The 121,896-nt window shown below is 46.8% G+C and overlaps 1 protein-coding gene across 2 annotated transcripts; it reads left to right on the plus strand.

The window, feature by feature from the left end:
- Window positions 1-13,748: 13,748 nt before the first annotated feature.
- XPA (XPA, DNA damage recognition and repair factor) lies at window positions 13,749-120,064 on the plus strand. Of its 2 annotated transcripts, XM_044271289.1 has the most exons (7): window positions 13,749-14,274; window positions 26,485-26,685; window positions 67,607-67,717; window positions 68,183-68,288; window positions 74,747-74,912; window positions 99,499-99,616; window positions 119,856-120,064. In XM_044271289.1, the coding sequence occupies exons 2-7, from the start codon at window positions 26,538-26,540 to the stop codon at window positions 120,002-120,004; spliced, it is 798 nt and encodes a 265-aa protein (XP_044127224.1). In that variant the 5' UTR covers window positions 13,749-14,274; window positions 26,485-26,537; the 3' UTR covers window positions 120,005-120,064. The 2 variants fall into 2 exon arrangements, with proteins under 2 accessions (XP_044127224.1, XP_044127230.1); XM_044271295.1 differs by lacking the exon at window positions 13,749-14,274 and having other exon boundaries at window positions 26,566-26,696.
- Window positions 120,065-121,896: the final 1,832 nt, after the last annotated feature.

A 121,896-nucleotide genomic window follows, 5' to 3' on the forward strand; every position in this document is an offset into this window, starting at 1 on the left:
CAGGACAGCAAGGACAGTGTAAATTCCTATTCACCCTAATAGAGTAAGGACCCCCCAGGTTCTAGCCCCTAAGGGGGGAAATAGTTATTAAATAAAAAGTAAAAAAAAACACACAAAAATATTAAGTATAAATCACCCCCATTCCCAATTTTACATATAAAATATATAAACACTAAATAAATAAACATATTATATATTGCCATGTCTGAAAAGTCCAAACTATTAAAATATAAAAAAAAATCCTATGTGGTGAGCGCCGTAACAGAAAAATAAAACAAAGCCCCGCCCAAACCCTAAGCCCCGCCCCAGAATCCCCACCCCCTTACCCCCCCACCCGGTCCCTGGGAAAATTGTCTTGCATGAAACTGGTCCTTGGTGCAAAAAAGGTTGGGGACCACTGCTTTAGATGGCATAAACTTATGGGGCAATGTAGTAGCAAATTTTTTATATTTTCTGGAGTATCTGTCATGTGTGGCATTTGTTGTTCTTTTAAACAAATTTACATAATGTCAGATGCCATCTAAAGTCTAACCTCATTTTTTATAGAGGCAACTGGACTAGACTTGTGATTTTATTGAGGTGACTTATTCTGTCTTCAAAAAGTGGCAATGAAAAGTCTGGCGCCGCCTAAAAAACATCTGGCTGACACTTAATAAATTCTAATTTTCTGGACATGCAGCAAACCCTCCTGCAAATGGCGCTAATTAATTATAATTTTTTAGAAAATTCCTATTCATTCAACCCAAAATTTTAGACTAGCACATCCAAACTCACAGGTGCATATCCGTAAAGCACATACAAACAGCAAACAAAATATAGACGCACACTGTTACACATGCAAACAATAGAGCAGTGTGTTTGGAGGGTATCTGTCTCCTTTAGATTGAGCACTCCCCGCCCACCTGCCCAGGGCTTCTGAGCAGAGTATAAATGTAGCTGGTTCCTACACCGCCCTGAACATTGTAGGCTAGGTTAAGCCCAAGAGACGCAGTTCTGTTAGTGTTTGTTACCCATCTGCAGAAGCCACCTTGACGTTGGTAGATGGGCCCGATACACGTTTGATCAAAAATGTGCGCAAAGAGCTTTCATTTTTTATGTACAGTTTAATCCAGAATAATCGCTTATCCCTAGTTCTATTTTGTTACAGTGTGCTGTCATATTTTGTTTGCTATTCCTTCAACAAAACAGCCAATATCGCTCCACTTTTCTGGAGTAGAGCACTTGATACATTAGCCCCTTAGTCTAATTTTTTAGACTAAGCCTCTCAACCTAGATGTGCCAAACAGGTGCTCCTAGCGTAAATTAATGCTAGGAGCATTAGACTGTTATGTACCTGACTGGCGGCCCTGAGGAGGTGCTTGGGTGGCCATCTTCCATTTTTTTTAATGTTGGGGCACTAAGGGCACTATAGAGAGCATTACTGAGGGCATTTTTCATAATGGGAGCACTACAGGGAGCATTACTATAGGTACTGGGGTCATTTTATAATACTCTGGGCAATATAAGGGCACTGGGGGAATTTTAACACTGGGGTATCATAGAGGGCATTATGGGGTATTTTTTTTATAATGGTGGCACTATAAGGGGCATTAGTATAGGCACTGGGGGCATTTTATTAATACTGTGGGTACTATAGAGGCACTATAGAGGGCATTACTGGGGGCATTTAAAAAAATAGGGGAACTACAGGCTGCATTATTGGGACATTTTTAATATTAGGGACCCTATAGTGGGTAATACTGGGGCATGTTTAATACTGGAGACCCTTTTAGGGGGCATTACAATCACTGGGGGCATTTTTAATACTTGGGACCCTATGGTGTTAATTACTGGGGGCATTTCTAGTAATGAGGCACTATAGGGGGTATTATTGGGGTATTTTTTATACTCAAGACCCTACAGGATACAACACTGGGACATTTTTAATAGTGGGGAACATACAGTGGACATTTTTAATACTGGGCGTACTATAGAGGAATTTTTAATACTGGGGGCACAATAGGGTAGCTTTATTATGGTTAGAGATATTATAGTGGGCAATATTATATTGGGTGCACTGTTTTTTCTGAAGTATAGTATTTGGGGGCATTGAGGGACATAGCAAGTCCAGTATGGGAAAGGCAGCAGGATGGCACAGATGGAGCACCAGAATAGAAAGCTTGTGTTAAGAAAGTGGGGAGAATGATGGAAAAGTGAGGAATCTAAGATGGCTATGTGGCAAGCACTGGTGTTCTAGTCTAAATGGAGAAGATGAGGAAAGAGAATGTCTACAACAGATGAGAGCATGGCTGAAAGCATTTGTCATCGTGGTCTGGTCCAAATGGAAAAGATGAGGAAAAAGAACATCTACATCAGAGAAGACATCACTGGATGTAATAGGTATATAGTGCTGCATCATCCTGTATGTTTGGTAGCACTGAAAAAACAGGCAAAATGCTGCAAGGTAGGGCTAAATTAGTGCTGTGGGCTGCGTCTTAACTCCTCCATATCTTACTTAGAGAACTAAGGAGGATGAGGAGGACAGAACATGGCAGCTGGCACTGGCTACCACAGAGGGATAAAGGGATACTTTGTGCTACACTATGGTATTGGGTTCTGCTGGAGCAGTATTTTGTTCTGCACTGTGGGATTGGGTTCTGCTAGGGCAGTATTTTTTTATTGCAGTATGGGACTGGGTTTATTAGTGCAGTATTTTGTACTGTACTGTGGGATTGGGTTCTATTAGGGCAGTATTTAGTACTGCACTGTGGTATTTGGTTCAGTTAGGGCAGTATTTTGTACTGCACTGTGGTATTTGGTTCTGCTAGGGCAGTAATTTGTGTTGCACTGTGGTATCTGGTTCTGCTGGGGCAGTATTTTGTGCTGTACTGTGCTCTGCTGGGGAACTATTTTGCCTACTTGTGTTGTCCCCAACTACAAATTGGGGCTTTTTTTTTTTTTTTTATGGCCATGTTAAGTTACCAGTCTGTCCCTGTGGCTGGGTTCCAGAAAACCCCTTTAATTGATTAATCAGTTTTCTTCAATGCTTTTGTATACTGAAATCAAAGGCAATTGCCAATTGGGAAATAAATACCCCTGATGAAGCCGGTTGTCTGTAGAAACACGTTAGGGGGCAGTGATCACTGATTAGGTTTTTAATTTTCTGCTGCCACTGCAATCTAATCATATCTGGTCAGTATGAATCTGACAGGATATCATAATTAGGAGGAAGGGCAATCATGGGGATGCACACACAATGACACCCATACCTGAACGATACATATATCTAGATGTATAGCGACAGCCCAGAGAATCAATTTATTTTAAGTTTATAATGAAATAAAAGTTATGCATTAAAATACTAATTTTTTCAGGGCAAGCAGGGTAATTATTGCCCAACTGGCAGTTGCACATTGTAACATAACTATATTACTCTTCCTTAAAGGGGTTCTGCAGTTTGTTTAAACCAATGAGCTATCCTCTGGATAGATCATCAGCATCTGATCGGCGGGGGTCCGACACCCAGGCCAGTTGATACTAGTCACGTCACTGGGACAGCAGTAAACAGTGAGAAGACTGCTGCGCTCCTGGAGCGCCGCTGCCTTCTCAAACAGCTGATTGGCGGGGGTCCCGGGTGTCGGACCCCCGCCGATCAGATGCTGATGATCTATCCAGAGGAAAGATCATCAGTTTAAACAAAGTGCAGAACCCCTTTAAGCCGGGTCAGTTTTGGTTTAGATTTGTATTCTGAAATCAAAGACAAAGACAATGTCACAGGTAACCACCCTTAAGACTTTAACTTTTAATATCTATCTAAAATAGCTACAAACCCTCCAACACAAACCACATAACAGTAAAATAAGAAAACAAGATGGAAGATATCATTAGGTTGATACTTAGCTTTGGCAGAGATTGGGCCTAATATATAGCTATGGGCTCTCTCCCTATAGCTGACCCTCTCGCTATTTGTGCCCTGCCTTGAAATCAAAGACATGCAGTTATCTGCCAGTGTTTTTTCTGTTTAGGCTGTATTATATAAAATGTCTCCAGTTATTTTTTTACAAATGTTAATACAGATAAAGAGTTCTGAAATTTGTGTTAGTTCACTACTTTTTTTCTCCATTATACAGGAAAAAATAAAATTATGAGTCAAGTGTGGTTGCAACATACGTTTTGGTTATGGATGACTGGTATGCAGACATGTCAATCCTGCGGCTCCACACTAAATAGAGGATGTTGTTCACTACAGCCGTCACTGACAGGCATTAATGAAAGACTGACATGATGATAAATGCGAGGCTATGCAACTCCTACACCCTATCTGAAGCAATCCTCAGGGAAAACTTCTGCAAATCTAAGAGTGACATCTGCTGCTCAGTACTATTTAATGCAGAACGCACTTTTCCTTTTGTGTGTGTGTATTCAACAGGGGATTTTATGCTGCTGTTTACACTAAAAAGTATATATTTTTTTATATAATAGAAGTCAATTGCATAAGATCCATCAAACTTATGGAATGCTCTACTTACAGCTGATATCCTCTAGCATCCCTTCCTTGTAGGTATATGAGCTAGAGGACATTCACAGTTCAATAACTTTATCACTTCAAGGAGGTTACAGCCATCCAAGTGGTTGTGAAGGCCTCCAGCACAATAGTCCATTGGTTCTGGTTGTCCAGGATATGACAGATATATTGTGTGACGAACCGCACCTCACAACCCCGCCTGAAATCACTGTACGTCAGTATCACGCAGTACGGTTTCGTCAGGTAGTATGTACGGTCAGCTTGGCACAGTTTTACACCGACGCCTCCTGTCCATACAGGCACAGGGAGGCACGAGGTAGTGAGAGAGGGTGGCCCACGCGACCTTCGGCATTGCACAACGCTTTCTCACAACCCTGACAACCTGGGAATTCACTTTCACTGCCCCAGTGAAACAGAGCACTGCCAGCCCGGTAGACTGCCACCAGTTCCTCGTTAGAAATAAACCCGGTGTCCATTAACAGGGTTAGATCAGGTCAGAAACCAACCCAGGTAGCATACAATTTAATACCGAGACACGGACGTGTGGGATTCGTGGATCGAGATAAAGAACAGCGCAAGATTAAATTAGATATTTAATTGCCCTAAGGGCGCACTAGAAACGACACTATATACTGTGGGGGTTCGCTCTGATAGGCAAGTTAGTGGACGCAGTATAAAGGCAACAACAAAGTCTTATTAAACAGTTCAGTGTTTATTCACACATTACAAAACAAAAAGTCTGTTTCAAGGAAAACAGTCACCTTGTGATTCTGCAAAGAAGTCCTTGGACAAAGCAGAATCCACCTGCTTTCACACCAACAAGGTGGCAGGCCTTAATCCAGGCCCAAACTCCCAGGTCCCAACACAGAGACTGACAGGTCAATGGCCAGATGAAGCGCTAGTCCAGCGTGAAACGGCCGTCACTACTACACCTGCTGTGATTTACTGCATGTATGCTCCAACCCTGCTATGTTACTCATGGAAGAATAAAGTGAGTGAATTTCTTCTACAGTGGTGAGTGCCGCCTTCTTTTCTTTCTACCGTTGAACAATATTGACAAGTTGGAAGCAACAGTGGGAAAATGTAGTATATAGTGGGCATCATATAGATATTTGAGAAAGGGATAAGATGGTGGATTATCGGAATAATATATAATTGGATCTATGAGGCCAATAACACACATCTCTTCCCTCTGGCTGATGTAAATGTATAAATAAATATCTGCCTGGCACAGGAATTACTGTTTCATTTTATTTCTTCTTAATTTAGTAGTGACTATATTCCAAAGTTTAATTCAGGCCAAATGGGGTGAGGGTATTAAATCTATAAATCCAATACATTTCTCTTTTACAGAGCAGGGAATAGAGTTGGGGAACTGCATCTATGGGGGTCAGTTTTAGGCTAAATAGTTACAAGAATAGGTGCACTACTGTGGTGGATGCAAACAGTAACATCTGACTAAACCCTCACACTGATGTTCAAATTTAGACTTTAGCCAGTATATCCTTACATAAAGGACATACCTTGATTACCATTCATATGCAGCATTTAGGTGCACCTGAGAGGCCTGCAACATATCAGTCAGCCATGGGTGGGACTCTAAGCCTCCTCCCATTGTATGTGTGGTTAGTCACACTGGAGGGAACTGGGAGCTGTTTGCTGCTATAATTTGCCCACTGGCTCCTGGTACTACCCATACGGTACAGGTAGTTTTAGCGTTAGGTCCCGTGCCACTTGAGAAATCTTGGCGTGGTTTTTAACATCAGTGTGAGGGTTTAGTCAGATGTTACTGTTTGCATCCACCACAGTAGTGCACCTATTCTTGTAACTATTTATTCTATATATCATTCCACATCCACACATTTTACCATCTGGTGTAGGATGTCTCTGTGGCACTTGTGGTTTGCTGCGGGAATCCTTCACTGTATGCATTTTTGCTGGGGATCGCCCTTAGCAACAAACCACAAGGGCAGTATCTGCTCCCCCGAGCATAAATGCACAACTTCATTTTGGGTTGAGCTTTTCCTGCCTTTTGAGACCACATATTTTTATCATTTAAATAGTCAGCTTTAGGCCCAAAAAGTTGCCCCCATGTACCTGAGAAAAATGCTTTGACACTCCATGTTTCAAATATTCTCGCTGGATGCTGGAGTGATGTTGGTTAAGTCTTTCCCTCACTGTTTGGGTAGTATGGCCAACATATTGTAACCCACAAGGGCACTCCAACATATAGACAACGTACCTGGAGTTGCAATTCATGTTATGTTTAAGTAAAATGGATTCACCTGTGTTGGAAACAATCACTGTATCTACATGGTCTGAGATGCTAAGACAACACATGCATCGTCTGGAACCACACCGCAATGAGCCCTTAGGTGATATGCTAGGATCCCCATTAGAGGAACCCAGGTTACGGCCAGTGAGTTTAGGGCAAGAGGGTGCTAATATGTTTTTCAAAGTGTGGGCCCGTCTATAAGTGATGCTGGGATTGATGGGAAGTGTTTTACCAATGACTGGATCTTGATGAAGAATTGAACAATGTTTCTGAAGGATCAGTTTAATAGTTATGGAGAAAATTGTACCTAGTAAAGAAATTGAACTGTACATCTAGTGGTTCAAACAATCATCCTGACTCTCTTTTAGAATACGAGATCTAGAGTCTCGTATTAGGTATTTGGGGTACGCATTGTCTCTAAATCTCTTCTGTAGTACTCCTAGTTGTTTAGCTAGGACCTTGTCATCTGAGCAGTTCCTCCGGACCCGTTTCATTTGTCCGTAGGGAATGTTCTTCCTACATTTGTGGGAATGACAGCTACTGAAATCCAAGTAGCTGTTCGCATCCACTTCTTTAAAATGCGTACTTGTTAGGATTTTGCCTTCTTGGACCTGAAGGTGAAGATCCAAGAAGACTATGGAATTTGGGTCTGAGTGGGCAGTAAATGATAGATTCCAATCATTATGATACAATTTCTGGATGAGTTTAGATAGGTGAAGATAGATGAAGATATCATTAAAAAATCTTTTGTAAAAGATGATGTCGTCATGATCTAGAAGACCCTCCTTATATTCAAAAGCCCCCATGAATAGGTTAGCGTATGACAGGGCGAACTTAGTGCCCATAGCTGTTCCACATTTTTGGAGATAAAACTCCCCTTTGTATTGAAAATAATTGTGCGTTAATATGAAAAGAATGGAATCCAGGATAAATGTTTTCTGGCTAGATGGTAAAAATATATCCTTATTAAGAAACATTTCCACTGCCCAGATGCCTAAATGGTGCTGAACATTGCTGTATAGGGCTGATACATCAAGCGTAACCCAAAGCATCCCTGATTCCCAGTAGATATCTCGTAGAAGTGAGATCAGATGGCTGGACGGTAAATGTTTAACATATCTCTGTAGAGTCTGGTCTACATATGCAGATAGATTCAATGTCAATGAATTAATCCCTGAAATAATCGGGCGGCCAGGGGGGTTAATCAGGGTTTTGTGGACCTTAGGTAAAAAATAAAAATACGGAGTGGAGGGTAATGCTGTTTTAAGGAATTGATTTTCTTTTTTCAGCAAACCCTCTGTCTATAAGTAAAGCTATGGTCTTTTTGAAATCATCAACTGGGTCACTTGAGAGTTTGGTGTAGTAATTCTCATCTGACAAGATTCTCAGGGCCTCGTTGTTATAGCCATTGGAGTCCAAAATGACGATCCCCCCTCCTTATCCGCATTCTTAATCACTATTTCCTTATTGGATTTTAGGGAGGAGATGGCCTTCATTTGTGCCCCAGTGAGATTGTGTGTTGGTTTTATCTCAGCCTGACTAGGGCTTTTAGGTCATTGAAGACCATGTTGTAGAATGTTTCAAGGTGGGGTCCCCTATTTTCTATTGGATTGAATGTGGAGCTTGGTTTAAACTGAGATGGAATGGGGCAATCAAAAAGTTCCTCCATTAAGGTATCTACTGCATCCTCCTCTGTCTCGCCAGCTAGGGGGTTAGTACTGGTCGTGGTAATGGAGTTGGGGGAAAATGACCTACAAGATTTGTCTAAGAGAATTTTCAAAGAGATTGAAAGCAAGGATTGAGGGATTGAAGGCAAGGAATAAACAACGAAAAACACAAAAATTGAAAGTTGCAAGGTCCAGGTAGGGTTAAAATATGTATTAACAACATTTTGACATCTAGTGCTGTGGAATTCTTTGCAGTTAGGCTTCATGCACACATGTCCGTATTTTAGTCCGCAAACAACAAATCCGCAAAATACGGCCACCTTCAGAGTGCATTAAAGGTTTTTCTCATTCCCATCAATAGAAAGGACAATTTTTTCCGCAATACGGGCAACAGCATGTTCTAGAATTTGCCAATGGGTCAGTATGCTATCCGCAAAAGATTCGGTTTGCACCCGGATGGAAAATACAGTTGTATGCTTTTTTTTACTCTAAAAATGATGCACGTAGAGCTACAAACTGCTGCGGTTTTACAATACTTAAACCCAGTGGATATGCCACAGATTTCACCCTCTGAACTGACATGCTGCAGATTTAAAATCCCTGCTGCATGTCATGCTGTGGACAAGATTTTTTTTAAAACCTCATCCACTTTGCTGCTACTGTAAACCTTGTAGATTTCTGCTGATAAGGTCACTTCCCACCGGTTTAAAAGCAGCTGATATGTGGAAAGACTATGGCAGCCAGGCTAAAATGGCCAGCAGGACACCATATTACTGGTGAAGCCCTGAACATCCAGGCTGTGATTATGGCATTGTACTGACACCCAGTAACCCTACCGAGAGTACATGACCTAACAGGCTTCATTCAAGTTCTAGTAAAGTAGTCACATAAAGGGCATATTAATAATGATATCACACAGATCCAGCAAAACCTGAAACAGGCCTCTTGCACATGAACGTGCAGTGTTTTTCGGTCGGCAAAACACAGATGCCGCCCGTGTGCCTTACGCAATTTGCGGAACGGAACAGACGGCCCATTATAGAAATGCCTATTCTTATCCGCAAAACATACAAGAATAGGACATGATCTATAATTTTTGCGGGCCACGGAATAGAGTAACGGATGCGGACAGCACACAGGGTGCTGTCCGCATCTTTTGCAGCCCCATTGAGGTGAATGCAGGGCCGGCGCCACCAGTAAGGCGACTTAGGCAGTCGCCTAGGGTGCCATTTAGCAGGGGGCGCCCGTTGCGGTGTAAAAAAAGTTGGTTATATAAGTTCGGGTGGACGGCCGGCGGCACCCCTCATGCTGCGCCTGAGCGCTTGCCGCTCTAAAGAATCTCAGGCCGCCGGCTCAGTGCTGCGCAGCCTGCTTGCTCCTGCTGTGTCTTCTCTGTGCTGTTGTTAATGTAGCGTGGCCGAGCTCTGTTCGGTCCGCGGTACAGGAGCATTTGTTTCCTGTACCCGGCCGGACTGAAAGGAAGTGCACACTAAGTGCCGCGGACTGAACAGAGCTCGGCCACGCTACACTAGAGGTGACAAGGGGGGGGGGGGGAATGAGAGTGACAAGGGGGGGGTAGACTGAGAGTGACAAGGGAGGGGGGGTATAATGAGAGTGACAAGGGAGGGGGGGGGGTAGAATGAGAGTGACAAGGGGGAGGGGGGTAGAATGAGAGTGACAAAGGGGGAGAGGGGGGTAGAATGAGAGTGACAAGGGAAGGAGGGGGGAGAAGAGAGTGACAAGGGAGGGAGACGAGAGTGACAGGGAGGGAGAAGAGAGTGACAAGGGAGGAGAAGAGAGTGACAGGGAGGGGGGGAGAAGAGAGTGACAAGGGAGGGGGGGGGGAGAAGAGAGTGACAAGTGAGGGGGGGGGGAGAGAGAGAGTGACAATGGAGGGAGGGGGGAGAAAGAGTGAAGGAGGAGAAAAAAAAACAGGGAGGGAGGGGGGGAGAAGAGAGTGACAAGGGAGGGAGGGGGGAGAAGAGAGTGACAAGGGAGGGAAGGGAGGGAGAAGAGAGTGACAAGGGAGGGAGGGGGGAGAAGAGAGTGACAAGGGAGGGAGGGGGGGAGAAGAGAGTGACAAGGGAGGGAGGGGGAGAAGAGAGTGACAAGGGAGGGGGGAGAAGAGAGTGACAAGGGAGGGGGGAGAAGAGAGTGACAAGGGAGGGGGGAGAAGAGAGTGACAAGGGATGGGAGGGAGAAGAGAGTGACAAGGGAGGGGAGGGAGAAGAGCGTGACAAGGGAGGGAGGAATTAACACATGTGGAGTTATATACATAACAAAAAAGTGTGAAACAACTAAAAATATGTCATATTCTAGATTCTTCAAAGTAGCAACCTTTTGCTTTGATTACTGCTTTGCACACTCTTGATGAGCTTCAAGAGGTAGTCACCTGAAATGGTCTTCCAACGGTCTTTAAGGCGTTCCCAGAGATGCTTAGCACTTGTTGGCCCTTTTGCCTTCACTCTGTGGTCCACCTCACCCCAAACCATCTCGATTGGGTTCAGGTCCGGTGACTGTGGAGGCCAGGTCATCTGGCGCAGCACCCCATCACTTTCCTTCATAGTCAAATAGCCCTTACACAGCCTGGAGGTGTGTTTGGGGTCATTGTCCTGTTGAAAAATAAATGATGGTCCAACTAAACGCAAACCGGATGGAATAGCATGCCGCTGCAAGATGCTGTGGTAGCCATGCTTGTTCAGTATGCCTTCAATTTTGAATAAATCCCGAACAGTGTCACCAGCAAAGCACCCCCACACCATCACACCTCCTCCTCCATGCTTCACGGTGGGAAACAGGAATGTAGAGTCCATCCGTTCACCTTTTCTGCGTCGCACAAAGACACGGTGGTTGGAACCAAAGATCTCAAATTTGGACTCATCAGACCAAAGCACAGATTTCCACTGCTCTAATGTCCATTCCTTGTGTTCTTTAGCCCAAACAAGTCTCTTCTGCTTGTTGCCTGTCCTTAGCAGTGGTTTCCTAGCAGATATTCTACCATGAAGGCCTGATTCACACAGTCTCCTCTTAACAGTTGTTCTAGAGATGTGTCTGCTGCTAGAACTCTGTGTGGCATTGACCTGGTCTCTAATCTGAGCTGCTGTTAACCTGCGATTTCTGAGGCTGGTGACTCGGATGAACTTATCCTCCGCAGCAGAGGTGACTCTTGGTCTTCCTTTCCTGGGGCGGTCCACATGTGAGTCAGTTTCTTTGTAGCGTTTGATGGTTTTTGTGACTGTACTTGGGGACACTTTCAAAGTTTTCCCAATTTTTCGAACTGACTGACCTTCATTTCTTAAAGTAATGATGGCCACTCATTTTTCTTAACTTAGCTGCTTTTTTTTTTGCCATAATACAAATTCTAACAGTCTATTCAGTAGGACTATCAACTATGTATCCACCTGACTTCTCCACAATGCAACTGATGGTCCCAACCCCATTTATAAGGCAAGAAATCCCACTTATTAAACATGACAGGGCAGACCTGTGAAGTGAAAACCATTTCAGGTGACTACCTCTTGAAGCTCATCAAGAGAATGCCAAGAGTGTGCAAAGCAGTAATCAAAGCAAAAGGTGGCTACTTTGAAGAACCTAGAATATGACATATTTTCAGTTGTTTCAAACTTTTTTGTTATGTATATACCGTATTTTTCGCCCTGTAAGACGCACCGGCCCATAAGACGCACCTAGGTTTTTGGGGAGGAAAATAAGAAAAAAAATATTTTTAACCAAAAGGTGTGCTGTGTGTTTGGTGGGTTTGGAACTAATGGTGGTCTGTGGATGGCACTATTACTGGGGATCTGTGGATGACGGACACTGTTATGGGGGGATCTGTGGATGACGGACACTGTTATGGGGGATCTGTGGATGACAGACACTGTTATGGGGCTATCTGTGGATGACGGACACTGTTATAGGGGGGATCTGTGGATGACGGACACTGTTATAGGGGGGATCTGTGGCTTGCACTGTTACAGGGGGGGGGGATCTGTGGATGGCACTGTTACAGGGGGGATCTGTGGATGGCACTGTTACAGGGGGATCTGTGGATGGCACTGTTACAGGGGGGATCTGTGGATGACACTGTTACAGGGGGGATCTGTGGATGGCACTGTTACAGGGGGGATCTGTGGATGGCACTGTTACAGGGGGGATCTGTGGATGGCACTGTTACAGGGGGATCTGTGGATGGCACTGTTATGGGCTGGGGGGGATCTGTGGGTGGCACTGTTATATACCGTAGGTGCCATCGACAGACCCCCCAGCCCATAACAGTGCCATGCACAGACCCCCCCAGCCCACAACAGTGCCATGCACAGACCCCCCCCAGCCCATAACAGTGCCATTCACAGATCCCCCCCCTGTAACAGTGCCATCCACAGATCTCAATCCGAACCCCCCCCCCCCGCCATAGAATTATAAGAAGTCATATTGAAATAATAGTTATCAAACATGCCCCCCAACTCCTATTACTACCTTACATCCTAATCGCTTCTGTAAAATTCAGGCAGGCCGGCGCGTCTCACTGACGTCACTTGCCTGCGCCGCCTACTTCATTCATAAAGTAGGCGGCGCAGGCACGTGACACGAGTTACGCTGCCGCCCGCCCGGCCTGAATTCTACAGAAGCGATTAGGATGTAAGGTAGTAATAGCAGTTGGGGGGCATGTTTAATAACTATTACTTGAATTTGAGATCTTATATTAGTATACCGGAGCGGCGGGGCGGTGCTATACTACACTGACTGCACCGCCCCGCCGCTATTGCCGGCCCCCAGCTCCTCCTCCCAGTCCCTCCCCGAGTCCCCGCTCTGCTCATACATCGCTGCCAGCGATGTAAAACTGGCAGCATTCGCCCCATAAGACGCAGGGGCATTTCTCCCCCATTTTGGGGGAAGAAAAAGTGCATCTTATGGGGCGAAAAATACGGTAATTCCACATGTGTTAATTCATAGTTTTGATGCCTTCAGTGTGAATCTACAATTTTCATAGTCATGAAAATAAAGAAAACTCTTTGAATGAGAAGGTGTGTCCAAACTTTTGGTCTGTACTGTATATACAATGTACAGCACCTCAACCAGTGTATGTTCATATAGAAAACTTGTTAGATTACTTATTATATTTGAATGTATTCATATGGTGGGCTTCCAAAATATATTTTACTGGAGGGCCCTAGGTACCCCAGTCCGACACTGTATCTCACAAACACATTTGATCACAAGTAACCAGAAAGTGGCCAATCTCTATATTTTGTAGCTGAGAAGCATCCACAGAATACAGATGACACAGCGAGGGGGGGAAAACCCAGACACGGATTCTTAAGGAATATCTCACAGATTTTTCATGGACGTCAAACAGATACGGGAATGTGAACAAGGCCTAAGGCTGCTTTCACACAGTCACTGTTTTATCAGTGATTTTGAGCCAAAACCAGAAGCAGAGTTAATACAGACGTAAGAGGTGCTCCTGTTCTGGAGCGCACCTGGTTTTGGCTCACAATTACTGATGGAAATGATTGACTCTGTGAATGTGGCCTGTTTTATGAAGAAGCCTTGCCTAATGCCTACTGTAGCTTTATACAGGCCTGGAACTGTTCTGCTGTTTGCGGCAGCACTTGCTTGCTCAGGCTGAAGTACCGCCCCGTGGCCACCGGAGGCAGCAGCGGCCACACACACCCTCCTCCTCCATGATTTCTCCTCCTCGCTCTTGTGAGTAATGGAGGCCGCTGTGCCCGCACACAGGAACTAGAAAGTTGCTGCCGTTACCAGACGGATCTCTAGCGGGTATCACGTGGGCACGGCCGAGCGGTGGTCATTATTGTCTCTGGGAGGTAATACTGTATGGGCAGCATGTTCCAGGAGAACTTCCCCATTGTGTATCGCCCGGCAGGTCCCCGTGCACACGGTCCAGCCCAACATGCCGCGCTTGGCCCCCACTCCCATTGAGTTTCTACGTGTGTGTAGTTGTAAGCCATGAGAGTCCGTGCAGACGGCGCGTCCGGGCGACATGTTCCCCTCCTCCTCCTCAGCTAGTCGGGCGGGAAAGCGCAGCCGGGCAGAGGGGGAGGAGAATGTGGAGGCTCTTGTCACACATGTCCGCGGCCATGGAGGAGAAAGCCATAGCCGTGTTCATGAGGAGAGCCCGTCCCCGCCCAGATAGACGCGGCTCCGGCCGTTACTGCGCGTTATCCGCTCGGCCTCCAGCCCGGCAATGTCAGAGGAGGAGACATCGCCATGTTGTCCTCATGTCTTCCTCCTCGCTCGCTGTGGGCGCTCTCCTTCTCTGGTGACAGCTGCAGTGCCCGCCTTCCACCCTCCATTTTGCCCCGTCGTTCAGTGTATGACTGTATCCCTGGCATGGCGATGTTCCTTCCCTCCCCCTCAGCGCCTTTGTCTGCTGTGCCCTCGTGTCTCCCTCCATGTGCCCACCTCAGTGATATGTACATGTGCCCCGGTCAGATACATACTTATATAATGCCCGCTGTATAGGTGGCCTTCACCCGTGCCAGGGGAAATGGAATGCCACACTAAGGGTTGGCATCACTACAATTTTGCCAGCTCATGTAGAGATAGGTGAAGTGACCTGCTGTACCTTCTTCTAGTATGGAAAAATACCCAATTAAAAATGGAGGTTTAGTGCATTTTCTGTAGGAAATGGTATAAATGATGGGTTATGTTGTCATCATTGCGTTGTGAGGGGAAACGTGTCCTAAACACAGCACCGCCTGCCGTGTCAGGTGTGACTGGAGCACTATGTTTTTAGGCTCCATTCATGGGTCCGCATCCGTTCTGCAATTTTGCGGAACGGGTGCGGACCCATTCATTCTCTATGGGGACAGAATGAATGCAGCCCCAATCCGCAGCAAAAGATAGAACATGTCCTATTCTTGTACACAGCTGCGGACAAGAATAGGCATTTCTATAGTGGTGCCGGCTGGGTGTGTTGCGGGTCCGTAACACACCACGGACGTATGGAAAAGGTGAAATTGCCCTCCTGCACCCAGTGTGAGATTCAGTGACTTGATGTTCTCGTGGGGTGACAAGATGGCCTGACTGTCCTCGGAACCTGTCGCAATGAAATGGGGAAGAAACAGAAAGAATGGGGGTCGTTTACGAAGTATGCCACATTTAAAAAAAAAAAAAGTCGCAAGACACCTTATGACTTTTGACACCCATGCAACAATATTTGCAGTAAAAAAAAAAAATATATATATATAGAAAAAGAAGAAATGTCCAATGGGAGCACCAACCAGAGTGTGGGTGCAGGTCCAACGCAGGGCAGCGGCAAACCCCAAAATTGTACAAAACGAAGAAGTAGGACTGCACTCCAAATGTGGTAAAATAGCAGTGATTTATTCACCCATAATATGGCAAGTCTTGCGACGTTTCGGCTCACAAGAGCCTTCCTCAAGCTTGAGGAAGGCTCTTGTGAGCCGAAACGTCGCAAGACTTGCCATATTATGGGTGAATAAATCACTGCTATTTTACCACATTTGGAGTGCAGTCCTACTTCTTCGTTTTATATATATATATATATATATATATATATATATATATAATAATTTATCACCATATTTTAACCTCCATAAAACCATAAAACTGTTTTATGGCTACGTCTAGGGAGCTGAATGTTTGTGTGCATAAGCCCTAATGAATAGGAAATTCAGTATCTCCAGTGCAGTACTGCCACCTGCAGCCCTGTATTGGAATAATCCAGTAATAGTCTTGGAAGCCTTGTACAGGCTTAGGGCTCATTCACACGACCGTGGTTTTGGTCCACCTCCGAGCTGCATTTTTTGAGGTTCATGTGCGGACCCATTCACTTCAATGGGGCCGCAAAAGATGCGGACAGCACTACGTGTGGTGTCCGCAACCGTTGCTCCGTTCCGTGGTCCGTTTTGCCGACAAGAATAGGCATTTTTATAATGGGCCTCCTGTTCCGTTCCTGCAAATTGCAGAAGGCATCCGTGTTTTGCAAAACACGGCACAGTAGTGTGACTGAGCCCTCAGGCCTATTACTACTAAGGAACGCCTTCTCCGATCTCATGTGGAAAAAACAACAACATAGAATCTTCTTAAAAGTTCTGCATGGTTTTTGATGCAGTTTTTGAGCCTACCCGTTTCTATGGGAACTTAAAGGGAACCTGTCACCTAAAAAACGCATATAAAACCGCTAGCAGTACCTCATAGTAGCCCCCAGTCTGTTAATAATCATATGTTTGATCGGTTAGTCTGATGCTTCATAAGTTCAAAAAACAATGTTTTAAGCGCCATCAGAGCTATCTTGCCGGTCAGCTTGAAGTCAAGAGGGCAGCGGCTTCCTTGCTTCAAGTCAAGGTAAGCACGCCCCCTAACTGTCCCCTCTCTTGTTAGATTGACAGCCTACAGTGCGGCCAGGATCGCATAAATCTCGCGCATGCGCGGTGCGCTCCTTGGTAAGGTGCAATCCAGTCTGCAGCTGTCGCTGTTAGCCGGGTTCCGGCGGTGCACTGCGCATGCGCGAGACTTATGCGATCCCGGCTGCGCTGCAGGCTGTCAATCTAACAAGAGAGGGGGCGTGCTTACCTTGACTGCCCTCTTGACTTCAAGCTGACCGGCAAGATAGCTCTGATGGCGCTTAAAACATTGTTTTTTTAACCTACGGAGCATCAGACTAACCGATCAAGCATATGATTATTAACAGACTGGGGGCTACTATGAGGTAATGCTGGCCGTTTTATATGCGTTTTTTAGGTGACAGGTTCCCTTTAAAATGTGAATTCTTCAAGGAATCCACACCAAGAATGAACATGTCACTTCTTTTATGCAGTGTAAATTACCATTTGGCTTTCCCATTGAAAACAATGGGAGGATTTGGGGTGTCTAAGCTACACCAAAAAAGCTCTGTGTGAACTCACCCTTACGTGAGCTGTTTTTGGCTGCAGTGGCAGAAAACGACCACCTGTAGTTTAATAACGAATTGCTATGGTGCAACACGATCATACAGGTGCCATCATTGTGGTGTGGAATGAGAAAACGTCCATTGTGAAATACCAGCATACGTAATAGTGAGGAAAGTCCATCTATAGAGTTGTTACCTTTTTGTCCATGCAGAATACATTAACAGGGTTGGCCATTAAAGTCAGATAGGTGCACGTCCCTATCTCTAAAACTGGCCCATGAAGGACAGCGCATTGCGCACGTGTCGCGTGCTATCCATTCATTTCTGTGGAAGTTCAGAAAAAAAACGAGAGTGCACCACATTTCCATTCACTTCTATGGAACTGCCGGAAGTAGGCAAGACGGCTCTCTTCAGAACTCCCATCAAAATTAATGGAGGGTGGCCGCTCACTTCAGGTGCCCCTGAGGTGGGACCCACACCTATCTGACATTGGTGGCATATCCTAGCAATATGCCACCAATGTCTCAGATGAGGCAACCCCTTTAAAATGAAGTGTGCAGCTGGTGTTCTAGACTGCCCTAGGAGTATATGTGTACCTCCACAGACAACACCTGTGAAGTGAGATGGGCCCTATGAGCATGCACAGACCTCCTCCCTTCCAACTGCAGCTCCTCTCCGCACTCTTGCCACTATGTGGCTTTTGAGTGAAACTTCCCCCTTGAGTTTAATTTATTATGTTTGGGGATTATAATATGATCCTTTTCATATCCCTTTGGAGCCTCTGTCACAGAAATTGTCAAAAAATGAGAACAGTCTTGCATGCAGAATTTTCTTCTCAGCTAAAATTTTTGTCTTCAGAATAGAAACCCTAATGTATTCCATTACAGTCATTAGGATCTGCTAGATTCCGTTCTTGTCCAGTGGCTCAGTGGTTAGCACTGGTGCCTTGCAGCGCTGGGGTCCTAGGACAACATCTGCTTGGAGTTTGTATGTTCTCCCCGTTTTTGCGTAGGTTTCCTCCGGGTACTCTGGTTTCCTCCCACACTCCAAAGACATACTGATAGGGAACTTAGTAGCTGCGGAATATAGTAGCGCTATATACTGTATTTTTCGCCCTATAAGACGCACCTAGGTTTTTGAGGAGGAAAATAAGAAAAAAAATATTTTGAACCAATAGGTGTGCTTTTGGTGGGTTTTGAACTAATTGTGGTCTGTGGGTGGCGCACTGTTATGGGGGATCTGTGGGTGGCGCACTGTAATGGGGGGTCTGTGGGTGGCACACTGTAATGGGGGGTCTGTGGGTGGCGCACTGTAATGGGGGGTCTGTGGGTGGCGCACTGTTATGGGGGGTCTGTGGGTGGCGCACTGTTATGGGGGATCTGTGGGTGGCGCACTGTTATGGGGGATCTGTGGGTGGCGCACTGTAATGGGGGGTCTGTGGGTGGCGCACTGTAATGGGGGGTCTGTGGGTGGCGCACTGTAATGGGGGGTCTGTGGGTGGCGCACTGTAATGGGGGGTCTGTGGGTGGCGCACTGTAATGGGGGGTCTGTGGGTGGCGCACTGTAATGGGGGATCTGTGGGTGGCGCACTGTAATGGGGGATCTGTGGGTGGCGCACTGTAATGGGGGATCTGTGGGTGGCGCACTGTAATGGGGGATCTGTGGGTGGCGCACTGTAATGGGGGGTCTGTGGGTGGCGCACTGTAATGGGGGGTCTGTGGGTGGCGCACTGTAATGGGGGGTCTGTGGGTGGCGCACTGTAATGGGGGGTCTGTGGGTGGCGCACTGTGATGGGGGGTCTGTGGGTGGCGCACTGTTATGGGGTTTCTGGATGGCACTGTTATGGGGATCTGTGTATGACACTGTTATGGGGGGGATCGGTGGATAACACATATATAGCATCTTATGCTATGTGTCATCCACAGATCCCCCTCCATAACAGTGTCCCTGTAGTGAATGACCCTCAATACAAGGGGTGGGGGTCGCATCTGCTTTTATAATGACAGCGGGGCCCGTGCAGTGACTGTATTCTACTACACGGGCCCCTCGTATCTGTATTCTGTAATAGTTAATTATGTATATACCGGTAATCGCATAATCAGCGCTACTTACAACTACAAGCGCTCAGTAGGTAGCAGGGAGGAGGCAGGCCGGGAGGACGGGCGCTGGCAGCGTGAGTCTCTACGTCATGCACCCACGCCGCCTACTTCATTCATAAAGTGGGTGGCGCATGCGCGTGACGTAGTGAGTGACGCGCCGCCCGGCCTGCCTTCTCCCTCCTCTCTGTTACCTACTGAGCACTTGTAGTTGTAAGTAGCGCTGATTATGCGATTACCCATATATATAATTAACTATTACAGATATGATTATACAGTGAGCGGGGCCCGTGTAGTAGAATACAGTCACTGCACGGGCCCCGCTGTCATTATAAATGCAGATGCCGGCCCCTCCTCCCTCACAGCTGATACACCCGCCGCGCGGCATTGCGGCGGGTGTATCATTGAAAATACGGCAAAATCAGCAGCATTCGCCCCATAAGACGCACTGCTATTTCCCCCCCACTTTTTTGGGGGGGGGGGGGGAGTGTGTCTTATAGGGAGAAAAATACGGTAAGTGCATAAAATAAATACTTTTACCGTTATTTCAGTTCTTCTGCTCTTATAATGGAGAATAAGCACTGATGTCAAAGCAGCATAGGATGTATTTGACCTATAACCTGAGTTTAAAGGCTATGTACACCTTTGGAGGCAATTGTTTTTTTATCCCACATTCTTATCAGTAAGATACGAACTGAGCTATAATGAGTGTTTATCATGTCAGCTCCTGGTCTGACGGAAAAGACAGAAAATCAAAATGAGTACAATACAATAATAAAAAACAAAATAGCCCCCAAAGGTGTGCATAGCCTTTAAATGCTGTCATTGAGCGTCGTTGAGAAAGTCAGTATTGAGGTAGTTCCCTAGGAACAGTTCCATACCCATGGATAATTCACTCTCGTATAGAAAATTCTATATTGAGTCTCCCTGAGGTTATTATTTAAAACAATCTGAAAGCCCCATAGATGATTATATGATCCTTATTGACTCTTACGTAGGTTATTATATGAAATGAACTTCCCACAGATTCTTATATGGTTACTATTCACATAGGACAAGCTGAACTTTAGGTTCTTGTATAAGGCAGACTTTATCACATGGCATGGGAAGCAGCGTTCCTGTCATTAGCTCTGCCGCACACAGTGACAGCAGCTGAAGGCTCCCGTGTGGTAGGCGTGGCTACAGTGTGACCTGGAAGAGGCGAGCCTCACAGCATCCGGGTAACCTGTGCAGGGGTGTGAGATTCTTCCAGCCATGGCATAGCCTGCTCCTGGGGATCAGGTTACATAAGGTCTGTGCTGCTATTGGGAGACAAACATGTGGCGCTATGGTCAGACTGGCAGCATGGAGTACACTGAGAAAAAGATAATAAGCATACTAGTGATACAGACAGAAACGCGTGGTGTGATTTCTGTCCATTCATTAAAACACATGCAGGCGCATCCTATGACATAGTTCAGTCTGCTCATCAGTTGCTTTTCTAGTAATTGACTTGTTTCCCATTTCATGCAGTTTTATATACTGTATGTACGGTATCTATAACTGTTCCAGTATAGTGAGAACTGCTTCCCCCTGGAGAGCACTGACTGCCGGCTCGGGGGGACAGCGCTCACCCCTATCAGTGTAGAGGTGTTGGGAGGACAGGGCAGATTATAGTGCTACATAGGAGGGCAGCAGGACGCCTCTGCATGTAGGAGAGAGTCAGGAGCATCCTCACTACTGCACTGAGTGATGAACACTGATTTGGGACAACTTCAGAGCTAGTTTATTTAGTAAAAAAGTACAAAATCCCCATATAAAGTATATTGCAAAAAAATTCATCACTTCCCCTACACATTTAAAACAAAGCGCAGTTACTCTTTAGCACAATCCAAACTGCAGGGACCTTGAGTATAGGTAGCATGTCCATTTATGAAAATGAATGCCGTCGTCCGTAATCTGGTTGCTACAAAGTATTGCTCCACTCTGTCTAATCCTGCTTTTTTTTTCAGAGGCAGGGCCAACGGCTGTCTGCTATTGCACCTCATTCCCATTCCGTGTCATTCTTTTGGCTTACTATGTTTGTGTTTATGACTAGAGTGATGGGCGAGCACACTTCATTTGGATCATAGAAGTTAAAATTTAATTAACACGTGTTCAAGCTTAAAAAGTCCAGTCAAATAAAATACAATAAAACTATAAATAATACAATTCAAATAATCCACGGATTATATAATGGAAAGGGTGGTTGTTTCCTTTTCCTTTTTCCAATGTACTGTAGTCTGGTATGATATTTCGGCCAGAGTACTATGCAACAATGAATGTCTTATAACGTTAAAAATCCACAGATGTTTCAATTGTTAGATACCGGTATTCAGACATCAATGTAGATAGATGATATACAGATCGTGATTCAGTCTCTGGTCGACTAAATATGTTGGAATAATTTTATATATTTCTTATATATTTATCAAACGTTGGGTGCCGATCATGTGCACCAGTTCTCTGAATAATAGTGAACAGTCCCGTAATCACTGTATTTGTTTAAGCTTGTATGTTAACCGCTACAGGACTGCCGTACGCAGGATTGCGTCCTGCCGGCGGCCCTGCTCTTCTGGGTGGACGCATATACGCGTCCTCCTGCGATACCCGAGATTTCCTGTGAACGCGCGCACACAGGAACGGAAGGTAAGCGAGTGGATCTCCAGCCTGCCAGCGGCGATCGCTCGCTGGCAGGCTGGAGATGTGATTTTTTTAACCCCTAACAGGTGTATTAGACGCTGTTTTGATAACAGCGTCTAATATACCTGCTACCTGGTCCTCTGATGGTCCCTTTTGTTAGGATCGACCACCAGAGGACACAGGTAGCTCAGTAAAGTCGCACCAAACACCACACTACACTACACCCCCCCCGTCACTTATTAACCCCTTATGAACCCCTGATCACCCCATATAAACTCCCTGATCACCCCCCTGTCATTGATCACCCCCCTGTCATTGATCACCCCCCTGTCAGGCTCCGTTCAGACGTCCGTATGATTTTTACGGATACATGGATCGGATCCGCAAAACACATACGGACGTCTGAATGGAGCCTTACAGGAGGGTGATCAATGACAGGCGGGTGATCACCCACATAGATTCCCTGATCTCCCCCTGTCATTGATCACCCCCCTGTCATTGATCACCCCCCTGTAAGGCTCCATTCAGACGTCCGTATGATTTTTACGGATCCATGGATACATGGATCGGATCTGCAAAACACATGCGGACGTCTGAATGGAGCCTTACAGGGGGGTGATCACCCATATACACTCCCTGATCACCCCCTGTCATTGATCACCCCCTGTAAGGCTCCATTCAGACGTCCGCATGTGTTTTGCGGATCCGATCCATGTATCCATGGATCCGTAAAAATCATTCGGACGTCTGAATGGAGCCTTACAGGGGGGTGATCAATGACAGGGGGGTGATCACCCATATACACTCCCTGATCACCCCCTGTCATTGATCATCCTCCTGTAAGGCTCCATTCAGACGTCCGTATGATTTTTACGGATCCATGGATACATGGATCGGATCCGCAAAACACATGCAGACGTCTGAATGGAGCCTTACAGGGGGGTGATCAATGACAGAGGGGTGATCACCCATATACACTCCCTGATCACCCCCTGTCATTGATCACCCCCCCTGTAAGGCTCCATTCAGACGTCCGCATGTGTTTTGCGGATCCGATCCATGGATCCGTAAAAATCATACGGACGTCTGAATGGAGCCTTACAGTGGGGTGATCAATGACAGGGGGGTGATCACCCATATACACTCCCTGATCACCCCCCTGTAAGGCTCCATTCAGACGTCCGCATGTGTTTTGCGGATCCGATCCATGTATCCATGGATCCGATCCATGGATCCGTAAAAATCATACGGACGTCTGAATGGAGCCTTACCAGGGGGGTGATCAGGGAGTCTATATGGGTGATCACCCCCCTGTCATTGATCACCCCCCCCTGTAAGGCTCCATTCAGACATTTTTTTGGCCCAAGTTAGCGGAAATATATTTTTTTTTTGTTTGTTTTTTCTTACTAAGTCTCATATTCCACTAACTTGTGTCAAAAAAATAAAATCTCACATGAACTCGCCATACCCCTCACGGAATCCAAATGCGTAACATTTTTAGACATTTATATTCCAGACTTCTTCTCACGCTTTAGGGCCCCTAAAAAAAGCCTGAGTACGGCGATACCAGATGTGTGACACTTTTTTGCAGCCTAGATGCGCAAAGGTGCCCAAATTCCTTTTAGGAGGGCATTTTTAGACATTTGGATCCCAGACTTCTTCTCACACTTTCGGGCCCCTAAAAAGCCAGGGCAGTATAAATACCCCACATGTGACCCCACTTTGGAAAGAAGACACCCCAAGGTATTCAATGAGGGGCCTGGCGAGTTCATAGAATTATTTTTTTTTGCATAAGTTAGCGGAAATTGATTTTTATTTTTCTCACAAAGTCTCACTTTCCGCTAACTTAGGACAAAAATTTCAATCTTTCATGGACTCAATATGCCCCTCAGCGAATACCTTGGGGTGTCTTCTTTCCGAAATGGGGTCACATGTGGGGTATTTATACTGCCCTGGCTTTTTAGGGGCCCGAAAGTGTGAGAAGAAGTCTGGGATCCAAATGTCTAAAAATGCCCTCCTAAAAGGAATTTGGGCACCTTTGCGCATCTAGGCTGCAAAAAAGTGTCACACATCTGGTATCGCCGGACTCAGGAGAAGTTGGGGAATGTGTTTTGGGATGTAATTTTACATATACCCATGCTGGGTGAGAAAAATATCTTGGTCAAATGCCAACTTTGTATAAAAAAAATGGGAAAAGTTGTCTTTTGCCAAGATATTTCTCTCACCCAGCATGGGTATATGTAAAATGACACCCCAAAACACATTCCCCAACTTCTCCCGAGTACGGCGATACCAGATGTGTGACACTTTTTTGCAGCCAAGGTGGGCAAAGGGGCACATATTCCAAAGTGCACCTTTCGGATTTCGCAGGCCATTTTTTACACATTTTGATTGCAAAGTACTTCTCACACATTTGGGCCCCTAAATTGCCAGGGCAGTATAACTACCCCACAAGTGACCCCATTTTGGAAAGAAGACACCCCAAGGTATTCCGTGAGGGGCTTGGCGAGTTCCTAGAATTTTTTATTTTTTGTCGCAAGTTAGTGGAATATGAGACTTTGTAAGAAAAAAAAAATATTAAAATAAAAATCATCATTTTCCGCTAACTTGTGACAAAAAATAAAAAGTTCTATGAACTCACTATTCCCATCAGCGAATACCTTAGGGCAGTGGTGGCGAACCTATGGCACGGGTGCCAGAGGTGGCACTCAGAGCCCTCTCTGTTGGCACCCATGCCCTGGAAAAAGTGTATGGCGTACTAATATGCCTTAGACTTTTCCTGCCATTCATCAGTGCAGGGCGCACTATGAACAGCACAGGCAGCGCACAGAATGTAGGCAGGCTGTTATAGCTAATGATAAAGTACATGGAAGATATAATATGTTGGACTGTAGTATTCAGGGTAAATTGCAGTGTCGGCACTTTGCAATAAATAAGTGGGTTTTGGGTTGCAGTTTGGGCACTCGGTCTCTAAAAGGTTCGCCATCACTGCCTTAGGGTGTCTACTTTCCGAAATGGGGTCATTTGTGGGGGTTTTCTACTGTCTGGGCATTGTAGAACCTCAGGAAACATGACAGGTGCTCAGAAAGTCAGAGCTGCTTCAAAAAGCGGAAATTCACATTTTTGTACCTTAGTTTGTAAACGCTATAACTTTTACCCAAACCATTTTTTTTTGCCCAAACATTTTTTTTTTATCAAAGACATGTAGAACAATAAATTTAGCGAAAAATTTATATATGGATGTTGTTTTTTTGCAAAATTTTACAGCTGAAATTGAAAAATTTCATTTTTTTGCAAAAAAATCGTTAAATTTCGATTAATAACAAAAAAAGTAAAAATGTCAGCAGCAATAAAATACCACCAAATGAAAGCTCTATTAGTGAGAAGAAAAGGAGGTAATAAGTTGCATGACCGAGCAATAAACGGTGAAAGTAGTGTAGTGCCGAAGTGTAAAAAGTGGCCTGGTCATGAAGGGGGTTTTAGCTAGCGGGGTTGAAGTGGTTAAAGCTTCTTACCTCCCTCATTGTACACGGTCGCTTTCAAGCGTGAGTCGGGCAGCGCGGGACACTTCCGGCGTCTTACTTCATTGAAGTAAGAATAAAGTAAGACGCCGGAAGTGTCCCGCGCTGCCCGACTCACGCTTGAAAGCGACCGTGTACAACGAGGGAGGTAAGAAGCTTTAACATACAAGCTTAAACAAATACAGTGATTACGGGACTGTTCACTATTATTCAGAGAACTGGTGCACATGATCGGCACCCAACGTTTGATAAATATATAAGAAATATATAAAATTATTCCAACATATTTAGTCGACCAGAGACTGAATCACGATCTGTATATCATCTATCTACATTGATGTCTGAATACCGGTATCTAACAATTGAAACATTTGTGGATTTTTAACGTTATAACACATTCATTGTTGCATAGTACTCTGGCCGAAATATCATACCAGACTACAGTACATTGGAAAAAGGAAAAGGAAACAACCACCCTTTCCATTATATAATCCGTGGATTATTTGAATTGTATTATTTATTGTTTTATTGTATTTTATTTGACTGGACTTTTTAAGCTTGAACACGTGTATACTTATATTGCAATTTAATTAAATTTTAACTTCTATGATCCAAATGAAGTGTGCTCGCCCATCACTCTAGTCATACATATTTATCCTCCAGAGGGTGGGTGTCCCTCCCTTTGGGCTAGTAACACCTGTTCCACAGTTCCGTCCAGAGTGAGCCACCGCCTTGTCTTGTGTATATGTTTGTGTTTAGTCGAAGAAAAGTTAATTTACAACTAGAAAAAAATTGTATTGGATCTGAATTTACTTAATGCTTGTCAGGTATCTGATATGTATTAAATAATAGATACTCTCTTATTTTTGTCTCCCTTTTAAGCCACTTCTTACTCGCTCTTAAATTGACATAAGCATACCACCCCAGCAATCGGGATGGACTCTGATCCAGTGACAGAACCTCAGCCTGATGAAGAGAAGAAGTTGCCAGCTGCCGTTCGGGCAAGGATAGAGCGAAACAGACAAAGGGCTTTGATGTTAAGACAAGCCAGACTAGCCAGCAGACCGTACCCTACTGGTGAAGGTGAAAATAATGTGAATATTCATTTCCATATATTTTTTATGTGTTTCAGTACTAGTATAGGGGTTATACGTTGTTCTTTTTCTTTTTTTCTAAGGCTGGAGCTCTACTGCTACATATCACATGTGTTTTGATTTTCCCAATAAAACACTTCTATACCTACACAGGTTAAGTGGCTTATCGCTAGGGGTCTCTCCTCTTTGAAAATGGAGCCGGTTATAGGGTCAAGCACTGCAGTCCTGAAGAAGTGAATGGAGCAATGGTCACCGGTGCGCTCCACTCCTCTATTCTAATAATTTTTTGTGATTCATACCAGATGAATGACCATCTAAGTAACTGCAAGGACATAGTTAAAGCTTGGCCTTTTCCAATCCAGCACTGCCGCTCTGTCTTCTCCTCTGGTCTGCAGGAATGATGTGTTGATTTGGCTGCAGAGGTAATATTCTGTGTACCACTGCAGCAAGTCATTGGCCTTAGAGGTGTATGGCATTGCACTGCTGAGGCCAATGATTGGATTCAGGGGTCACGTGCGGTTTATGGGACATCACCACTGCAGCCATAACAATACTTCATTGATGCAGCCCAGCGGAAAGGGACCGAACGGCAGAGCTAGATCGAAGTGAGTTTTAGACGGTTAGTTTTTAAGGGAAGCAGCAAGCACCTGGCAGCTATGGTGCTCACTCCACTCCGGTTAAAGTATACAGTAAAATATGAAAAGGGCTTAAAGTATTTCTCGCTGGTATCATTGGGGGACACAGGACCGTGGGACACAGGACCGTGGGTATAGCTTGCTGCTGCCACTAGGAGGCGACACTAGGCTGAAAAGTGATAACTCCTCCCCTGCAGGCTATACCCCCTCCAGCCTGGAGAGAGCATATCAGTTTTTAGGAAGAACGTGTGACGTACAGCGGCTCACCCCTGTTGCGTATGGGTAGGTGCTCACCCTCAGGTCCTACCCTCAGGACCCAGAAGAAATAATGGAGAATAAGAAAAATGAGGGGGCACACTCAAGAGGGATCACTGGATAAAGTGTAGATAATTGTGTTTAATAATATTTTAAGAACATACCCTTAAAAGCATTAAAACATACATAAAACAAAAACAAAAAGTGCAAGATTTCACTGGTAGTATTAATCTCAGTGAGAGTTCTTTCCACAGAGGTATAGGATTAAGGCCTGTGACGTTAGAGCGATAGTATCAGCCCTATGGCTCAGTCCTAGTGGAGCGCTGATGATGTTAATGTCTCTTTATCCAGTATGCTGAGTATGCAGCAGTATATATCAAATTGGAGACTGTGCTCCCGTGTTTAACAAGATGTATGGCAGGTTGGAGACTATGCTCCCGTACTTACAGTCTCTTGTCGCTTGCGGTATTTCCGATCACCCCTCCTGACTGAATCCTCACAGCATTGATGTTTCAGGTTGCCGTACACTCACAGCGTCCCGTGCAGTGTGTTCGGTCAAGACGTGGCGTCCCACGTGACCTAGTAGTCTGGGGTGCCGGCTAAACGCTGAGCTGACGTCACTGGATTGATATTGCACTGACGTCAGTAATGTGCGACTCGTGCTCCGGTTTGATGCAGGAGAAAGATCTCGTATAGCGATGTCTTTAAAGTATAGATGTTTCTTGTTTTTTCCTGGAATCCACGCTCACTCTGTCTCTGCCAGACGCGTTTCTGGGTCATACACCCCTTCCTCAGTGGCCAACTGAGTGAGTGGATTCTCACTCCTTATATATGGGTTTTGATTTTTCCCACAATCCTACTTTTTAGGGTTTCTCCCAATATGTGGGGTGGATTACATTGTTGCTTGCTTATATCGCTGTATACAGCATAAAACATAACTTAAATGAAAATTAAAACCATAAATAACATCCCCTACATTTAATACCAATAAAAACAGATTCATGGTGAAGACTACATGGTTAAAATGACATTTTAGAGAAAACCGCATCAAAAACGCATCAAAAACGCACCAAGTATAGGATGCGTTTTTTGTGCGGTGTAGGGTCTTGAATTGGAACTTAGCCATATGTGCTTGTTTTGGCATGTATTGTATGCTAATTTTCCTTAGTTGTATCTGGGAGGAGCCTTCCAGTGGGGAGGGGAGATCACAGCGCCGATAGTCGGCAAACTGCGATGTCCTATCTCCACTGGACGGCCCCCCTGCATTCACAAAAATCCAAACATCTCCATCTCGGCATTGAGGCCTCTGGGAACAATGGTGTCATATTCGAATATTCGGCGGGATTCTTGTCTAGACATGTGAGCAATATGGTTACCCCCTCTCCACAATTTTTTGACCTTTTCTATAGCTGTAAATCTCAGGCCTGTTGGGTCACAGTTGTGTTGAATTTTAAAATGTTTCGATAGGGGGTGTGTCTCTTGGCCTTTTTTAATATTAGCCACATGTTCCGCTACCCTCTTCTTCAATGTTCTTTTTGTTCTACCTATGTACTGTTTTCTACATCCACATTCCAATAGATATATAACATCAGTAGAGTCACAAGTTAGACATTCTTGAATTTCTAGACTAAAAGAATTTGCTGTTGATGTTACTGTAGTTGTTTTTTTGGGGAAATTAGTAATTTTACAATTTGCACACCTGCCACACCTGAAAAACCCATTTGTTGTTAGCCAATTGGTTCTTGATTGTTTCTGATTATCTTTGTTGGCTTTAACAGTTGGGGCTACTTTTCCTGCTAGACTATTGGCCCTTGTGTATGTTATTTTTGGTGTATCACTCAAAAGGGGCCCAACTAGTTTATCATTCAGCAGGTGTCCCCAATGTTTTCGGATACTCCTTTCCACCACTCTGTATTGAGAGCTGAATGGAAGGATAATCCTTATTGTTTCATCTTGTGGTTGTGGCTCGCTTGTCACAAAGAATTGTTCCCTTTCCATCTTTTTTACTTTGTCCAATGATTTATCTAGAATCTGAACTGGATAATCTCTATCCAGCAGTTGCTGTTTCAAGACAGACGCCTCTTCATCAAATTTGCTATCAACCGTGCAGTTCCGCTTAAGTCTGCGGAACTGACTGGTTGGTATGTTGATCAGCCACCGTGGAAGGTGGCAGCTAGCAAACCTGATGAAGCTGTTTTTGGCTACTGGCTTAAAAAATGTGTTACATTGTAGATGGTCTTCCTTAATCCATATTTCCAAGTCAAGAAATTCTACTTTTTCTTTACTGGTGGTGGGACTGAATACCAAGTTTTTATCATTGTTGTTGATATTATTTAGAAATAGATCAAGAGATTCGGCTGTGTCTTGCCAAATAAACAAAATATCATCAATGTATCGCCGCCACAGCACCAGACCCGCCCCCAGCCTGGGCAAAATGATCTCCCTTTCCCACTGTGCCAGAAATAAATTGGCATAGCTGGGGGCGAATCTGGTGCCCATGGCGGTACCAGGTACACTGCAAATAGAAATCATCCTCAAAAGCAAAATAATTGTGGGTTAGAATGTATCTCACACCGTCTAATAGAAATGCTAGCTGTTCACTGGGGAGCCCAGCATCAACTGATAGTTGTTCATGTAGTGCCTGAATCCCCCCAGTGTGTTCTATCACTGTATAGAGAGATCCCACATCCAGTGTCCCCAAGATCCATCCATCCACCCATTTGATTTTTTCCAATGTTTTAATAATGTCGGTGGTATCCCGAATGTAAGATGGTACCCGTTTAACATAGGGCTGGAGCCATTGATCAATGTATCTAGATAGATTACATGATATGGACTGGATACCCGACACTATTGGGCGGCCTGGAGGGGTTTCCAGGCTTTTATGGATCTTGGGGACACAGTAGAACATTGGAATCCTCCTCTCGGTGTCCAGAATAAACCTCGCTTCCTGTTCCAAAAGAAAACCTGCCTGTGTTCCCCTTATGCAGTAGTTCTTGAGAGTGTTGTAGTATTCTTGTGTTGGATCTCCTTTAAGCCTCTGATATGTATTCTCTGATCTCAATTGTCTATGACATTCCTGTATATAATCTGCCGTATTAAGTATCACAATGGCCCCGCCTTTGTCTGCTGGCCTGATTGTGATATTGTTGGCTTCTTGTAGGGATTTAATGGCCTTAATCTCTTCTTTATTCAAGTTGGTGTTAACCCTACGGCTTTTGATTTTTCTCAAATCACGTTCTACGTTATTCTTGAATGTGGCCATTTCTCTACTAATCTTATGTCTAGGGTATTTTTTTGACTTGGCTTTTAGATCTGTATGTGGGTATTTGATAATAGTTCCCATCAAATCAGCCTCCCTATTTATTGGATTTTTTAGGAAGTATTTTTTGAGACATAAGCGTCTAATAAACTTTTCCACACCAATGTATGTGGCAAATTTGTCCATAGAGTTAGTGGGAGCAAATTTCAGGCCTTTGTTTAGAAGCTGCATCTGAATATCTGTAAGGGCAGTGTCACTGATATTTACTATATTAGTGGGTGTAACTGCTAATTTCTGTGTTTTCTTCTTTTGTGCATGTCGTCCTCTGCGTATTGTTCGTTGTGCTCGTGTCTCTGTCTGTTCATTTTTGGTATGTGGTAGTGTGCTGTGTTCTGGTGATATCTGTGTTCCTGTCCATGTGTTTGGTGATTCCCTTTGCTCTGTGTGTACTGCCTCGGACGATCCCTCAAGTTGTAATCGTGATTGTAACTCTGTGTTAAGTGGTTGTGTGTTTGTATCTCCTGTCGTGATGGAGTGGGAGTCCGTGTGCTCCTCGTACGTGTTTTGTGGTGTGGGGGTGTAAAGTCTAAAAAATGAGGTGTTGCAAGTGTTTCAAACCTATTAGTGATTTTGACATTATCAAACTGTCCCTGTGTTGTAGTGTTCTCTACTTCTCTCTGTTCAAACCTATCAGTGACCACCTTCCTTTCCATACGATGCAGTTTTTTTGTTTTTTTGCCTATTATTTCCCTTTCTAATGTGTCTAGATTCTTACAGATTCTCTCATGCCGATTCCGAACTGTATCAATGTCTGGGAATGATTCCATTTCTTTTTTTAGGGTATCTATTTGCCCTGTCATTTCATCTGTCATTTGTAACCTTCTTTTAATAATCATCTGTATAAGGGCCCTTGATTGTGCTTTCAGGAAATCATCCCATTCTTTTTTGAATTTGTCGTCCACCAAATCTGACGCAGGTGTCTTGGTGAGTGACAAACCCCTGGGAATGAGGCCCTTATCCAGATATTGCGCAAGTGATCGAATCTCCCACTTATTGCGCAACTGTCGTTGTAGAATCTTCTCCAGAGCCCTAAAAACATCATCCATTGATCTATTCGTATCTATGGATGCTTCACCTTCTAGATTAAAGGTGAAAGCTTCAATTTTTCTATACTTATTATCCAAATGTTCCCAAATGTCCATCTCGCAATAAGGGGAGCTCAGCTGTTGAGGGTACTGTATTAGGAAGAACGTGTGACGTACAGCGGCTCACCCCTGTTGCGTATGGGTAGGTGCTCACCCTCAGGTCCTACCCTCAGGACCCAGAAGAAATAATGGAGAATAAGAAAAATGAGGGGGCACACTCAAGAGGGATCACTGGATAAAGTGTAGATAATTGTGTTTAATAATATTTTAAGAACATACCCTTAAAAGCATTAAAACATACATAAAACAAAAACAAAAAGTGCAAGATTTCACTGGTAGTATTAATCTCAGTGAGAGTTCTTTCCACAGAGGTATAGGATTAAGGCCTGTGACGTTAGAGCGATAGTATCAGCCCTATGGCTCAGTCCTAGTGGAGCGCTGATGATGTTAATGTCTCTTTATCCAGTATGCTGAGTATGCAGCAGTATATATCAAATTGGAGACTGTGCTCCCGTGTTTAACAAGATGTATGGCAGGTTGGAGACTATGCTCCCGTACTTACAGTCTCTTGTCGCTTGCGGTATTTCCGATCACCCCTCCTGACTGAATCCTCACAGCATTGATGTTTCAGGTTGCCGTACACTCACAGCGTCCCGTGCAGTGTGTTCGGTCAAGACGTGGCGTCCCACGTGACCTAGTAGTCTGGGGTGCCGGCTAAACGCTGAGCTGACGTCACTGGATTGATATTGCACTGACGTCAGTAATGTGCGACTCGTGCTCCGGTTTGATGCAGGAGAAAGATCTCGTATAGCGATGTCTTTAAAGTATAGATGTTTCTTGTTTTTTCCTGGAATCCACGCTCACTCTGTCTCTGCCAGACGCGTTTCTGGGTCATACACCCCTTCCTCAGTGGCCAACTGAGTGAGTGGATTCTCACTCCTTATATATGGGTTTTGATTTTTCCCACAATCCTACTTTTTAGGGTTTCTCCCAATATGTGGGGTGGATTACATTGTTGCTTGCTTATATCGCTGTATACAGCATAAAACATAACTTAAATGAAAATTAAAACCATAAATAACATCCCCTACATTTAATACCAATAAAAACAGATTCATGGTGAAGACTACATGGTTAAAATTACATTTTAGAGAAAACCGCATCAAAAACGCATCAAAAACGCACCAAGTATAGGATGCGTTTTTTGTGCGGTGTAGGGTCTTGAATTGGAACTTAGCCATATGTGCTTGTTTTGGCATGTATTGTATGCTAATTTTCCTTAGTTGTACAACTAAGGAAAATTAGCATACAATACATGCCAAAACAAGCACATATGGCTAAGTTCCAATTCAAGACCCTACACCGCACAAAAAACGCATCCTATACTTGGTGCGTTTTTGATGCGTTTTTGATGCGGTTTTCTCTAAAATGTCATTTTAACCATGTAGTCCTCACCATGAATCTGTTTTTATTGGTATTAAATGTAGGGGATGTTATTTATGGTTTTAATTTTCATTTAAGTTATGTTTTATGCTGTATACAGCGATATAAGCAAGCAACAATGTAATCCACCCCACATATTGGGAGAAACCCTAAAAAGTAGGATTGTGGGAAAAATCAAAACCCATATATAAGGAGTGAGAATCCACTCACTCAGTTGGCCACTGAGGAAGGGGTGTATGACCCAGAAACGCGTCTGGCAGAGACAGAGTGAGCGTGGATTCCAGGAAAAAACAAGAAACATCTATACTTTAAAGACATCGCTATACGAGATCTTTCTCCTGCATCAAACCGGAGCACGAGTCGCACATTACTGACGTCAGTGCAATATCAATCCAGTGACGTCAGCTCAGCGTTTAGCCGGCACCCCAGACTACTAGGTCACGTGGGACGCCACGTCTTGACCGAACACACTGCACGGGACGCTGTGAGTGTACGGCAACCTGAAACATCAATGCTGTGAGGATTCAGTCAGGAGGGGTGATCGGAAATACCGCAAGCGACAAGAGACTGTAAGTACGGGAGCATAGTCTCCAACCTGCCATACATCTTGTTAAACACGGGAGCACAGTCTCCAATTTGATATATACTGCTGCATACTCAGCATACTGGATAAAGAGACATTAACATCATCAGCGCTCCACTAGGACTGAGCCATAGGGCTGATACTATCGCTCTAACGTCACAGGCCTTAATCCTATACCTCTGTGGAAAGAACTCTCACTGAGATTAATACTACCAGTGAAATCTTGCACTTTTTGTTTTTGTTTTATGTATGTTTTAATGCTTTTAAGGGTATGTTCTTAAAATATTATTAAACACAATTATCTACACTTTATCCAGTGATCCCTCTTGAGTGTGCCCCCTCATTTTTCTTATTCTCCATTATTTCTTCTGGGTCCTGAGGGTAGGACCTGAGGGTGAGCACCTACCCATACGCAACAGGGGTGAGCCGCTGTACGTCACACGTTCTTCCTAATACAGTACCCTCAACAGCTGAGCTCCCCTTATTGCGAGATGGACATTTGGGAACATTTGGATAATAAGTATAGAAAAATTGAAGCTTTCACCTTTAATCTAGAAGGTGAAGCATCCATAGATACGAATAGATCAATGGATGATGTTTTTAGGGCTCTGGAGAAGATTCTACAACGACAGTTGCGCAATAAGTGGGAGATTCGATCACTTGCGCAATATCTGGATAAGGGCCTCATTCCCAGGGGTTTGTCACTCACCAAGACACCTGCGTCAGATTTGGTGGACGACAAATTCAAAAAAGAATGGGATGATTTCCTGAAAGCACAATCAAGGGCCCTTATACAGATGATTATTAAAAGAAGGTTACAAATGACAGATGAAATGACAGGGCAAATAGATACCCTAAAAAAAGAAATGGAATCATTCCCAGACATTGATACAGTTCGGAATCGGCATGAGAGAATCTGTAAGAATCTAGACACATTAGAAAGGGAAATAATAGGCAAAAAACAAAAAAAACTGCATCGTATGGAAAGGAAGGTGGTCACTGATAGGTTTGAACAGAGAGAAGTAGAGAACACTACAACACAGGGACAGTTTGATAATGTCAAAATCACTAATAGGTTTGAAACACTTGCAACACCTCATTTTTTAGACTTTACACCCCCACACCACAAAACACGTACGAGGAGCACACGGACTCCCACTCCATCACGACAGGAGATACAAACACACAACCACTTAACACAGAGTTACAATCACGATTACAACTTGAGGGATCGTCCGAGGCAGTACACACAGAGCAAAGGGAATCACCAAACACATGGACAGGAACACAGATATCACCAGAACACAGCACACTACCACATACCAAAAATGAACAGACAGAGACACGAGCACAACGAACAATACGCAGAGGACGACATGCACAAAAGAAGAAAACACAGAAATTAGCAGTTACACCCACTAATATAGTAAATATCAGTGACACTGCCCTTACAGATATTCAGATGCAGCTTCTAAACAAAGGCCTGAAATTTGCTCCCACTAACTCTATGGACAAATTTGCCACATACATTGGTGTGGAAAAGTTTATTAGACGCTTATGTCTCAAAAAATACTTCCTAAAAAATCCAATAAATAGGGAGGCTGATTTCATGGGAACTATTATCAAATACCCACATACAGATCTAAAAGCCAAGTCAAAAAAATACCCTAGACATAAGATTAGTAGAGAAATGGCCACATTCAAGAATAACGTAGAACGTGATTTGAGAAAAATCAAAAGCCGTAGGGTTAACACCAACTTGAATAAAGAAGAGATTAAGGCCATTAAATTCCTACAAGAAGCCAACAATATCACAATCAGGCCAGCAGACAAAGGCGGGGCCATTGTGATACTTAATACGGCAGATTATATACAGGAATGTCATAGACAATTGAGATCAGAGAATACATATCAGAGGCTTAAAGGAGATCCAACACAAGAATACTACAACACTCTCAAGAACTACTGCATAAGGGGAACACAGGCAGGTTTTCTTTTGGAACAGGAAGCGAGGTTTATTCTGGACACCGAGAGGAGGATTCCAATGTTCTACTGTGTCCCCAAGATCCATAAAAGCCTGGAAACCCCTCCAGGCCGCCCAATAGTGTCGGGTATCCAGTCCATATCATGTAATCTATCTAGATACATTGATCAATGGCTCCAGCCCTATGTTAAACGGGTACCATCTTACATTCGGGATACCACCGACATTATTAAAACATTGGAAAAAATCAAATGGGTGGATGGATGGATCTTGGGGACACTGGATGTGGGATCTCTCTATACAGTGATAGAACACACTGGGGGGATTCAGGCACTACATGAACAACTATCAGTTGATGCTGGGCTCCCCAGTGAACAGCTAGCATTTCTATTAGACGGTGTGAGATACATTCTAACCCACAATTATTTTGCTTTTGAGGATGATTTCTATTTGCAGTGTACTGGTACCGCCATGGGCACCAGATTCGCCCCCAGCTATGCCAATTTATTTCTGGCACAGTGGGAAAGGGAGATCATTTTGCCCAGGCTGGGGGCGGGTCTGGTGCTGTGGCGGCGATACATTGATGATATTTTGTTTATTTGGCAAGACACAGCCGAATCTCTTGATCTATTTCTAAATAATATCAACAACAATGATAAAAACTTGGTATTCAGTCCCACCACCAGTAAAGAAAAAGTAGAATTTCTTGACTTGGAAATATGGATTAAGGAAGACCATCTACAATGTAACACATTTTTTAAGCCAGTAGCCAAAAACAGCTTCATCAGGTTTGCTAGCTGCCACCTTCCACGGTGGCTGATCAACATACCAACCAGTCAGTTCCGCAGACTTAAGCGGAACTGCACGGTTGATAGCAAATTTGATGAAGAGGCGTCTGTCTTGAAACAGCAACTGCTGGATAGAGATTATCCAGTTCAGATTCTAGATAAATCATTGGACAAAGTAAAAAAGATGGAAAGGGAACAATTCTTTGTGACAAGCGAGCCACAACCACAAGATGAAACAATAAGGATTATCCTTCCATTCAGCTCTCAATACAGAGTGGTGGAAAGGAGTATCCGAAAACATTGGGGACACCTGCTGAATGATAAACTAGTTGGGCCCCTTTTGAGTGATACACCAAAAATAACATACACAAGGGCCAATAGTCTAGCAGGAAAAGTAGCCCCAACTGTTAAAGCCAACAAAGATAATCAGAAACAATCAAGAACCAATTGGCTAACAACAAATGGGTTTTTCAGGTGTGGCAGGTGTGCAAATTGTAAAATTACTAATTTCCCCAAAAAAACAACTACAGTAACATCAACAGCAAATTCTTTTAGTCTAGAAATTCAAGAATGTCTAACTTGTGACTCTACTGATGTTATATATCTATTGGAATGTGGATGTAGAAAACAGTACATAGGTAGAACAAAAAGAACATTGAAGAAGAGGGTAGCGGAACATGTGGCTAATATTAAAAAAGGCCAAGAGACACACCCCCTATCGAAACATTTTAAAATTCAACACAACTGTGACCCAACAGGCCTGAGATTTACAGCTATAGAAAAGGTCAAAAAATTGTGGAGAGGGGGTAACCATATTGCTCACATGTCTAGACAAGAATCCCGCCGAATATTCGAATATGACACCATTGTTCCCAGAGGCCTCAATGCCGAGATGGAGATGTTTGGATTTTTGTGAATGCAGGGGGGCCGTCCAGTGGAGATAGGACATCGCAGTTTGCCGACTATCGGCGCTGTGATCTCCCCTCCCCACTGGAAGGCTCCTCCCAGATACAACTAAGGAAAATTAGCATACAATACATGCCAAAACAAGCACATATGGCTAAGTTCCAATTCAAGACCCTACACCGCACAAAAAACGCATCCTATACTTGGTGCGTTTTTGATGCGTTTTTGATGCGGTTTTCTCTAAAATGTCATTTTAACCATGTAGTCTTCACCATGAATCTGTTTTTATTGGTATTAAATGTAGGGGATGTTATTTATGGTTTTAATTTTCATTTAAGTTATGTTTTATGCTGTATACAGCGATATAAGCAAGCAACAATGTAATCCACCCCACATATTGGGAGAAACCCTAAAAAGTAGGATTGTGGGAAAAATCAAAACCCATATATAAGGAGTGAGAATCCACTCACTCAGTTGGCCACTGAGGAAGGGGTGTATGACCCAGAAACGCGTCTGGCAGAGACAGAGTGAGCGTGGATTCCAGGAAAAAACAAGAAACATCTATACTTTAAAGACATCGCTATACGAGATCTTTCTCCTGCATCAAACCGGAGCACGAGTCGCACATTACTGACGTCAGTGCAATATCAATCCAGTGACGTCAGCTCAGCGTTTAGCCGGCACCCCAGACTACTAGGTCACGTGGGACGCCACGTCTTGACCGAACACACTGCACGGGACGCTGTGAGTGTACGGCAACCTGAAACATCAATGCTGTGAGGATTCAGTCAGGAGGGGTGATCGGAAATACCGCAAGCGACAAGAGACTGTAAGTACGGGAGCATAGTCTCCAACCTGCCATACATCTTGTTAAACACGGGAGCACAGTCTCCAATTTGATATATACTGCTGCATACTCAGCATACTGGATAAAGAGACATTAACATCATCAGCGCTCCACTAGGACTGAGCCATAGGGCTGATACTATCGCTCTAACGTCACAGGCCTTAATCCTATACCTCTGTGGAAAGAACTCTCACTGAGATTAATACTACCAGTGAAATCTTGCACTTTTTGTTTTTGTTTTATGTATGTTTTAATGCTTTTAAGGGTATGTTCTTAAAATATTATTAAACACAATTATCTACACTTTATCCAGTGATCCCTCTTGAGTGTGCCCCCTCATTTTTCTTATTCTCCATATCAGTTTTTAGCTTAGTGTCGTAGGAGGCAGACCTCCCTGCTTAGCAGGGTGGCTCTTTTACGATTTTTGTTTTTATTTTATTTTTAGGTTAAGGGGCACAGATTCGCATGCGTCTCTGTCTCCCTGGGAGGCTGGCCGGTGTTGCCTTTCCACCGCCCTGCCTCCCCCAAGAAGACAAAGTGGACCAGGGCAGCCTAGCTCCCCTGCTTCCCGCCAGCAAGAGGGCCACCTCCTCCCCAGCCCTTCTCTACATGGACCCCTGATGCCTGGTGCCAGCGGTCGTGGGGTGGCCCTGCTGGTACAAGACTATGGGTGAAGAACACAGATGAAGTCTGGTGAGTTTTACTGTCCCTCCCTGTCCCCCTCACATGGCCCCTTCTTGAGGGGGTGAGGAATCCTCCACCCATCGCCCAGCTCACCTCAGTAGAAAGGGTTAATCCCTTTCCACCGCCGCGGCATCTTATTTTCACCCCTTCCCGACTACAAACAGGCGCCTTCTGCGCCCTATTCCGGTGACCCCGCTCTCCGACCGACCGGGTGGGCTTCCCGGTCGGCCAAGCGACGCACCTTCTCGGCGGCTCCCTTTTCAGGAGTCCACTAGGCCGTCCCAGGAGAGCAGGCAGAACGGATCCCCTACTCGGCCGGACGCCGCAAAATTTAGGCCCCGGCTTTATTTGGGCCTACCGTTTTATTTATTTCTTTTTTCTTCGGCCACGCATATTTACTCCTCCGATGGGCTTACGCGGTCAGCGGACTCAGGTGACCGCATTCCGGACATCGATCCAGGTTCGCTATGTACTGACTAGCGGTGAGTCCCGGTCGGCCGGCGTGATAATTTAGTCCCCGGCTTTGCGGCCTTCTAGGCCGGAACTTCCTCCTTCATTTCAGGCCCCTGCTTTCTATAGATTCTGTCTGCAGGCACAATGTGCCTTTATATTGCAGCATACAGCCCTTCTCCATATCGGGCTAGGTCCTCATAAAAAAAAAAAAAAAAAATTAGTAAAAATAAAATAAAAAATTTATCTTTTTTTTTTTTCTTCAAAAATTATGCGCATGCAGATCCTGCTCTCCTCAGCCCACAAGTTCCAATGGAGTGCGTATGAGGGATCCCAATCCGCCCTCTGAGGCCGTTTGGTTGATTATGCTCCAACTGTGCATATCCAGTGGAGTACATCTGAGAGATTCCCATTCCGCCCTCCGGGCCGTTTGGTTGATAATACTCCAACTGCAAAAATCCAGTGGAGTACATCTGGAGGATCCCAATCCGCCCTCTGAGGCCGTTTGGTTGATTATGCTCCAACTGCGCATATCCAGTGGAGTACATCTGAGAGATTCCCATTCCGCCCTCCGGGCCGTTTGGTTGATAATGCTCCAACTGCATAGATCCAGTGGGGTACATCTGGAGGATCCCAATCCGCCCTCTGAGGCCGTTTGGTTGATTATGCTCCAACTGCATAGATCCAGTGGGGTACATCTGGAGGATCCCAATCCGCTCTCTGGGCCGTTTGGTTGATAATGCTCCAACTACGTAAATCCAGTGGGTACATCCGAAGGGTCCCCAATCCGCCCTCCGGGCCGTTTGGTTGATGATGCTCCAACTGCATAAATCCAGTGGGGTACATCTGGAGGATCCCGATCCGCCCTCTGAGACCGGTTGGTTAATGGTGCTACTACTGCGCAAATATCCGACTGCGCAAATCCAGTTGTGGACAACTGAAACTTCCCATCCACCCTCCGGGGGCGTCTGTTTGAGTTTCTACCCTGCGCAACTCAGCGGGGGACCTCTGGAAGTTCCCAATCCACCCTCCTGGGTCGTTTGGTTACTACAGCACCGTCTGTGCAATCGGTAAGCAGACCTTTAGTTCCATTCCACCTCCGGGTAGTTTGGTTCTTATTTCAACACCGCCGCAACCTGCAACAGCCATGGCTAGAGGCTGAGAGGTGGAACTGCGCACGAGCGGGCCGAGGCAGGACAGTTCTTCGGTCCCTAGATTACGTCCGTGTTAACCGGTTCTAGTGTATGCATTAACCCCTTCCTTAGGCACTATTTACACTTCTACTAGATACAGTGCTTAATTTGGGTTTTACCTCCTTCCTGAGGTGGACTGACCTCACTAGCATTGGCCTCAATGCCGGCAAGGTGTCCCTCTTTCTGTGAGTGGCGGAATTGAAGTTCCACTGGGCTCAGTATTGTCAGCATACATTAACCTTTTGTTAGGTGGCATGATGGCATTCTCACTGCTGTCGCAGTGTTACGTACGCATTACACCCTTCTGGGGGGGATGATGACACCTCCCACAGAGTACAGAACTCGTTAATATGCAAGTTCCTGCTAGGTGCGTTACCCCCTTCGATGGGTGATGTATTGCACTACCTCGGGGTACAGTACTTACTGGATATGTTACTCCCGATCGTAGGTAAAGCGTTTGCACTGCCACTGGGTGCAGTGTTTGCCGTCGGTTTTTTCCCCCTCCATTGAGTGGGTACTTACACTTCCGTAGATTGCGGTTCTGACTATCGCTACCCCCTTCCCTACCGGGGGTTTGCGCTTCCGTTGGTTGCTATTCCATCTCCCTTTTGCCATCACATACTTCCTATGGCAGTTCCCTCTACAAACGATCCAGTAACGGGGGAATCGCTATGCATCTTTGCATGCTGTATTTCAGCTACGCCACGACTCTAGATGCCTTGGTTCCCTTCACAGGTGGTCCGTGGCAACAGTCGGTACCGCTGGTGCCTGATATTCTCCATCTAGTGGCATATGGATACTGCCACTGAAGACTATGGATACCCCCATTTTGTATCCCTCTTTTCTTCATGCACTTATTGGAGACACAAGAATGTGGCCTTTGTGCTCTCAGGGGAGTCACCCACCCTTATGTGTCCTAGAGACTCCCCATCCCCATGAGCCTCCGCCGTTCAGGTCAGTCACACTGCACAGAGTACTGTGATCAAGATCCAGCAAGCAGAGTATTCCACCGACTCCGGATGCTGCGTCCACCACTCATCCTTATCTAGATGAGGGCGTTATGCTGGCAATCTGCAGTGGCTACTACAACGGCTTCTCCTTCGCAGGGTAGTCTTCACGCTAGGGCCAGATGCTCCTAATCGCTGTAGCGAGACAGCCCCCCTCAGGTAGGGGTTCTACCCTGGTACTAATTCGGCAGTTGCTCCTGTTCAGCGCCCTTGTCAGGTGGAGGGGTTAGGGTTAGCTCTACTGACTGGGCCAGCTTGATACCAGAACTTCTCCTGGATGTCCTCAGGCCGTCCCCTCATGTCCACGCTGACGGAGCATACGGTAGCCCCTACCGCACGAGGGGTGTTTGAGTCTCCACTACATGCGAAGGCTCCTTCTGCACAGTTCTTTCGTCAGGCAGCGGATTCCTCTACCACGAGAATCAGTGACCTCTACGGTGTGGTCTAATCCTCGGCTGGAGTATGGCGTGTGCATTACTCTTGGGGCTTCCCTGGTAGGGCCTCCCCTTCTGGCGGTGTGTCGCATCTCCACTAGACGCTGTGGAGCCCCCGTCTCGCATGGGAATGGGCTTTAGTTCTGGCCTCTTTCTGGTTTTCTACCAATAAGGGTACGTGGCTCTGACAACTGTTGTCCTTCTGCCACATCCAATCCATATCCATATGTTTGAGAAACGCTCTTGATGTGAGCCGTAACGCGTCAGAGTATTGTATGTGACCAAAAAAGACATCATCTTTTGTTGAAGGCTATAGTGAGTGCCGGTCTTTCTTCATTATTGTTGGCTATTGTCCTTCTGTCGTAGGCTCGGGTGTGGCGATGGTGTAATTACAATGGCTGATCGGCACCTACCTTTTGAGTGCGTTCTACTGGGTAGATCAGTCCCTACGGCACTCGTCTGCTCTAGATTGCCGATTCTAAGCGGGACCTGGATCTAGTAGTCATACTGGGTCGCCAGTGGTGCTACCTCTCTTTAGATGTCAGTGATATCACCTCAAGCCAATGGTGGTTGTTCTTTCACTGCTCATTCCGGGGGTGGACTGAGAGTCTTCCCAAGACGGTTAGAGCGGGTGTCTGTTACGACGTCCCCCGTTAGTAGGAGTTTCGTTTCCTTTCCGGTCTCCCCTCGTGGTGGATAGCTGATCTCCTTATCCTCCTGTCTAGCTGACCAGTAGCCATGGGTTGTACGACTCTGGGAGCCCATCCCTATTTATTTTTTTATTTTTTTCGGGCCCAGGGTTCCTCGGGTATGGTGAAGGCGTTGGACGTTGTGGTCGAACTTCACCCGGCAAGAGTATTTCTCTCATCTTTGTTCCACTCATCTGCCCTTCCAGGCAGCGTTACTGTTTTGTTGAAATATGGTCAGTGACGGGGCTTCCCATCACTGGCGGTGCTCACATTGGCTTTTATTTTACTTAATTTTCCCATGTGGTATTGATACTTTGGCCGGCAGTGGGGCACGCCTGGCTCAGGCGTTTGTTTCCTAGTGATTCTCAGGCAGCTTCTCTTACTAGAGATCTCACCACCAGCCTCTCTGGCTAGGAGGGCGTTGGTCTACCAATATTCCGCTCCCTAGGGGCTGTTCTCTGGACCAGAGGTGAATCCTAAGGACTTGGCTTTTTAGTTCTGCTTCCACAGCTGCGGCCAGGAGCCAGCTGTTTGGTGGCATTGTTTTTTATTTTTTTCTCTGAATTGATTACGCCTTCTTGTACGTACTTTTTTCTTTGAGTATGACATAGGGCAGTGTTCCGTCCAGGTCCTCTTTTTTCGCAGAAGGTGGTCGCCTTTCCACGCCTCACAGACATGGGTTTCTCTTCTTTCTCCCTCAGTAGTACACGGACCGAGCTCTCCATCAGCCATGTGATTTGGCCTCTGGACTTGCTTGTCCTTGTCTAGGCGCCTACAGCCCTACGGACTTCTACCAATTCTTATCTGGGGTCCTTGTCAAGGCTGACTGCCTCCGAAGGATGTTTTCCGGATAGATCCGTTCAACAGTTGCTCGGGCATTCCGCCCTCGGGTAGGCAACGCCCAGCTGAGTCTTGGCCCACCCGACCAGCGGTCGGCGATTCTCGGGTCCATCTCCTCGTGCAGTAGCTTCCAGTGTGGAAGGCAGTATCTTGGTCTTCCGGGCACACGTTCGTCAAGTCTTACCGGGTGCCTTCCTAGGCACCGGCGGATACTGTTCCAGGCAGCAAATTCTTGCAGGCGGCAGTGAGTTACGCATCCTCAAGGACGTTTTTTCTCCAGGGGCATGTGATTTTTTTCCCTCCCCGTGGACTGCTTTAGGACGTCCCACGGTCCTGTGTCCCCCAATGATACCAGCGAGAAAACGAGATTTTTGTGAAACTCACCTGTAAAATCTCTTTCTCGCGTGGTTCATTGGGGGACACAGCTCCCACCCAGTGATTTCTGTTTGCCGTGATTGTTGGCGGTTGTGGAGCCGCTATGGCCCCAGTTCTGGTTTGATCCGACTGGCGTTGGTCAGTTGTTGGTTGTTTACCGTATGGTTATTTTCTCCTACTCCTATTGCTTGGGCACAAACTGATATGCTCTCTCCAGGCTGGAGGGGGTATAGCCTGCAGGGGAGGAGTTATCACTTTTCAGCCTAGTGTCGCCTCCTAGTGGCAGCAGCAAGCTATACCCACGGTCCTGTGTCCCACGGTCCTGTGTCCCCCAATGAACCACGCGAGAAAGAGATTTTACAGGTGAGTTTCACAAAAATCTCGTTTTTTGGGTCAGTGGCATTTTTATCAAGGCACAACATGCTATATTTGTTTTTTTCTTATATTTTTCTCCTTAGGCTTAGAGAACTTCAAAAACGTCTGTACACAATGTCACATGGCTTTTTTTACATTCATTTTAAAATGCAGAAAAGTATCTATTCCCTTGCCACTTTTTCTCCACTGCAGTCACTCTTAACATGTATGTTAGCATATCAGCACTTTTATTCTCCTCCACCCCAAACTAACATACTCTGAGATAGAGAGACGTACTGTCAGTTCACTCCTTAGTCCCCTTCCTGTCTCCATAGACTTCTATGGATAGCATGAAATGTGAGCCTTCAGTGAGAAGATATTCTTTCCATCTTGGAGAATGTTAAGTCCCTTTCTCGCCCATTTTCCTTGGGGGACACAGACCTTGGGTATAGCTCAGCTCCCTAGGAGGCGTGACACTAAGTAAAACTGTTAAGCCCCTCCTCCATCAGCTATACCCTCAGCCTGGAGATAGAGGCTACCAGTTTTTAGCTTAGTGTCCAAGGAGGCAAGACACCCCCTGCTACTGCAGGGCTGTTTTCTCCTTGTTTTAATTTTTTCTCTAATTTTGTTATTTTATTTTTGTTTTTTCCTAGGGATACCAGAGACGCATTGGACCTCTCTGTTCTCCCGGGGTTGAGCTGCACCAGTGCCAACGTATTTGCGCTGCTGCCTCCCCCACTGAAGCAATAGGAGGATCTGGGCAGCACCGGCTCCCCTACATCCCGCCAGCTAGGGGGTCGCCCGCACGCCAAGCCCCTCTTCCAGCTTCCTGCCACTGCGGTGCCAGGGGCTGAAGGGGCGACCCTGCTGGAAGGAAATGAGGGTGAAGACAGGTAAGATGGCTTTTCCAGCCTATTCCCTGTCCCTGTTGCACTGGGTTCGGGGGGGGGCACCCGTGGTCGGCCGTTTCCTGCGCTTCTCAGAGCGCTCTGTGGGATCTCCCCATCTGCCTGCTTTTCATGTACCTCCCGATCTTACACATCCCGCCGCCGCCCGCTGCTTAAAAGATAGCCCCTGCTTCTTACTACCTCCCCGCCGCCGCCCGCTCCGTACCGGGATCGAGGGGGCGGGGCTTAGGCCCGGCATCGGCGGTTCGGTTCGGCGGGACGGGGGTCAGGTGACCACCTTACCTTCCGACGTCCGGTTATACCGCCGCGCTTTTGGGGCCTGCGGGCCCTTCTTTGACAACATATGCCTGGGAATCTCGGGCAGCACGGGGTGCGGGTGTTTTTTTCGCGCGCGCGCGCGTCATGGGGGCGGAGTTTCGTTATGAAACATTCAAGCGGGGAGGGGGCGGAGCTTGTTCCCGCGTCTCTGCTCAAGCTTGCCGCGCTTCCTCACTCCGGACTGAAGTGGAGACACGTGGGAGACACCGGTGCATCGCTGGGGACGCACGCTGGTTTTCTGGCTGCCTCGCGGCTGCTGATCTGGACCTTCGCTCCTAGGGATCTGACCTGACGTTCTTCTGAGGCACTGGTAGGGCTGTTAACCCTCTCCTAACCCCACTGGTCATAGCCGCTGCAATCCCTTGTCCCTGTATCAAGGTACGACCACTTGTCAGCATGTCTGATCCCACGGGTGCCCCCAAACCCTGGTACCACGCCTGTACCGCCTGCAAGGCACTTTTTCCAAGTGGGCAATCTGAGCCGCATTGCCTTGCATGTCAGGCCCCGGTGCAGGGCCCGCTTTCTGCTGTGCCCCCTGTTGTTTCTGAACCCCCTGACTGGGCTAGGTCTCTGTCTCTGGCGGTGGAGAGCCTTACACACGTGGTGGGCCGTCTCGTGGATAGACCGCCTCTCCCGCAGACTGCCGAAATCCCTGTCGCACCTGCTGGGAATGCCGTTTCTGCCGCCCCCACTGATTCCCTGCCTCCCAGTGAATCTTCCAGGGCCCGGCGTACTCAGAAACGTTCAAGGGTTGAGCGCACATCTTCTCCTGATGTTTCGCTCTCTCCGCCATGCGTGCGAGCTCAGTCAAGCCTATCCTCTCAAAGGGATACGCCTTCTGAGGGAGAACTGGCGGATTCGGATGTGGACATGGACTCAGAGCTTCCGTCAAAATTGTCATCCGCGGTGGGGCATCTTATCACTAGTATCCGCGATACCTTTCAGATACACGATGACCCCCCCAGCTCTGAACAGGCCGGCGTGTCCTTTCTCCGACCCAGACAGGCCTCCAAGGTCTTTCCCATACATGCAGATTTTTCTTCTGTGGTATCCAAGGCTTGGACTCGGCCAAACGTCCGCTTTGTTACACCAAAAAAGCTGGACATTTGTTATCCCTTTCCGGCGGAGTCTGTGACCACCTGGACATCTCCGCCCAAGGTGGATCCTCCTGTGGCTCGCCTGTCCAAAAGCACTGCTATTCCTGTACAGGACGGATCTTCCCTCCAGTCCGCTGAGGACCGTCGGACGGAATCCCTTTCCAAGGCAATATTTTCTGCCTCTGGTTCAGCCCTTAGACCGGTTTTTGCCTCCGCCTGGGTTGGCAAAGCGGTCTCTGAATGGGGTTTGCAGCTGGAGCAGGAGTTGGGGTCGGACGTTCCTGTTCAGGACCTCCGTTCCTTAGCCCAGCTAATTATCCAGGCTGGAAAATTTATTTGTGAGGCCTCCCTGGATGCGGGGGCCCTCATTGCCCGTTCCTCTGCCCTGGCGGTTTCTGTCAGGAGGGAACTCTGGCTGAAGGTTTGGGCGGCGGACGCCGCTTCCAAACGCTCCTTGGCCGGTCTACCGTTCACGGGTTCCCGCTTGTTCGGGACCCGCCTGGACGAGCTTATATCAGAGGCCACGGGTGGGAAAAGTACTCTCCTTCCCCAGTCCAGGCCAAAGGGCGCCCCACGGGGTCGCGCGGGTTCGTCCCGTTTTCGGTCCTTTCGTAAGCCCTCCGGATCTAGACCCGGGGCCGGTTCTTCTTCCTCTGGCCCAACCCAGGATAGACGCAAGAAGCCGTTTTTTTCGGGCGCAACCTACCTGGCGCAAGACCCAGCCTGCACGGGCTACCACAGGCCAGCAGCCCTCTGCCTGAAGGTGCGCCCCCACCCACCCGGGTGGGGGGCCGCCTTCTCCTTTTCAGGAACGTTTGGCGGAACCACATCTCAGATGCATGGGCGCTCGAGATTGTATCTTGCGGGTACAAGATCGAATTTGCGGCCATTCCGCCAGACCGTTTCTTCCGGTCCCGTCCTCCGCGGGACCCCGTACGAGCGGCCTCTTTCTTCGCGGCCGTTCGCTCACTCATGGACAAGGGTGTCATCGCCCCGGTGCCTCCGACGGAAAGGTTCAGGGGGTTCTACTCGAACCTCTTCGTGATCCCCAAAAAGGAAGGCTCGGTGCGACCGATCTTGGACCTGAAGCGCCTGAACCGCTTCCTCCGCCTGCAGAGATTCCGGATGGAGTCTCTCCGGTCCGCAGTGGCCTCCCTGGAAAAGGGGGATTTCATGGCCTCCATCGACGTTCAGGATGCATACCTCCACGTTCCGGTTGCTCCATGTCATCACCGCTTCCTACGCTTCGCGGTGGGGGACGATCACTTCCAGTTCGTTGCCCTTCCCTTTGGTCTAGCAACGGCTCCTCGGGTGTTCACCAAGGTCCTGGCCCCTGTCTTGGCCCTTCTACGTTCAAGAAGTGTTTTTCTTCTTCCGTACTTGGACGACATCTTGGTCAAGGCACCCTCCCTTTCACAGGCATCCGGCAGTGTGGATCTCACTCTGGAGACCCTGACGCGGTTTGGTTGGATTATCAACCACCCCAAGTCTTCCCTTACCCCCTCCAGACGGCTGATCTTCCTGGGGATGCTCCTGGATACGGAACTGGCAGAGGTCCGTCTTCCGTCGGACAAGCGTCTGGCCCTTCGCGGGTCGGTTCGCAGCCTTCTCCGTCATCACCGGCCTTCCCTCAGATCCGGCATGCGGTTGCTGGGGAAGATGGTTGCCTGTTTCGAGGCAGTGCCGTTCGCACAATTCCATTCCCGCACCTTTCAGAGGGCGATTCTGTCGGCCTGGGACAAATCACCGAGGAGTCTGGACAGGACCTTCCTTCTGCCTCCCCTGGCTCGGGCTTCCCTCAACTGGTGGTTGCATCTCCCTCTGAGGGGGAGGTCCTTCCTTCCACTGAACTGGCTGGTGATTACCACCGACGCCAGCTTACGGGGGTGGGGGGGGGTTTTCCCTCCCCGATCCGTCCAGGGCGTTTGGTCTCTATCGGAGTCCAGACTTCCGATCAACATTCTGGAGCTGAGGGCAGTTCTTTTGTCCCTCAGACACTGGACCCATCTACTGAGGGGCCGCCCTGTTCGGATCCAATCGGACAATGCCACGGCGGTGGCGTACATAAACCATCAGGGAGGCACCCGCAGCGCTGCGGCGATGCAAGAGGTGTCCCTCATTCTCCTCTGGGCGGAGACGCACGTGCCAGCCTTGTCTGCAATTTACATCCCGGGGGTAGACAACTGGGCGGCAGATTTCCTCAGCCGGTCCACCATCGATCCGGGAGAATGGTCCCTGCACCCAGAGGTGTTCGAGGCCCTTTGTCTTCGCTGGGGTCGCCCCGACGTGGACCTCATGGCCTCCAAATTCAACCGCAAGGTTCCCCTATACGTATCCAGGGCACGGGACCCGGAGGCTTACGGCGCCGACGCGCTTGTCCTTCCGTGGTGCCAATTCTCCCTTCTGTACATCTTTCCTCCTCTTCCCCTCCTGCCACGGGTTCTTCGGAGGATCGCGGCAGAGGGCGTTCCCGCGATTCTGATCGCCCCGGATTGGCCCCGTCGGTCCTGGTACGCCGACCTAATGTTGCTGTTGGCAGACGTTCCGTGGCCACTGCCCTCCAGGGAGGACCTTCTCTCTCAAGGTCCGATCTTCCACGAGCATTTAGGCTCGCTACGTTTGACGGCGTGGCTGTTGAGACCGCCGTCTTAACGCGACGGGGTTTCTCCGCGGACGTTGTCCGCACCATGATCCGTGCTCGTAAACCCGTATCTTCGAGGATCTACTATCGGGTTTGGAGGTCCTATCTGGGGTTCTGTGAGTCCCGGAGCGTCCCACCTCTCCGGTTTTCTCTTCCCACGATCCTGTCCTTCCTCCAGTCGGGCCTGGACCTGGGGCTGGGCCTCAGTTCTCTGAAGGGACAGATTTCGGCGCTGTCTATTCTTCTCCAGCGTCCCCTGGCCCCTCTGGGGCCGATTAAGACCTTTTTGCAAGGGGTGGCTCACTCTGTTCCACCGTATCGCCCTCCGGTTCCTTCCTGGGACCTGAATGTGGTGCTCTCGGCGCTTCAATCTGCCCCCTTCGAGCCCTTGCGGGAGGTCTCCCTTCGCCTTCTGTCCTGCAAGGTCATCTTTCTTGTGGCCATCACGTCTCTCCGGCGGGTGTCTGAGTTGGCGGCTCTTTCTTGTTCCGAACCTTTCCTGATCTTCCACCAGGATAAGGTTGTGCTCCGACCAGTCCCGGCTTTCCTGCCAAAGGTGGTCTCCGCCTTTCACATCAATGAGGACATCGTCCTTCCGTCGCTCTGTCCCTCTCCTTCCCACTCCAGAGAACGGGAACTGCACCGTCTGGATGTGGTCAGGGCATTGAGGATTTACTTGGAGGTCACCGGATCCTTCCGGCGCACGGATTCCCTGTTTGTGGTCCCGGAGGGTTCGCGCAAGGGTTTGGCGGTCTCCAAGGTGGCCATTGCCCGGTTCATTAAACTGGCGGTGTCTGAGGCTTATCGAGCCAAGGGTAGGGCTCCGCCTTTCGGCGTCACTGCTCATTCCACCAGAGCAGTCGGGGCTTCCTGGGCGCAGAGGCATCGAGCCTCGGCTGAGCAGTTGTGCAAAGCGGCCACTTGGTCCTCTTTGCACACTTTCACCAGGTTCTATAGGGTGCATACGCACGCGTCGGCGGATGCTGCTTTGGGCCGCCTGGTCTTGCAGGCTGCGGTTTCCTGATGCTCCGGTGGTCCGCCTTGGGTTATGGTCCCTCCCTTCTTGGACTGCTCTTGAACGTCCCAAGGTCTGTGTCCCCCAAGGAAAATGGGCGAGAAAAGGAGATTTTTGTATAACTTACCAGTTAAATCTCTTTCTCGCTCTTCCTTGGGGGACACAGCACCCACCCTTCTGTGTTTGGTTCTAGGGTTTTGGCTGGCGCCCCGTTGGGTTGTTGGCTGTTGTTTGCATTGTTGGTTGTTTCCTTTCACTACTTGGACACGCAACTGGTAGCCTCTATCTCCAGGCTGAGGGTATAGCTGATGGAGGAGGGGCTTAACAGTTTTACTTAGTGTCACGCCTCCTAGGGAGCTGAGCTATACCCAAGGTCTGTGTCCCCCAAGGAAGAGCGAGAAAGAGATTTAACTGGTAAGTTATACAAAAATCTCCTTTTCTCATCCGTGTCATTGAGGAACACGGACACGACCATGGGGTATACGATCAGGTCCATAAATATTGGGACATCAACACAATTCTAAGATTTTGGGCTCTATACACCACCACAATGGATTTGAAATGAAACGAACAAGATGTGCTTTGTTACCTGCAGACTGTCAGCTTTAATTTGAGGGTATTTACACCAAAATCAGGTGAACGGCTTAGGAATTACAACAGTTTGCATATGTGCCTCCCACTTGTTAAGGGACCAAAAGTAATGGGACAGAATAATAATCATAAATCAAACTTTCACTTTTTAATACTTGGTTGCAAATTCTTTGCAGTCAATTACAGCCTGAAGTCTGGAACGCATAGACATCACCAGACTACCAGGCCTCTACTGCAACTGTCTTCAGTTCCTGCTTGTTCTTGGTACATTTTTCCTTCAGTTTTGTCTTCAGCAAGTGAAATGCATGCTCAATCGGATTCAGCTCAGGTGGTTGACTTGGCCATTGCATAACATTCCACTTCTTTCCCTTAAAAAAAATCTTTGGTTGCTTTTGCAGTATGCTTTGGGCTATTGACCATCTGCACTGTGAAGCGCCGTCCAATGAGTTCTGAAGCATTTGGATGAATATGAGCTGATAATATTGCCCGAAACACTTCATAATTCATCCTGCTGCTTTTGTCAGCAGTCACATCATCAATAAAATACAAGAGAACCAGTTTCCTTCTCCATACTCTTCTCTTCCCATCACTCTGTTACAAGTTGATCTTGGTCTCATATGTCCATAGGATGTTGTTCCAGAACTGTGAAGGCTTTTTTTAGATGTCGTTTGGCAAACTCTAATCTGGCCTTCCTGTTTTTGAGGCTTACCAATGGTTTACATCTTGTGGTGAACCCTCTGTATTTACTCTGGTGAAGTCTTCTCTTGATTGTTGACTTTGACACACATACACCTACCTCCTGGAGAGTGTTTTTGATCTGGCCAACTGTTGTGAAGGGTGTTTTCTTCACCAGGGAAAGAATTCTTCGGTCATCCACCACAGTTGTTTTCCATGGTCTTCCGGGTCTTTTGGTGTTGCTGAGCTCACCGATGCGTTCCTTCTCTTTAAGAATGTTCCAAACAGTTGTTTTGGCCACGCCTAATGTTTTTGCCATCTCTCTGATGGGTTTGTTGTGTTTTTTCAGCCTAATGATGGCTTGCTTCACTGATAGTGACAGCTCTTTGGATCTCATCTTGAGAGTTGACAGCAACAGATTCCAAATGCAAATAGCACACTTGAAATTACCTTTTATCTGCTCATTGTAATTGAGATAATGAGGGAATAACACACACCTGGCCATGGAACAGCTGAGAAGCCAATTGTCCCATTACTTTTGGTTCCTTAACAAGTGGGAGACACATATGCAAACTGTTGTAATTCCTACACCGTTCACCTGATTTGGATGTAAATACCCTCAAATTAAAGTTGACAGTCTGCAGTTATAGCACATTGTGTTCATTTCATTTCAAATCCATTGTGGTGGTGTATAGAGCCAAACATGTTAGAATTGTGTTGATGTCCCAATATTTATGGACCTGGCTGTAGCTGCTGCCTCTACGAGATAGACACTAAGGCCTCGTGCACATAACTATATGTATTTTGTGGTCCGCGGATCCGCAAAAAAAGACGTATACCAGCTGTGCACATGCTGCATTTGTCTAATAGAACTTCCTATATTTGTCTGCAAAACGGAGAAAGACAGGACACATTCTATAATTTGCGGAATGGTTGGACGGAAGCAGACAGCACATGGATGACATCTGTATCATACGAAATGAATGGGTCCGCCTGTGATTTGCAAAAAATACAAATCGGACGCAGACCCAAAATACTGTCGTGTTCATGAGGCCTAAGTAAAAATTACTTGCTCCTCCCACCAGCTATATCCTTTCTAAGCTAAAACAACAAGTCTGCAAACTTTTATTTTTTTTCCCATTTTTTTTAAAATGGAAATACAGGCGGTCGAAGTATTCTGTCTATTCGGTCATGCCAATAATAAGGGGGAGACAAGCAGATCATCAAGCATGCTGCTTGTTCTCTACCTCTGAAGGCAAGGAGGGATAGCAGATCACCAAAGCTGCTGTCCCCACCAGCGTTGGAGTCACCTTATCTGTAAGTCCACCTTTTGCAGCATGACTTTCTTTTCCAGGGGACAGCACTCCGGATAAGTTGACCCTGCTAGATCTGGGGCAGAAGACGTTTGTGACCTGTCCCAGATCTTGTTTGTATCCTTTCCCCTGGATTTCCTTTCTAATACATGCTGCCTCTTCACAAGCACCTCCCACATACTAAAATCATTGTAACAGCATTGTCTACCTTTCATATGACTAGAGTGGACAACTGGATGAGGGATTTCCTCAGCAGGGAAAGAATTGATCCAGGCAAGTGGGCTTTTCATCTTCAAGTTTTTTCAAGAGATTGTGAGCAAATATGGACCTAATATTGTCTCAGTTTAATCGTAAACTCAAGTCATTTGTCGTTCGGTCCCAGGATCTGCTAGCTAAGGCAGTCGTTGTGCATATTTCTCGTGCATGACATTGGGGGACACAGCACCATGGGTATATGCCCAGCTGTCACTAGGAGGCTGACACTAGAAACAAAAAAAAAGTGCTGGCTCCACCCAGGTGGGCTATACCCCTCTGCCAGAGCCGAGAGAGATCAGTCTAGTTCTAGTGTCCGTAGGAGGCAGACATGACCTGTTATCTTTTTTTTTTTCGCAGGTCATCCTGCTAATTTTATTTTTCTCTTTTTTTCTTCTCTGCAGGTTTCGGCCTGCTGCACGATGCTGCATCGTGTTCCACTTTAGTTGCCCCCCTGCGGGCGCGTACTCGGGTACCTGGCAGCCACCCAGTCCCCGCTTGATCTGCTTCCGCAGTGGAATTCCGGTGGACCCACGGCTCCCATGTTGAGTCCGCCGAGGGGGTGGTCGTTGCTGCGCCTGAAGACGTCGGAAGGTGAGTAGGGATCCGGATCCATTCCGGACGTGGTCCCGCAAGCGACCTCGTACGGTCTTGGCTGGGTCCCGCTCTTCCTCAGCTTCCTCGGATCATTCCCCGGATAAGTCTGAGACAGGCGAGATTTCTTCTTCAGCCGCTTCCGCCGCTCCTGGGGACTCCTCTGATTCAGAATCAGAGCGGTGCTCGCCGATGTCTGCGGCCATACAGGATCTCAAAGTCGTCCGGGACGCGCTCCATGTGCAGGACGTTCCTTCCTCCTCCTCCCAGGAGTCGATGTCCTTCCACCGTTCTAGACGGTCCACTGTGGTTTTCCCGAATCACGAGGATCTTGACACACTTATGGGTAAGGAGTGGCGTCACCCTGATCGGCGCCTTCACCTTACCTAGGCCTCGGCTGTCCCTTATCCTTTTTCTGAGGAATCCGTCAATCTCTGGACGGTTCCTCCTCAGGTAGACCCTCAGGTTGCCCGCCTGGCGAAAGCTACTACCCTTCCCCTGGCTGACGGGGCTTCCTTGTCGGATCCCGCTGACAAACGGGTCGACTCTTTGGCCAAATCTGTTTTCGTGGCAGCGAGTGCCGCCATCTGCCCTGCGTTTGCCGCCTCCTGGGTGGCCAAGGCCTGCGCTATCTGGGCAAAACAGCTTGTCCGAGCCTTACCTCCAGACTCGGTCCAGGGGGAACTGGCAGTGCTTGCCTCTCAAATTTACCAGGCGTCCAAGTTTCTTTGCGATGCCTCTATGGAATCGGCCCGCCGCTCCGGCTGTGCGGCCCTTAACTCTGTGGCCATCCGCCGCACCATCTGGCTTCGTTCTTGGGCGGCGGATTCCGCCTCCAAGAAGGGGCTAATTTCCCTTCCTCGGTGGGAAGCTTTTTGGGAAGCGTATGGAGGAGCTCATCTCTGAGGCCACTGGTGGTAAGAGTTCTCTTCTTCCCCAGAACCAGCCTCGCCGCCGTCGCGTCCCTGGGTCGTCCTCTCGGGCGCAGTCCTTTCGGGCCCCCCCGCCCGATCAGACAAGAAATCCACCAGGCCTTCCTTTAAGGCCAAGCCCTCCTGGCATGCCAAGCCCAAACCTGCTCGCCCCCAGTCCACTAAGCCACCTTCAGCATGACTCGGCTCCGGTCAAGGTGGGAGGGCGCCTGCTCGCCTTTCAGAATGTCTGACAAGCAAGTGTGGAGGATGCCTGGGTTCTCCGGATACAGGATCGAATTTTCTTGTCTTCCATCGGGGTGGTTCTTCCTGGCGTCGTCCCCCACCAGGGCAGACGATTTTTTTCAGGCCATTCGTTCTCTTCGCTCTTTAGGGGTCATCGTTCCGGTTCCGGAATCAGAACGCTTTCAGGGTTTCTAATCGAACCTGTTTACGGTTCCCAAGAAGGAAGGTTCGCTCCGTCCAATCCTGGACCTGAATGCGCTCAATCACTTCGTCCGCGTCCGTCATTTTCATATGAAATCCCTCCAGTCGGTGATCGCCTCCTTGGAGGCGGACGAGTTCCTGTCGTCCATCGACATTCAGGACGCTTATCTACACATCCCCATTGCCCTCTCCCATCAAAGGTTCCTTCGCTTCGCGGTAGGGTTTTCACAAAGGTCCTAGCGCCCCTGGTGGCTCTTCTCCGTGCCAGGGGGGTCGCATTGGTGCCTTACCTGGACGACCTTCTGATCCGGGCTGCGTCATTGGAGGACAACCTGTCCAGCCTACACATCACCCTCTCGGCTCTTGCTCAATTCGGGTGGCTCATCAACCACTCCAAGTCCTCTCTCGTCCCATGCCGGAGGATGCCCTTTCCACGACCCGTCCTCTCTGACCATCAGGATGTGTATGCGCGTCCTGAGGAGGATGGTGGCCTCATTCAAGGCCATTCCCAATTCCACTCCCGGGACCTTCAATTGTTTATCCTATCCAGATGGGACAAGTCCCCGGCAGTCCTCGATCGCCGGACCCGTCTCCCTCCCGAGCTTTGCCAGGATCTCTCCTGGTAGCTGAATCCTCAGACGGTGTCCCTGGGTCGGTCCTTCCTTCCCCCCAGTTGGCGGGTGATCACCACGGATGCCAGCCTCTCGGGTTGGGAGGCGGTCTTCGAATCCCTCACTGTCCAGGGTTTTTGGTCTGTTCAGGAGTCCTCCCTGCAGATCAACGTTCTCGAACTCAGAGCAATTTTCCTGGCACTGTCTCACTGGACCCCACGTCTCCGCGGTCTCCCGATCAGACGGACAATTCCACCACCGTGGCCTATCTGAACCACCAAGGGGCCACCAGGAGTGTGATGGCACTGCAGGAATCCTCCCGTATCCTGCGGTGGGCGGAGAAGAACGTCCCTGTCCTCTCCGCCGTACACATTCCCGGGGTCGACAATTGGGCGGCAGACTTTCTCAGTCGTCAGCTCGTCGACCCGGGCGAATGGTCTCTTCACCCAGAAGTGTTTCTCCAACTTTGTCAACGTTGGGGAACTCCGGACGTGGATCTCTTCGCGTCGCGCCTCAATCGCAGGCTCCCGTGTTATGTCACGCGGTCCAGGGATCCTTGGTCTCGGTTCAGCCTTCTGTATCTTCCCCCCCCCCCCATTCCTCTCCTGCCCCGAGTGCTCAAGCGTCTCAAGGCAGCCCGTGTTCCGGCGATCCTGGTGGCTCCGGATTGGCCCCGCAGGGCGTGGTACGCAGATCTGGTGTTTCTGCTCACCGATGTGCATGGCGACTTTCTCTGCACCACGATCTCCTTTCCCAGGGCCCTCTGTTCCACCCGAATTTACCTCAGCTTCATTTGACAGCGTGGCTGTTGAGACCGCGGTCCTGAAGTCCCGTGGCCTTTCGGACTCAGTCATCCAGACGATGCTTCACGCTCTCAAGCCCCAGTCGGCCCGAATTTACTACCGGACCTGGAGAGTGTATTTTGCTTGGTGCGAGTCCGGGCGTTTTCACCCTCTCCGTTTCTCCGTCCCTAACATTCTGGCATTCCTTCAGGCAGGTTTTGAGAAGGGTCTTCGCCTAGCTTTTCTCAGGGGGCAGATTTCGGCCCTCTCGGTCCTCTTCCAGCGTCCTGTGGCCTGGCGGGCTCAGGTTAGGACTTTTCTCCAGGGTGTTGCTCGGCGAGCCCCTCCTTTTTGCTTTCCGGTTGAGCCGTGGGACCTGAATCTTGTCCTCGACGCCCTTCAGTCCTCGCCCTTTGAGCCCTTGGCGGAGATCTCTCTGTCGTTTGTCTCGTTCAAGGTGGCCTTCCTCGTGGCCGTTACCTCCATCCGCCGGGTCTCCGAACTTGCGGCGCTTTCTTGCCGTTCCTGGTGTTCCATCAGGACAAGGTGGTCTTGCGCCCAGTTCCCTCCTTTCTACCGAAGGTGGTCTCCTCATTTCATGTGTAAATGGGGATTGAGGGGGCACACTCAGATGGGAAACACTGATTGGATGATACAAATATATTTTAATACTTTAAAAACACACCCTTAAAATAAATATAAAATACATATAAAAATATACATCCGTAGTCAATATAATGTAAAACACTCCTACACAATGACCTACATGCAGCAGTAACAATGTCCCAATCCACTATTCATATATTATCAACAGAGTCCCGATATATTATATTCCTTGCATGGCCCAATAGCCAGATCCCAACGGAACGTGGCTCTTGTAGCTTGTATTGCTTCAGTGTGCTATATACAATACAAGCTACAAGAGCCTGTAAGTAAATCGGACTATCAGTCCAATCACTGTCATACACCTTTAAAGCGCTAACATTTCCGGACATTACGGGATACTATTACAAGTTTTTTGTGCTATCAGGATTTGCCATAGTGTCAGAGACACCATTTATTAGGCCATAGTGCCACAGTGTCATAGACACCACTCACCAGGCCACAGTGCCACCACCACAACATCGTTCCGTTGGGATCTGGCTATTGGGCCATGCAAGGAATATAATATATCGGGACTCTGTTGATAATACAGGTCCTTCTCAAAAAATTAGCAAATTGTGATAAAGTTCATTATTTTCTGTAATGTACTGATAAACATTAGACTTTCATATATTTTAGATTCATTACACACCAACTGAAGTAGTTCAAGCCTTTTATTGTTTTAATATTGATGATTTTGGCATACAGCTCATGAAAACCCCAAATTCCTATCTCGAAAAATTAGCATATCATGAAAAGGTTCTCTAAATGAGCTATTAACCTAATGATCTGAATCAACTAATTAACTCTAAACACCTGCAAAAGATTCCTGAGGCTTTTAAAAACTCCCAGCCTGGTTCATTACTCAAAACCGCAATCATGGGTAAGACTGCCGACCTGACTGCTGTCCAGAAGGCCATCATTGACACCCTCAAGCAAGAGGGTAAGACACAGAAAGAAATTTCTGAATGAATAGGCTGTTCCCAGAGTGCTGTATCAAGGCACCTCAGTGGGAAGTCTGTGGGAAGGAAAAAGTGTGGCAGAAAACGCTGCACAACGAGAAGAGGTGACCGGACCCTGAGGAAGATTGTGGAGAAGGACCGATTCCAGACCTTGGGGGACCTGCGGAAGCAGTGGACTGAGTCTGGAGTAGAAACATCCAGAGCCACCGTGTATAGGCATGTGCAGGAAATGGGCTACAGGTGCCGCATTCCCCAGGTCAAGCCACTTTTGAACCAGAAACAGCAGCAGAAGCGCCTGACCTGGGCTACAGAGAAGCAGCACTGGACTGTTGCATGTCATTCGGAAATCAAGGTGCCAGAGTCTGGAGGAAGACTGGGGAGAGGGAAATGCCAAAATGCCTGAAGTCCAGTGTCAAGTACCCACAGTCAGTGATGGTCTGGGGTGCCATGTCAGCTGCTGGTGTTGGTCCACTGTGTTTTATCAAGGGCAGGGTCAATGCAGCTAGCTATCAGGAGATTTTGGAGCACTTCATGCTTCCATCTGCTGAAAAGCTTTATGGAGATGAAGATATCATTTTTCAGCACGACCTGGCACCTGCTCACAGTGCCAAAACCACTGGTAAATGGTTTACTGACCATGGTATTACTGTGCTCAATTGGCCTGCCAACTCTCCTGACCTGAACCCCATAGAGAATCTGTGGGATATTGGGATGAGAAAGTTGAGAGACGCAAGACCCAACACTCTGGATGTGCTTAAGGCCGCTATCGAAGCATCCTGGGCCTCCATAACACCTCAGCAGTGCCACAAGCTGATTGCCTCCATGCCACGCCGCATTGAAGCAGTCATTTCTGCAAAAGGATTCCCGACCAAGTATTGAGTTCATAACTGAACATAATTATTTGAAGGTTGACTTTTTTGTATTAAAAACACTTTTCTTTTATTGGTCGGATGAAATATGCTAATTTTTTGAGATAGGAAATTTGGGTTTTCATGAGCTGTATGCCAAAATCATCAATATTAAAACAATAAAAGGCTTGAACTACTTCAGTTGGTGTGTAATGAATCTAAAATATATGAAAGTCTAATGTTTATCAGTACATTACAGAAAATAATGAACTTTATCACAATATGCTAATTTTTTGAGAAGGACCTGTATATGAATAGTGGATTGGGACATTGTTACTGCTGCATGTAGGTCATTGTGTAGGAGTGTTTTACACTATATTGACTACGGATGTATATTTTTATATGTATTTTTTATATTTATTTTAAGGGTGTGTTTTTAAAGTATTAAAATATATTTGTATCATCCAAATCAGTGTTTCCCATCTGAGTGTGCCACCTCAATCCCCATATACACTTGCACTTTTATTCAGGTCCTGAGGGTAGGACCGGAGGGTGAGCACCTTCTCCACACGGAGTGAGGGTGAGCCGCTGTGATCTTTTCTTCTCCTCATTTCAAATTAATGAGGAATTCGTCCTTCCTTCTGCCCTAATCCCTCTCACTCTAGGGAGAAATCCCTCCATTGCCTGGATGTTGTTCGGGCTCTTTGCCTGTATCTTCGTCGTTACGGGCCCCCATAAAGGTTTGCCTGCCTCCAAGGCCACCATTTCCTGCTGGGTTCGGTCGGCCGTTAAGGAGGCCTATATCGCTAAGGGCCGTGTTCCCCCTTCCAGGTTGACTGCACATTCGACTAGGGCAGTTGGGGCTTCCTGGGCGGTGCGTCATCAGGCATCTGCTTCCCAGGTTTGCCGGGCCGCCACCTGGGCGTCAGTTCACACTTTCTCTAAGTTCTACCATATTCATTCCCTGGCTTCTGCTGATGCCAGTCTGGGGCGCAAGGTTCTGCAAGCGGCCGTGCTTTAGATTGGCGGCATGGCGATTTTTCTTTTTCTTTTTTTCTTCTCTTCCCTCCCTCGTGGACTGCTTTTGGACATCCCATGGTGCTGTATCCCCCAATGGCATGCATGAGAAAATTGGATTTTTTGTACTCACTGTAAAATCATTTTCTCGTAGTAGGCATTGGGGGACACAGATCCCACCCTTCTTGAGTTCTTCTTGTTTGTGGTTCCGGCATTTGCCTAAGTGGTTGTCAGGTTTCCCCAGTTGAAGACTTGTTGGCTTTGTTTATCTTTTGGGTTCAGGTGCGAGGTCGCGTCCCTGGGTCGTCCTCTCGGGCGCAGTCCTTTCGGGCCCCCCCGCCCGATCAGACAAGAAATCCACCAGGCCTTCCTTTAAGGCCAAGCCCTCCTGGCATGCCAAGCCCAAACCTGCTCGCCCCCAGTCCACTAAGCCACCTTCAGCATGACTCGGCTCCGGTCAAGGTGGGAGGGCGCCTGCTCGCCTTTCAGAATGTCTGACAAGCAAGTGTGGAGGATGCCTGGGTTCTCCGGATACAGGATCGAATTTTCTTGTCTTCCATCGGGGTGGTTCTTCCTGGCGTCGTCCCCCACCAGGGCAGACGATTTTTTTCAGGCCATTCGTTCTCTTCGCTCTTTAGGGGTCATCGTTCCGGTTCCGGAATCAGAACGCTTTCAGGGTTTCTAATCGAACCTGTTTACGGTTCCCAAGAAGGAAGGTTCGCTCCGTCCAATCCTGGACCTGAATGCGCTCAATCACTTCGTCCGCGTCCGTCATTTTCATATGAAATCCCTCCAGTCGGTGATCGCCTCCTTGGAGGCGGACGAGTTCCTGTCGTCCATCGACATTCAGGACGCTTATCTACACATCCCCATTGCCCTCTCCCATCAAAGGTTCCTTCGCTTCGCGGTAGGGTTTTCACAAAGGTCCTAGCGCCCCTGGTGGCTCTTCTCCGTGCCAGGGGGGTCGCATTGGTGCCTTACCTGGACGACCTTCTGATCCGGGCTGCGTCATTGGAGGACAACCTGTCCAGCCTACACATCACCCTCTCGGCTCTTGCTCAATTCGGGTGGCTCATCAACCACTCCAAGTCCTCTCTCGTCCCATGCCGGAGGATGCCCTTTCCACGACCCGTCCTCTCTGACCATCAGGATGTGTATGCGCGTCCTGAGGAGGATGGTGGCCTCATTCAAGGCCATTCCCAATTCCACTCCCGGGACCTTCAATTGTTTATCCTATCCAGATGGGACAAGTCCCCGGCAGTCCTCGATCGCCGGACCCGTCTCCCTCCCGAGCTTTGCCAGGATCTCTCCTGGTAGCTGAATCCTCAGACGGTGTCCCTGGGTCGGTCCTTCCTTCCCCCCAGTTGGCGGGTGATCACCACGGATGCCAGCCTCTCGGGTTGGGAGGCGGTCTTCGAATCCCTCACTGTCCAGGGTTTTTGGTCTGTTCAGGAGTCCTCCCTGCAGATCAACGTTCTCGAACTCAGAGCAATTTTCCTGGCACTGTCTCACTGGACCCCACGTCTCCGCGGTCTCCCGATCAGACGGACAATTCCACCACCGTGGCCTATCTGAACCACCAAGGGGCCACCAGGAGTGTGATGGCACTGCAGGAATCCTCCCGTATCCTGCGGTGGGCGGAGAAGAACGTCCCTGTCCTCTCCGCCGTACACATTCCCGGGGTCGACAATTGGGCGGCAGACTTTCTCAGTCGTCAGCTCGTCGACCCGGGCGAATGGTCTCTTCACCCAGAAGTGTTTCTCCAACTTTGTCAACGTTGGGGAACTCCGGACGTGGATCTCTTCGCGTCGCGCCTCAATCGCAGGCTCCCGTGTTATGTCACGCGGTCCAGGGATCCTTGGTCTCGGTTCAGCCTTCTGTATCTTCCCCCCCCCCCCATTCCTCTCCTGCCCCGAGTGCTCAAGCGTCTCAAGGCAGCCCGTGTTCCGGCGATCCTGGTGGCTCCGGATTGGCCCCGCAGGGCGTGGTACGCAGATCTGGTGTTTCTGCTCACCGATGTGCATGGCGACTTTCTCTGCACCACGATCTCCTTTCCCAGGGCCCTCTGTTCCACCCGAATTTACCTCAGCTTCATTTGACAGCGTGGCTGTTGAGACCGCGGTCCTGAAGTCCCGTGGCCTTTCGGACTCAGTCATCCAGACGATGCTTCACGCTCTCAAGCCCCAGTCGGCCCGAATTTACTACCGGACCTGGAGAGTGTATTTTGCTTGGTGCGAGTCCGGGCGTTTTCACCCTCTCCGTTTCTCCGTCCCTAACATTCTGGCATTCCTTCAGGCAGGTTTTGAGAAGGGTCTTCGCCTAGCTTTTCTCAGGGGGCAGATTTCGGCCCTCTCGGTCCTCTTCCAGCGTCCTGTGGCCTGGCGGGCTCAGGTTAGGACTTTTCTCCAGGGTGTTGCTCGGCGAGCCCCTCCTTTTTGCTTTCCGGTTGAGCCGTGGGACCTGAATCTTGTCCTCGACGCCCTTCAGTCCTCGCCCTTTGAGCCCTTGGCGGAGATCTCTCTGTCGTTTGTCTCGTTCAAGGTGGCCTTCCTCGTGGCCGTTACCTCCATCCGCCGGGTCTCCGAACTTGCGGCGCTTTCTTGCCGTTCCTGGTGTTCCATCAGGACAAGGTGGTCTTGCGCCCAGTTCCCTCCTTTCTACCGAAGGTGGTCTCCTCATTTCATGTGTAAATGGGGATTGAGGGGGCACACTCAGATGGGAAACACTGATTGGATGATACAAATATATTTTAATACTTTAAAAACACACCCTTAAAATAAATATAAAATACATATAAAAATATACATCCGTAGTCAATATAATGTAAAACACTCCTACACAATGACCTACATGCAGCAGTAACAATGTCCCAATCCACTATTCATATATTATCAACAGAGTCCCGATATATTATATTCCTTGCATGGCCCAATAGCCAGATCCCAACGGAACGTGGCTCTTGTAGCTTGTATTGCTTCAGTGTGCTATATACAATACAAGCTACAAGAGCCTGTAAGTAAATCGGACTATCAGTCCAATCACTGTCATACACCTTTAAAGCGCTAACATTTCCGGACATTACGGGATACTATTACAAGTTTTTTGTGCTATCAGGATTTGCCATAGTGTCAGAGACACCATTTATTAGGCCATAGTGCCACAGTGTCATAGACACCACTCACCAGGCCACAGTGCCACCACCACAACATCGTTCCGTTGGGATCTGGCTATTGGGCCATGCAAGGAATATAATATATCGGGACTCTGTTGATAATACAGGTCCTTCTCAAAAAATTAGCAAATTGTGATAAAGTTCATTATTTTCTGTAATGTACTGATAAACATTAGACTTTCATATATTTTAGATTCATTACACACCAACTGAAGTAGTTCAAGCCTTTTATTGTTTTAATATTGATGATTTTGGCATACAGCTCATGAAAACCCCAAATTCCTATCTCGAAAAATTAGCATATCATGAAAAGGTTCTCTAAATGAGCTATTAACCTAATGATCTGAATCAACTAATTAACTCTAAACACCTGCAAAAGATTCCTGAGGCTTTTAAAAACTCCCAGCCTGGTTCATTACTCAAAACCGCAATCATGGGTAAGACTGCCGACCTGACTGCTGTCCAGAAGGCCATCATTGACACCCTCAAGCAAGAGGGTAAGACACAGAAAGAAATTTCTGAATGAATAGGCTGTTCCCAGAGTGCTGTATCAAGGCACCTCAGTGGGAAGTCTGTGGGAAGGAAAAAGTGTGGCAGAAAACGCTGCACAACGAGAAGAGGTGACCGGACCCTGAGGAAGATTGTGGAGAAGGACCGATTCCAGACCTTGGGGGACCTGCGGAAGCAGTGGACTGAGTCTGGAGTAGAAACATCCAGAGCCACCGTGTATAGGCATGTGCAGGAAATGGGCTACAGGTGCCGCATTCCCCAGGTCAAGCCACTTTTGAACCAGAAACAGCAGCAGAAGCGCCTGACCTGGGCTACAGAGAAGCAGCACTGGACTGTTGCATGTCATTCGGAAATCAAGGTGCCAGAGTCTGGAGGAAGACTGGGGAGAGGGAAATGCCAAAATGCCTGAAGTCCAGTGTCAAGTACCCACAGTCAGTGATGGTCTGGGGTGCCATGTCAGCTGCTGGTGTTGGTCCACTGTGTTTTATCAAGGGCAGGGTCAATGCAGCTAGCTATCAGGAGATTTTGGAGCACTTCATGCTTCCATCTGCTGAAAAGCTTTATGGAGATGAAGATATCATTTTTCAGCACGACCTGGCACCTGCTCACAGTGCCAAAACCACTGGTAAATGGTTTACTGACCATGGTATTACTGTGCTCAATTGGCCTGCCAACTCTCCTGACCTGAACCCCATAGAGAATCTGTGGGATATTGGGATGAGAAAGTTGAGAGACGCAAGACCCAACACTCTGGATGTGCTTAAGGCCGCTATCGAAGCATCCTGGGCCTCCATAACACCTCAGCAGTGCCACAAGCTGATTGCCTCCATGCCACGCCGCATTGAAGCAGTCATTTCTGCAAAAGGATTCCCGACCAAGTATTGAGTTCATAACTGAACATAATTATTTGAAGGTTGACTTTTTTTGTATTAAAAACACTTTTCTTTTATTGGTCGGATGAAATATGCTAATTTTTTGAGATAGGAAATTTGGGTTTTCATGAGCTGTATGCCAAAATCATCAATATTAAAACAATAAAAGGCTTGAACTACTTCAGTTGGTGTGTAATGAATCTAAAATATATGAAAGTCTAATGTTTATCAGTACATTACAGAAAATAATGAACTTTATCACAATATGCTAATTTTTTGAGAAGGACCTGTATATGAATAGTGGATTGGGACATTGTTACTGCTGCATGTAGGTCATTGTGTAGGAGTGTTTTACACTATATTGACTACGGATGTATATTTTTATATGTATTTTTTATATTTATTTTAAGGGTGTGTTTTTAAAGTATTAAAATATATTTGTATCATCCAAATCAGTGTTTCCCATCTGAGTGTGCCACCTCAATCCCCATATACACTTGCACTTTTATTCAGGTCCTGAGGGTAGGACCGGAGGGTGAGCACCTTCTCCACACGGAGTGAGGGTGAGCCGCTGTGATCTTTTCTTCTCCTCATTTCAAATTAATGAGGAATTCGTCCTTCCTTCTGCCCTAATCCCTCTCACTCTAGGGAGAAATCCCTCCATTGCCTGGATGTTGTTCGGGCTCTTTGCCTGTATCTTCGTCGTTACGGGCCCCCATAAAGGTTTGCCTGCCTCCAAGGCCACCATTTCCTGCTGGGTTCGGTCGGCCGTTAAGGAGGCCTATATCGCTAAGGGCCGTGTTCCCCCTTCCAGGTTGACTGCACATTCGACTAGGGCAGTTGGGGCTTCCTGGGCGGTGCGTCATCAGGCATCTGCTTCCCAGGTTTGCCGGGCCGCCACCTGGGCGTCAGTTCACACTTTCTCTAAGTTCTACCATATTCATTCCCTGGCTTCTGCTGATGCCAGTCTGGGGCGCAAGGTTCTGCAAGCGGCCGTGCTTTAGATTGGCGGCATGGCGATTTTTCTTTTTCTTTTTTTCTTCTCTTCCCTCCCTCGTGGACTGCTTTTGGACATCCCATGGTGCTGTATCCCCCAATGGCATGCATGAGAAAATTGGATTTTTTGTACTCACCGTAAAATCATTTTCTCGTAGTAGGCATTGGGGGACACAGATCCCACCCTTCTTGAGTTCTTCTTGTTTGTGGTTCCGGCATTTGCCTAAGTGGTTGTCAGGTTTCCCCAGTTGAAGACTTGTTGGCTTTGTTTATCTTTTGGGTTCAGGTGCGAGGTTCCTACTGCTTTTGTACCGACTGATCTCTCGGCTCTGGCAGAGGGGTATAGCCCACCTGGGTGGAGCCAACACTTTTTTTGTTTCTAGTGTCAGCTGGGCATATACCCATGGTGCTGTGTCCCCCAATGCCTACTACGAGAAAAGGATTTTACGGTGAGTACAAAAATCCAATTTTCATGGAGTCAGTTCATGTTTCTTATGTGATCAGGGCCTAGGATCTCCTCTTTTTTTTTTTTATTAATTTATTTTTGTTAGAGTCACTATATTTTCACACACTTTGATTTAGAATGGTGTATTTAGCAAATTTCTAAATCATATTAAAAAATATGCCTGCACCCACCTGGAAAAAAAGCTGTAAAGTCATGGCCAGCAGGATCCTCAGTTCCACCTAATTTGCAGTCCACTTCCTGTTGTCAGGCAAGATCTGTCCCTAGTAACAGACACACAGAAGACGACAGAGAGGAAGTGGGGATGTCGGTGCTAGCTGAGATCCTGAGCCTGACTAAAGAACTGCTTCTACACAGCTTTTGAAGATTATAGGATCATCCTGTGTGTCTGTTAGTGTGATTTACCCCTCCTTATCTGTTCTGTGAGCTCCAGAGCTGAAAACAAACATAGTGGGAAGGGAAATGATGTCACAGCAGTACAATGCTGGCAGAATCCACAGAAGGGAGACACCCCCTGCTTCTGAGTGAAATGTATCTAGCAGTACAGCTGAAATGCAGAAGAATATGGCTGAAAATTGTACAAATAAGCACAACCATTATGTAAACTTTTTTTTTTTTTTTTTTTTTTTGAAAACTCATGTATGCTTTAAGGTGCCACAAAAAAGCTCTCCTATTATTGTTGTGGTTTCCACATTGGTCTTGTTGTGTGTGGTCGCTTTTCTCACAGATGACCCTGGGTGTCGTCTTCTTCAAGAGGATCTTCCCTCTCAGGGCCCCTTTTATTCATGCAAATTTACATATGCTGTGTTTCATGACATGGGGGTTGAACAGCTTGTGCGTTTTCAGCATCTGCTGCTTCTCCATTTTATATTTATGCACTATGCGTACTGTACAGGGCCCCGAAAGAGCTCCTGTCCTCTACATAAACAGTAATTTTAAGCCATTTCCAACTCTATATTATAAGGAATTGCTTTATATAAATTATTTTTCTGCTTACTTTGTATTAATATGGGTGACATTTTGAAGTTTTGGAACCAATTACTTCTTTTCCATAGAGTTACGGACTCAAGATACGATATTTTCGACTTAAAATGGTTATCCTAGAACCAAATAATATTGTAACTTGAGGGACTTCTGGCATTTATCTTCATTATGACGTATTTCAAAGCATTTGCTTCTTCATTTGTATATTGCTTTATGTTCATGGATGTAGTATGAGTTATTTATATATCTATATAGATTAGCCTATGCTGTATAATTTGAGTGTTGAAAATAATAATTCTGACTCATCACTTTGTAGATGTGTCTAACTTCATGGTAATAATTCATGGAATGAGTGTAGAATGTGGAATCTCACTTTATAAGAAAAACTGAGTAACTACCCCTAACTTTACTTTAGGAATTTCTGCTATGAAAGCTCCGCCAAAGATTGTAGATTCAGGAGGAGGATTCTTTATAGAGGAAGAAGAGATTAAAGAGAAAACTGTGGAAAATATTGTAAATCAGCCAGGTAAATAAATACACTGATCAGATGGTGCTATATTACTCCACTTTGCTAAATGAAACATTGTTAAAGGGGTTCTCTGAAATGTTTAAATTGATGGGGTGTGATCGGATATTGATGACTAGAAATTCCCTTCAAAGTGGTTGTAAACAAAAATGGGGAAAAAAAATCTCACCTCACTCAGCTTCCTTTATCTCTTTGATGCTAAGGAAATTTATTGATAATGAAACACACACACACTCTTGCAGTCTTCTGCATCATATTGTGGTGCGATTGAGGGTACAGACAAAATTATTTCGGCACGAGATAATACCTCTTTTGAGTCGACAACCCACTAATAGCAAAGTGTCATAATCAGAATAATGCCCCGTCTGTAGTTTACAGGGCGTTTCCACTTTAATTAGCTGAAAGTGAAAACCTGATGATAAGAAATCAGATTTTTTTTTAACTAAACGTAATCTGTTTCTGCAGGTCCAGTGCTAGAATGTGATTATCTAATTTGTGAGGAGTGTGGCAAAGATTTTATGGATTCCTATTTAAGCAATAACTTTGATTTAGCTGTTTGTGATGGATGCAGGTAAATGACATTTGCTGTGTTTTTTTTGTTCTTTATGTACATTTTGTACTTGCATGTATGCCTAAGTAAATACACAGGATTAAGTAAAATATATCTATTTTCTCGTGCATGGCATTGGGGGACACAGCACCATGGGGACACAGCACCATGGGTATATGTCCAACTACCACTAGGAGGCACTAGACACAAAAAGTGTTGGCTCCTCCCAGGTGGGCTATACCCTCTCCACAGGCACGAGGCTATTCAGTTTTAGTCTAGTGTCCGTAGGAGGCAGACCTGTCCTGCTTTTTTGCAGGTTCTGCTGTTTATTTTTATTCTTTTTTTCTCTCTTCCGCAGGTCGGTTTTTTTCCACCGTTATACCTGCTGCAGGCTGGGGCTCCATCGTGTTCCACTTTAGTTGCCCCCCCTGCGGGCGCGTACTTCGGTACCATCGCCGGTCACCCAGTCCCCACGGACTGCATCCGCAGTGGCTTGCCGGCATTCCCACGGTTCCCGTGTTGAGTCTGCCGAAGGGGTGACCGTGCTGCGCCCGAAGACATCGGATGGTGAGTATATCGGATGGTGAGTATACTCCCCTGTCCCTGTGTCCCTGCCCCAGGGTTAGGTTCCCTTCTGTGGCCAGGGGGATGGGATCCACCTTAGCTGGGGGTCCTGGGGAGCCTCTTCGTTCCTCCTAGCCAACCCCCTCCCCCTCCTGGGGGGGTTATATTCATTTTTTTCCTCCCTTCTTTTCCCCCTCGGTTGGTCTTTTCTCTCCTCCCTGGCCACAGTCTCTCCCTGGCTTCCCCGCTACTTTAGTCCCCGGCTTCTGCCGGGACTAGGCCTCATCTTCTATGGCCTGTCCCCGGCTCCCAGGTGCTCTGTTTGCCCTGATCTGCCTATCCCCAGGTGTCGCTTCTCCCCCCCTACCCTACTCACCTATTTTTATGGTTCGGTGGGCCCTCTGTCGGCCGCGGTTCGCCCCGCCCCCCTTGCTCCATTCCCGGCCGCCTCATAAATCGAGGCCCCGGCTTTTGGGCCTGCTAGGCCGCAATCTTCCCGGCCCCTCCCCCTTGCTTCCCGGGCTTTTCTGAGCCCCGCCCGGCCCTCGGGAGGAGCTATCTCCTCACCCTTTCCTGGGCTAACATGTTTTTTTCTGTTGGAGGGGGTGGTTAACCCCTCGATTGCTTCATGTCCCCTGCAGCCCTACTGACCACCTCTTTTTTGGGGAACAGCTGCTGCTGCACCTCTTTGGGGGAACACTGCGTCCGGGTCAGGATAGACAGCCTCTGCTGGCTGCTTTTTGAGCATCTCTTCTCCCAACAGCTCCTCGGTCGCCACGTGTTTTCACGTGCGTCCGCTGTCTACAATGGCTGCCATGTGGTCATCCTGTCCCTGCTGGTGTGCAGTACCTCTTCCCAGATCCCATTGTTTTCCCTGAACAATCTTTTTGTGTAGGTTCCCCATGAATGGGTCCCTCCGTGTCAATGCCATGGGAACCTTGGCCGACTCTCCCTGGCAGTGTCGCTGGAACGCTACCAACCCAAATTGCGGCCACCTCTGCCCTCCCAGGGTCCTCCCTGCAGATGGGGCATGCTCAGTTAGGGGTACCTGCACCCGGGTTCGGCGAGGGGTAGCTCACAGTACACCCTCGGGTGGTCTCAACGGGGTCCCACCCCTCCTCGGCATCCTCGGATCCCCCCCAGGACAGGCCTGAGGCTGGTGACGAATCCTTCCTGTCACCCCATCCGTTGCCTCTGGGGACACCTCTGCACCGATTCCCTCGGAACAGAGCATCAGGCGGTCTTCCTCCATATAGAAGCCCTCTGGGAGGTCAAGACTACGTGCACGGAGGAACCTCTCCTACCTAAACAGGGTTGGTATCCCCTCTAGTGGATTTTCGGATGGTGCTCCCCTGACCGCACAGGTATTCAACCGCACAGGTAAGGCAGCCGTCCCCGTGTTTAGCATACTGAGTCACCTACCCGGTGTCTGATACGTACGCCTTCTCCTTAACAGGGGGGTTCCTGCACCACTGCCATAGGCTGTCCCTGACAAGCCTTCCTGGTTCCCCTATACCAGGGGTTATCCTCTACACATTTGAGAGTGTTTCCGTGGGGTTCCCATCCTGGTGTTGGTGTTCGCCACTCTACCTCATTACAGGGAGTTCCTGTTCTGGGCAAGCGGTTAGCTCGGCTATCGCCTCCTGTAGGTTGGTGAGTTCAGAGCAATTGTACAGCCGCCTTGCCCCTTTTCTTAGGTAGTGTACCTACAGGAGCCATTACTCCTGGCTGGCTCTATGGTGTTCCATACAGCACTATTTCTCCCTTCCGGGTGAGATATACAGGCCGCTTCAATTGCTGTTGCAATTGCACCTGTCTGTTCCCAGCCACTTTGCTCCTGTCATAGGTGGAGTACCTACACCATCTCCTGATGCTGTAGCCGATTCCCCTGGCTTGGCGCTATGGTGTTCCATGCGACACTATTTCTCCCTTCCTGGCGAGATATACAGGCTGCCTTTAATTGCCGCTGCAATTGCGCCTGTCTGTTCCCAGCCAATTTGCTTCCTTCACAGGTAGAGTACCTACGCCATCACCGGTGCTGTAGCCGATACCTCTGGCGGGCTCTGTTGTGTTCCATGCGGCAACATTTCTCCCTACGGGCGGAATATAGAGGCCACTTTCAATTGCCGTAGAATTGCCCCTGTCCGGTTCAGTTACCTGTCTGTTCCCTGCCGCCTTGATCCCTTAACAGGTGGAGTACCTGAGCCATCTCCGGATGCGGTAGCCGTTCCTCCTGTCCGGCTTTATGGTGTTCCATGTGGCATTTTCTCTCCTTACAGGACGAGATATTGAGGCCTCCTCCTATTGCCGTGGCCATTGCACCTACCTCATCATAGTGTGCACCAAACGGCCATCTTACTCCCTTCATGGGTAGAGTCCCTGAACCGTCTCCGATGCTGCAGCCGTTCAACCTGTCTGGCTTCTAGGGTGTGCTATGCGGCCCTGTTTCTGTTGCCATTGCACCTACCTGATTGTGGTGTGCACCTGTCTTGTTCTTTGTGGTACCGTGCGGCCCTACTGGGTTCCATTGTTAACGCGGTTGCTGTTGCACCTCTCTGGGTCTAGGGTGCACCATGCGGCCACATTGCTTCGATCTTAAATGTAGTTCCTCTAACACAGCCATATTTCTACTTTACAGGTTGTGTACCTGTACCCTCCGTATGCTGTCTCATTCCCAGATGCTGTGGCTATGTTTCCACTCTCCTTAGTTGGCAACATGCAGCCACTTTGCCCATATTTTAGGCGTGTGTTTGTAGTACCCCAAGCGCTGGGCCCTGTGGTGCGGTCTGTAGCTCAGACAGTTTCTGTATCACTGGGTGTTTTCTGCCCACGGGTTCTAATCTGTGCTGCGGATGTTGGTTCCATCCATTTGGTTCTTCCATACATCTGCCACTCCTTTACTGTCGCGCTCATTGGTCTCCTTCTACCTCTCAAGGCACTGTCTGCACCAGGCCCCCTTCGTTCAGCGTGTGCATGGTTTCCATGTCTGGCAGGTGTGGGCCAGCCCAACCCCCACCTTGTCGGTCTACTGCTACTTCTGGTAGCTCCAGTATATGACTGATCTGTCTGATCCGGCGGGTGGTCCTCATTCAACCACGCTCCCTACTCCGTGGCCAGGTGGTTGTTGGCCTTCGTGCTGTAGTTGCTCTTGCCTTCTCTTTACGGTACTACGGTATGCTGTGCTCCGCGTTACCCCATGTTATAGGGGAGTACTCGCGTTGTTTCCTAATTGCTGAGCGGCCCATTCCTGGTGAAGTACAAGGATCTCCACTGGATCTTCTACCTTGTTTGGACACGTAGCTGGTGGCATCGGCCGCGGCTGCGGTTTTCTGTCATCGCTGGATGTCCGCCACACGGAATCCTTCTGGGTCCACGGCTTTTATCATTGCTGGACGTCCTCCCTGATGGGTCAAGGACAGGACCTCTGAGCGCCACACACACCTGTCTGAATTTTCAGCTGATTGCTCTGGTATCGGACAGGGCCCCGTAGTTCCTTTTGGGTCCAGGTGTTTTCGGTATTCCCTTGTATTTTCTGCTTAGTTGTGCTACATGGCGGAGGGGCAGTCCTCTTGGACCTTGCCGTCGTCTGCACCTGTCTGGTGCTTTCTCCCCCCTGGAAGTTTTCTGTATGCCGGTCGCAGCTGGTTTCTACATTTCTATGTAGGCTACCCCGGTTTTTTCATGGCGACTTCTGCATTCCTTATGCATATGGATGTCTGTCGTTTTGTGGTACATCCCGAGCTGCTGTACTTGCCCTCTCTGGGACAATGTTTAAGGTTTGCTGGTCAATATTCTTGGTACGGCTAGTTGTCCATGGCCAATGCCCCTTCCCCTATGGTGGTTTCTTTTCGCCTTTCCTGGATATTCTGGCTTGCGTTGTCTTCTGGTGGTTCAGCTTCTGGTTCCTTGTGAGCCCATACTGGGTACTCCTTTCTGGAGTCCCTGTCCCTGTTCATTTGAGGTCCTCTTGGGATTTGTGTCTCTTTTTCCAGCCTCCCACGTCAAGTACCTGGTATTGAGTGGTTTAGTGCTGCGGTTTGCAGTTCCACCGTATGGTCTCCTTCGGGAGGGACCTCCTCCTGTTGTAGGACCTTTCCTCTTTAGGTTTTTTGGAGTGCTCTCCTTCTACTCCCATGTCTCTCAGTCCAGTGTGTCCTGCCGAGGTTGCCTGGCCTGTATCTGGCTTCTTTTTTCCATGATACTTCACATGCCCAGTGTTTCCTCTGGTCTTACGCTTCACGGTGATATCTTGTTTTCGGAGGCTTGCGCCTCGTCTCCTGTTTTTGGGGACGCAGGAGCTATCGTTCTTTTCCTGGTTTTTTACCTACAACCCCCTCCTTCTCCAGGGTTGGCGGTTTCCTCTAGCAGCCTTGGGTTTTCACCTTTACATGGGGCGCTTAGCTTCTTTCCTGGCCTTGCGGTGAGGGGAGTCCCCTCCCTTCACATGTGAGCCTTGCTATGGCTCCCCCACTCGTTTGGTTTTCAGTGCTTCCCTGTTTCTTTTCTCCCCTGGCCTTTCAGGGGATGGCCACAGGTTTTTTGGGTCTGGAACAATGTAGAGCGTTGGGTAGTTTCACCACGCGGTGCTGTCCTAATTTTTTCTCCAGCCCTTGGCTGCGCTCTGTTTCCTTTTGCCACCTTCTTGCATTTGGGATTTTCTTCCAGTCATTTGTCCTGGGGTGCTGGCAGTCTTCCCTGCTTCTTCTGAGGTTTCTTCCTTGTTATGGAACCTCTTGCCCATCTCGTGTTTTTTCCCGTTGGGTCACATGGTTCTCCTGCACCTGTATGCCCAACCGGTGGCGCGTCTCTTCTTTTCCCTCCCTCAGGGACTGCTTTGGGACGTCCCATGGTGCTGTGTCCCCCAATGCCATGCACGAGAAAATTGGATTTTTTGTACTCACCGTAAAATCCTTTTCTCGTAGTAGGCATTGGGGGACACAGATCCCTCCCTATGTTTTTTCTTCCGCTTCTCCGGGCTGGTCTCTTGATCTTTCCCGGTACGGGAGTTGTTGGTTCCTTGCTTTTCTTCTCTCTCCTACTGCTTTTGGTACAAACTGAATAGCCTCGTGCCTGTGGAGAGGGTATAGCCCACCTGGGAGGAGCCAACACTTTTTGTGTCTAGTGCCTCCTAGTGGTAGTTGGACATATACCCATGGTGCTGTGTCCCCATGGTGCTGTGTCCCCCAATGCCTACTACGAGAAAAGGATTTTACGGTGAGTACAAAAAATCCAATTTTTTATTATTCAGACTTTTTTTAAAATTTCTTTCATTTGCGTTATTAGCTTGTACTGCTAAATACCATAAAGAGTGAGTTACCAGCTAAAAAATAATAATGGACGTTGCATGCCAGTGCACCAACCAAATAAAGGGTTGTTCATTTTTGTAGACCGCTATGGCATTTCCACAAAAATGTCTTATAGGCGAGGGTCTCCCGTCCCTCCAGGTGAGGCAACTACTGGTCACTGCATCCAGGGGGAAGAATGAATCGAGAGGTGGTTGTTTGTGTGAGTGGTCCGACATTAATGATAAATTCTCTGAAAATATGTAGATGTCTATAATGGGAAATAACCCTTTAAATCAGGCATGCTCAACCTGCGGCCCTCCAGCTGTTGTAAAACTACAATTCCCAAAATGCTGTAGGCTGTTCGGGCATGCTGGGAGTTGTAGTTTTGAAACAGCTGGAGGGCCACAGGTTGAGCATGCCTGCTTTAAATTAATGTTTGCACTTTAAAACCTGCCAGCTGAAATCTAATTAGTTTTTAGTTGTAGATTAAAATGTTTTCTAGGGCCTTCAACAACATAGAAAGTTTCCACAAAGAGTATCTTTTCTAATTGAACTTGTCCTTATCCTTATTAACTGGCTATGACAGCTCTACGTAAAATTTGTAAGATGATTTTTGTTTTTGACTCCTAGAGACACTGAAGAAAAACATAAACTCATAACGAGGACTGAAGCCAAGAAAGAGTATTTACTGAAAGACTGCGATATTGATCAAAGGGAGCCTGTGCTAAAGTATATTTTAAAGAAAAACCCTCACAATTCTCATTGGGGAGACATGAAGCTTTACTTGAAATTGCAGGTACAGAAAAACTTTGTTTGTTTTTATGCTAAATTCTTTTGATGTGTAGAGAACATTTTGAGTGTGTGGTGCAGTTCTATATGGCTAGTGAGTGACTTTCACTGGACCTGGTGAGAAATTTTCAATATAATAGTATGCACTTTAAATGGTCACTGTACGTTCAGACAACTTTGCATAAATCAATAGAGTAAGGAAAGAATGCCTTGTTCTCCAGTTATCAGTTCTTTTCTCTTTCCTAAACTAACATTCACTCAGAATTCTGTGATAATTCTGTCTTGAGAGACCAAGATAGACTACCAGCTCACTGAAGGAACATATTAAATAATCCCATAGAAGTCTGGGGAGGGGGAGGAGGAGTGAGCTGCAGTGATAGATAGACATGCTTCAGCAGATAATGTTTTACTGCCTCACAGCTGCTGGTTTCACATCAGAAATGTCCAGTATTTCTGTATAATGTCTTCTGCTTCTCTGTATATAAAAATAGTGATAGGGAAGAAGAATTTCCTCCATGTTCTCTGTACGGAAGAAAACATGGCTTTTAGGGGGTTATTTACTATAGGGTTGTACCGGGTATCGAATTATCGATACCCAAACAATACTTTTGTACCCGGATCGATTTGATACCGGGATTTGCCTTTTACCTAGTATCAGAGAACATGGCATGCGCTGCTCTCAGTGCGTGCCATGTTCTCCTCAGCAGCACAGTGTAGAAGGAGTCTCTCCCTCCCCACTGTCAATGACAGGAGAGAGAGGAGGGGCTATGGCCACTGCGCCACCAATGAAAATAACTAACGTTTAATGCAAATATAGGAGGCTGATCGCAGCTCCCTGTCATAGAGGTTGGCTGCCGGCTATGTGATTCTGCCGCCAGCACCCACCTCCTGCATTTGAATTAAACGTTAGTTTTTTATTAATTGATGGTGCAGTGCGCCCTCCACCCTCCCAGAACTCCAGTATTAAAAACATTGGTGGCGCAGTGCACCCCCCCCAAATATTAAAGTCTCCCCTCCCCTCCATTGGTGGTGCGATGGCGATTACCATGGCAGCCAGGACGCTACTGAAGCCCTGGCTGCCATGGAAAGCTCCCTGCTGCCGTGTGCACAGGGCAGCAGGGAGAGTGTAAGATCCTATTCACCCTAATAAAATATAAAGTAAAAAAAAATATAAATAAATATTAAGTATAAAACACCCCCTTTCCCAATTTTACACATAAAATATATAAACAATAAATAAATAAGCATATTACATATCGCCACGTCTCAAAAGTCCAAACTATTAAAATATAAAAATGCCGTAACAGAAAAAAGAAATAAAAATCAAAACCGCGCAATTCTCAAATTTGTTTGTCACCTTTTCCCCAAAAAAATAGGATAGGACTGTTCTATTATGGCCCGGGCGTTCCATAAAATGCGGAATGCACGCAAGCCTTTTTTGGTGGTTTATTTTTTTTCACGCGGTAGTAAATGGTATTAAGTATCGCAATACTTTTTTATGATATCGAAATCGAATAAAAATTTTGGTATCGTGACAACCCTAATTTACTAACAGGAATATGTCTATATTGGGTGTACTTTTGGTGCAGAGTGTGGCACAAAGGTTCATTGCGCTGCAATCTGTGACTTTTCCCCGCTCATGCTAGGTCTAAAAAAAAATGGGCCGAGCGGGGAAAGGCCTGGGCTGCAATGATTATGATGCTGGTTTTCAGCAACCACTGACTTTTAGCTGATGTGTGACACACCGCTGAAATCAGCATTTCTGTTACTAGTTTATGATGCCCTCAGTGAGGTCAGCATAAACTTGATGACAGGATCCCTTTAACCCCTCAGCCCCCCTAGCTGAAACACCCTTAATGACCAGACCACTTTTTACACTTCTGCACTACACTATTTTCACCGTTTATTGCTCGGTCATGCAACTTGCCACCCAAATTAATTTTTACCTCCTTTTCTTCTCACTAATAGAGCTTTCATTTGGTGGTATTTCATTGCTACTGACATTTTAACTTTTTTTTGTTATTAATCGAAATGTAACGAATTTTTTGCAAAAAAATTACATCTTTCACTTGCAAAATTCTTCAAAAAAAACAAAATCCATATATACATTTTTTACTAAATGTATTGTTCTACATGTCTTTGATAAAAAAAAAATGGTTTGGGTAAAAGTTATAGCGTTTACAAACTATGGTACAAAAATGTGAATTTCCGCTTTTTGAAGCCGCTCTGACTTTCTGAGCACCTGTCATGTTTCCTGAGGTTCTACAATGCCCAGACAGTAGAAAACCCACACAAATGACCCCATTTCGGAAAGTAGACACCCTAAGGTATTCACTGATGGGCATAGTGAGTTCATAGAACTTTTTATTTTTTGTCACAAGTTTGCGGAAAATTATGATTTTTTTTTTTATTACAAAGTCTCATATTCCACTAACTTGTGACAAAAAATAGAAACTTCCATGAACTCACTATGCCCATCACAAAATACCTTGGGGTGTCTTCTTTCCAAAATGGGGTCACTTGTGGGGTAGTTATACTGCCCTGGCATTTTAGGGGCCCAGATGCGTGAGAAGTAGTTTGAAATCAAAATCTGTGAAAAATGCCCTTTGGAATGTGGGCCCCTTTGCCCACCTAGGCTGCAAAAAAGTGTCACACATGTGGTATCGGCGTACTCAGGAGAAGTTGGGGAATGTGTTTTGGGGTGTCATTTTACATATACCCATGCTGGGTGGGCTAAATATCTCAGCAAAAGTCCACTTTTTCCATTTTTTTTATACAAAGTTGGCATTTGACCAAGATATTTATCTCACCCAGCATGGGTATATTTAAAATGACACCCCAAAACACATTCCCCAACTTCTCCTGAGTACGGCGATACCACATGTGTGACACTTTTTTGCAGCCTAGATGCGCAAAGGTGCCCAAATTCCTTTTAGGAGGGCATTTTTAGACATTTGGATCCCAGACTTCTTCTCACGCTTTAGAGCCCCTAAAAAGCCAGGGCAGTATAAATACCCCACATGTGACCCCATTTTGGAAAGAAGACACTCCAAGGTATTCAATGAGGGGCATGCCGAGTTCATATAAAAAAATTTTGGGGCACAAATTAGCGGAAATTGATTATTTTTTGTTTTTTCTCACAAAATCTCCCTTTCCGCTAACTTGAGACCAAAATTTCAATCTTTCATGGACTCAATATGCCGCTCAGCGAATACCTTGGGGTGTCTTCTTTCCAAAATGGGGTCAGTTGTGGGGTGTTTGTACTGCCCTGGCATTTGAGGGTCTCCGCAATCATTACATGTATGGCCAGCATTAGGAGTTTCTGCTATTCTCCTTATATTGAGCATACAGGTAATGAGATATTTTTTTTTTCCGTTCTGAAAGAAAAAAAATGAACGGCACAGATTTCTTCATTCGCATCGATCAATGTGGATGAAAAAATCTCTGCCCAAAAAAAAAAAGGAGGGGAAAGGCGTCTGCCAGGACATAGGAGCTCCGCCCAACATCCATACCCACTTAGCTCGTATGCCCTGGCAAACCCGATTTCTCCATTCACATCAATCGATGTGGATGAATAAATCATTGCCAGGATTTTTATTTATTTTTTATATATACAAAGTGTTTGCCAAAGCATATGAACACCGCCCCTCAGCTCATATGCCTCGGCGAACGTATCTTTTACTGCAAAGGAGAAATCTCGTCTTGCAGCGCCGCATACACCGACTTTTGTGTAATTTGACAGCAGCGCAATGCTTCTGTCAGAATGCACATCAGTGCTGCAGCTTGTCGATCGGTTGGTCCACCTGGAAGGTTAAAGAAAAAAACAGGCCGCAACGCAATAAATTTTATTAACTTTATAATAACTTTAGAATAGAACATATAAACTTTATTTAACTTTTGAAACTGAACGTTAACTTTTTTGCTTACTGGTGTGTTTTTTTTGTTGTTGTTTTTTTTTACCTTTATAGGACAAACCTCTCCTTCCTCATGGGACAATGTGCAAAGCGCAAATCGCCCAAAGATGTGGCGAAGTGCGTTATGCACTTTGTCCCAGGTGAAAGGAGAGGTTTGCAGCAGCTGTGTGTGAATGGGCCCTAATAGCCCTGTGTGCCTGTCCTGTGAGATGTGATCCCTATGCTGAGTGTACCTGTGTGTGGTACTTCCGGAAACACTCTCCAAAGCATAGGACAGGGTGGTCAGGGCAGTCAAGACAGAAATAGCGGGTGTCACGCCTTATTCCACTCCTGCTACAGACACCATCTTTTTCGGGGTGACGGTTGGGTTGAGGTACCGGCAACGACACTGGGGAAATGTCGCTCGTGTAGACGGCTAACTACACTGGTGGATGGGGCCACGGAACCTCCTGGGTACAGGAGGTTCTCGATGATCTCTTCCTGAAATTTGAGGAAGGATCCTGTTCTCCCAGCCTTACTGTAGAGAACAAAACTATTTTAGGAACCCACTGGAGATGAAAAGAATCACTATTAGGGCTGCACGATATATCGAAAAAATAATCGAATCGCAATAATCGCCAAATGCGATATGGCGATTTGGCCGACCCGAAAATGCCGCGATTATATATGAAGGGGCCCCGCGCACATAACTGGCTTTTTGTGTAAAGTATTTTACCACTGTGTGAAACAAGCTCTCTCTGACTCCTATTGATAAAATAGCCAGCCTCTGTACTCACTATTACGATGAATGCACTGCAGCGAACGGCAGTGAGCAGGCCGGCCGGCGCGTGACTGACGTCACTTAGTAACGCTCCTCCCACTTCAGGAAGCAGGAGCGTTACTAAGTGACGTCAGTCACGCGCCGGCCGGCCTGCTCACTGCCGTTCGCTGCAGTGCATTCATAGTAGTGTGACGGTGAGTACAGACTACAGAGGCTGGCCATTTTATCAATAGGAGAGAGCTTGTTTCACACAGTAGTAAAATACTTCACACACAAAGCCAGTTATGTTTATTGCAGTTTAGGACACATAGGGCAATGAGGGGGACCAGCATAAGATGCTATATGTGTGTCTTATGCTGGCCCCCCTCATGGCCCTATGTGTCATAGCACACATCCCCTATAACAGTGCCATCCACAAGTCCCCCATAAGTGTCCTCCACAGATTCCCCCAGAACAGCGTCCTCCACAGATTCCCCCAGAACAGCGTCCTCCACGGATTCCCCCCATAACAGCGTCCTCCACGGATTCCCCCCATAACAGCGTCCTCCACGGATTCCCCCCATAACAGCGTCCTCCACGGATTCCCCCCATAACAGCGTCCTCCACGGATTTCCCCCATAAAAGCGTCCTCCACGGATTTCCCCCATAACAGCGTCCTCCACGGATTTCCCCCATAACAGCGTCCTCCACGGATTTCCCCCATAACAGCGTCCTCCACGGATTTCCCCCATAACAGCGTCCTCCACGGATTCCCCCCATAACAGCGTCCTCCACGGATTCCCCCCATAACAGCGTCCTCCACAGATCCCCCCCCCATAACAGCGTCCTCCACAGATCCCCCCCCATAACAGCGTCCTCCACAGATCCCCCCCCCCCCATAACAGCGTCCTCCACAGATTCCCCCCCATAACTATGTCATACCCAGCCGCGTCAGCAGCTCATATGGGAAAATCAAAGCAAATAGACCTCTAGCACAATTCCCTTAAAATATTGCATCGCATATCGTTATCGCAATTTTTAGGGCCCTAATCGCAATCGCACAAAATTCCCATATCGTGCAGCCCTAATCACTATAGAGAAAATAATTGTGGGTGAGACAGAAAACCACACAATCCAAAACAAAGTTTTTTTGATCTATCCCTATTTGGGTGTCACTATCCAGGGCTTCTTGAACCCCCTTGATTCCCAAATCTTTTGGTATACAGGTGTAGAGGGAGGACACATCCACTGTGGCTAGCCACATGGTCCCCTGGATTTCTCCAATCTCCTCTACGAGATCGATAACACTAGAGGAATTTTTCAAATAGGAGGGGGCCACCATCACATATTTCTGCAAGAAGTAGTCGATGTATTCGGAGACTCTACTGGTCAGGGAGTTGATCCCTGACACAATAGGTCTCCCAGGGGGATGTATGGGATCCTTATGTATCTTTGGTAGAAAATATATGACAGGGGTAACTGGATTTTTAAAAAAGAGGTAATCATGTTCTTTCTTGCACTACCTCTGGATACTGTCCGACCTGTAGCATTACCCTCCTTTATAGGCGCGGAGTACTTGCACTACCACTGGATACTGTTCAGCCTGTAGCATTGCCTGCCTTCCTTAGGCGGAGTACTTCCACTGGATACTGTACAGCTTGTAGTATTACCCTCCTTTCTTAAATAGAATACTTGCACTACCACTGGATACTGTACAGCCTGTAGCATTACCCTCCTTTCTTAGGGTCCATTTACACGTCCGCAAAATTGGTCCGCATCATTTCCGCAATTTTGCGGAACAGGTGTGGACCCATTCATTTTCAATGGGGCCGGAATGTGCTGTCCGCATCCGCGGATCTGCACGTCCGGATCCGCACTTCCGTTCAGCAAAAAAATAGAACATGTCCTATTCTTGTCCTCAAATGCATTTTCTATAAAAGTGCCGTCGATGTGCGGTCCGCAAAATGCGGAACGCACATTGCCGGTGTCTGTGTTTTGCGGATCCGTAAAACAATATAATAATAAAGTTTGAGGGTTTAGTAAGTCTGCAGAGTGCACCTGTCTTTGCTATTATTATATTGTTATATTGATTATCACATCCACATAATTGCTATCTTGTGTAGGATGTCTATTGTGGTACTTGTGGTTCGCTGCGGGCATCCTCCACTGTATGCATTGTTGCTGGGGATCGCCGTTAGCAACAGGCTACAAGTGCAGGATTTGCTCCCCTATATATATATATATGCACAACTGCATATGGATTTGAGCACCTCCTGCCTGTATAACACCATGCCATTCTTTTCAGTTTGTTTGTATATACAGATGCCTGGAGATGTATAAGCTCCAATTGAAATGAGCCTGTTTTCCATCCACAGGCTACATTTAGGTGCACCTGCGAGGCCTGGGCCATATCAGCCAGTCTTGAGTGGGACTTGTAGACTCCTCCCTCCTCCCATTGCTGGCATGGTTACATGCTGGAGGTAACTGGTGAGTTGTTTGTGAGTCGGACCTCACGCTCCTGTAATTTGCCCACTGGCTCCTGGTATTGGCCATACGGCTCAAGTAGGCGAGTGTTAGGACCCGAGCTACTTGAGAAACCTTGGCGCGGTGCTCGGGCTCAGACATGTCCTCTTAGTAGGAGATATTGGCTAATCTCTCAATTTTATCATCAGTTTGAGGGCTTAGTAAGTCTGCAGAGTGCACCTGTCTTTTCTATTATTATATTGTTATATTGATTATCATATCCACATAATTGCTATCTTGTAGGATATCTATTGTAGTACTTGTGGTCCGCTGCGGGCATCCTCCACTGTATGCATTGTTGCTGGGGATCGCTATTAGCAATGGGCCAGAAGTGCAGGATTTGCTCCCCTGTTTACATATGCACAACTGCATATGGGTTTGAGCACTTCCTGCCTAACACCACACCATTTTTTTCAGTTTGTTTGTATATACGCATCCGTAGAACACATACGGACGTGTGAATGGACCCTTAGGCGGAGTATTTGCACTACCATTGGATCCTATTCATTCTGTATCATTGCTCTTTTTTCATAGGCAGGGTATTTGCACATGGGACCCTATACATCCCGGTAGCAACTAGCAAGGCCTCTTTCCATAGGCAGAGTATTTGCTTCACCACTAGATACTGTACAGCCTGTCGCATTACTCTCCTTTTATAGGCGGAGTACTAGCAATACCACTGGATACTGTACGTCCTGTACCATTACCCTCCTTACATAGGCGGAATATTGGCACTACCACTGGATAGGGTTGGGCGATATAAAAAATATTCAGACGATAACGATATTAAGAAATTTATCGCGATAACGATATATATCGCGATAAATACCTGTTTAAAAGAAAAAAAAACACAAGGAGACATTATACTGTATGGGGGCAGCCACAAGGAGACATTATACTGTATGGGGGGGGCCACAAGGATACATTATACTGTATAGGGGCAGCCATAAGGAAACGTTATACTGTATGGGGGCCACCACAAGGAGACGTTATACTGTATGGGGGCCACAAGGAGACGTTATACTGTATTGGATCATATATTCGTGGTAGCATTGCCCTCCTTCAGTAGTGGGTGTATTTACACTTCCACTAGGTACCGTACATTCTGTGACATTATCCTCATTCCATGGAGTAATTGCGCTACCACTGGTTATCTTCTGTCCGGTTGGATTTCCACCTTCTATAAGTGGACTAGTTGCACCACAATCGCATACTGTAGATCCTGTTGCATTATCCTCCTTCTATTGACGGAGTAGTTGCACAACCAGTAGTGCCTGCACTACCAGTGGACCCTGTACATCTGTCAGGTTTCCCTCTTTCCGTCAGCGGAGTAACTCCACTACCACTGGAAACTGTTTATCCTGTTACATTATCCGCCTTTCTTAGGTGGAGATGGGTACCACACCTGCATACTGTAAGATCCTGTAGCATTATCCTCCTTCCATCAGCGGGGTAGTTCCACAACCAGTGATACTTCTTCTACCAGTGGATAATGCACATCTTGTCGGGTTCCCCTCTTTCCATAGACTGAATATTCCCATTACCTCTGGAATCTTCCACCCTATCACATTATCCCCTTGTCGCTTTCCATCCCATTCCAAGGGTGGTCTCCTTTCTAGACACAGACAATCGCCTTACCCTCTGTCATATAGATGGTATATTGGCACTACCACGAGATACTGTGACTACTTTCACACTATCCTTTTCCTCAGGTAGTCATTGTACGGATTGGGGTCGGGCACCTACGTGGCAGCCTCTGTCTTTCCAGGGTGTTGACCCACAACATGCCTCTCCTCGTGAATCGAGTCCCCATGTGGAGCATTCTAATTTTGTTGCTTTGCCTTGGCACGCTCGGCGTCCACACTCCTTTAGTAGGTGGAACGTCTGCACGGGTTGCCAGTTTTCTTTCTTCCCTGGTGGAGTATTGCACTACCAACAGTTCATGTTGGCTACTGCTGTTTGACCTCATTTTCAGGTGGAGTCTCCTCTCTGGAGAGGCCATGGGTACTGGTATGGTCTCCCCCTAGGAAGTCAGAAACAGGATAAGAAAAAAGAGAGGGTTAGTCACTGGGCCTTCAATACAATGGTCCAGGGATAACTGCGCAAGGCGCCAAAGGTTGGACAAAAATGAATATCCTTTAATTTCCCCTGAAATATTTGGGGGAAAAAAAAATAAAATAAAATTGTGAAGTGAAAGTGATGGGACAGGTAAGGGCAGGCTGCCAAATGGTCTCAACCCACCTTGAGGGACTCACAGGTGGGTGATTGGAAAGTAAGGAGTGGGGTAGCGTGGAGACGCTAAAAAAAGGACCACGGAAGAGGCGCCAAAAACCCAAGTATCTAAAATTGTGGGGATATATAACCCATAAAAAAAATAGCAATTTATGGCGCTAATAAAAATAAAAGCAATTGGTTAAAACAATATTAAATTGACATGTAGAATATAAAATCAAAAATTTAAGTGACTCACTTCACCCAGGAGGGTAATGTGGGATAAAGCTCAAGACACCCACACTACACCTCCTGCGCCTGGATCGCCAGTAGAGTCTTAGAAATGGACAAAGATCACTCTCGAGTCCTTGTTCTTTTCTTTTAATCTTTTTATTCCAAAAGCCAGGGTAGGGGGAGTGAGCAGCTCAACGCGTTTCGGGGCCTCTTAATGGGTCCCCTTCATCAGGAGCATGTACATTCAGTATACAATAAAATGGGGTTTAAATAGCATGTGGATTAGTCAAAAAGACCGCCAAAAAACGGCATTAAATTGTGTCACTTCCGGTTTTTTTCATGCGTTCCACCGTGGAACGCACCGGAAGTGACTACCTCAGTGCCTAAAAAGCATTGGTTCGATAGAGAAAACCGATCTCTAGTACATGGTGTCAATTATTAAGCAAGTGGGGTTAAAGGGGGTGGCCTACATCCACCTTTGAATGTGAAAGAGGGTGTTCGTCTCCCTTTCTTCAATTCTTCATTGCGCCCACGGTGGAACGCAAACCGGACTTCCGGCATACTCCACCGTGGAACGCACCGGAAACGGAAGTACCGGGTGTTCCTATGAGTCTATGCAGAGTTCGAGGTGGACCGCATGCCCGACTTCCGGTGCGTCCCAGCGTGGAATGCACCAGAGCCGGAGACGCGCCTCCAAAGGGAGGTGTATATGTTGTAAGATCTAGAGGTTTGGAAACTAGGGGGGAGGTCCTTGATAATAATAATAGGTTTATACTGTGCCTCAAGATGTTGATAAAAATCAGTTTTGCACAATGGTATCAATTGGTGTCAATGGAGTCGTTTTTATCCCTTGTCATGTGATAGGGATTTTTTAAGGGAATGGTTCCAGTTGGAGGGAAACTGTTAATACAAGAGACAATATTTTGGAAAATACAGCAGGTATCCATATTAGTGATAGTGGAAGGATCATGATTAAGTAGTAAATAGTCAGGGGTGACATTGATAATAAATATATACAGAGATCTCCAGATCACATCTAGAAACAATTCATAATATATATGCCTCATAAAAACTCATAGAAAAAATAAAAATAAAAAATAGCTAAATAAAAAAGTCCTTTTCATAACATATAGATATGTTTGATATAAAACTATATAGAAATAAGACGTGCTGGATAAAAGTTGGGGTGGATAATTACATATATCAGTAAATAAATATTTTAAATCCGTATATGAATCAAGACGTATGGATGATGCTATGATTGTAGGTGGCACATACAGGGTTTAGGTGGTGGTACTTTTTTCATAGTTGGAGTATTCTAAACATTCATTCAAACCGAAAGGGGATAGGGTGTTTAATGTAAATATCCAGAACATTTCCTTTCGGCATAGTTGTTGGTATGATGAGGTGATGGTTTCTAGGGGTGTGACTGTGAGACCGATTATGGAGCCCTCATGCTTTTCAGAGAAATGTCGTGATACGCTATGTGTCGGGACTTTACGTTTGATGTTGGACCTGTGTTCACACATTCTTTCTCTGAGGGTTTGTGTGGTCCTACCGATGTATTTTAAAGCGCAGGGACATTTAAGGAGATATATGACGTTTCTGGTTCCGCAGTTTAGATCTTGTTTTATGATCCAGGGACCCGAGGGACCCCCTGTTTCAATGGTCTTGATGCCATGTGTAATCATTGCGCAGCATTTGCACTTTTTGATGCCACATTTAAAACATCCTTTTTTTATTGGTAGTGGAACAATTGTATTTGGAGATGCTTTGAGTTTGGGACAGGATGGGGCAATGATGTTTTTAATGGTTTGTGCCCTTCTAAAAGTTATGGACGGCAATTGGGGTAGTATATTTTTAAGGATGGGATCTTTCAGCAGGATATTCCAGTGCTTTGTGACTACCTTTCTAATGTTTTGGTGGTCTCTATTGTATCTGGTGATAAGATTGTATTGGTATCCTTTCTCGTCCGTAGTTTTTGGGAGTGATGGTTTCAACGCTTCTTTTTGATCTATTTTAAGGATTCTCTGGGTCGACGCTTTGATTAGACTTTTGGGGTATCCTTTATCCAGAAAACGATCTTTAAGGATTCCTAGTTGTATTTTTAGGGTCTTTTCGTTGGAACAGTTTCTCCGTACTCTTTTCATTTGCCCGTAAGGTATATTTTTCTTCCACTTGGTGTGGTGGCAGCTGGAATATTCTAAGTAGCTGTTGGCGTCTACTTTTTTAAAATGGGTACTGGTGGTGATCTTGTTATTGATAATTTCAATCTGTAAATCTAGAAATGTTGAGCTCTTGGAGTTGGATTCATGTGTAAATTGAAGACCCCAGTCGTTCTGATTTAACATTGATGTAAATAGGGTTAGGTCTTCGGCGCTACCCCCCCAGATGAAGATGATGTCATCGATATATCGGCGGTAAAAATGCACATCCTTATGGGATTGGAGACCTAGAGACTCTTCAAAGAGGCCTACGAACAAATTTGCGTATGAGGGTGTGAACTTCGTACCCATAGCAGTACCTCTTGTTTGTATGTAGAAGGAATCGTTAAAGGTGAAGAAATTATGTTCTAAAATGAATTGTATTGCCTTTAGAATGAATTCTTTCTGTGGGGAGGACATTTCTTGGTCCCGTTCCAGAAAATGTCTGACTGCAAGTAATCCCAAATCATGCCGGATGTTACTGTAGAGGGATGCCACGTCAAGTGTGACCCAAATGTAGTGATCCTTCCAATCTATATTGCTGAGGGTGTTAATAAGGTGTGCAGAATCTCTTAGGTAGGAAGGAAGTTTCTGTACATATTTTTGTAGGAACTTGTCGACATACGCTGAGAGGTTGGATGTAAGCGAGTTTATGCCGGAAATGATCGGTCTACCAGGAGGGTTAATGAGGGTTTTATGGATTTTAGGTAGAAAGTAGAAGCGAGCAGTGGTGGGGTGATTGGGCGTAAGGAACATTTTTTCTTTTTTATTAAGGGTGTTTTGGTTATAAGAATTCATTCTAAAGGCAATACAATTCATTTTAGAACATAATTTCTTCACCTTTAACGATTCCTTCTACATACAAACAAGAGGTACTGCTATGGGTACGAAGTTCACACCCTCATACGCAAATTTGTTCGTAGGCCTCTTTGAAGAGTCTCTAGGTCTCCAATCCCATAAGGATGTGCATTTTTACCGCCGATATATCGATGACATCATCTTCATCTGGGGGGGTAGCGCCGAAGACCTAACCCCATTTATATCAATGTTAAATCAGAACGACTGGGGTCTTCAATTTACACATGAATCCAACTCCAAGAGCTCAACATTTCTAGATTTACAGATTGAAATCATCAATAACAAGATCACCACCAGTACCCATTTTAAAAAAGTAGACGCCAACAGCTACTTAGAATATTCCAGCTGCCACCACACCAAGTGGAAGAAAAATATACCTTACGGGCAAATGAAAAGAGTACGGAGAAACTGTTCCAACGAAAAGACCCTAAAAATACAACTAGGAATCCTTAAAGATCGTTTTCTGGAAAAAGGATACCCCAAAAGTCTAATCAAAGCGTCGACCCAGAGAATCCTTAAAATAGATCAAAAAGAAGCGTTGAAACCATCACTCCCAAAAACTACGGACGAGAAAGGATACCAATACAATCTTATCACCAGATACAATAGAGACCACCAAAACATTAGAAAGGTAGTCACAAAGCACTGGAATATCCTGCTGAAAGATCCCATCCTTAAAAATATACTACCCCAATTGCCGTCCATAACTTTTAGAAGGGCACAAACCATTAAAAACATCATTGCCCCATCCTGTCCCAAACTCAAAGCATCTCCAAATACAATTGTTCCACTACCAATAAAAAAAGGATGTTTTAAATGTGGCATCAAAAAGTGCAAATGCTGCGCAATGATTACACATGGCATCAAGACCATTGAAACAGGGGGTCCCTCGGGTCCCTGGATCATAAAACAAGATCTAAACTGCGGAACCAGAAACGTCATATATCTCCTTAAAGAGGACCTTTCACTACTCTACAAACGAAAAACTAACTATACCTGTGGGCAGAGCGGCGCCCAGGGGTCCCCCTGCACTTACTAGTAAGTCTGGGCGCCGCTCCGTTCGCCCGGTATAGGCTCCGGTGTCTGCGCTCCCTCTGACTGATTTCTTGTAGGAGGCGTGTCCCTTGCTGCACTGCTGGCCAATCGCAGCGCAAGCTCATAGCCAGGCTATGAGCTGTGCGCTGCGATTGGCCAGCAGTGCAGCAAGGGACACGCCTCCTACAAGAAATCAGTCAGAGGGAGCGCAGACACCGGAGCCTATACCGGGCGAACGGAGCGGCGCCCAGACTTACTAGTAAGTGCAGGGGGACCCCTGGGCGCCGCTCTGCCCACAGGTATAGTTAGTTTTTCGTTTGTAGAGTAGTGAAAGGTCCTCTTTAAATGTCCCTGCGGTTTAAAATACATCGGTAGGACCACACAAACCCTCAGAAAAAGAATGTGTGAACACAGGTCCAACATCAAACGTAAAGTCCCGACACATAGCGTATCACGACATTTCTCTGAAAAGCATGAGGGCTCCATAATCGGTCTCACAGTCACACCCCTAGAAACCATCACCTCATCATACCAACAACTATGCCGAAAGGAAATGTTCTGGATATTTACATTAAACACCCTATCCCCTTTCGGTTTGAATGAATGTTTAGAATACTCCAACTATTGAAAAAGTACCACCACCTAAACCCTGTATGTGCCACCTACAATCATAGCATCATCCATACGTCTTGATTCATATACGGATTTAAAATATTTATTTACTGATATATGTAATTATCCACCCCAACTTTTATCCAGCACGTCTTATTTCTATATAGTTTTATATCAAACATATCTATATGTTATGAAAAGGACTTTTTTATTTAGCTATTTATTTTATTTTTATTTTTTCTATGAGTTTTTATGAGGCATATATATTATGAATTGTTTCTAGATGTGATCTGGAGATCTATGTATATATTTATTATCAATGTCACCCCTGACTATTTACTACTTAATCATGATCCTTCCACTATCACTAATATGGATACCTGCTGTATTTTCCAAAATATTGTCTCTTGTATTAACAGTTTCCCTCCAACTGGAACCATTCCCTTAAAAAATCCCTATCACATGACAAGGGATAAAAACGACTCCATTGACACCAATTGATACCATTGTGCAAAACTGATTTTTATCAACATCTTGAGGCACAGTATAAACCTATTATTATCAAGGACCTCCCCCCCTAGTTTCCAAACCTCTAGATCTTACAACATATACACCTCCCTTTGGAGGCGCGTCTCCGGCTCTGGTGCGTTCCACGCTGGGACGCACCGGAAGTCGGGCATGCGGTCAACCTCGAACTCTGCATAGACTCGTAGGAACACCCGGTACTTCCGTTTCCGGTGCGTTCCACGGTGGAGTATGCCGGAAGTCCGGTTTGCGTTCCACCGTGGGCGCAATGAAGAATTGAAGAAAGGGAGACGAACACCCACTTTCACATTCAAAGGTGGATGTAGGCCACCCCCTTTAACCCCACTTGCTTAATAATTGACACCATGTACTAGAGATCGGTTTTCTCTATCGAACCAATGCTTTTTAGGCACTGAGGTAGTCACTTCCGGTGCGTTCCACGGTGGAACGCATGAAAAAACCGGAAGTGACACAATTTAATGCCGTTTTTTGGCGGTCTTTTTGACTAATCCACATGCTATTTAAACCCCATTTTATTGTATATTGAATGTACATGCTCCTGATGAAGGGGACCCATTAAGAGGCCCCAAAACGCGTTGAGCTCCCCCTAGGAGGCAGTCTTTGCGCTGGCTGTAGATTTTTGGGCTACTCCTGTTCCGTGGCTACTACTGTGTGACCCCTTCCCAGGGAGAATTTTTGCTTTCATCCTTCTAGTGCCGACAGTCACTGGTTCTGGCTTACAGGACACATTGTCAGTGGGTGCGGCCCCGGAGGTTCTTGCTGCAACTCCTTCCTCCCTGTGGGGTATCGACCCTGGCATTTTGTGCGGTTTTCTGCAACACATTTACCAGGCATGGTATGTTTCTGAGGTGGTGGCTGATAGGTTCACTTATTCCTTATAGCGCTGGTCAAATGCCCATACCAAGCCATTGTACTGGTGATGGGTTTGCTCACTGCTGGTGGGCCGGTTTTCTGTACCTGGTATAACTTATCGATGTCTGTGGTGCTGGTTTAGCGCCTTGTTCTCTTCACATGTTGTGCATTGCCTCTACCATCTGCTACGGTGACAGCATCAGCGTTCCCTCCTTGTAGAAGTTTGGGCATGCACTTATCCAGTTTGACTCTGAGTTGTCTGCACTGCTTCCCTCACTGGGTACGGCAGTCGTACTGTCCTTGTTGTCACCACTTACACTAGTTCTCTACTGAACCGTATTGGCCTCTTCTTGTTCTCCCCTTCCACAAAGCAAGTAGTTGCACTTCCCCCAGATACTGTTTTTGCTTGCTTGTCCAGTTTCCATAGCCGTTGTGTTCTAGTAGGCCCCCTTTCTGCTGTGGAGTATCTGCATGGGTAGTATGGTTCCGTTCCGTTACATTTTTTTATGGGACTTTGTGGTGTTCGACGTCCGCACTCCCTTCCTGGCACAGTATTTATCCCATATCTGGTTCCGGTCTGGCCGTTTCGTACATTCCTCTCATAGCTTCCTTCTCTTCTTCTTCAGGCGGAGTTGGTCCGCAGTGGCGGTCAATAGTGTCTGATGGGTTAAGCAACTTTGATGTTTTCAGACATGTACATTGCGTCTACCTGTTCCCTTTGCTTATACCTGTTTCTTTAGCTTCTGGTTAGGTCTGCTAGTTCAGGCAGCCTTCCAAAGGTTTCAGACGGCTTCTCTCTCCTCTTGTTTTGGAGCTTAAAGTATAACTGTCGTATTTTTTGGGGGGGGGGGGGGGGGGAGTATTGGATTGTGATGAATAATATCTCCTTGGTGGCCCTATTTCAACTTTTCACTGTGTATTCAATTGCCCCTTAATTCCACAGTTTTGTTCCCTGTACTACCTACTTTTACCTGTGCTTAAAATAGGGTTGCTAGGCATGGTCCGTCTATCTGTTGAAGGACGGAGGACGCAGAAGCAGGCTGCGTGCAAGGTCAGATTACTGACAGCCAGGGACTGTAAGTAAATGATTAAAGCCAGGTCCTCCCCAGCAGCTGATAACAGTGCCTGGACTGTGTGCACTTCTCCCTGTCCCTGCGCTTGGCAGACGCTCCCTCACTCAGCAGAGCTGGAGAATGCAGAGTGGAAGCAGCGCACAACAGGGAAGGGAGATCTGCCATCTGCTCAGTGTATAAATGAAAGCAACATGTGGTAAGAGGACCCCTTTGTGCTGCAGGAGATTAACCCTTTAGGGGGAGGGCTCTGGTTACTGACACTTTTGGGGGGCTATTGTTACTGGCTAGTGAGGGCAGTGGCGGCCATCTTAACTGAATAGTGAAATTGCAGTTTTATGCAGACTGGTTGCTAAGGGCTGAATCTTATTAAATATGGGGTAAGTCAGTCTAATAATAACCGATTCTGGAATATCATGTTATTAGTAACTGCATATATGAAAATTGAAATTAGCGTCTAAGTGTGACAGTTATCCTTTAAGGTCCTCCTCTCCATGTCTCTGTTTACCACATTGTCATTCTCCTTGAGGAACCATGTTACTGCGTTTTTTTGGGGGGGTCGGTCCTACTGCCTTGTTCCCATGTGTCTCCCCCCCCTCCCCCCCAATTCTGTGTGGGGCCTTAGATTCGTTCTGGTCTTGTTCCCTCCCCATGGTACTGCTGTTTAACGTCTCATGGTCTTCTGTGTCCCCCAATGACACGAGCGAGAAAGTAGGATTTTTGTCTTACCTGTAAAACTTTTTTATTTTTTATCAAAGCTTTTTATTTGAAATCAATTTTTCATTTTCCATATGGACATAGAGAACAACACATAGAAAACCCTTCACTAATTCATGCACCTCCGGTGGATCTGAAGCAATCCATCGGGACGCTATCCGCTTTCTGACCTGGTATAAGATACGCTGAATTGCCAACTTAACCTCTTTAAGCCCCAATATTCCACCAGCATATCCCAATATGCATAATAAAGGAGAGCGTTCAAACGTGACCCCATAAACCTTCTCAATGAGGTCAGCCACATCATTCCAATATCTGCGGATAGTTCCACATTAAGTGTATGAGATCAGCAGACATGACTTTGCATCTTGGGCATTTATCGTTGGCACGAAACCCTATTTTATGTAACATTTTCGGGGTTCTATATACCCTGTGAAGCAAGAGCAATTGCGAGACCCTGTGAGCCTCACTTACCGCTATATCAGGGAAGTCAGCAAGCACTTTTTCCCATTGGTCTCCCTTCAATTCTGGTATATCTTTTTCCCATTTTTCAAACATTTGCAATGGATTTTTAAATGTAAGGCTTCCATTAGGCTGAGATTATGCAGCGATATCACTCCCCCCGAGCCACCCCCAGTGGCCGTGAGGTCTATGATCAGGTGTTCTGGGCAGGCAACAGCTTCTCCCGCTGCTCCTGCACTTGTATGGCATGTCTCACTTGCAAATATACATAGAAAAGAACTTTAGGCAGGCTAAACTCCTGTTGCAAAGTAGTAAATTCTTTATGGGAAGTGCCTTCGAATAACTGAAATAGTCTGTCCAGACCAAATTTCCTTCATGTCCTAGCGCTGGAGACCTTGTTAAGTTCATCATACATGATATTCGGCCATATTGAAGTAAATTTCGTATACCCCGTGATACCTGCCATTTTTCTGTTCTTCCACCACACCATATGTATCATACCCAACATCCCGTATCTTCTCCCTACTTCTTTAAAAGTGCCATCCTCTAGCGCTGACAGGAGACATCCTCTGTTGAGCAAGTGTTTTACTATCCTACCTGTCTTATTAACCTGTTCCTCCTCACCCCAACCCCTCATGAGCTGCATTTGGGCTGCCAAATAGTAAACCAAGGTATCAGGGACGCTCAGTCCTCCCCGAGTCTTAGGTCTACACAGGGTACTCAGTTTTATACGAGGAATCCCCTTCTTCCAAATTGGGTCTCTAAAGATTGCATTGACAGTGTAGAACACATTCAGTGGAATCCACATCGGAGCGTTATGCAGCACATAGAGAAGCTGGGGCATAAGAATCATTTTAAGCAGGTTTGTTCGGCCAACAATAGATAGAGGTAACTTAGACCATGACTGTACTTTCTTCCTGAACTTATCCAGTAACGGCATCACGTTCAGGTCTATAAAATCTCCACTATTTCTGGAGATTTGTATCCCCAAATATTTGAAATTCGACACGATCTGTAGCCCTCCGGTCATGACAGGATCTACCGAACCATCCCCAGCCAGCGGCAACAGGACTGATTTTGTCCAGTTTATTCGTAGGCCCGATATGTGCCCATAACTGTAATGATCTCCATTGCAGCTGGCAGGGATGTCTCCCAGTCATCTAAAAACATAAGCAGATCATCTGCGTATAAAGCTATTTTTTCAGTTACCGACCCATATCGAAATCTAGGGCTGCAACGATTAATCGATGTAATCGATTATATTCGATAACTGGATTCGTTGTCGACGAATCCAGTTATCGAATAATCGCCGATTCGTTGCTATTCGGGCGGGCGGGCGCTGCATCTTTATTTTACCTTTTTACAATGACGCTCCCGCTCCTGTAACAGCCAGGCAGAGCGGACGGCGGCGTAACGTCACTCAATCACGTGACGCGCCTGCTCCGCCTCCTTCATTCATGAAGTGGGCGGAGCAGGCGCGTCACGTGATTGAGTGACGTTACGCCGCCGTCCGCTCTGCCTGGCTGTTACAGGAGCGGGAGCGTCATTGTAAAAAGGTAAAATAAAGATGCAAGCGCCGGGGCTGTTAGGGGGAAGGGGGGTCTGTGTATAGCACTGCTATGGGGAGGGGGGAGGATCTGTCTATAGCACTGCTATGGGGAGGAGGGGGGGTCTGTGTATGGCACTGCTATGGGAAGGGGGGTCTGTGCACTGTTATGAGGAAAGGGATCTGTGCACTGTTATGCCCATAACAGTGCACATATCCCCCTCTCCATAACTACGCCGTCCACAGATCCCCCATAATAGTGTCGTCCACAGATCCCCCATAATAGTGTCGTCCACAGATCCCCCATAAACGCCGTCCACAGATCCCCCATAAACGCCGTCCACAGATCCCCCATAAACGCCGTCCACAGATCCCCCATAATAGTGTCGTCCACAGATCCCCCATAAACGCCGTCCACAGATCCCCCATAAGTGTCGTCCACAGATCCCCCCATAAGTGTCGTCCACAGATCCCCCCATAAGTGTCGTCCACAGATCCCCCATAAGTGTCGTCCACAGATCCCCCATAAGTGTCGTCCACAGATCCCCCATAAGTGTCGTCCACAGATCCCCCATAAGTGTCGTCCACAGATCCCCCATAAGTGTCGTCCACAGATCCCCCATAAGTGTCGTCCACAGATCCCCCATAAGTGTCGTCCACAATTTGTTTTAATATGGCCTTTGAACATAATTTTTCAAGTAAGATCATATAAACCTCTGTTTTGTAATTTTGTCGTTTTTCCCGATTAATCGATTAATCGTAGAAATTAATCGGCAACTAATCGATTATTCAAATAATCGTTAGCTGCAGCCCTATCGAAATCCCTTGACCACCGTGGATGAACGTATGGCCTCCGCCAAGGGCTCTATTGCCACCGCAAACAATAACGGCGACAACGGGCAACCCTGTCGGGTACCCCTCTGCAGTTTAAATGAGTCAGAGATGTATCCGTTCACCTGTATTCTAGCCGTAGGGCATGCGTACAGCATTTTGACCCAATCAATAAAGACCGATCCCACCCCCATCTTTTCCAATACCAGGAACAAGTACTGCCATTCCACGCTGTCGAATGCTTTGGCCGCGTCAAGAGACGCGACCGCCGCATTCAAGGCGTGAACCTGACATTTAAGTGTAGTCTCCTGATATTTACCGCGGTCGACATGTTTGGCATAAATCCTGCCTGATCTTTGTTTATAAGTGAGGCAATGACTAAGTTAAGTCGATTAGCCAATATCTTAGCCAGCAACTTGACATCCGCCTGCAACAATGAGATGGGCCTATATGATTCCGCCTCCATCGGATCCTTACCCGATTTGGGTATAACAACTATAATCGCCTCATTCATTGTGTCAGGCAGCTTCCCCAGCAGCCGGGCTTCATTAAATACTTCCAGTAACTGGGGCAATAGGATTGGGGCAAATTGTTTATAAATTTCGGCAGGTAGGCCATCACTCCCTGGGGCCTTATTATTAGCCATATCCCCCAGCGCTATTTCCAACTCCTTCAAAGTAAAGGGGCTGTCTAGGAGTGCTCTCTGATCCTGATCTAAAGTGGGCATTCGTAGGGGATGGAGGAAATTTTTGATGTCAGTTTCCGTGGCTACAGTTTTAGAAGAATATAGGTTCTGATAAAACCCTGACAATACCTGGGATATTTTTTCAGTGGTTACCTGCACCGTACCATCCGTGTCGCGCAGCGCCGCCAGGTAATTAGACTTCTGTTGCTCCCTAGTAATCAGAGCCAACAACCTGCCCGCCTTTTCCCCTTACTCATAATACGTTTGCTTCAAGAAAAACAGTCTATTACGGGCATTACGGAGTAAGCGGTCATCCAACTGTTGCTGCGCCTCCCTCCACTGAGACTCATGCTCTGGTATAGGGTTTTCTACATAACTGTTCTCTGCTTCCTCTACCGCCAAAAGTAACTTTCTAGTTAGAGCACTATTCTCCTTTTTCCGACCATTAATTTTTGCAGCTAGCACCCCCGCAAGAATGCCTTCATTGTATCCCACACCTACTGTTCTACCGGCTGATGGGAGATTATGTTAAAAAAAAAACCTCATTTTAAAGCGTCCCTGACATCTGACAGATCAACCAGGACATTCAGCCAATAAGGGTTGAACTTCCATAGATTGGATCTGCGCGACACGGATGGCAACATCTGAAAGGTCGCCACAATCGGTGAATGATTAGAAATTTGTCTTGGCAAGTATCTAATATCATCTAGCAAATAACCCATTTCTTCATTGCCCAGAATGAAATCAATTCTGGACAAGGAACCGTACATGCTGGAGCGACAGGAGAACTGCTTGGTGTCAGGGTACCTCAACCTCCAGAAGTCCAGAATGAATGCTTCCTGAAGTAATCTGCCGAAGGGAGTGAGATCGCTGCTGACAACCTGTGGAGAAGCATGAAATTTATCTAGTGACAAGCAGGGTACAGTGTTAAAATCACCTAACACTATTGTAGGCACATAAGGCCTTTCCGCTATCAAAGCTATTAATATTTTCATCACCTGGGAGGAATATGGTGGGGGAATGTAGACTCCAATGATTACGCACTCCATGGAGTATAGGGAGCCATGCAAATGCACATACCTGCCCACTCTGTCAATATTCTGGGAGAGACATGAAAATGCAATAGACCTGTGCAGTAAAATGCTCACCCCCTGTGCATAGGCAGAATAGGTGGCATGGAAGCAGTGACCAGCTCATCTCGGCGTGAGAATGCTAGTTTGGTCCGGCAGCAAGTGAGTCTCCTGGAGACAGCAAATCAGGGGCTGATACTTCCCCATACCATCTAGCACTGCCCGTCTCTTGTTGGCCTCCTTAATCCCCCTAACGTTCCAACTGAAAAAAAGTCACCCTACTAGTCATTAGACCAAAGCGACCGTCTGTAAGTGAGGCGGATCTGAGTCTGACCTAACCAATCAACATGCCTCAGCTGCATTTCCTGTCCCACTAGCATAGTGGGTGGTTGAATATTCCTGCAGATCCTGGCTTCTAAGCTAACATCATCCCCCAACATTAGAACAAAGACAAAAGAAACAAAAACAAGATGAGAGAAAAACACAAAAAACAGTCCTGCACTTAAGTAGTCTAGGACAAGGTCACCGGTGTGTCCAACAGGTCCCTGCTCTTTCTCCCAAAGGGACTGCAGGTTCAAAGAGTTAACCGTGTCAGAACCACCAGCTCCTCAGTACAGGTGAGACTTTTAGTGGCGAGGCGTGGCTTAGTCTGGTTATCAAAGCTATGCACTGCCCACCGAAGTATACAATACACTTGCTTCCTGCTCCTCACATCATCCCTTCAATAAACCTCCTAATACTTAACGAACCCATTATATAAGTGGTGTTCAAAAATCACGTTGGCATAAAACATATTAGAACAGTAAACATCTGATAATATGACCGCTAACCCTGTTCACATGACTGCCGCGTCTCAGACACAGTATCCCATACGCTCCATACATTCAGTCATGCACACTGAACCACAGCAATCGCCCTTCAACCATCCTCCGCCTGCGGATCAGCATTCCTCAAGCGATTTTCATGATCATGACTGTCCACCCATCGGAGAGCCTCCTTAGGATCTTCAAAAAAATTGGTTCTGCCTAAAGCAACTATCTGTAGCCGTGCTGGAAACATCGAGTAGGGGACATTCAGGCCGCACAGCCGCCTCTTTATGTCCAGGAACCGCGACCTCCGCTTCTGGACCTCCATAGAGTAATCCGGAAACAGCGACACCCTTTGGCCGCCAATGGAGAGATCAGGTTGTTCGCGAGCTTTTCACAGGAGTATATCTCTATCTTTGTAATGCAAAATCTTCATAAGAACCAGTCTCGGTGGAGCGCCTGGTGGTAACGGCCTAGTAGGAACCCTATGGGCCCTTTCGACAGCAAAGAGAGGGGTCAAAGTCTCCTTCCCAAAAGGTATCTCTCGCCCAGGCGTTGAAATAATCAGTCGGGTTAGACCCTTCAACCTTGTCCGGCACTCCCACTATGCGAACATTATTCCTCCGCGAACGATTTTCAAGATCGTCCTGTTTAGCCATTAAAAGAGCAATTTTCTGTGTATGATCAGCAGAGGCTCTCTTGAGGGAGGGTACAACATCTTCAATTTCCACCACTCGGCCTTCCAGGGCCGTTGTGCGGTCTGCCAAGCGCTTTAGGTCATGACGCACAATAGACACGTCTTCCTTTATGGAGCCCACTTGCATCCTCAGGGCCGTCAATGATTTCCCACATTGAGTGATGGCTTTCAGCACATCTTTGAGAGTAGGCTCCTCTATATCTGGCTCCATATTGTCCGTGCCATCCGATTCTGCACACTATCGCAGCGCTTCATACCTGTTAGAGCTGCGGGGAGATAAATCGTGCTCCCTATCCTCCACACCCTCACGATCAGGGTCGGGATGAGACGATGGCTTGTTTCAGGTAGTTCCAGGGGTTCTATTGTGTGCGCGAATCTCCCCAGTTTGACAGCCACTTCCCGCTGGATATCTTTTGCGTGGTCACTGCGCCGCGGTGTGTCAGGCCCGGCGCCATCTTGCAGCTCCCTGCACGGACCTTTAGAGTCCCTCTTCGGGCCCATCGCAGCTCACAAAACAGCCGGAAAAGTCTCAAACTTGAGCGGGCAGACAGCAGCACCAAGGCTTCAACTTAGGCGAGTTAAGTTCAGATTTAAGGGGTTCTATACAGGATAAACTGACGAGATGGTGCGGGAGCTCTGCTTAGCATGTCTGCTCACATCCTCCGCCAGCCACGCCCCCCTCCTTTCTTACTTTTAATTGTTTTCTGTTGACTTCTCCTGGCTGCTCCTACTGCTTTCATACAAACTGATTAGCTCCGTGTCTGCAGGAGAGGTATAGCTGAGAGGAGGTGCTAACACTTTTTTGCCTAGTGTCGCATCCTAGTGGCAGCAGCTATACCCATGGTCTTCTGTGTCCCCCAATCAACTCGGCAAAAAAAGGATTTTACAGGTAAGATAAAAATCCTACTTTCTGGGAACTGTAGTACACCCATTCCAGTTCATACTTTAACGTTTTTGTGTTGTACCCTTTCTTTGTTACAGATAATTAAACGTTCCTTAGAAGTATGGGGTACCGAAGAAGCGCTAGAAGAAGCAAAAGAAGTTCGGCAAGATAACAGAGATAAAGTGAAGCAGAAAAAATTTGACAAAAAAGTAAAAGGTGAAGCATCGAAATATTATATTTACCTGTAGTGTTAAATTACAATAATTTTAGGACATAATTTGCAGAAGAAACCCATTGAAAACTAGACTTTGTTTCATAACTATATATAGGAATATATAGTTTTATGGTAAATATATATGTTCTTTAACCGCCTCCGGACCGTCTAACGCAGATGTGCGGTCCGGAGGCGGCAGCCCTGCGCACAACGACGCATATACGCGTCATCTCGCGAGGGCCGGGATTTCCTGTGAACGCGCGCACACAGGCGAGTGGATCTCGCTGGCAGGCTGGAGATCTGATTTTTTTAACCCCTAACAGGTATATTAGACGCTGTTTTGATAACAGCGTCTAATATACCTGGTCCTCTGGTGGTCCCTTTTGTTAGGATCGACCACCAGAGGACACAGGTAGGTCAGTAAAGTCGCACCAAACACTACACTACACTACAACCCCCGTCACTTATTAACCCCTTATGAACCCCTGATCACCCCATATAAACTCCCTGATCACCCCCCTGTCAGGCTCCGTTCAGACGTCCGTATGATTTTTACGGATCCACGGATACATGGATCGGATCCGCAAAACACATGCGGACGTCTGAATGGAGCCTTACAGGGGGGTGATCAATGACAGGCGGGTGATCACCCATATACACTCCCTGATCACCCCCTGTCATTGATCACCCCCCTGTAAGGCTCCATTCAGACGTCCGCATGTGTTTTGCGGATCCGATCCATGTATCCATGGATCCGTAAAAATCATGCGGACGTCTGAATGGAGCCTTACAGGGGGGTGATCAATGACAGGGGGGTGATCACCCATATACACTCCCTGATCACCCCCTGTAATTGATCACCCCCCTGTAAGGCTCCATTCAGACGTCCGCATGATTTTTACGGATCCATGGATACATGGATCGGATCCGCAAAACACATGCAGACGTCTGAATGGAGCCTTACAGGGGGGTGATCAATGACAGGCGGGTGATCACCCATATACACTCCCTGATCACCCCCTGTCATTGATCACCCCCCTGTAAGGCTCCATTCAGACGTCCGCATGATTTTTACGGATCCATGGATACATGGATCGGATCCGCAAAACACATGCGGACGTCTGAATGGAGCCTTACAGGGGGGTGATCAATGACAGGCGGGTGATCACCCATATACACTCCCTGATCACCCCCTGTCATTGATCACCCCCCTGTAAGGCTCCATTCAGACGTCCGCATGATTTTTACGGATCCATGGATAGGATCTGCAAAACACATGCGGACGTCTGAATGGAGCCTTACAGGGGGGTGATCAATGACAGGCGGGTGATCACCCATATACACTCCCTGATCACCCCGTCATTGATCACCCCCCTGTAAGGCTCCATTCAGACGTCCGCATGTGTTTTGCGGATCCGATCCATGGATCCGTAAAAATCATACGGACTTCTGAATGGAGCCTTACAGGGGGGGTGATCAGTGACAGGGGGGTGATCACCCTGATCAGCCCCTGTCATTGATAACCCCCCTGTAAGGCTCCATTCAGACGTCCGCATGTGTTTTGCGGATCCGATCCATGTATCCATAAAAATCATACGGACGTCTGAATGGAGCCTTACAGGGGGGGGTGATCACCCCCTGTCATTGATCACCCCCCTGTAAGGCTCCATTCAGACGTCCGCATGTGTTTTGCGGATCCGATCCATGGATCCGTAAAAATCATACGGACGTCTGAATGGAGCCTTACCAGGGGGGTGATCAGGGAGTCTATATGGGTGATCACCCCCCCCCCCCCCCCCCTGTAAGGCTCCATTCAGACTTTTTTTGGCCCAAGTTAGCGGAAATTTTTTGTTTTGTTTTTGTTTTTTCTTACTAAGTCTCATATTCCACTAACTTGTGTCAAAAAATAAAATCTCACATGATCTCACCATACCCCTCACGGAATCCAAATGCGTAACATTTTTAGACATTTATATTCCAGACTTCTTCTCACGCTTTAGGGCCCCTAAAAAGCCAGGGCAGTATAAATACCCCACATGTGACCCCATTTCGGAAAGAAGACACCCGAAGGTATTCGCTGAGGGGCATATTGAGTCCATGAAAGATTGAAATTTTTGTCCTAAGTTAGCGGAAAGTGAGACTTTGTGAGAAAAAAACTAAAAAAATCAATTTCCGCTAACTTATGCAAAAAAATAATAATAATTTCTATGAACTCGCCAGGCCCCTCATTGAATACCTTGGGGTGTCTTCTTTCCAAAGTGGGGTCACATGTGGGGTATTTATACTGCCCTGGCTTTTTAGGGGCCCGAAAGCCTGAGAAGAAGTCTGGGATCCAAATGTCTAAAAATGCCCTCCTAAAAGGAATTTGGGCACCTTTGCGCATCTAGGCTGCAAAAAAGTGTGACACATCTGGTATCGCCATACTCAGGAGAAGTTGGGGAATGTGTTTTGGGGTGTCATTTTACATATACCCATGCTGGGTGAGAAAAATATCTTGGTCAAATGCCAACTTTGTATAAAAAAATGGGAAAAGTTGTCTTTTGCCAAGATATTTCTCTCACCCAGCATGGGTATATGTAAAATGACACCCCAAAACACATTCCCCAACTTCTCCCGAGTACGGCGATACCAGATGTGTGACCCTTATTCGTAGCCTAGGTGGGCAAAGGGGCACATATTCCAAAGTGCATCTTTCGGATTTCACCGGTCATTTTTTACAGTTTTTGATTGCAAAGTACTTCTCACACATATGGGCCCCTAAATTGCCAGGGCAGTATAACTACGTCACAAGTGACCCCATTTTGGAAAGAAGACACCCCAAGGTATTCTGTGAGGGGCACGGCGAGTTCCTAGAATTTTTTAATTTCTCGTGCATGGCATTGGGGGACACAGCACCATGGGTATATGTCCAACTACCACTAGGAGGCACTAGACACAAAAAGTGTTGGCTCCTCCCAGGTGGGCTATACCCTCTCCACAGGCACGAGGCTATTCAGTTTTAGTCTAGTGTCCGTAGGAGGCAGACCTGTCCTGCTTTTTTGCAGGTTCTGCTGTTTATTTTTATTCTTTTTTTCTCTCTTCCGCAGGTCGGTTTTTTTCCACCGTTATACCTGCTGCAGGCTGGGGCTCCATCGTGTTCCACTTTAGTTGCCCCCCCTGCGGGCGCGTACTTCGGTACCATCGCCGGTCACCCAGTCCCCACGGACTGCATCCGCAGTGGCTTGCCGGCATTCCCACGGTTCCCGTGTTGAGTCTGCCGAAGGGGTGACCGTGCTGCGCCCGAAGACATCGGATGGTGAGTATATCGGATGGTGAGTATACTCCCCTGTCCCTGTGTCCCTGCCCCAGGGTTAGGTTCCCTTCTGTGGCCAGGGGGATGGGATCCACCTTAGCTGGGGGTCCTGGGGAGCCTCTTCGTTCCTCCTAGCCAACCCCCTCCCCCTCCTGGGGGGGTTATATTCATTTTTTTCCTCCCTTCTTTTCCCCCTCGGTTGGTCTTTTCTCTCCTCCCTGGCCACAGTCTCTCCCTGGCTTCCCCGCTACTTTAGTCCCCGGCTTCTGCCGGGACTAGGCCTCATCTTCTATGGCCTGTCCCCGGCTCCCAGGTGCTCTGTTTGCCCTGATCTGCCTATCCCCAGGTGTCGCTTCTCCCCCCCTACCCTACTCACCTATTTTTATGGTTCGGTGGGCCCTCTGTCGGCCGCGGTTCGCCCCGCCCCCCTTGCTCCATTCCCGGCCACCTCATAAATCGAGGCCCCGGCTTTTGGGCCTGCTAGGCCGCAATCTTCCCGGCCCCTCCCCCTTGCTTCCCGGGCTTTTCTGAGCCCCGCCCGGCCCTCGGGAGGAGCTATCTCCTCACCCTTTCCTGGGCTAACATGTTTTTTCTGTTGGAGGGGGTGGTTAACCCCTCGATTGCTTCATGTCCCCTGCAGCCCTACTGACCACCTCTTTTTTGGGGAACAGCTGCTGCTGCACTTCTTTGGGGGAACACTGCGTCCGGGTCAGGATAGACAGCCTCTGCTGGCTGCTTTTTGAGCATCTCTTCTCCCAACAGCTCCTCGGTCGCCACGTGTTTTCACGTGCGTCCGCTGTCTACAATGGCTGCCATGTGGTCATCCTGTCCCTGCTGGTGTGCAGTACCTCTTCCCAGATCCCATTGTTTTCCCTGAACAATCTTTTTGTGTAGGTTCCCCATGAATGGGTCCCTCCGTGTCAATGCCATGGGAACCTTGGCCGACTCTCCCTGGCAGTGTCGCTGGAACGCTACCAACCCAAATTGCGGCCACCTCTGCCCTCCCAGGGTCCTCCCTGCAGATGGGGCATGCTCAGTTAGGGGTACCTGCACCCGGGTTCGGCGAGGGGTAGCTCACAGTACACCCTCGGGTGGTCTCAACGGGGTCCCACCCCTCCTCGGCATCCTCGGATCCCCCCCAGGACAGGCCTGAGGCTGGTGACGAATCCTTCCTGTCACCCCATCCGTTGCCTCTGGGGACACCTCTGCACCGATTCCCTCGGAACAGAGCATCAGGCGGTCTTCCTCCATATAGAAGCCCTCTGGGAGGTCAAGACTACGTGCACGGAGGAACCTCTCCTACCTAAACAGGGTTGGTATCCCCTCTAGTGGATTTTCGGATGGTGCTCCCCTGACCGCACAGGTATTCAACTGCACAGGTAAGGCAGCCGTCCCCGTGTTTAGCATACTGAGTCACCTACCCGGTGTCTGATACGTACGCCTTCTCCTTAACAGGGGGGTTCCTGCACCACTGCCATAGGCTGTCCCTGACAAGCCTTCCTGGTTCCCCTATACCAGGGGTTATCCTCTACACATTTGAGAGTGTTTCCGTGGGGTTCCCATCCTGGTGTTGGTGTTCGCCACTCTACCTCATTACAGGGAGTTCCTGTTCTGGGCAAGCGGTTAGCTCGGCTATCGCCTCCTGTAGGTTGGTGAGTTCAGAGCAATTGTACAGCCGCCTTGCCCCTTTTCTTAGGTAGTGTACCTACAGGAGCCATTACTCCTGGCTGGCTCTATGGTGTTCCATACAGCACTATTTCTCCCTTCCGGGTGAGATATACAGGTCGCTTCAATTGCCGTTGCAATTGCACCTGTCTGTTCCCAGCCACTTTGCTCCTGTCATAGGTGGAGTACCTACACCATCTCCTGATGCTGTAGCCGATTCCCCTGGCTTGGCGCTATGGTGTTCCATGCGACACTATTTCTCCCTTCCTGGCGAGATATACAGGCTGCCTTTAATTGCCGCTGCAATTGCGCCTGTCTGTTCCCAGCCAATTTGCTTCCTTCACAGGTAGAGTACCTACGCCATCACCGGTGCTGTAGCCGATACCTCTGGCGGGCTCTGTTGTGTTCCATGCGGCAACATTTCTCCCTACGGGCGGAATATAGAGGCCACTTTCAATTGCCGTAGAATTGCCCCTGTCCGGTTCAGTTACCTGTCTGTTCCCTGCCGCCTTGATCCCTTAACAGGTGGAGTACCTGAGCCATCTCCGGATGCGGTAGCCGTTCCTCCTGTCCGGCTTTATGGTGTTCCATGTGGCATTTTCTCTCCTTACAGGACGAGATATTGAGGCCTCCTCCTATTGCCGTGGCCATTGCACCTACCTCATCATAGTGTGCACCAAACGGCCATCTTACTCCCTTCATGGGTAGAGTCCCTGAACCGTCTCCGATGCTGCAGCCGTTCAACCTGTCTGGCTTCTAGGGTGTGCTATGCGGCCCTGTTTCTGTTGCCATTGCACCTACCTGATTGTGGTGTGCACCTGTCTTGTTCTTTGTGGTACCGTGCGGCCCTACTGGGTTCCATTGTTAACGCGGTTGCTGTTGCACCTCTCTGGGTCTAGGGTGCACCATGCGGCCACATTGCTTCGATCTTAAATGTAGTTCCTCTAACACAGCCATATTTCTACTTACAGGTTGTGTACCTGTACCCTCCGTATGCTGTCTCATTCCCAGATGCTGTGGCTATGTTTCCACTCTCCTTAGTTGGCAACATGCAGCCACTTTCCCCATATTTTAGGCGTGTGTTTGTAGTACCCCAAGCGCTGGGCCCTGTGGTGCGGTCTGTAGCTCAGACAGTTTCTGTATCACTGGGTGTTTTCTGCCCACGGGTTCTAATCTGTGCTGCGGATGTTGGTTCCATCCATTTGGTTCTTCCATACATCTGCCACTCCTTTACTGTCGCGCTCATTGGTCTCCTTCTACCTCTCAAGGCACTGTCTGCACCAGGCCCCCTTCGTTCAGCGTGTGCATGGTTTCCATGTCTGGCAGGTGTGGGCCAGCCCAACCCCCACCTTGTCGGTCTACTGCTACTTCTGGTAGCTCCAGTATATGACTGATCTGTCTGATCCGGCGGGTGGTCCTCATTCAACCACGCTCCCTACTCCGTGGCCAGGTGGTTGTTGGCCTTCGTGCTGTAGTTGCTCTTGCCTTCTCTTTACGGTACTACGGTATGCTGTGCTCCGCGTTACCCCATGTTATAGGGGAGTACTCGCGTTGTTTCCTAATTGCTGAGCGGCCCATTCCTGGTGAAGTACAAGGATCTCCACTGGATCTTCTACCTTGTTTGGACACGTAGCTGGTGGCATCGGCCGCGGCTGCGGTTTTCTGTCATCGCTGGATGTCCGCCACACGGAATCCTTCTGGGTCCACGGCTTTTATCATTGCTGGACGTCCTCCCTGATGGGTCAAGGACAGGACCTCTGAGCGCCACACACACCTGTCTGAATTTTCAGCTGCTTGCTCTGGTATCGGACAGGGCCCCGTAGTTCCTTTTGGGTCCAGGTGTTTTCGGTATTCCCTTGTATTTTCTGCTTAGTTGTGCTACATGGCGGAGGGGCAGTCCTCTTGGACCTTGCCGTCGTCTGCACCTGTCTGGTGCTTTCTCCCCCCTGGAAGTTTTCTGTATGCCGGTCGCAGCTGGTTTCTACATTTCTATGTAGGCTACCCCGGTTTTTTCATGGCGACTTCTGCATTCCTTATGCATATGGATGTCTGTCGTTTTGTGGTACATCCCGAGCTGCTGTACTTGCCCTCTCTGGGACAATGTTTAAGGTTTGCTGGTCAATATTCTTGGTACGGCTAGTTGTCCATGGCCTATGCCCCTTCCCCTATGGTGGTTTCTTTTCGCCTTTCCTGGATATTCTGGCTTGCGTTGTCTTCTGGTGGTTCAGCTTCTGGTTCCTTGTGAGCCCATACTGGGTACTCCTTTCTGGAGTCCCTGTCCCTGTTCATTTGAGGTCCTCTTGGGATTTGTGTCTCTTTTTCCAGCCTCCCACGTCAAGTACCTGGTATTGAGTGGTTTAGTGCTGCGGTTTGCAGTTCCACCGTATGGTCTCCTTCGGGAGGGACCTCCTCCTGTTGTAGGACCTTTCCTCTTTAGGTTTTTTGGAGTGCTCTCCTTCTACTCCCATGTCTCTCAGTCCAGTGTGTCCTGCCGAGGTTGCCTGGCCTGTATCTGGCTTCTTTTTTCCATGCTACTTCACATGCCCAGTGTTTCCTCTGGTCTTACGCTTCACGGTGATATCTTGTTTTCGGAGGCTTGCGCCTCGTCTCCTGTTTTTGGGGACGCAGGAGCTATCGTTCTTTTCCTGGTTTTTTACCTACAACCCCCTCCTTCTCCAGGGTTGGCGGTTTCCTCTAGCAGCCTTGGGTTTTCACCTTTACATGGGGCGCTTAGCTTCTTTCCTGGCCTTGCGGTGAGGGGAGTCCCCTCCCTTCACATGTGAGCCTTGCTATGGCTCCCCCACTCGTTTGGTTTTCAGTGCTTCCCTGTTTCTTTTCTCCCCTGGCCTTTCAGGGGATGGCCACAGGTTTTTTTTTTTGGGTCTGGAACAATGTAGAGCGTTGGGTAGTTTCACCACGCGGTGCTGTCCTAATTTTTTCTCCAGCCCTTGGCTGCGCTCTGTTTCCTTTTGCCACCTTCTTGCATTTGGGATTTTCTTCCAGTCATTTGTCCTGGGGTGCTGGCAGTCTTCCCTGCTTCTTCTGAGGTTTCTTCCTTGTTATGGAACCTCTTGCCCATCTCGTGTTTTTTCCCGTTGGGTCACATGGTTCTCCTGCACCTGTATGCCCAACCGGTGGCGCGTCTCTTCTTTTCCCTCCCTCAGGGACTGCTTTGGGACGTCCCATGGTGCTGTGTCCCCCAATGCCATGCACGAGAAAATTGGATTTTTTGTACTCACCGTAAAATCCTTTTCTCGTAGTAGGCATTGGGGGACACAGATCCCTCCCTATGTTTTTTCTTCCGCTTCTCCGGGCTGGTCTCTTGATCTTTCCCGGTACGGGAGTTGTTGGTTCCTTGCTTTTCTTCTCTCTCCTACTGCTTTTGGTACAAACTGAATAGCCTCGTGCCTGTGGAGAGGGTATAGCCCACCTGGGAGGAGCCAACACTTTTTGTGTCTAGTGCCTCCTAGTGGTAGTTGGACATATACCCATGGTGCTGTGTCCCCCAATGCCTACTACGAGAAAAGGATTTTACGGTGAGTACAAAAAATCCAATTTTTTGTCACAAGTTAGTGGAATATGAGACTTTGTAAGAAAAAAATAAAAATAAAAAATCATCATCATTTTCCGCTAACTTGTGACAAAAAATAAAAAGTTCTATGAACTCACTATGCCCATCAGCGAATACCTTCGGGTGTCTACTTTCCGAAATGGGGTCATTTGTGGGGTGTTTGTACTGTCTGGGCATTGTAGAACCTCAGGAAACATGACAGGTGCTCAGAAAGTCAGAGCTGCTTCAAAAAGCGGAAATTCACATTTTTGTACCATAGTTTGTAAACGCTATAACTTTTACCCAAACCATTTTTTTTTTTTGCCCAAACATTTTTATTTTTATCAGACATGTAGAACAATAAATTTAGCGAAAAATTTATATATGGATGTCGTTTTTTTTTTTTGCAAAATTTTACAGCTGAAAGTGAAAAATGTCATTTTTTTGCAAAAAAATCGTTACATTTCGATTAATAACAAAAAAAGTAAAAATGTCAGCAGCAATAAAATACCACCAAATGAAAGCTCTATTAGTGAGAAGAAAAGGAGGTGAAATTCATTTGGGTGGTAAGTTGCATGACCGAGCGATAAACGGTGAAAGTAGTGTAGTGCCGAAGTGTAAAAAGTGCTCTGGTCATGAAGGGGGTTTCAGCTAGCGGGGCTGAAGTGGTTAACGCCTTCCTGCCCTGTGCTTTAACCTATTAATGACCAGGCAGTTAAAAAAAAAAAAAATTTTTGTTTTTTACTTCCAGCCTACCCAAAGCCATAACTTTTTTTATTTTTTCATTCACATTTTTTGCGGGGCAAGTTCTACTTTCTGATGGCACCATTTACGGTTGCATAGAATGCAAATGAGGTGGAATTTTAAAATGAACACAGAAACTGACCTGTTACTTTCATTCTCCGGATCAGTATGATTACAATAATACGACATATGTATAGGTTTTTTTTGCATTTGAATACTGAAAAAAAAAAAAATGCCCCCCCATAACTTTTTTTTACTTTTATGTATACGGAGTTGTGTGAGGGCACTTTTTTTGCGGGGCGATCTGTACTTTTAATTTACACCATTTTGGTGGGTGTATGACTCTTTGATCACTTTTTATAAACAAATTTGGTGAGAGGTGAATCAATCAAAATATTGGGACTCGCCCATTTTGATTTTTTCCATTTTGCCCTGTGGGATAAATAATTTTATTTATCAATAGTACAGGCATTTTTGCATGCGGCGATGCCCATGATGTTTATATATTTTAATTTTAGTTTTTAATTTTGGGGATAGGGGGTGATTTGAATGTTAACATTTTTATTTTTTGATATTTTTTAAAAAAGTTTTTGTTTTTTTGTACCACTTTTTTATAGTTCCCCTAGGGAACTATAACAAGCAATCATAATATTGCTTCTCTCATAGACTGCAATGCATTAGCATTGGAGTTTATGAGAATTACACTGTGTTCCATGGAGCGCTGCCACAGGCAGGCTCTCCATAGGAACTAATGTGTGGCAGCCTCGTGTCACTCAGGAGCACTGAGGCTGCTGCACACTACATCTGACTTCCCCAAGTCTCGTGAGGGGGTGCGTGCTCCCGTTTTTTATCCTCACAGATACCATAGATCCGTTGCACTCGCGAGTGGGTACAGTCCCCACCACCAACATATATAGTTGTAAGGCGGTCAGGAACAGGATAAAAGTATGCCATAGCAGGAAGTTAGTTCCTGCAAAGCACCATAATATTACGACACAGTGATGGTGCAAGCTCTAGAGTTAGCTGTGTTATACAGTTGTCATCATATTTCTAATGTCTGAGGTCAGAGGGAACTCCCTCTCTCAACCCAGGACTCCCCAAAACTTGCTCTAGAATCACTGGTTGCTAAGCAGTTGCATCTGAGTTGCAACAATTAGGACCTGCCAGAGACTGTCTTTCTGATTCTCAATAACAGACATAATACACTACAACACAAAAGTACTGCAGTGTATAGAGGATCACATGGTCAAGTCCATTACTGGGCTCCCTCACTTTCCTTCTATAGTAGGAGCTCATGAATAACTGACTGTTCTCCTCCATGATCTGCAGTGATTATACAGTGAGTTCTTGGCAACCACCTAATATTAGCTCATGAGTGACAGATTACCAAAATAATTTACAACCCAATTCCATAATAGTTGGGGTGCTGTGTAAAATGTAAATAAAAGCAGAATCAAAGGATTCTTAAATCTCAGAACCATATTTTAATCACAATAGAGCATAGAACACATATCACTCTGAAAGTGAAAAAAAAAAAATAAACATTTAGAAATTCATGGCAGCAACACATCTCAAAAATGTTGGGACAGGGGCATCTTAAGGCTAGAAAAGTAATTGGTAATAATAAAAGAAGATGGAGCAGCAATTTGCAGCTAAGCCACATAAGTGGGTATAAAAGCATGTTAGAGAGAGAGTCTGTCGGAAGCAAAGATGGGCAGAGGTTCACCAATTTGCGAAAAAATGCATAAAAAATAACAATTTCAGAGAAATGTTCCGCAATGTAAAATTGTAAAGACTTGGAATAGCCCACCATCTACAGTACATCATATCATCAAAAGATTCAGAGAATCTGGTGTAATTCATTTGCGCAAGGGACAAGGCTGGTGGTCCGTATTGAATGCTTATGATCTATGGGCCCTCAGGCAGCACTGCATTAAAAACAGGCATGATTGTGTACTGGAACTCACTGTATGGACCCAGAAACATTTCCAGAAATTACTGCAGTCCAGAAATGCAAGTTAAAGCTGTATCTTGCAAGTAAGCCATATGTCAACACAATCCAGAAACGCCATCTTCTCTGGGTCAAAACTCATTTAAAAATGTGAACTTATTTTTGGAAACTAAAGACTTGAGGAGAGGGACGATCCAGTTTGTTATCAGTGCATAGTTCACAAGCCTGCATCTCTGTTTGCATTAGTGCTTATGGCATGGGCAGCTTACACATAGACATGGTTCTGTCCCAACTTCTTTAAGATGCGTTTCTTCACATGAATCCAGAGATTCTCCCATTTATTGCTCTGCCAGATTATCTTCAGCCTGGCAGCTCAGGTGGCGTGTCTTTCTGCTCTCCCTGTAACTGCCACAGCCACTAACAGAACATATGGCTGATGGCAGTTGAAGATTTAGGGCCCATTTACACGTATCCATTTTGTACACCTTCACAAGGAACTTGGCAAGCTAATACACCCTATTGATCAGGCACCTCTCTTACCTTAAATATACACAGGTTGCCAGCCATTGGCTGGTGAAAATGTGGGACATTCGATGACCCATTTAAAGCCTGAGGTAGTGCACATGCCCTACGGTTGCAGGGAGTGTGGCCTAGAAAACTTTAGCCTGCAAAAAGGAGCAAAGTTACCCTGGTGGCCAGGCCTGCAAGGAACAGTAGGAGAGCAGGCCTCCAAAAGGCCGAGGCCCGGGATCGGTCACTGCTGTATCAGTTTGGAATATATTTTAATATCAGAATTTAAAAGCGTTATTAGGCAGAAGTTTTGGGGTTTACCCGGGTATTTCTCTGGTTTGGGATTGGTGACTACTAATGCTTGGAGCATTTCTTTAATTATTTATGAAAACATTTCTATAGCTGGATATAATGTGGGTAAAGGTTTTAAAATATTCTTAAGTAAAGCCGCCTGGTCGCGGGGATTTATTTTTCTTTAGTTTTAATAATAGAAGGTAGTTTAAATAATATGAGTGAGTTGAGAAAAGCAAGGACTTGTTTAGAAATAGTCAAGAGAGATATCTGAAAGAGAAAATTATTAATTCCATCTAAAGTAGGTTGAGGAGTATTAATATCAGAGTTTAGGTTATATAAAGTATAATAAGATTCAAAGGTGTTTTCTATTTCTTCTGGATTTATTATTTTATGATTATGGTGATCATAGATATGTGCTTACGATGGTTCTTAATGACTGTATGTTTGGGGTCATATTCCTGCTTCAGAATAAAATTACTTTTAAGGATCCATTCCCACGTCTGCCATTTTGTAGAATGGGTGCAGACCCATTCATTTTTTAAAGGGGGTCGCAAAAGATGCAGACAGCACACTGTATGCTGTCTGCATCCGCACTTCCATACAGCAGCCTCGCCAAAAAAATAGAACATGTCCTATTCTTGTCCGCAGTCACAGACAAGAAAAGGACCATGTGTGGTCCGGTGTCCGTAATTTGCGGACCGCAAAACACTTGCGGACATGTGAATCGACCTAACACTTATTTTTTAAAGCCTTCTGACTTACAGCTGCCTAAAACTAGCACATATTGCATGGCTTGTGTTCCAGTGTTTTTAAGAGCACAAGCTCTGATGCCTATGCCTATTGTGTATATATGAGATTTGCACACATTAATATTTTACTTAGGGGCTCTTCACATGTCGTTTTTGCTGTACATCAAGCAGATACGTTTGAGAACCGAAAAAACCTATAGAAACGTGTTGCTTGACATAACCATAGACTATTATTGGGCAAATATAGTAAAAAAAAAATGCATACTTTTAACACTGTTTGACATTTGTTTGTTTCTGTACATTTTTTTAGTTTTTGTTTTTTTTCTTGTAGGACTGCATAGCGTAGCATACCATGCTTTTTTGTCCTGCATAAAAGGGGTAGAAAGGTATAAAAAAAAAAAAATGTTTACATTGCAGTGAATGAGAAACGGATGGAAATGTAAAACAATATGTTTCCATCCCTTGATGTGAATAGCCACGTTACTTATATTATTTGCATCGTTTATACAGTATGTGTAAACTTCTGCTTGGATGTAAGTTTTAATTGCAAATATTTGTTTTGTTGCATTTTTTTCAAATAATTTTTGTTGGTCACAAAGTTACCTGAAGGTGGACATGATTGTCAACAGTCTGTCAAGACAGATACAGTCATCAGGTTATCCGCTTTCAGGAAATATATAGGTTTTGGTGGTTCACTTACTTTTCAAGGACTTAAAGGGATTCTCTCATCAGATTTGTGCCCTATAAGCTAAACATATGGCCATGTCGGTGCTAATAACATGAATCCTAAACTGCCCTTATTAACCGCCTCCGGACCGCCTAACGCAGGATCGCGGTCCGGAGGCGGCAGCACTGCGCACAGTCACGCATTGGCGCGTCATCTCGCGAGACGCGAGATGACGCGCTTAGCCCGCATGCGCAATGCGGGCCGGCATTTCTTCAAGGGGGGGTCGCGTCATCAGCTTGCCAGCAAATGATCGTGGCTGGCAAGCTGATGATTTTTAAAAAATCCAATCAAAGGCCAGATAACAGATCATATTAGTAAATATGATCTGTTATATGGCTGCCCTGCTCCTCTGCTGGTCCTTTTGGTCGGTTGGATCCAGCAGAGGAGCAGGCTTCACAGTGAGTACACCAAACACCACACACTAGCCCCAGATCACCCCCTGCACCCCAATTAACCCTTTGATCACCCCTGTCAATCACTAGTGAAAGGAAAAAAGTGATCAGTGTAAACTGTCACTTTTTTTTTTCACTGGTATTGACCGTTAGGTTTTAGGATAGTTTAGGCCCCTTGGTTAGGTAGTTTAGGGATCAGTTAGCACCCAGCCCACCGCACCGCAGTCCCTTATTCGCTAATCAGCATTTGTACTTTTATAGTATCTGTAAGTGATCAAAACTGATCAGTCAGATCTATAATAGTATTAGTGTCACTTTAGTTCGCCCTCCACCCAAAACGCAGTGTTTGCCCGATCAGGCCTGATCGGTCGCCCACACGTGCGTTCGCCCACACCCGCCCCACCGCAGTGACAAAAAATATATATTTTTTGATCACTGCACATTCACTTTACACGCGCTGCGGCGATAAAAAAATAAGTTTTGATATTTTTTATCAACCGCAGCGGCCTCCGGTACTTCGCTAGCCTCCCATTTGTAAGACAGGCTTGCTTTTTTTCTTGGGTAGTCTCAGGTAATACCCCTAATTTTAGTTGCCCAAATGTCAAACAGGGGGTATTCTTCTGAAGAGGCCTACAGGCTTCTGACCCAGTCGGATGAGGAATGGGAACCCTCATCTGACGAATCTAGCGGGTCAGAATATGAACCTGTAGAAAGCAGTGGCACTCTGACCCAAAGTTCAGACGAGGAGGTTGAGGTCCCTGATAGCACCAGGCATACCCGGCCCCGTGTCGCTAGACCACAGGTTGCGCAGGATCCGCTTCAAGGGCAGCAGAATGGGGCTGGCGCTGTCGGATTACGTGGTGAGGCATACACCAGCAGCGCAGCCCTCCCTGGACCTAGTACCAGCACTGCCGTACAACATGGTGAAGTGGCGAGCACCAGAAGGGCAGTTGAAGCTGGTACGGTGGCACGTGCATTAGTTACCCCGTCGCAGCCACCGCAAAGACGGGCCCGTAGACCCCCTAGAATCCCTGAGGTGCTGGCAAACCCTGATTGGCAGTCCCCATCTTCAGCCGCACCTGTAGTTCCCCCTTTCACCGCCCAGTCTGGAGTTCGGGTTGAGACAGCTCAGATCGGTTCGGCCCTGGGATTTTTTGAGCTGTTCTTGACTGCGGAGCTCTTGGACATAGTCGTGGCAGAAACAAACCGGTATGCCACACAATTTATAACCGCCAACCCGGGAAGCTTTTATGCCCAGCCTTTCCGGTGGAAACCAGTCCGAGTTTCCGAAATTAAAACTTTTCTGGGCCTTCTCCTCAACATGGGTCTAACCAAAAAGCATGAATTGCGGTCATATTGGTCCACGAACCCAATTCATCACATGCCCATGTTCTCTGCTGCTATGTCCAGGGCACGTTTTGAGGCCATCCTGCGTTTCCTGCACTTTAGTGACAATAGCACCTCTCGTCCCAGAGGCCACCCAGCTTTTGACCGGCTCCACAAAATTCGGCCCCTCATAGACCATTTCAACCAGAAATTTGCAGATTTGTATACCCCAGAGCAAAACATCTGCGTAGACGAGTCCCTAATACATTTTACCGGGCGCCTTGGCTTCAAACAATACATCCCAAGCAAGCGCAAATTGTATAAGCTCTGTGAAAGGGCCACAGGCTATACCCACAAATTTCGTGTCTATGAGGGAAAAGATCAGACCCTGGAGCCGGTCGGTTGCCCTGACTACCTGGGGAGCAGTGGGAAGACAGTCTGGGACTTGGTGTCACCCTTATTCGGCAAGGGGTACCATCTTTATGTGGACAATTTCTACACAAGTGTGGCCCTCTTCAGGCATTTGTTTCTAGAACAGATTGGCTGCTGTGGCACCGCGCGAACTAGTCGCGCGGGCTTCCCCCAACGGCTCGTTACCACCCGTCTTGCAAGGGGGGAGAGGGCTGCCTTGTGTAATGAAGAACTGCTCGCGGTGAAATGGAGAGACAAGCATGACGTTTACATTCTCTCCTCCATTCACGCAGACACGACAATACAAATTGAGCGAGCAACCCGTGTCATTGAAAAGCCACTCTCAGTCCACGACTATAACCTTCACATGGGAGGGGTGGACTTCAATGACCAGATGTTGTCTCCGTATTTAGTTTCCCGCAGAACCAGATGCTGGTATAAGAAGGTGTCTGTATATTTGATTCAATTGGCTCTGTATAATAGTTTTGTTCTCTACAGTAAGGCTGGGAGAACACGATCCTTCCTCAAATTTCAGGAAGAGATCATCGAGAACCTCCTGTACCCAGGAGGTTCCGTGGCCCCATCCACCAGTGTAGTTAGCCGTCTACACGAGCGACATTTCCCCAATGTCGTTGCCGGTACCTCAACCCAACCGTCACCCCGAAAAAGATGTTGTGTCTGTAGCAGGAGTGGAATAAGGCGTGACACCCGCTATTTCTGTCTTGACTGCCCTGACCACCCTGCCCTATGCTTAGGGGAGTGTTTCCGGAAGTACCACACACAGGTACACCTAGCATAGGGATCACATCTCACCAGGACAGGCACACAGGGCTATTAGGGCCCATTCACACAGAGCTGCTGCAAATATCTTGGTCAAATGCCAACTTTGTATAAAAAAATGGGAAAAGTTGTCTTTTGCCAAGATATTTATCTCACCCAGCATGGGTATATGTAAAATGACACCCCAAAACACATTCCCCAACTTCTCCTGAGTACGGCGATACCAGATGTGTGACACTTTTTTGCAGCCTAGGTGGGTAAAGGGGCACACATTCCAAAGAGCACCTTTCGGATTTCACCGGTAATTTTTTACAGATTTTGATTGCAAACTACTTCTCACGCATATGGGCCCCTAAAATGCCAACGCAGTATAACTACCCCACAAGTGACCCCATTTTGGAAAGAAGACACCCCAAGGTATTTTGTGATGGGCATAGTGAGTTCATGGAAGTTTTTATTTTTTGTCACAAGTTAGTGGAATATGAGACTTTGTAAGAAAAAATAAAAATAAAAAATAAATCATCATTTTCCGCTAACTTGTGACAAAAAATCAAACGTTCTATGAACTCACTATGCCCATCAGCGAATACCTTAGGGTGTCTACTTTCCGAAATGGGGTCATTTGTGTTTTTTTTTTTACTGTCTGGGCATTGTAGAACCTCAGGAAACATGACAGGTGCTCAGAAAGTCAGAGCTGCTTCAAAAAGCGGAAATTCACATTTTTGTACCATAGTTTGTAAACGCTATAACTTTTACCCAAACATTTTTTTTTTATCAAAGACATGTAGAACAATAAATTTAGCGAAAAATTTATATATGGATGTCGGTTTTTTTGCAAAATTTTACAGCTGAAAGTGAAAAGTCATTTTTTGGGCAAAAAAATCGTTAAATTTCGATTTATAACAAAAAAAGTAAAAATGTCAGCAGCAATGAAATACCACCAAATGAAAGCTCTATTAGTGAGAAGAAAAGGAGGTAAAATTCATTTGGGTGGTAAGTTGCATGACCGAGCAATAAACGGTGAAAGTAGTGTAGTGCAGAAGTGTAAAAAGTGTCCTGGTCATTAAGGGGGTTTCAGCTAGCGGGGTTGAAGTGGTTAAACCTGCTTGTGGCTCTATTAGCCCAAAAAACTGTTTTTTATAAGCTGTCACTCACCTACCTAAGGTGCCCAAGGGGTTTTACGTTAATCCAGGATGCCCGCCTGCACCCCTCGCCGTCTGGTGCCCTACGTCGCCTTTCTCACCTCAGCGCCGCCTCCTCAATGCACCCGTCCCTCTGCCAGATCCTGCGCTTGCGCACTAGGGTCAGCCTGATGCGCCGCGGACTCCTGGCAGCGGCTTCATTGAGCAAAGTGCGCATGCGCCGGCCTGATGCTGAGCCTAGTGCGCAGGATCTGGCAGAGGGACGGGTGGATTGAGGAGGCGGCGCTGAGGTGAGGAAGGCGGCGCGGGGTGCAGGCGGGCATCCTGGATTAATGCAAAACCCCTTGGGCACCTTAGGTAGGTGAGTGACAGCTTATAAAAACCATTTTTTTGGGCTAATAGAGCCACAAGCAGGTTTAATAAGGGCAGTTTAGGATTCATGTTATTAGCACCGACATGGCCATATGTTTAGCTTATAGGGCACAAATCTGATGACAGAGTCCCTTTAAAACCAGATTTTACGTCTTTCCACTTCTGGTGATTTTATGAAGATATTTACATGTTTTTAAATAGTGTGATCCACAAAGCTTTCTGCTTGGGTTCTTTTACCCACTAATATCAACTTCTATGCAGTTTTTACGAAAAATGAAATTTCAACACAAAGTTGAATGAAGGTGTCTCTGTGTGTAAAATGCTGAGTGGAAGTTTGACATTGTGCTGGATGTTTACTTTCAGAATACTGTATATATGGGTATAAAGTAGGGTTTATGGCAAAAAATCTCAATTATTTCAACTTTATGGACGATTGATTACAATCTCAATTATATATATTTTTTCTGGCAATAACTATTTTTCTGTTGGGTGCACTGTGTATAGGGGGGTGTCCAGTATATAGACGGGTGTACTGTAATAGAGGTGGTATCCACTGTCAGTGCACCACTGCCTGTAAGGGGACGAAAGCAGTTGCAAGGAAACAAGGAGAGAATCAAAGTGGCAGAAACGGCAATCAAAGACAAAGGTACTGTGATATAAGATGGGAGGAAGAAGAGGGAGTGGGGGGACAGTTTTTTGGTAGTCAGACTAATTGAAAGTGGAGCCTGCCTATAGAGAACACAGAGCAGGCTACAGTTTTTGGAGATCTCCCTAGTTTCCCCTCCAACACAGAAGAATAATTGCATGAGCAGCAATCTTTCACCGATTCTGCTCCTGCGGTCTTCATTCCGGATCCTTATGCAGTATAAATAAAATCTCCGCCTCCTCCCTACATTTGGCCATTTACCAATGCACGTCACGCTGCTGTGGAGGAGGAGAATAGAAGAAAAGGTGGGATGTACCAGTATTACTGCCCAGATAGAGGACCTGCAGCGCTGTATCAGGGCAGCATGTGCAGAGTCTCGGTCCCTGCATTCCACACCAGAATAAATAGCGTGGGCATCAGGGACTGATACAATTAATGCGACGATATTTAATAAATCACTATCGTCGGGCTGTAAAAGGTCAAATAATTTAAATTAAATTAATCACCCAGCCCTGGTATGGAGGGATAGTATGATTCCGCATTCTGCTGGCACGCCAGCTGTCACCAGATGACAGCAAGAATTTTCAATCTTGTAGCCATTTGTTGGATGCCCCGTCGCCGCGCTGTACCACTTTTAAGTAATGCTCTTCAGACGCGTCTACTGAGAGATTGTGTGTGACCAGATGGGGAAACCAGCATCTGACCACATTAGGACTAGGGGCAGGAAGGGGAGATAGGAAGACAAGCATGTGGCCATATTCGCGGGAGGTGGGGGTGAGCTTGGGAGATGGGGGAATGAGCATATGGCCAGATTTGCGGTGGGGGGAAGGTGAGCTTGGGGAGATGAGGGAAGAAGCTCCTGTGCCCCGTTATGGCCCCCTGCAAATTTCACGCTCAGTATGCTAATACTGAGAATCGGAGCAATGAGGAGGAGACTTAGTCTTTCTCTGTGGGCGTCTCCTGCCCTGGCTGTGACTCGCTGCGATTGGACAGCACTACAGCCAGGAGAGAAGGAGACGCCCACAGAGAAAGACTAAGTCTCCTCCTCATTGTTCCCATGCACAGTATTAGCATACTGAGCGTGAAATTTGCAGGGGGCCATAACGGGGCGGAGGAGCGCGATTTAAAAAAAAAAAAGGCAGGGTGGCAGCACAGCGGGTGGTACCCCGCAGGTAGATATTTATCTCACTACAAACCAATGAAAGGTCCTCTTTAAGCTGTGCAGGTGAGGCAGTGTTGAGAATGTTGGGACATAGCTAGTAAATACCTGGTTAATGTCACATATTTGCATTATATTACTTTACTGTATGGCTCGGCACACTGATCGCTTGAACTTTGATTTTGTTTTTTAATCGGCAAAAAAGGTTGCCGACCCCTGGTCTAGAGGCATCAAGCATTTTTATACTATGGTTTCAACTATTGAAAGTGTAGTCTGTATGACCATGGCATGGCTGCAGATTTTATTGATTTATTTATTTGCAAGCAGATAACTGTGTAATGATCTTTCCACTGGGACTTTTCAGAAATATGTGGTGATCAGCATGACCTACAACATGCCTATCCTTGTTTTACCTGGCATCTGTGGTGAAAGGGGTGGGCACTTCCATTCATAGTAGATTGTTGGTTGGAGCTAGCTTTTCAGACACAATTAAATGTGATGGCCATTCATTGCGTAATTTGTGTTCCACAGAACTCCGCCGTGCTGTGAGGAGCAGTTTATGGAAAAAAGATACCAGTGGGCATCACCACGAGTATGGTCCAGAGGAACATGTTGAAGAGGATATGTATAAGAAGAAATGCACAACATGTGGTCATGAATTAAATTATGAAAAAATGTGAATTAAATGCAATATAAATAACTTTTTATATTTGAAATAAAATATGGACTTGAATTAAACATTTTACTGTTCATGTACTCACTGCTGACTGGGAATAATATGAATCATGGCTTCATATGATAATAAACACACAGGCTTCTTTGGCTAGTGCTCAGATCCTACATCGTGTTCTTTTATCATATGCCAAACAGGTCCATAGCCTATAAAGGGTTTAACCTACCCCAAAAGAATATCCTTTTGGCTTATGTTTAGGCGTTATGTCTCATACCTCTTTTGTTTTGTACTGCATAGTTGACTAAGCTTTTCCATATAGGGCAGTGATGGCAAACCTTTTAGAGACCGAGTGCCCAAACTGCACCCCAAAACCCACATATTTATCACAAAGTGCCAACATGGGAATTTCCCCTGAATACTACAGTCCAGTATAGTATATCTTCCATGTACTTTTCGCTATAAAAGCCTGTTTACACTCAGTGCGCTGCCTGTGGTGTTCATAGTACACCTGCGCTGATGAATGGCAGGAAAAGTCTAAGGCCTCCTGCACATGACTGTAGGTGTCCCGTTGCCATATTGAGGACCGCATTTGCGGATCCGCAATACATGGGCACCGTTCCACGTGCCTTCCACATCACGGATGCGGACGCTTTCACTTTAATGGGTCCGCCAAATCCGGAGATGCGGAACGGAAGCACAGAACGGAACCCTACGGAGAGGTTCCATGGGGTTTCATCCCGTACTTCCGTTCCGAAAAAAGATAGAACATGTCCTATCTTTTTGCAGATCGTGGACCCATTAAAGTGAATGGGTCCATGATCCACTGCGGCTGCCCCATGGTCAGTGTTCTTGCATTGCGGCCCGCAGCACGGCCACGGGGTTCGTGTGCAGGAGGCCTAAGGCATATTGGTACACCATAGACTTTTCCAGGGTGCAAGTGCCCACAGAGAGGGCTCTGAGTGCCGCCTCTGGCACCCGTGCCATAGGTTCGCCATCACTGATATAGGGTATCCTGCAAAGAAAAACATATTGCAGAGTATGTCTTTGTCGCATGGAGGGACACAAGAACCGTGCTACTAGGCTGACACTAAGAAAAATAAACTAAGAAAAAAAAAAAGCCACCTTCCAGGAAAGGAGACTTAAAGGGGTTCTCTGGGAATTAGGAAAATGAAAATACGTAAATATTACTTTATTATAAATATATTTCCAAATACCTTTTTATTAGTTATAATGGTTCATTTTGTCTAGGGAGCAATGATTAGGAGAAACAAAATGGCCGCTATCCTATTAGTACACATAAAACCTGTCCTAATCACACAGGAGGACAAGTTGCTTCACAACACTGAGCTAAAGAGCTGCCTCATCCTCCTCTCCTACTTGTCAGGGAATATGATCCTGAATACAGATGAGAAGATCTTCAGCTGAATCTTATGTAGGAATGAAGTTCATGAGGAGACCTGAAGTACAGAGAGGATGGACAAGACAGACTGTGGCAATGGAGACTGCATACAAGTGCTGCTGCTCATTAGCCACATCTGCTCATGAACTCCATTCCTACAGAGATTCAGCTGATGACCATATTAAGCTGTATTCGGGATGATAATTCCTGACAAGAAGAGCAGAGAGGAGGATGAGGCAGCTCTTTACCTCAGTGTTGTGAAGTAACTTGTCATGCTGTGCGATTAGGACAGGTTTTGTGTGTACTAATAGGACAGAGGCCACTTTGTTTTTCCTAATGATTGCTCCCCAGACCAAACGAGCCATTATAACTAATGTAAGGTATTTGGGAATATATTTATAATGAAGTAATATTTAAGTATTTTCATTTTCTTAATTCCCGGAGAACCCCTTTAAGCTGGGTTCACATCTACGCTCTGAGGAACAAACTGACGAAGTTCA

This window comes from Bufo gargarizans, chromosome 1 (genome assembly GCF_014858855.1).
Source record: "Bufo gargarizans isolate SCDJY-AF-19 chromosome 1, ASM1485885v1, whole genome shotgun sequence".
NCBI lineage: Eukaryota > Metazoa > Chordata > Amphibia > Anura > Bufonidae > Bufo > Bufo gargarizans.

Coding starts and splice junctions, on each gene's coding strand:
- XPA (XM_044271289.1), top strand. CDS start 26,538: ATGGACTCTGATCCAGTGACAGAACCTCAGCCTGATGAAGAGAAGAAG. Junction 67,718..68,182: donor AAATATTGTAAATCAGCCAG/GTAAATAAATAC, acceptor CTGTTTCTGCAG/GTCCAGTGCTAGAATGTGAT. Junction 99,617..119,855: donor ATTTGACAAAAAAGTAAAAG/GTGAAGCATCGA, acceptor TGTGTTCCACAG/AACTCCGCCGTGCTGTGAGG.